Below are 144,179 nucleotides of genomic sequence, written 5' to 3'. Positions count from 1 at the left end.
TCTGCGCCAGCTGACAAAGAGCTATCCAGCCTAAACCCACTTTCTAGCTCTTGGTCCATAGCCCTGTAGGTTACGGCACTTCAAGTGCACATCCAATTACTTTTTGAATGTGGTGAGGGTTTCTGCCTCTACCACCCTTTCAGGCAGAGAGTTCCAGACTCCCACCACCCTCTGCGTGAAAACATTTCCCCTCAGATACCCTCCTAAACCTACCAATTACGGTAACTATGCCCCCTGGTTGTTGACCCCTCTATGGGAAATAGGTCCTTCCTATCCATTCTATCTAGGCCTCATAATTTTATACACCTCAATAAGGTCTTCCCTCAGCCTCCTCTGTTCCAAAGAAAACAATCCCAGCCTATCCAATCTTTCCTCATAGCTAAAGTTCTGCAGTCCAGACAATATCCTCCTAAATCTCTTTGTATCCTCAAGTGCAATCACATCTTTCCTGTAATATGGTGACCAGAACTACACGCAGTACTCTAGATGTTGTCTAACTAGTGTTTTATACATTTCAAGCATAACCTCCCCGCTCTTGTATTCTATGCCTCAGCTAATAAAGGCAAGTATTCCATATGTCGCCTTAACCACCTTATCTACTTGGTTTGCTACCTTCAGGGATTTGTGGATATGCACTCCAAGGTCCCTTTGTTCCTCTACACTTCAGTGTCCTACTATTTAACTAACTACTTAATTATAGCTAACCCCTAGAAAGGGAACCATTACCTGATGTACCAGATATCTCCATTGTTGGCTCTTCATTTCACCAGAAGGGTGCACCAGTCACAGGATTGGCGCAGTATCTCCACTCAAACCATGCAGCACTAGTACATGCCACATTCAGCCCCTATGCTGAAATCGCTGCACTTTTGACAGCTGTGCTGTGACTGAAATCTCTGACCAACCTGTTAATATTTGGTCCGACAGTGCCTATGCTATCAACACAATGTTGTTCCTCCCCTTGTATCAGAAGAATTACTATCAGATGACCGACGTTAACTTGTACGCTCAGTTGTTCAAATTGTTATGTCAGGCAATGAAAGATATGAAGCATGGTTGCTTCCTAGGTCAGGTTAACGCTCACACAAAGGAAACTGACCCACACTCGCTCGGTAATTCCAAGGCTGAAAAGGCAGTAATAAAAGCGGGTCCTACAGGGTCCCCTTGGCAAGCCTCTGCTGTGCCAGTCAATGTGATGACGAAGGGAACACAAGAGTGTGATTTACACGCTCTACAAATGTTTTGGGCACTGTATGAACAAATGTTTTGGGCACTGTATGAACAAATGTTAGCTTAGCATCAAGATAGCAAACCCCTGCCTCTACCCACACCCTGGGCACCTAAAGCAATGCCAAACAACCTTTACTGATGTTTCAACTTGAGCCAGGCTCATTCCGAATTGCTTGTGGACTCTCTAGTATGGTTGAGGAATTGCTCCATGTATTTCCCGACCATGCTGTTGGTGCTCGCTATTCCGCAGAAACCACAGTAGCTAGAATTCGAAGGTGGAATGGTGGCCCGACTGCAGAGATGAAACCATTTGGTGAGTCACGTATTGCTCAGTCCATTTACAGCACAAACCAGCCTTGGTTACTAACTGTGCGTTTTACACAATGCCACATTCCCAGAGGGACAATGGATCCACCTACAAATCGATTTTAATCGGACCTTTGCCCAAACACCATAATTAACAACCAAAATATCAAAACCTCTAATGCCTCTCGGGGAGTCATCTGTAGTTTGCAGACGTCCGAAGGGGAAGGAATGATTGATTGATGAAGGATTAATAGATATGTTTGAAGGGAATTTACCCAATTGTGTCTCTGATGGGCAATTACAAAGGTGGAGCCCAGAAGATGATAATAGGCTGGAATTTGCAGTAATAATGGTGAACTAACTAATGCCGTTATGACCTCTTAGAAACTGGCCACAACTTCAGGATTTAGTGCACGCACATCTAAACGCAGAAATCCTGAAGTTCCGGCCAGTCATTCACTGCTCTAATACTGGCTGTGTCGGCAGTCAGTGAAATTAGTGAAACTGATGAAAACTTGGGCTTTTCCGCAGTAATATCGCTGTTAAATAGCCCGTTAAAAGTTAGACCTTATACAAAAGCAAAATACTGCTGATGCTGGAATCTGGAATTAGGCAGCATCTGTGGAGAGAAAGCAGAGAGTTAACGTTTTGGGTCAGCAACCACTCGTCAGAACCTAAAAGTTAGACCTTGTTGGATTAGGTGTGACTGGGGTTTTAACAGCGTATTGACTGCCAATCATCATCATCATCATCGGCAGTCCCTCGAAATCGAGGAAGACTTGCTTCCACTCAAAGTGAGTTCTCAGGTGACTGTACAGTTCAATACGAGAATTACAGTCTGTCACAGGTGGGACAGACGGTTGAAGGAAAGGGTGGGTGGGGAGTCTGGTTTGCCGCACCCTCCTTCCGCTGCTCGTGCTTGTTTTCTGCATGCTCTCAGCGACAAGACTCGGTGTTCAGCACCCTCCCGAATGCTATTCCTCTACTTAGGGTGGTCTTGGGCCAGGGATTCCCAGGTGGCGGTGGGGATGTTGCACTTTATCAAAGAGGCTTTGAGGGTGTCCTTGAAATGTTTCCTCTGCCCACCTGGGGCTTGCTTGCCGTGTAGGAGTTCCGAATAGAGCGCTTGCTTTGGGAGTCTCATGTTGGGCATGCAGATGATGTGACCCGCCCAACGGAGCTGATCGAGTGTGGTCAGTGCTTCGATGCTGGGGATGTTGGACTAGTCGAGAACACTTTGCTAAACAAATGCTATGGCCCTGAAAAAATAATGTTAATTTTGTAGAATGTCAAATTTCTTCATGATAAAATTACAATTTTTAACAAACTTTAATTTTTTAAAAAGTATATATTTTTTTAAGTTTGTTCATATTTATTTCAGGTTTACCTTATCCCCAAACTTTGTTTTGCTGTCCGTAACTTTTTTTTAAGTCAGGCTAAAAACAGGTTCTCATTTCCTGCTTCCCCGTCTGAGAATTCTTCAACGTGATTGGCTGCTTAGACAGTTTGTTAATGTCACAGCAGATTGTGCTAGGGATTCACGATTGTATTGCACTGCAGGAGGGTAACGGCTGGGAAGTCAGGTCGCTGATTGCAGCAGAGGCAGGCATAACAGGAGGGCCGAAGGAGCGGCAAGAGTTTGTAGAGGGAAGTGGCTGGAAAATTTAATTGATTGGGCAGGTAGGAAATGGAAACCTAAAAGAACATATGACCCCCACAGTGACACCTAGCGCAGGGGGATAGCTGGAATGCAGTAGACTTAAGTTTGTGCAGATGCAGGGGAGACGGGCGGGCATGCGTGTATAATCTCACTCGAAACTAAGCTTGTGGTACACTTTAGAAGTTGAGTGGCTTGTCTGTGATATACGTGGATCATCATTATGGACGGGGACGAACATAGACTATAAGCAACTTTTATCATGAGGGAAAAGAGATGGCCATTGACACCAGCTGGTGGGTGTATCAAGCCAAGACATGAGTTACAATTAGGAGGGTAGTATGAGTTCCCAGTAAGAGGACATAACATTAAGACTATGCAACCAAATGGCAACTTGCAAAGGATGCAATTGTTGTGTTTGGGCACCCCGTACCACCATCTTCTTTTAGTTTGCGCTCTGTTCTCCAACGAGGGATCACTTCATAAAAACATCTGGTAAAGATGCAGTTGGACAATAAGGGTATCGAAGAAGGTATTAGAGTGTATTAGAAGTTATTAAACCATCAGCAGGTCAGGGCCATTAGAGGGAGCAGCGCATGCTGCTGTGGGAGGGCGACTGCTACAAAGCGAGTGACTGGATTTGACGTCACCCAAATCCAGGTCGCTGAGGTAATGCGGGCAGATACAGCAGAAGTGGAGAGGTTGAGCGAAGGAGCGGCAAGAGTTCATTGAGGGATGTGATCGGAACCCAGAAGAGGCGAGGGCCCAGGGACAGCACGGGCCAGGTCAGTGTGATATGTGCGGGCACTAGGTCCATGCAGCATAGCTGGTCTCCAGTTGTCTTGGTTAACCCTTGCCACTGGACCAAGACCAAGCTCTATCAAGCCCATGTGATGGCTGGAGTGCAACGGTCACCACATATTAAAAAAAAATCCACGCACAGGCGTCTTCTACCCCTCGAGATGTAGTTTTGGATGTGGAATATTAAGGTCCTTCATTAAAACACCTGTGAACTCATTCCTTTTTGGCGTGGAAGCAAGTCATCCTCGTTTCAAGGGGCTGCCGATGATGATGATGGAGAGTGTTGGGCCGATCACTCATGGTGGAGGACCACATACAATACTGGAGAATCGCTATGGTTGCGATTAATGTCATACGCTTGGTGATATTATCCAGATGATAATTGTTATATAAACTTGTATATACTCTGTACAGCCACCAGAGGGCTCACCCCCTGGAGTTCAAAGGGATCCCATAATCTCTTGGGAGCACAGGTATTTAAGGAGGTCTCACAGGTTAGAGAGGCACGCTGGAGACCTGCAATAAAAGACTAATGTCACACTTTACTTTGAGCTCTTTCTTCATACATAACAACTGGCGACGAATGAGATACAGAGAGCGAACCCAGAGAACAGTGGGTATCCTGGAGAACTTCTCAGAGGGAGATGATTGGGAAACATTTGTGGAGCAACTCGACCAATACTTCGTAGCCAATGACCTGGATGGAGAAGTGAACACTGCCAAACGAAGGGCAACCCTCCTCACCATCTGCAGGGCACCAACGTATGGCCTCATGAAAAATCTGCTTGCTCCAGTGAAACCCACGGAGAAATCGTACGATGATTTGTGCAGTGGTCCGGGAGCATTTGAACCTGAAGGAAAGCGTTCTGATGGCGAGGTACCGGTTCTACACCTACAAAAGGTCTGAAGGCCAGGAAGTGGCGAGTTATGTCGCCGAGCTAAGACATCTTGCAGGACATTGCAAATTTGAAGGACATCTGGAGCACATGTTCAGAGACTTTTTCATACTTGGCATTGGCCACGAAACAATACTTTGCAAACTTTTGACTGTAGGGACCCCAACCTTGAGTAAGGCCATAGTGATAGCCCAGGCATTCTTTGCCACCAGTGACAATATGAAGCAAATCTCTCAGCACACAAGTGTTGCTACAAGTACTGTGAACAAAGTGATGTTGTTTTCAAATCGCAACGTACAGGGCAGGTCACACATGCCTGCAGCTGCACGTCCGCAGATGTCTGAGTCCACCATTAAGGGTGATGAATGCAAGGCCATTAACACCTTGTTGGCGCTGCGGGGGTGATCATCGTTGCCATTCATGCTGATTCAAATGGTACGTTTGCAAGGGCTGTGAATAAATGGGACACCTCCAACGTATGTGCAGGCAAGCTGCAAATCCTGCAAACCACCATGTTGCAGAGGAGGACAGATCCACGGCAGATCATGACGAACCAGAGCCTCAAGCCGAGGAGGCAGAGATTCATGGGGTGCACACATTTACCACAAAGTGTCCCTTGATAATGCAGAATGTTGAACTAAATGGACTCCCGGTGTCAATGGAGTTGGACACGGGCGCAAGCCAGTCCATCATGGGCAAAAAGATTTTTGAAAGGTTGTGGTGCAGCAAGGCCTCAAGGCCAGTCTTAACTCTAATTCGCACAAAACTAAGAACTTGTACTAAAGGAACAGATTCCTGTAAATCGGCAGTGCTACCGTAAAGGTCTCCTACGATGGAGCGGTGCACAAACTACCACTCGAGTGGAACCGGGCGATGGTCCCACATTGCTCGGCAGGAGCTGGCTGGGGAAAAATACACTGGAACTGGGACGAGTGCTATCGCCCGCTGACGACACTTTGTGTGCCCAGGTCTTAAACAAGTTCCCTTCGCTGTTCGAACCAGGCATCGGGAAATTCCAAGGACCAAAAGTGCAGATCCACCTAATTCCGGGGGTGCGACCCATTCATCACAAGGCGAGAGCAGTAACGTACATGATGAGAGAAAGAGTAGAGATCAAGCTAGACCGGCAGCAAATAAAAAGAGGGCATCATTTCACCGATCGAGTTCAAAGAGTGGGCCAATCCTAACGTCCCAGTCCTCAAGGAAGACGGCACCTTCAGAATCTGTGGCGATTACAAAGTAACTAGCAATCGTTTCTCCCTGCTGGACCAATACCCACTACCAAAGGCCGACAACCTCTTTGCAATGCTGGCGGGAGGAAAGACGTTCACGAAGCTGGATTTGACTTCAGCCTACATGACGCAGGAGCTGGAGGAATCATCTAAGGGCCTCACCTGCATCAACACGCACAAGGTCGCTTCATTTATAACAGATGCCCATTTTGAAATTCGATGAGCGGCGGCGATATTCCAGAGAAACATGGAAAGCTGACTGAAGTCGGCCCCACGCACGGTGGTCTTCCAGGACGACATCTTGGTCACAGGTCGGAACACAGTCGAGCATCTGCAGAACCTGGAGGAGGTTCTTAGTCGACTCAACCGCATGGAGCTCAGGTTAAAATGCTCGAAGTGCATATTCCTGGCGCTTGAAATGGAGGTCCTGGGGAGGAGGATCGCGGCGGATGGAATCAGGCCCACCGATTCAAAGACTGAGACAATCGAGAACGCACCACGGCCACAGAACGTGATGGAGCTGCGGTCGTTTCTAGGACTCCTGAACTACTTTGGTAACTTCTTTGGTAACAGTCTCAGCACACTGTTAGAACCACTGCACGCCTTACTGCATAAAGGGGACGAATGGGTATGGGGCAAAAGCCAAGAAAATGCCTTTGTAAAAGCGAGAAAATGGTTATGCTCAAACAAATTGCATGATCCATGTAAGCATTTGGTACTAGCATGTGATGTGTTGTCATATGGCGCTGGGTGTGTATCTCAACAAGCTAATGATTTTGGGAAATTGCAACTGGTTGCTTATGCATCCAGGAGTCTGTCTAAGGCTGAGAGAGCCTACAGCATGATTGAAAAAGAAGCATTAGTGTGCGTCTATGGGGTAAAGAAAATGCATCGATATCTGTTTGGGCTAAAATTTGAATTGGAAACTGACCATAAGCCACTTATATCCCTGTTTTCCGAGAGTAAGGGGATAAATACGAATGCATCGGCCTGCATCCAGAGATAGGCGCTCAAGTTGTCTGCATACAACTACGCCATCCGCCACAGGCCAGGCACAGAAAACTGCGCCGATGCTCTCAGTCGGCTGCCACTGCCCACCATGGGAGTGGAAATGGCACAGCCCACAGATTTAGTTATGATTATGGAAGCATTTGAGAGTGAGCAATCACCTGTCACAGCCCAACAGATTAAAACCTGGACGAGCCAGGACCCATTATTGTTCCGAGTTAAAAACTGCGTGCTTCACAGGAGCTGGTCCAGTGTCCCAGTGGAAATACAGGAAGAGATAAAGCCATTCCAGCGGCACAAAGATGAAATGTCTATACAGGCAGACTGCCCTCTGGTGTAATCGGGTAGTGGTTCCCAAGAAGGGCAGAGACACCTTCATCAGTGAGCTCCACAGTACCCATCCAGGCATCGTAATGATGAAAACGATAGCCAGATCCCACGTGTGGTGGCCCAGTATCGATGGGGGCTTAGAGTCCTGCGTGCACAGATGTAATACATGCTCGCAGTTAAGCAATGCCCAAGGGAGGCGCCACTACGTTTATGGTCTTGGCCCTCCAAACCTTGGTCTAGGGTCCATGTCGACTATGCAGGCCTATTCTTGGGTAAAAAATGTTCCTTGTGGTTGTAGATGCGTTCTCCAAATGGATTGAATGGGAGATAATGTCGGCAAGCACGCCCGCTGCCACCACTGAAAGCCTGCGGGCTATGTTTGCCACGCACGGCCTGCCCGATCTCTTGGTGAGTGACAACGGGCCATGTTTTACCAGTGCTGAGTTCAAAGAATTCATGACCCGTAATGGGATCAAACATGTTACATTTGCCCCGTTTAAACCAGCATCCAATGGTCAGGCAGAGAGAGCAGTGCAAACCATCAAGCAGGGCTTGAAGAGGGTAACTGAAGGCTCACTACAGACTAGCCTATCCCAAGTCCTGCTTAGCTACTGCACAAGACCCCATTCGCTCACTGGGATCCTACCTGCTGAACGGCTCATGAAAAGAGCACTTAAGACAAGGCTCTTGTTAATTCACCCCGATCTACATAAACAGGTAGCGAGCAGACGACTTCAACAAAGTCAATATCATGATAGCGCAAATGTGTCACGGGAGATTGAAATCAAAGATCCTGTATTTGTATTGAATTATGGACAAGGTCCCAAGTGGCTTCCCAGCATTGTTGTAGCCAAAGAGGAGATCAGGGTGTTTCGGGTCAAACTTTCAAATGGACTCATTCACCAGAAACACTTGGACCAAATCAAACTCCGATTCACGGACTATCCTGAGCAACCCACCTTGGACCCTACCTTCTTTGACCCCCAACACACACACACCAATGGCAACCGACACCACGGTTGACCACGAAGCAGAATCCATCATCCACAGCAGCCCAGCAGGACTCACCACACCAGGCAGCCCAGCATGGCCAGCTGCACAGCAAGGGCCCAACAGACGATTCACCAATACCAGCATTTGTCCCGAGACGATCAACCAGGGCAAGGGCCCCAGATCGACTCACCTTGTAAATAGTTACACTGTTGACTTGGGGGGGGGGGGGGGGGTGGGGAGGAGGGGTGGGGAGGAAAAGAGGGGGAGTGTTATATATGTAAACTTGTATATACTCTGTACAGCCACCAGAGATCTCACCCCCTGGAATCCCAAGGGATCCCATAATCCCTTGGGAGCACAGGTATTTAAGGAGGCCGCACAGGTTGGAGAGGCACTCTGGAGACCTGCAATAAAAGACTAAGGTCGCACTTTACTTTGAGCTCAGTCTGACTCTTTCTTCATACATAATAATAATGATGTGTGCTCGGTTTGTGCTAATATGCATAACATGGAAGGTGATCAAGCGTACACAAAAGAAAGCAGATCATCTAGGGTTAGCTCAATCGCTAACAGAAAGAAAGTGATCGATTAGAAATTAGCCGCAAGAACAGAAACCCACTGGGGGGGAAACTTTTACCTAAAAAAAAAAAACACAGGTGGGTTGGGGGCATGGGGGTATTTCAATTGTTAAATGGGATTCCCGACCTGAATCTGCCTCCGACCCACCTATTTCCGATTTTAACGGAGGCGGGACAGGGTCGGGACGCAGGTGGGCAGCTAACCCGTTGCCAGGATGTGGGACGTCAATTTAAATGTTATGAGACTGGAAGCCTCTTTTTTAACCTCCATTTTGTTTCATATTGTATGTGGACAGGTTTTACACAATTTGTAAAACCCAGCAGTTACAGCAAGGAAGGGACTGCTGGATCCAGGTGGTAAGTGCATTTGTACCTAACCCATGGATCCAAGGTCCCTGCCTAACCCACACCCTGCGATTGGAGCCCCCTCACACCACCCCACCGATTATGCTGAGGCCGGCCACGATCTTCTCTTCCCCCCCACCCCCAATCTTTTTAATGGCAGGGCCAGAGCCCTCCCTCCGCCCCTCTGTGTGGCCTAGTGCAGCCGGACTATCTGCCCACAGCCAGCCAGCCTCTCAATCTGGCTGACTGCAGGCAGGAAAGCGAGGCCTCACAGGCATTAAAGTCCTGGGTTCCCCGCACCACCCCACCTGCCCTCCTCAAAATCCAACTCATTGTTTTGGGATTAAAATTAAAACAGAGTGTTAGAGTAAGGTCAAAAGGTGCTAACTGTATCTGGACAAGTACGTGTCCCCATGATGATTGGATAGACTAAGGGAGTTACTGGGGAAATACCTGATTGGATGTATTTTGCCACAGTTCCATTCCTTAAAAGGTAGACTATAGGGAATTTTATTAGGTAATCACCAGGCTAAGACGACAATCGTAGATTGGGTCAAGCAACAGATGTAAGTTACGGGTCCTACCCAAATAGGACCGGGTAATATAATTTCTTGCTCGGTTTTGTTAATTACGATGTAGATATTTACATGTATTGATCTTTGTTTTTACTTCTCAAAATAAATTACTGTAACCAATTGGTGTCCGCTCTAACCAAGTGAAAAAGTAAAAGTGGGCTCTCTTAAACCTTACTCCCTCCACGATGCACTGCAGCAATTGGCCAAGGCTTCTTGGGCAGCATCTCCCAAACCCACGACCTCGGCCACCTAGAAGGTGCATGGGAACACCACCACCACCACCATCTTCAAGTTTCCCTCCAAATCACACACCATTTTGACTTGGACTTCATTGTCGCTGTCAAAATCATGGAACTCCCTCCCTAACAGCACTGTGGGAGTTCCGTCACCACACGGGCTGCGGCAGTTCAAGGAGGCAGCTCACCACCACCTTCTCGAGGGTGTTAATTATGGAAGAACTCCACAAGACTGAGTACTGTGAGCTAAAGCTGATGTGACCTTAGTCTCTTTAATACAACTCCAGAGTGCCTAAGCAGCATGGCAGACAACTTTTTATACTCCCTTGCACGAGTGCAGGTGACCCTTGGGCCTCCAACAGTTGCACCCTCTGGTGGCAAGTCTTGCACAGCTACAATGTTTACATACGTAGTAAGAGGGCAATTAGGGATGGGCAATAAATGCTGGCCTTCCCAGCAACACCCACATCCTATGAATGAAAGTTAAAAAAATGAGGCGATAAGAGTGCCAGCAGTGAGTCAAGGCCTTTCATTATATAGACAGCACATTCCTCCCACATTAACTCAAGCTTTGCTGTTCATATAGATCAATTTATTGAATGGCATTTCTTTACTTTTGAAATGCAAATACTCATTGATTATACTTCAACAGTGTCAAGTGGGAAAAAAGATAAATGGACCTTGTATGAGAGCTACTGATCATGACTAAGTAAAAAAGGTATATTATTTTACGGAATGTCATTCCAAATCAGCAAGTAGCTTAAAAATCGACTTACATTCCAAAGTGTTTCTACTGGTGTAATGCAGAAATTGTAGTTTGGAAGCCAAAAATTCTTGAAGTTGGATGCTTAAATAAGTTCTGGTGTTTTGAAATGTAGATCGCCACCTAGTTCACTCCAACATATTTCAGCAAAATTGATTTATAATCCTTAAAAAAAAAAGGACGCGACTGCTGCCAACGACATTAAAAGCGTTGCACATGCGCAGTTCCAATGATCTCTTGGACGCTGTACAGACTGCGTAGTCAGCAGTCAGTTTCATAGACTGGAACGGGTTCGTTTTGCCGGTCACGAGAATAATTCACAACCCTGCTTCTCAAATGTGCACGCAGTCCCCAAAGGTTTAGGAAAGGATAGTAACTGTTCATAAATTCCTACCTAAAATGGAAGGCTACTGACCACGATTCGATGTTAATGTTTGGACGGGAGGACGTTGCAGGTTTAACGGCGAAGTTGAGCATGCACCCTGCTTAGCGGACATGAAAGATCTTTAAAAACAAAGAGAAACATATCAAACTGGATCTTCCGGCTGAGCAATCTTGGCTATTTTCAAACGTCTCGAATTCCAAAAGGCAGTGGGGCAGAAAAGACTGAACATTATCCTGCTAGTTGTGTTTATAAACCAAACTGCTAATGGGAAAATGGTGTGTGTTTTTAATTTTATTTGCATTCCTTTAAATAAAATTTTCAACAAGGGATAAAACCGCCATTTACGCAGACCTCCGTCTGTTGTGAACGTTATTTTTTAGTTTGAAGCCGATCAGTCAGCCCTGGGAACCTCAGCAGACTCCTTACTCTCTTGGCTGGCATTTTGGTCATGGTTTTCACATTGCTCCTCAGCTTCTGTTGAGGAAGGCTGCAGAAATAAAAATGTTTTAAAAAAATCAGAATTCCTAAAAGGTACCTGTAAATACGGGACAACAGACAAGCTTGTTGCAACGCAAGAGTTTCACTTATATTATTTGGGTTGGATTTACATAAGAAATAGGAACAGGAGTAGGCCATACGGCCCCTCAAGCCTGCTCCGCCATTTAATACGATAATGGCTGATCGGATCATGAACTCAGCTCCACTCCCCCACCCGCTCCCCATAACCCCTTATCGCTCTATTTCGTTCTTAAATTTATTCAATGTCCCAGCTCCACAGATTTGCAACCCCGAGAAGAAATTCCTCGTCATCTCCGTTTTAAATAGGCTGCCCCTTATTCTAAGATCATGCCCTCCAGTTCTAGTCTTCCCCATCAGTGGAAACATCCTTTCTACATCCACCCTGTCAAGCCCCCTCAATCTTATACGGTTCGATAAGATCACTCATTCTTCTGAACTCCAATGAGTAGATACCAACCTACTCAACCATTCCTCATAAGTCAACCCCCTCATCCCTGGAATCAACCTAGTGAACCTTCTCTGAACTGCCTCCAAAGCAAGTATATCCTTTCGTAAATATGGAAACCAAAACTGCACGCAGTACTCCAGGTATGGCCTCGCCAATACCTTATATAGCTGTAGCAAGACTTCCCTGCTTTTATACTCCATCCCCTTTGCAATAAAGGCCAAAATACCATAGGCCTTCCTGAACCTACATATTACCCTTTTGTGTTTCATGCACAAGTACCCCCAGGTCCCGCTGTACTGCAGCACTTTGCAATCTTCTCCATTTAAATAAATACTTGCTCTTTGATTCTTTTCTGTCAAAGTGCATGACCTCTCACTTTCTGACATTATACTCCATCTGCCAAATTTTTCCCCACTCACTTAGCCTGTCTATGTCCTTTTGCAGATTTTCTTATGTCCTCCTCACACATTGCTTTTCCTCCCATCTTTGTATAGTCAGCAAACTTGGCTACGTTACACTCGGTCCCTTCTTCCAAGTCGTTTATATAGATTGTAAATAGTTGGGGTCCCAGCACTGATCCCTGTGGCACCCTACTAGTTACTGGTTGCCAACCAGAGAATTAACCATTTATCCTGAATCTGCTTTCTGTTAGTTAGCCAATCCTCTTTAGTGTGCAAAGTGAAGGCACATGGTATAGGGGGTAATGTGTTGACGTGGATAGAGAACTGGTTGGCAGACAGGAAGCGAAGAGTGGGAATAAACAGGTCCTTTTCAGAATGGCAAGCAGTGCCACAGGGTTCAGTGCTGGGACCTCAGCTATTTACAATATACATTAATTGACGAAGGAATTGAGTGTAATATCTCCAAGTTTGCAGATGATACTAAGCTGGGTGGCAGTGAGAGCTGTGAGGAGGATGCTAGGAGGCTGCAGGGGGACTTAAACAGGTTAGGTGAATGGACAAATGCAGTATAATGTGGATACGTGTGAGGTTATCCACATTGCTGGCAAAAACAGGAAGACAGATTATTAAAAGGGGAGGTGCAACGAGACCTGGGTGTTATGGTACAACCATTGAAGGTAGGCATGCACATATATAGCAGGCAGTAAAGAAAGCTAATAGCATGCTGGCCTTCAATGATTTGGGATTTGAGTATAGGAGCAGGAAGATCTTATTGCAGTTGTACAGGGCCTTGGTGAGGCCACACCTTGAATATTGTGTGCAGTTTTGGTCTCCTAATCGGAGGAAGGATATTCTTCCTATTGAGGGAGTGCAGCGAAGGTTCACCAGACAGATTCCTGGGATGGCAGGACTGACAGAGACTGGATCGACTAGGCCTATATTCACGAATTTAGAAGAATGAGAGGGGATCTCATAGAAACATAAAATTCTGATGGGATTGAACAGGTTAGATTCAGGAAGAATGTTCCTGATGTTGGGGGAAGTTCAGAACCAGGGGTCACAGTCTAAGGATAAGGGGTAAGCCATTTAGGACCGAGATGAGGAGAAACTTCTTCACTCAGAATTGTGAACCTGTGGAATTCTCTACCACAGAAAGTGAGTGGCCAGTTCATTATATATATTCAAAAGGGAGTTAGATGTAGCCCTTATAGCTAAAGGGATCAAGGGGTATGGAGAGAAAGCAGGAATGGGGTACTGAAGTTGCATGATCAGCCATGATCATATTGAATGGTGGTGCAGGCTTGTAAGGCCGAATGGCCTACTCCTGCACCTATTTTCTATGTTTCTACCATGCTAATATATTACCCCCAACCCCGTGAACTTTTTATCTTGTGCAGTAACTTTTTATGTAACACCTTGTCAAATGCCTTCTGGAAGTCCAAATACACCACATCCACTGCTTCCCCTTTATACACCCTGTTCGTTACATCTTCAAAAGAACTCCAGAAAATGTCAAACATGAATTCCCCTTCATAAATCTATGCTGACTCTGCCTGACCGAATTTTGCTTTTCCAAATGTCCTGCTCCTGCTTCTTAATAATGGACTCCAACATTTTCCGAACCACAGATGTTAGGCTAACTGATCTATAGTTTCCTGCTTTTCATCTACCTCTTTTTAAAAAAAAATACGGGCATTACATTTGCAGTTTTCCCAATCTGCTGGGCCCTTCCCAGAATCCAGGGATTCATTTTTCACCCTGGGGCAGCAGTGAGGTGTTCTGGCTAGGCGGTCAGCCTCCAGCGCCCCGCGGCGATCCTCGGGTCCCATTTTGCGGCGGCGTGGAGCAGCACCGCCCGGAAGAGCTGCGCCGGTGTGTGACGCCCCTGGTTGCAATACCGGCATAGGTTTTGACCCTTGCCTGACCCCCCCCCCCGTGAACGCCTGGGAAATCAGTCGATCCAACGATACCGACAGCGGAGGGGTAAGTAATGGATTCCCAAGTCAAGTGTGATTTTTTAAATGTTTTTTTGCAATTTGTTTTGTGGTGACGTGGGCTATGTATTGGGAATGTTTTTGTGGCTTTTTATTTTAAACTTTTTTTTCCTCCCCAGGCATCTCACAGCATGCTCCTGGCCTTTTAGCTAACGCTCAAGGAGGTGTACAACGCCTCCCTTGGCGCTACGCTCTGACTTGGGACCCAGCTGCCCAATGTTACTTACTGAGGCGCAAATTTTACCACCCCGCCGCCATTACCGCCCCAAATCATCAAAGATGAAAATCCAGCCCATAGTTTCACACCTGAACCTAAAGATGTTGCAGTCCTCAAACTTAGCTCTTTTGTAAAACTGTATTCATACAGCCATCAGAAAACATAACAGAAGTTAACTGACCAAAGGGAGAAACGGAATTGAGATGGAGGTTAATGAGCGCAGAGCTAATTCATGATGCATATATATTATTTCAACAAAATGTCTATTGACACCAGTGTGTCAGCCAATGAGTTGCAAGCAGGGCAGGACTTACAAAAACAGAGTCTAGTTAAACAACAAACAGAGTCTGTACAAACCACAGCAAACAGAATTCATGACCAAAACTACAGCAATGCCTCCCGATAAAAGCAATGTGATTTCTGCAGCAAAATGCAGTGAGTGGAGGATAGTTAGAGGATACAAATGGTGTGTGTAAAATCAATCCCAGTCACTTACAGCAGTGTGGTCTCCAGGCATGATCGACAGGGGAATTACCCAATCATCTCCACTCTGGCCAGGAATATTGGTGTGTGTATGTATCCTTCTTTCAAATACTATGCCATAACAATGGAATTGACAGCCCCAAGTTAGACAGATGGAGGGTAATTATAGGACATTGTGGGTATGATGTAGCAACTCATACTTGTAGGGCCATTACACATGATATTTTAAAAGTGAAGTTCAGAGTTTATTATATACCGATACATAGCAATCTCTTGGTTGCAGTCAGACTGCAGCTCAAGTGGTCCTATTATTTGAAAGAAAAAGACTTGCATTTCATGACCTCAGTATGTCCCAAACATGTCACAGCCAATGAAATATGTTTGAAGTGTAATCACTGTTGTACACAGAAGCCAATTTGCACACAGCACAAGTCCCACAAACAGCAAGGTAATGAAAAAAAACAGACTATCTGGTCATTTAATGATGTTGGTTGAGGGATAAGTATTGGTCAGGACACCAGGGAGACACCCCTGCTGCTCTTCAAAATAATTCAGGACTACTTCATTGGCTGTAAAGTGCTTTGAGATGTCTTGAGGTCGTGAAAGGCACTATAGAAATACACGTTTTTCTTTCTATCTTTCATAGGATCTTTTACACTATCCGAGAGGGCAGACAGGGCCTCGTTTTAACACTCGACCGATAAAAGGAAGAAATCAGACTTTGAAAATATACCCGTGAATTTACTACGATCGTGGGGAAATGGTTAGAAAGCACTATATGGGATGCTGTACACAAGCACTTGGAGATTAGTTACACAACATGGCCATAGGAAATCTACATCCTTCCTCGTCAACTTGATTTCTCTAGAGGAAGGTGACCAGAATGGTGGATCAAGATAGTCTGACTTCCTGGACTTCCACAAAAGGGAATGGCAAATTTCTAAGAAGGAAGAGATATCTTCACATTTAGTTTAAGTGATCAAATATTTGAGAACCTTTGGCGAGAATGGTTTCACAAAAAGATCTATTTTTCTAGTGGTACGGTATATTGTGCACCAATTTTCTGGGAAATGGAGTGATGAGAAATGCAGATGTGATCCCTCTACTCGGAGATCCAAATCTCAATCACACTTTCCTATATTGCAACTTCAAAAACACTTAATTGGCTTTGGGACATCCTGAGGTCCTGAAAGGCCCTATGTCCTTTCCTTCACGTGGCCTCACCCCTCCCTATCTCTATAATCTCCTTCAGCCTCACAACCCCATGAGACGTCTGCGCTCCTCTAATTCTGCCCTCTTGAGCATTCTTGATTATAGCTGCAAAACCATTAGTGGCTGTGCCTTCAGCTGCTGGGGCCCCCAGCTCTGGAACTCCCTCCCTAAACCTCTCCGCCTCTCTATCCTCCTTCAACACTCCTTAAAATCTACCTCTTTAACCAAGCTTTTGGTCGTCTTGTGGCCATCATTTCTTGTGGCTCGGTGCCAAATGTATCTGTTCTGTCTTACATCACTGCTGTGAAGCGCCTTGGGACTTTTCACCAAGTTAAAGGCGCTATATAAATAAAATTTGTTGAAGGCAAGAGAAAAACAAGCAGAATGGCCCAGAAGACTACACCACAAACAACCAGATCAAGAGACAATGGGAATGATACACATGCAGATATGCAAGGCAGCACTTACCCAATTGGTCACTTACCCCATGGACACTCAGGAATTGTTCCAGTAACTCTAGCATACCATTGCAACAGCCAATGTTGCTCAACAAAACCTGCTGTCGACCTTCAATATATTCCAGGAGTGGTGGATATAGAGGATGATCAGGCCATTCCTACAACAGAAAATAGATTGACTATTTGAGAGCCACCATTGGCCAAGCCTAGCAGTAGGTTTAGCAATGCCTTTTCTATCAGCTAAGCTATTTAAAAAAAAATAATGAATTAGTTCTAACCAGAAGGATGTTTAACAATAGTGATGTCAGCAAGCAGTTCTTCACACAAAGGGTATGGAACTCTGGAACACTCTCCCCCAAAGAGCTATTGAGGCTGCGAGTAATTGAAAATGTCAAAACGGAGATCGATAGATATTTGTTAGGCAAGGGTATTAAGGGATATGCAAGGCAGGTAAATTGAGTCGAGATACACATCAGCCATGATCTAATTGAATGACAGAACAGGCTCGAGGGGCTGAATGGCCTACTCCTGTTCCTATGTTCCTTATGGACAGCAAAATGTCTGACAAACATAGGCATGTTTAAATATAACTAACCGATGAAAATACTTTGTATGAAAGTTTTTTTTGTGGAAAGATAATGAGAGGAGTGATAGTTGCAAAGATAGTGGCCGGGAAATTGTGTAGCGCCCCTTTTTGGGGGGCGGGGGGGCACCCCCAACATCCACGAGGCGGGAGTTTCAGCGCTAGGCGCAGAAGTCATGCCCCGCGTGCGAAATTGGGGATAACGCCCTCGAGAGGAAGTGGATGCAAAAAAAAAAAAACTTGTTGCACTTCCTCTCTGGGGCACTATGGGGGCGGAAGCAGAGGGAGCGGGACGCTGCACTATGCACTGGGCCGCGTACGAGGGGTCCTGCCCTTCATTAATGGGGAGGGCCAAATTGCAGACTCTGGGGCCCTACCTGGACCACCATCAACCCGGCACTCAAGCGACGTGCTGGACTGCCAGATCGCAGCACGCACACACCACCTCCCCTTTATTTCACGCCCGGCCGTCATGTACACTCCACCTGGTCACTGGCATTGCCCAGCACAGCTTCAGGGGGGTGATGCTGAATTTTTGCTCCAGGCTGAAAATGGGGTCACTGTGCACGATGACATCGTCATTGCTGGTGGTGTGGAGCGGGGTGCTACCGGTTACCACCGCCACTAATCCCCCGCGGAATATAACGGGAGTCGTTAGCGGTGCCACGCCCGGGCGAAAAGTCATTTGCAACCAGTTAGCGCCCCAGTAACAGGAGGCGCAAACATCCCCAATTTCTTCCAAGTTTTCTTGATATTATACATCCTGGGTTCAATGAGTACATGGAATGACATAGAATTTGCAGTGCAGAAACAGACCATTCGACCCATTGGGTCTACGCTCCACCGACCTTACTTCATCTCACCCCATCAACATATCCTATTCCTTTCTCCTTCATGCACCTATCTAGCTTTCCCTTAAATACATCTATGCTATCACCCTAAGTGGTAGCAAGTTCCACATCCTCACCATTCTGAGTAAAGAAGTTTCTCCTGAATTCCCTATTGGATTAGTAACTATCTTATGTTAATAGCACCTAGTTTTGCACTCCCCCACAAGTGGAAATGTCTTCTCTAATCTACCCTATAGAACCCCTTCATAATTTTAAAGACCTCCATTAGGTCACCTCTCAGTCTTCTGTTTTCTAGAGTAAAGAGCCCCAGCTTGTTCAGCCTTTCCTGATAGGTAGTTCTGGTGTCAATGTCCTATTCTAGTAAATCTTTCTTGCAGTCTCCGGTGCTTCTATATCCTTTTTGTAATATTAGATACTAGAACTGGGCACAGTACTCCTAGTGTGGTCTAACCAAGATTCTATACAAGTTTAAAATCTCTTCTCTTTTTTTAAATTCCATTCCTTTTTGAGATGAGTCCCTGGGGTTTGTTGTGCACTTTGTATAGCTTTATTAATATCTGCGTCACTTCTTTTAATGATTTGTGAATCTGTGAATGATATGGGTGTCAACATCCTCTTTCTCCACTTGACTAATTTGCTGTATATTATACATTTCAAGCAGCAGATACTGAACCCAGGACCAACTGCAGAGTGAAGGTGGTGACCTAATAAACTCTATCTGAGCCGAGAGAGAATATTATAGCTCTATAATCACAGCTCGGTATCCATTATTTTGTATAGTCTGACTAACACAGCTCCTGCCGTCTTCCTGTCCTCAGCACTGTATGGACAGGAACAAGGCAGCAACTCAAAACACCAAGGTGTTCCAGTTAGAAGATCCAATACATCACACACAAAGTGCTGCTCCAACCCACAGCTAGCCTCAGGAATATCAAAGAGGCTACAGCAAAGTAAAACCTCATGGTTTGTATTAGTCATTATTTCAGTTGTGTTACTGCAGCATTCAATAAACTACATCATCATCATAGGCAATCCCTCGAAATCAAGGAAGACTTGCTTCCACTCAAAGTGAGTTCTCGGGTGACTGTACAGTCCAATACGGGAATTACAGTCTCAGTCACAGGTGGGACAGACAGTGGTTGAGGGAAAGGGTGGGTGGGACTGGTTTGCTGCACGCTCTTTCCGCAGCCTGCGCTGGATTTCTACGCGCTCTCAGCGACGAGACTCGAGGTGCTCAATGCCCTCCCGGATGCTCTTCCTCCGCTTTGGGCGGTCTTTGGCCAGGGACTCTTAGGTGCTGGTAGGGATGTTGCACTTTATCAAGGCTTTGAGCAGGTCCTTGAAATGTTTCCTCTGCTCACCTAGGGCTCACTTGCCGTGTAGGAGTTCCGAGTAGAGCGTTTGCTTTGGGAGTCTCGTGTCGGGCACGCGGACGATGTGGCCCGCCCAACGGAGCAATCGTCCACATGCCCGACACGAGACTCCCAATAAACTACAAACCATCATTCACACACAATCGGCATGCCCGGCTTTGTTACTTGGTGAAGGAGTTAGGAGGTGTGATTCTGAGCTGTGCAGATCACAAGAGAATCCAATTCAGTCTGGGACGATTTCAGCTCAGAGAGTACAATCACCTCTTCCCCCTGGACCCACCCGATGCTATTGCATTGGGAGGCTCCATGCATTCTCACATGCCTCTGGGCTTTGAGGCAAAATTCAGTCAGGCAGAGTCAGCATGGATTTCTGAAAGGGGAAGTCATGTTTGACAAATTTGCTGGAGTTCTTCGAGGATGTAACAAACAGGGTGAATAAAGGGGAACCAGTGGATGTGGTGTATTTGGACTTCCAGAAGGCATTTGACAAGGTGCCACATAAAAAGGTTACTGCACAAGATAAAAGTTCACAGGATTGGGGATAATATATTAGCGTGGAGAGAAGATTGGCTAACTAATAGAAAACAGAGTCGGGATAAATAGTTCATTCTCTGGTTGGCAATCAGTAACTAGTGGGGTGCCACAGGGATCAGTGCTGGGACCCCAACTATTTACAATCTATATTAACAACTTGGAAGAAGGGACTGAGTGTAACATAGCCAAGTTTGCTGACGATACAAAGATGGGAGGAAATGCAAAAAAATCTGCAAAAGGACATCGACAGGCTAAGGTGAGTGGGCAAAAATTTGGCAGATGGAGTATAATGTTGGAAAGTGTGAGGCCATGCACTTTGGCAGAAAAAAAAAATCAAAGAGCAAGTTATTATTTAAATGGAGAAAGATTGCAAAGTGCCACAGTACAGCAGGACCTGGGGGTACTTGTGCATGAAACGCAAAAGGATAGTATGCAGGTACAGCAAGTGATCAGGAAGGTCAATGGAATCTTGGCCTTTATTGCAAAGGGGATGGAGTATAAAAGCAGGGAAGTCTTGCTACAGCTATCTAAAAAGGTATTGGTGAGGCCACATCTGGAATACTGCATGCAGTTTTGGTTTCCATATTTACAAAAGGATATACTTGCTTTGGAGGCAGTTCAGAAAAGGTTCACTAGGTTGATTCTGGGGATGAGGAGGTTGACTTATGAGGAAAGATGGAGTAGGTTGGGACTCTACTCATTGGAATTCAGATGAATGAGAGGTGATCTTATCGAAACATAAGATTTTGAGGGGGCTTGACAAGATGGACGCAGAGAGGATGTTTCCACTGATGGGGGAGATTAGAACTAGAGAGCATGATCTTTGAATAAGGGGGCACCCATTTAAAACCGAGTTGAGGAGAAATTTCTTCTGAGGGTTGTGAATCTGTGGAATTCGCTGCCTCAGAGAGCTGTGAAAGCTGGGACATTGAATAAATTTAAGACAGAAGTAGACAGTTTCTTAAACGATAAGGGGATAAGGGGTTATGGGGAGTGGGCAGGGAAGTGGAACTGAGTCCATGATTGGATCAGCCATGATCTTATTGAACGGTGGAGCAGGCTCGAGGGGCCGCATGGCCTTTTCCTGTTCCTATTCCTAATGTTCTTATGTTATGTTCTAATATTGGGATGCTATACTTGCCTCCCAAGTCTCCGAGTGATAGGGTTTCATCAGATCCAGATCACTTTCCATGACCTGTGTTAGAAAATACAGGTAAGGATGTTGGATTAGAACAGGATTCAGGCTCAGCTTTGATACACCCCTTGGTTGAAGTGCCTTCTGACACTCTGCACACAAATATGCAGCATATACTATCTAAAAATCCTCAAGCTGTCAGTTACCTTTTGGACCAGAATTAAATCATTAATAAAAACATTACCAATGCCTTCACTCTTAAAATAGTGACACTTTTTTTTTTGAGAGATGAAATGCGTTGATGAGATTACACCAGTTTTGACAGAAGGTAGTAATTGGATTGATTAACAGTAACACTCGATTTATTCCTCATCTCTCCAACTAAACTATACCAAAGACCTCCTGTAAGACTGTTCACAACACATACCTCTTGAGCAGCACCAATAGCTGGCTGTGGTATAGAATCAACACCCACTTTCTGAGTGATTGGTGTGGCCTGAGAACAAGGCTGATGGTCCATCGTTGCATCAGCCATGGTTAATGCTGAAACAGAATTCTCCAACTGCAAGACAGCCACCAAACAGACAGGTTAACTTTGAAGCATGGTGATGCACTACAGCATCTACAAACCTTGGAAGGACACACAGCTTCTAATTTTGGACCACAAGAGTGACATCTAACAATATGACCACCTTCGTACAGCTCCTAAGATAAACACAGTGCAGAGCAACAGAATTTAACTTTCCCCCCCCCTCCAAAATGAATATATTAACTGAAATAAAAAGTAATCAGCAACCTGCAGAATAAGGGGTCGGCCATTTAAAATGTAAAAGAAGAATAATATCTTCTGAGGGTCTTTGGAATTCTCTGCCCCCGAGAGCTGTAGAGGCTGGGTCATCGAGTATATTTAAGGTGGAGATAGATGGAATTTTGAACAATAAGGGATTCAAGGATTGTGGGGAGCGGCCAGGAAGTGGAGTTGAGGCCAAGATCAGATCAACCATGATCTTACTGAATAGCGGAGCAGGCTCGAGAGGCCAAATGGCCTACTCCTTATGTTCTGCGGTTATGTAACCTTCCTCACCATTGTCACTTTAGAACCGATTAACATTCAAGAGGCTAAATCTATCATCAAGCTCCATTTTAAAATGCAGCAAGGTTGTTAATTCACAAATAATTTCATTGAACAGTCAGCAGATGTGAGCAGCAGTTGGCCATATCCAGTTCCTAAATGTTTTGTACCAACCCTCTCTGGATACTCCCCATCCACACCTCTCAAGGCTGTGCACAGGTCAGTATGCTCAGAATCTCTGAAGCAGTCACCTGGTAAAAATGTTAAACCTGGTAGTTTTCTCATCAAACTATTGATGTGAGAATTTCCCCAAGAATGGACAAAAAGGGACCTTTCTCTTGGCATATTAGTGAAATCCTGCTTTTTTGGGGGTGGGGGTTTGCATTATGTACTTGAAATAATTTCACAGAACTGAACATTAGAAATTCAGGAATGCTTACCATTTGAAGTGTAAATGGATGACATAAAAAACCTTCCATTTTGTGGTGAGAGGCTGTGGTTGAGGTTGAGGTGTGACAAGAGACTCCTGTTGGAGTGCTGTGTGAATAGCCCCCTTTCTGTCTTGTCAATGATTATAGTCCCATTCACCTGTGTGATTCAGGTTGGGCTGAAATCTCAGCCCAGAAACACCAGGGAGACACTGTGCTTGGGAAGAGGTATCAGCAAACTTGTTCCACTTTCCACTGGCAAAAGCTCCCCTCAAAGAACCCACTTAAATGTACTTAATGTTAGTACTTGCAGCTGAAAGAATATTTTTTAAGTGAAGGAATTGAGCCTTTAAACAAATAGATTTGTGGGAAAGCAAAGCCTGGATGTCAATGTTATTCAAACAAAATGACAACTTCTAGATTAACAGCAGTGTTGCTATTCTTATTTATAAACTCCAATCCACATAAAATCTATCGAATACTACAAAAAAAAATACTTTAACCTCCATTTGATTGATTTAATTTTGTCCCAGATCAGTCAAAGTAAATTTCACCCATCACAGACTCATTGGATTTTAACCTACTTAAAAGTTATTACTTGCAAGCTCGAACTCATTGCCCTCAATAAGTATCCAATCAACAACTGGAGGCAGAGGTCACAGTCTGTTTGGTGAATCTAAATGTTCTAAACAGTACAAAAATGTATTGATCCAGTTTAATCTTCAGCCTAAAAGAAAATAAAAATTGATATAGAAGATTGAGGGGGTGATCTGATTATGGTAATGATAAATGCAGCGTTTCAAGAAGGCAACTCCCCACCAGCTTCTCAAGGGCAATTAGGGATGGGCAATAAATGCCAGCCTTGCCAGCAGCGGCCACATCCCAGGAACGAACAAAAAACCCAAAAAGATTTGATGGAGTAGATACGGAGAAACTATTTCCTTTGGTGGGGGAAATCAAGAACAAGGGGATATAATCTTAAAATTAGAGCTAGGCGTTTCAGGAGTGAAATCAGGAAGCACTTTTTCCCCACAAAGGGTAATGCAAATCTGGAACTCTCTCCTCCAAAACAATGCTAAGACAATTGGAGCATTCAACTATTTTGTTGTGCCTGTAAAACAATTAAATCATTAAATCAAATGCCCCCTGATTAAAGGGGGGCGGGCACTAAAACCAACAGGCTTAAACAAATTGAACTTTAGACAGTAAACTTAAATCAAATTAAAATTGGTTGCCGGGGGTGATGATGCACTCCAGTCCCTCCGGTACCCACTTCTCGTGGAAGGCAATTGGAGCACTCAAGACCGAGCTGGATAGATTTTTGGTAAGTAAGTGTATCAATGGATATGGAGCAAAGGCAGGTAAATGGAGCTGAGGTACAGATCAGCCATGATCTAATTGAATGGTGGAACACATTTGAGGGGCTGAATATACTCTCGTTCCTATGAGTACAAAAGTCTGTTTATGCTTTGGAGACCAAATATAGAATATAAAGCAGTAACGGATGATTACGAGGTTGATTTTGATTCTGGTGCCAGTATGACTGGAGATTTATTAACTGTTCCAACTCGTAAATCAGATAAAATTCCAGCAAAAGTTTTGGATTTATGTAATTTCATCACATTTATGATTTAACTTTTTTTGACCCATTATAAAATGAATTTAATCTTCCTTTTCCGATCTTCCCTGTATCACATACTTAATGCCACAACTGAGAAATTAGCTGGTTGATCTGCTATCTGACCTGTGCGGTTTTCGAGGTGGGTTGCTAGGGGATCAGGATTATTTTGAACTGACCATCGGAGTGGCACTGGGGTAACCCATTATCACCTGGACAAAGGAATCAGTACAGGTGCCACCCTCGAGGAGGGTACCACTAATACCCAGCTGGCACAGATGGTCTGTCTAAACTAAGATATGTACAACCTAAAAATGAAATTGCAAAATGCAACCTGTCTTTTTAATTCATTGATTGTACAATTACTGTAAGACCTCAATGTGCCAATGGACCCCAGGTGCTCCCTCTCCAGGGCTGCCCAGATGGCCACAAGTCCACGGGAGACAGGCAATTAGTTGTAGCGACCCTATCCGTGGATCCAACGTACCCTGGACCTGTGAATGGCAGTTTTGGCCCAAGTGGACTAGACTTACAATAATTGAATCCATTATTTTACACAGAATGGAAGTGAGACCAATTGGTCTTTGGTTGCTTCTGTTTGATTTATCACCCTTTTTGGAATATTCCAGTACCTCCAAAGCGTCCACGGACTCCCTCATTAATGATCATCAACGCTTCACAAATCTCCTCCCTTGTCTCCTTCAGTTGTCTGTTTCTGGGGAGAAACACCATTCACCTTTGGTGATTTATTTTTAGAAACATACATAGAAATCTACAGCGCGGAAGGAGGCCATTTCTGCCCATCGTGTCCCCACTGGCTGACAAAGCAGCCCTGAAGGTTACATATGTATGAACAATAAACTATAAACAATAAACAATGGTGGAAAGGTAAAGAGCATCCGGCCCAACCAGCCTGCCTCACACAACTGCGACACCCCTACACTAAAACATTCTACACTCCACCCCAACCAGAGCCATGTGATCTCCTGGAAGAGGCCAATTGGAGAAAAAAATCTGAGAAAATTCCTCTCTGACCCATCCAGGTGATCGAAACTAGTCCAGGAGATCACCCTGCCTGTATTCGATTCCCTGCAGTACTTACCATCATATCTGCGCCAGCCAACAAGAGGTTATCCAGTAATCCCACTTACCAGCTCTAGGTCTGTATCCCTGCAGGTTACGGCACTTTAAGTGCCCATCCAAGCACCTTTAAATGTGGTGAGGGTTTCTGCATCCATCACCCTTCCAGGCAGTAAGTTCTAGACCCCAACAACCCTCTGTATGAAGAAGCCTCCCCACAAATCCCCTCTGAACCTTCCACCAACTACCTTAAAACTATACCCCCTCGTAATTGACCCCTCCACCAAGGGAAATAGGCCCTTGCTATCCACTATATCCAGGCCCCTCAAAATTTTATACACCTTAATGAGGTCTCCTCTCAGCCTCCTCTGCTCCAATGAGAACAAACCCGACCTATCCAATCTGTCCTCTTAGCTAAGATTCTCCATTCCAGGCAGCATTCTAATAAATCACTTCTGCACCCTCGCTAGTGCAATCACGTCCTTCCTATAATACGGCGACCAGAACTGCACACAGTACTCCAGCTGTGGCCTAACCCGTGTATTATACAATTTAAGCATAACCTCCCTGCTCTTGTATTCTATGCCTCGGCCAATAAAGGCAAGCGTTCCGTATGTCTTCTTAACCACCTTATCCACCTGGCCTGCTACTTTCAGGGATCTGTGGACAAATACTCCAAGGTACATTTGTTCATCTATACTTCTAAGTGGCCTACCATTTAATGTGTGTACCCTTTCCTTATTAGCCCTTCCCAAGTGCATTACCTCATACTTCTCCGAATTAAATTCCATTTGCCACTGCTCTGCCCACCTGACCAGTAGATTGATATCCTCCTGCAGCCCATGACTTTCCTCTTCATTATCAACCACACAGCCAATTTTAGTATAATCTGCAAACTTCTTAATCATATCCCCTATATTCAAATCTAGATCATTGATGTATACCACAAAAAGCAAGGGACCCAGTACTGAGCCCTGCAGAACCCCACTGGAAACATCCTTCCAGTCACTAAAACATCCATCAACCATTACCCTTTGCTTGCTACCTCTAAGCCAATTTTGGATCCAACTTGCCACTTTGCCCTAGATGCCATGGGCTTTAATCTTCGTGACCAGTCTACCATGTGGGACCTTATCAAAAGTTTTGCTAAAGTCCATCTACACTACTTCGTATACACTACCCTCATTGATCCTCCTGGTTACCTCTTCGAAAAATGCAATCAGGTTAGTCAAACACGATCTTCCCTTAACAAATCTGTGCTGACTGCCCCTAATTAATCCTTGCCTTTCTAAATGTAGATTTATCTTGCCTTTCAGGATTTTTTCCAAGAATTTTCCCGCCACTGAGGTTAGACTGACAGGCCTGTAATTACTCGGCCTATCCCTTTCTCCCTTCCTAAACAAGTGTACCACATTAGCAGTCCTCCAGTCCTCCGGCACCATGCCCAAATCCAAAGAGGACTGGAAAATGATGGTCAAGGCCTCTGCTATTTCCTCTCTTACTTCGCTCCACAGCCTGGGATGCATTTCATCCGGGCCTGGGGACTTATCCACTTTCAAAGCTGCTAAACCCCTTAATACCCCCTCTCTCACTATATTTATTTCATCCAGAATTTCACACTCCTCCTCGAGATTTGCCTAGAAATTATTACTATTGGAACAACTTCAAGCACCACCAATAAAAAGATAGACTGTCTAAACTAAAAATCAAATAACAAACTTAAAATTTGGGTAGACTTCACATTCCAATTTTAGTCGTGTCTAACAGAGCGCTATGCTTTGTTGCACGCCAGTTGAAGGAAGTCACTCCTGATTTATTTTTTAAAAACTGATGGTCTGTTCAAATAAAAAATGGGTACCAGGGAATTTCTAAATTTTAACTCAATGAAACAAAAATACCTTGTGGCGCTCCAGGTCGCGGTAAGTGACATTCTCTGATCACCCAGGTGTGTTCCAGGGATTGAATCGGGGCACATTGTTACAGAGATGTCGGTAAATGTCAATGTTTCAGTTCACTGGTCCTAAACAGGTTAAAGGAATTTGTCTATTAATTGGAGGTTGTTCGGAGCGGCAGTGAGTTGCTTAATGTTGCCTGAATTTAAATGTATTTACAAGCATAATAAATCTGTTATTCATTTGTATTACAAATGATAAAAAACAATAGATGTTTCTGAAAGATGCAGAGTACTTTGTCAAAACTGCAAGGTAAACGGGATATGAAGAAATGGGCGAACAACCACAGATTGACCAGATCCCATTTTGCTCTCTGGCTGCTGACAGACGGTGCAAGATTGCACTCAAAATAACTCCCAAGGCTTCTGCCCCCTTCCATGCTACACCCAATGAGCTGGGTAAATTACTAACTGGAGCAAACTGTCACGTGTGGACATTAGGAATAGAGTCTCTCTTTTCTGGACTGTGGTGATACATTAGCAGTAGTCATGTTGCGGAGAGCACAGCACAACATTCCCCATCGCTGTACCTTTACGGCAACGGAATCAAATTAGATTAAACTGTTGCTAACGCCGAATCAGAATTTTGAAGGAAGTTTGTCTTATATAAACAAAAGTTGTTGTTGTTCTCCAAAGTTAACCAAGCTCACGCTCACTTTCAATTAGCGATGAACTTTTGCTTCTATTTTTCTGTCAATTGCTTTCAAAAATATTTTTATTCATTGCATTCTTAATGATATCAATTTGGAGGAGGCACTTAGCCCAGCAGGTGTAAGAACTGAATTATCAGGTGTGGCGCAGCGCTTGAGTCTCTGAGGATTGTAAGTAGAAGCCCAATCCATGTATTTGTGTGAAAAACAACTAAATTTAGCTTTTACTACCCGACGGTGGCCCCTTGTTCTCCTGTTGCAATTTCATTTAAAGTAATAGCTTTTCCATCAAGATGGCCATTAACTGGTCCAGGCAGCGGGCGGTCAAGGGAGTCGTTCAGCCCGACTGCCTGCCTCGCTTCCGCGGCTACGTTTGAACATAGAAAATAGGTGCAGGAGTCGGCCATTCGGCCCTTCGAGCCTGCACCACCATTCAATATGATCATGGCTGATCATGCAACTTCAGTACCCCATTCCTGCTTTCTTTCCATACTCCTTAATCCCTTCAGCCGCAAGGGCCATATCTAACTCCCTTTTGAATATATCTAATGAACTGGCCTCAACAACTTTCTGTGGTAGACAATTCCACAGGTTCACAATTCTCTGAGTGAAGAAGTTTCTCCTCATCTCGGTCCTAAATGGCTTACCCCTTGTCCTTAGACTGTGACCCCTGGTTCTGGACTTCCCCAGCATCGGGAACATTCTTCCTGCATCAAACCTGTCCAATCCCATCAGAATTTTAGATGTTTCTATGAGATCCCCTCTCATTCTCCAGTGAATATAAGCCTAGTCGATCAAGTCTTTCTTCATATGTCAGTCCTGCCAACCCGGGAATCAGTCTGGTGAACCTTCGCTGCACTCCCTCAATAGCAAGAATGTCCTTCCTCAGATTAGGAGACCAAAACTGCACACAATACTCAAGGTGTGGTTTCACCAAGGCCCCATACAACTGCAGTAAGACCTCCCTGCTCCTATACTCAAATCCCCTCACTATGAAATCCAGCATGTCATTTGCTTTCTTTACTGCCTGCTGTACCTGCATGCCTACCTTCAATGGCTGATGTACCATGACATCCAGGTCTCATTGCACCTTCACTTTTACTAATCTGTCACCATTCAGATAATAATCTGACTTCCTATTTTTGCCACCAAAGTGGATAACCTCACATTTATCCACATTATACTTCATCTGCCATTCGTTTGCCCATTCACCTAACCTGTCCAAGTCCCCCTGCAGCCTCCTAGCATCCTCATCACAGCTCGCACTGCCACTCAGCTTAGTGTCATCTGCAAACTTGGAGATATTACCTTCAATTCCTTTGTCTAAATCATTAATGTATATTGTAAATAGCTGGGGTCCCAGCTCTGAACCCTGCAGCACCCCACTAGTCACTGCCTGCCATTCTGAAAAAGACCCGTTTATTCCCACTCTTTGCTTCCTGTCTGCCAACCAGTTTTCTATCCACGTCAATACATTACCCTCAATACCATGTGCCTTAATTTTGCACACTAATCTCTTGTGTGGGACCTTGTCAAAAGCCTTTTGAAAGTCCAAATACACCACATCCACTATTTCTCCCTGATCCACTCTACTAGTTACATCTTCAAAAAACTGTAGAAGATTTGTCAAGCATGAAATCCCTTTCATAAATCGATACTGACTTGGACCGATCCTGTCACTACTTTCCAAATGCGCTGCTATTTCATCTTTAATAATTGATTCCAGCATTTTTCCCACCATCGATGTCAGGCTAACTGGTCTATAATTCCCAGTTTTCTCTCTCCCACCTTTTTTTAAAAGTGGGGTTACATTAGCTACCCTCCAATCCATAGGAACTGAAAAAGAGTCCATGGAATGTTGGAAAATGACCACCAAATGCATCTACTATTTCTAGGGGTACTTCCTTAAGTACTCTGGGCTGCAGACTATCAGTCCCTTCAATTTCCCTAACACCATTTCCTGACTAATAAGAATTTCCCTCAGTTCCCCTTCTCGCTAGACCCTCGGTCCCCTAGTATTTTCGAGAGGTTTTTCGTGTCTTCCTTAGTGAAGACAGAACTTTAATCTACATATTGATTAGGCTAACCAAACTGGTGGCAATGTGGCGGAGGAGGATTTCCTGGAGTGTATTAGGGATGGTTTTCTAGACCAATATGTTGAGGAGCCAACTAGAGGGCTGGCCATCCTAGACTGGGTGATGTGTAATGAGAAAGGACGAATTAGCAATCTTGTTGTGCGAGGCCGCTTGGGGAAGAGTGACCATAATATGATAGAATTCTTTATTAAGATGGAGAGTGACTCAGTTAATTCAGAGACTAGGGTCCTGAACTTAAGGAAAGGTAACTTCGATGGTATGAGACGTGAACTGGCTCGAATAGACTGACGAGTGATACTTAAAGGGTTGACGGTGGATAGGCAATGGCAAACATTTAAAGATCACATGGATTAACTTCAACAATTGTACATCCCTGTCTGGAGTAAAAATAAAACGGGGAAGGTGGCTCAACCGTGGCTAACAAGGGAAATTAACGAGAGTGTCAAATCCAAGGAAGAGGCATATAAATTGGCCAGAAAATGCAGCAAACCGGAGGACTGGAGAATTTTGTAATACAGCAGAGGAGGAAAAAAGGTTTAATTAGGAGGGGGAAAATAGAGTATGAGAGGAAGCTTGCTGGGAACATAAAAACTGACTGCAAAAGCTTCTATAGACACGTGAAGAGAAAAAGATTAGTGAAGACAAACATAGGACCCTTGCAGTCAGATTCAGGTGAATTTATAATGGGGAACAAAGAAATGGCAGGCAAGTTAAACAAATATTTTGGTTCTGTCTTCACGAAAGAAGACACATATAACCTGCTAGAAATACTAAGGGACCGAGGGTCTAGTGAGAAGGAGGAACTGAAGGAAATCCTTATTAGACAAGAAATTGTGTTAGGGAAATTGATGGGATTGAAGGCTGATAAATCCCCGGGGCCTGATAGGCTGCATCCCAGAGTACTTAAGGAAATAGCCCTAGAAATAGTGGATGCATTGGTGATCATTTTCCAACAGTCTATCGACTCTGAATCGGTTCTTATGGACTGGAGGGTAGCTAATGTAGCACCACTTTTAAAAAAGGGAGAGAGAGAGAAGGCGGGTAATTATAGACCGGTTAGCCTGATATCAGTAGTGGGGAAAATGTTGGAATCAATTATTAAAGATGAAATAGCAGCACATTTGGAAAGCAATGATGAGATCGGTCCAAGTCAGCATGGATTTATGAAAGGGAAATCCTGCTTGACAAATCTTCAAGAATTTTTTGAGGATGTAACTAGTAGAGTGGACAAGGGAGAACCAGTGGATGTGGTGTATTTGGATTTTCAAAAGGTTTTTGACAAGGTCGCACACAAGAGATTGGTGTGCAAAATTAAAGCACATGGTATTGGGGGTAATGTACTGACGTGGATAGAGAACTGGTTGGCAGACAGGAAGCAGAGAGTCGGGATAAACGGATCATTTTCAAAATGGCAGACAGTGACAAGTGACGTGCTGCAGGGCTCAGTGCTGGGACCCCAGCTATTTACAATATACATTAATGATTTGGATGAAGGAATTGAGTGTAATATCTCCAAGTTTGCAGATGACGCTAAGCTGGGTGGCGGTGTGAGCTGTGAGGGGGATGCTAAGAGGCTGCAGGGTGACTTGGACAGGTTAGGTGAGTGGGCAAATGAGTGGCAGATGCAGTATAATGTGGATAAACGTGAGGTTATCCACTTTGGTGGCAAAAACACGAAAGCAGAATATTATCTGAATGGCGGCATATTAGGAAAAGGGGAGGTGCAACGAGACCTGGGTGTCATGGTTCATCAGTCACTGAAAGTTGGCATGCATGTATGGTAGGCGGTGAAGAAGGCAAATGGTATGTTGGCCTTCATAGCTAGGGGATTTGAGTATAGAAGCAGGGAGGTCTTACTGCAGTTGCACAGGGCCTTAAGTGAGGCCTCACGTGGAATATTGTGTTCAGTTTTGGTACCCTAATCTGAGGAAGAATGTTCTTGTTATTGAGGGAGTGCAGCGAAGGTTCACCAGACTGATTCCTGGGATGGCAGGACTGACATATGAGGAGAGACTGGATCGACTGGGCCTGTATTCACTGGAGTTTAGAAGGATGAGAGGGGATCCCATAGAAACATATAAAATTCTGACGGGACTGGACAGGTTAGATGCAAGAAGAATGTTCCCGATGTTGGGGAAGTCCAGAACCAGGGGACATAGTCTAAGGATAAGGGGTAAGCCATTTAGGACTGAGATGAGAAGAAACATTTTCACTCAGAGAGTTGTTAACCTGTGGAATTCCCTACTGCAGGGAGTTGTTGATGCCAGTTCATTGGATATATTCAAGAGGGAATTAGATATGGCCCTTATGGCTAAAGGGATCCAGGGGTATGGAGAGAAAGCAGCAAAGGGGTACTGAGGTGAATGATCAGTCATGATCTTATTGAATGGTGGTACAGGCTCGAAGGGCCGAATGGTGTCGAAATCTCGACCTCCGAAAAGAATGACTCCGACACTTACAGCTCCGGCAGAAGTTTCTTTAATTTACTTGCTAGTAAGGGGCAGGTCACACTCAGTCAAGGGCTAAGTGAACACCTCCGCAATGGTACAGTTTCACAAGATATTTATACAGTAAAACCCAAGTTATGGCCTCTCCCTGTGTATTGGCTCTGTCTCGTAGTCAGTGAATACAGATAAAGAGTTAATTACTACATCCTTGTCCTGACATGGTTTCCAGATATTTCCTTTTGTCAGGGTTATTAGTTGGCCAGCCGGCCATTACTCCATGAGAGTGTGGTAATGAGCTATTACCTGTCTTGCATTGTGTCAAGATTGTTCAGTTTCCTAGTCAGTTATCTTTTTGCATCAAATGGATGAGGTCTCTACAAGAGATAATGGCTGGTGGTTTGAGTACTTCGAAAAGGTTGGGGTGGCATGGAACTTGTCGTATAGACAATAGGAGAGCACCATTGAGGGGGGGGGTACTTGTCTCAGCATGACTTGTCTCCTAGCTGTCTGATGGCCATCAGCCATCTCAAACCAGGTTTAGCTGTTTATGCAAGCTGACTGCTAAAATGCAGAAAGTTCTGGAAGGACCAGGACTCCATTTTGTTATATATATATTGCAAAGGGCACACAAATACCGTATGGTATCAGCTTAGATAAAAATACATTTCCACATTCCCCCATTTTGTCCTTCACAAGGACAACTCAATCCATTCTGATCTTGTACAGTCTCTCCATTTCCATTTCCACACAAGAGCCTTCAGCAGTTGTTGCTACCATAACTCTAGCCGTGGTCTCGGTAGGTAACATAGTTTTTCCCACCCTGGCACAGCAACACTTAACGACGACAAATAATAGATACAGGGCGAAGACTATCAGCAGGAATATGATCAAACCCTGTACCACAGATTTCCCCAGGGCTCCCAACCATCCTGATGCCAACCCCACAAGGTGATACCGTCCTGGCCAACTGTCTGTTTATACTCTATTACCTTTTTCCTGATGTATTCAGCTAGACTGCCGATTTCTTCTGATTTATCTGGGATATACATACAGCATTCTTCACCTATTAATGCGCATGTCCCTCCCTCCTTGGCTAGAAGATAATCTAAGGCCATACGATTTTGGAGAGCCACTGTTCGAATAGCTATCATTTCATCATTTACCCCTTCAAAGGCTTGGGAAGTTGCGTTGGCTACTGATTCTACTAAGTTAGCCAGTTCCCGTAACTGCCATTCGGTTGATGCTATTCCATAGGGTGGCACCATTACCTTGAATATTCCGTTTAGCCATTTCAAATCCCGTTTAAATCTATGGCTTCCATAGGCCTCCCTTAGAGTCTTTATTGATCTGATAAAGGGTACCACATATCCTAAGTAACAGGACTCTGTCCAGTTGGCTGGTAACCATGGGTAGGCTTTATGGCCACAAATAAAGTAGGTGCAATTATAGGACGTCAGCTCCTGGTCCTTTCGCGCCATCCCTAGTCGAGTGGTCTCACCTTCCCACCCTTCACCTGGGGCTTTGTTATGGACCATTGTCCAGCCAACGGTTGCTATCTTTTTCTCAGTGGGATTAGTTGTGGCTTGCCATTTAGTCATTTGGGAACACTTGCTGCGTCCCATTTCTGGTCCTTTAGTTTCATTACTCACTAGGCATATTATACCTTCGGGATTTTCTATTCTGGGAGTAATGCTTAGGAAGGGAGGCTGATAGTTATTATCATAATTGGGCTGGTACCATCCCTGGAAGGCTGTAAGTTTATACCCTGCCGACCTCCATTCTGTTTGCTCCTTCGTTTCTGGCCCCTTAGTTAGGTTTGTCCTATTTTGCACTGTCAACCATTCTACCATTTCTGATTTGTTAAAGGGGACAGATCTCAGGGGAATACCCCCTTCGGAGTGGACAGGTACATGGGAACATATCCAACAGCTCGACAAGTTTCTTTCTTGAGCATACTTATGACTCAGTGTCATAAGTAAGTTTACTTGCAGTTCCCTTCGGTGGCGGGTCTATACCCCTGGTGTAATCAATAATGCAAAGTAAAGCTCTGTCAAGCCCAGCACTATCAGTCCCCATAGTCCATACAGTTCCTTATTCAGTCTTCCTTTTTCTGTTCCTCTGGTTCCTTCTTCCCTTCCTCCTGGTCGGGTGCCCGTTTGCAATGGGATGCATGGATCCATGTTGGTCTTTCCTTTACCTTGATTGCAGTATTGGTCACCAGCAAGACCTGGTATGGTCCTTCGAATCTTGGCTGCAGACTGCTTTTTCTTTTAAAAATCTTGATGTAAACGAATTCCCCTGGCTCCAGGTTATGACACTTGCCTTCCGCTGGCTTGACTTGAGCTTCCTTTACCTGTGAATGAAAGCTGGAAATACATTTGGTTAGTGCAATACAATAATTCAACGTATTTTCCTCCATTTTGTGGATGTCCATTTGTTTTGCAGCAAATGGTGCTGTAAAAGGTAGTCGTTGGGGACGTCCCATAACTATCTCATGCGGTGACAGGCCTGTTGTTCTGTTGGTTGCAGATCGCATTACCATCAAAGCTAAGGGCAGCAGTTCTGTCCATTTCAGTCTAGTGTCATTGCATAGTTTTGCCAGCTTATTTTTAAGCATTCCATTATATCTTTCAACAAGTCCAGCTGATTGTGGATGATAACTGCAATGAAAATGTTGATTAATCTGCAAAGCTTTACACATTTCTCTTATAACAGTTCCCGTGAAATGTGACCCGTTATCATTAGAAAGCTTAGCAGGGATTCCGAAGCGCGGTACGATTTCCTTTAACAAACATTTAGCAACAGTAGTGGCATCGGCCTTTTTACATGGAAAGGCTTCAATCCATCTAGAGAACACATCTACAATAACTAATACATACTTGAATCCCATACACATAGGTAATTCAATAAAATCCATTTGTAAATGTACAAAAGGCCCGACTGGATTTGGGTGGGAGGCAGATTCTACTTTTTCCGTCTTACCCGGATTCATTGTCTGACAGGTAACACAATTTTCACAGATTTGTTTTGCAATTGCCGAAATACCTGGTGCATACCAAGTTGCCAAAATATAATCTGCCAATCCCCCTTTGCCTGCATGTGTGAGTGTATGAACACATCGGGCAATCCATGGGAGTAAGGATCTGGGCGCCACCACGCGGCCGTCGTGGTGAACCCATATTCCTTCTGGATTTTTATAACATTGATCCTTCGTCCAGGTCACCACCTCCTCCGTACTGGCCTGTGTCTGAAAAGTCAGCACGTCATTAATAGTAGGTGGCGGGTCTGAGCAATTATAAGGTTCGGATTTGATAACAGTTCAACTTCATATTTAGTGGTTCTTGCGGAGGTTAGGTGTTGGGTGGCACATTTAGTAAGTAAAATCTCGACAGAGTGTGGGATGTACAAAATGATCTGATGATTTAGAGTTATTGTCTGAGCCTGTTGCATAGCATAATAAGCTGCTGTTAGCGAAGGAAGACATCCTGGTAGTCCGCGTGCCACTGGGTCTAGTTGGGTACTGAAATACGCTATCAGTTGCTGCCTGTCCCCATGTAACTGAGTCAAAACAGATTGTGCAAAACCCGACTTGTGATGCACAAATAAGTTGAATAGCTTAGTGTAATCTGGTAATCCCAAGGCTGGTGCTGAAGTGAGGGGCTGCTTAAGACTCTGGAAAGCATTCCGGGATACTTCATTCCAAATCCTTCTTTAAGCATTGTGAGAATATAGTAGATTCATTCACAGCTCGAAGGTCTTGGACAAACCTCCATTTGTGTGGGCTTCTGAACTAGAAGAATCGGTGTGTTACACGGACTTCTCATTTATGCTTATAGTGATTCACAGATCACAGAATGTAAAGTACTTGTTTTCTAATCTTATTAAAAGGCTTCCAAACCCAAGATTTTTCCAATGCACCCAAAATGTTGATCAAGGAGATCACCTGAAATATCTCAAAATCCCAATTCAACTATTGTACTGCCATTCTATCAAAGAAACAAATCCTCTTACTGAGCTAGAAGCTTTCGCGTCAAGATTTTACACCAAGGACAATGAGAGTGTACTCCCCCAGCCTGCACGTCGAGAGACCCACAAAGGCTTTTTAAAAAAAAAGGCATTACAACTTTTAACCACCGGGACCATGTCTCAACAAACCTATCCTTTGTGCATTTCCTAGCTCCGTAACTTCTCATCCGAATAAATCCACACCTGCGCTTCTAACTTAAAATGTCTTAAACTTCCCACATACAGGACAACACTATGAAGGGTTAAAAAACTTCACTTTGTTTGAAAATGTGGGTGGAGCTAAAACAAACAGGCAGCTCCACAACCTTTCCAAACAGGTTTCCAGACACAAGAAAAACACAGAAGCACTCTCATTCAAAGACAAGACATTCACGCACTCTCATTCAAAGACAAGACATTCACAAAAGTCTCTCTCCATTCAATAAAGCTTTTTTTTTTGGCTAGCTTTATTTTTTTTTGAATCCATAAGTCACTATCAGGTTCTCTTTTTTTTTACATTTGATTTACTTCCTCTATTAATTTTACATGGGCTTGAAGAATCGGAACCCAGGCCTTTTCTATTACTTTCCTTTTTTTTCCCTCTTCTACCTGGATCTCTGTTTATAAGACACTCCTCTAGACATGTTGTTCTCTCTAAATTAAATGAACCATCGGGTGGAAATGGCCTGTTTTCACCCTTCGTCCATTTTACCCATTCTCTTAGGTGGTCAATTGAAGACTGACCACAATTCTGGAGCATATAATGGGCTGGGGTCCCTTTTGGTGGTGGTTTACTTGCTCCAGCCCCCATTCTGGATGATTAAGATTTTCCACAGTTTCTGATCTCACAATCCTTTCGGCCAACTGAGTTCTCTACGCCCACTTCTCCTGGCCATTACGTGGCCTGAAAAGGCTCTTAATTCGGGCTCAGTCTGGGTGTGTGAGATATGTTGGCACGAACCAACCGTAGTTGATCAATCAGTTACTGTTTCTTTTCTTAATCAATCCTTGTGTTTTTTTTCCGAAACACAATTTTCCCTAGTGACTCTTCCCGTTTCTCTAATGGCAATGTCGCACAAAGGTATTGCACACAACAGTATAACAAGGACAACAAACAATATTCACGCGAGTACACAAATCATAACCTTACACTCTATCATATCTAAACAAATAATCAATTCTCAGTCTGTGTTGTACGCCACTACAGACCGAGTCCTTAACTTATCCTAATAAAACTTATAAAACTGATACAACTTATGGTTCCATACCCTAACTCTTATCACATAAGAACCTTTGATCTATTGCGCTTTTCTTTTTTTTCCCTACTCTTATCACATAAGAACCGTTTCCTAATTAAAAACAATAAAACTCTTATCACATAAGAACCTTCGATCGATTAGAGCTTTTTTTCCCTAATCTTATCACATAAGAACGTTCAGGAACCTTTTTCGATCGACTAGCGCTCCCTTACCTACTGAAACCTTCCCCGGGCTGTTTCGAGATTTTTTTTCAGAACCCGTTCTCTTCTGCTTGCAAGCTGAGAAAGAAGTGGTTATAAAAAAATAACTTTAGCTTTTAACTGTCGAGTCTTGTAGATTGCAGTACCTCCCCTGTGGACAACAGATTACATATGCGATTCAACAGTGAAGAAACCTCTTGTGAGCAAAAGGCTCACCTTGTTTTGGCCACTGAAGCCTTTCACTGGAGAGGCACTATGCCTGTATCCGTTTTACTCACAGGACAGAGAGTATGCATCTCGGTGGAACCTCCAAGAAGTAACTGTCGAAATCTCGACCTCCGAAAAGAATGACTCCGACACTTACAGCTCCGGCAGAAGTTTCTTTAATTTACTTGCTAGCAAGGGGCAGGTCACACTCAGTCAATGGCTAAGTGAACACCTCTGAAATGGTACAGTTTCACAAGATATTTATGCAGTAAAACCCAAGTTATGGCCTCTCCCTGTGTATTGGCTCTGTCTCGTAGTCAGTGAATACAGATAAAGAGTTAATTACTACATCCTTGTCCTGACATGGTTTCCAGATATTTCCTTTTGTCAGGGTTATTAGTTGGCCAGCCAGCCATTACTCCATGAGAGTGTGGTAATGAGCTGTTACCTGTCTTGCATTGTGTCAGGATTGTTCAGTTTCCTAGTCAGTTATCTTTTTGCATCAAATGGATGAGGTCTCTACAAGAGATAATGGCTGGTGGTTTGAGTACTTCGAAAAGGGTGGGGTGGCATGGAACTTGTCATATAGACAATAGGAGAGCACCATGGGGGGGAGTACTTGTCTCAGCATGACTTGTCTCCTAGCTGTCTGATGGCCATCAGCCATCTCAAACCAGGTTTAGCTGTTTATGCAAGCTGACTGCTAAAATGCAGAAAGTTCTGGAAGGACCAGGACTCCATTTTGTTATATATATATTGCAAAGGGCACACAAATACCGTATGGTATCAGCTTAGATAAAAATAAATTTTCACAATGGCCTAATTCTACACCTATTTTCTATGTTTCTATGTTTCAAAGTATTTGTTCAATTGGTCTGCCATTTTCTTGTTTCCCATTATGAATTCCCCTGATTCTGACTGCAAGGGACCTACATTAGTCTTCACTAATCTTTTTCTCTTCACATATCTATAGAAGCTTTTGCAGTCAGTTTTTATGTTCCCTGCAAGCTTACTCTCATACTCTACTTGCCCTCTCCTAATTAAACCCTTAGTCCTCCTCTGCTGAATTCTAAATTTTTCTCAGTCCTCAGGTTTGCTGCTTTTTCTGGCCAATTTATATGCCTCTTCCTTAGATTTAACACTTTCCCTAATTTCCCTTGTTAGCCATGTTTGAGCCACCTTCCCTTTTTTTTTACGCCACACTGGGATGTACAATTGTTGTAATTCATCCATGTGATATTTAAATGTCTGCAATTGCCTATCCACCGTCAACTCTTTAAGTACCATTCGCCAGTTTATTCTAGCCAATTCACGTCTTATACCGTCGAAGTTTCCTTCCTTTAAGTTCAGGACCCTAGTCTCTGAATTAACTGTGTCACTCTCCACCTTAATGAAGAATTCTACCATATTATGGTCACTCTTTCCCAAGGGGCCCAGCACAACCAGATTGCTAATTAATCCTCTCTCGTTACACAAGACGCAGTCTAGGATGGCCTGCTCTCTAGTTGGTTCCTCGACAAAACCAACCTTATACACTCCAGGAAATCCTCCTCCACAGTATTGCTACCAGTTTGGTTAGCTCAATCAATATGCAGGTTAAAGTCACCCATGATAACTGCTGTACCCTTATTGCACACATCCCTAATTTCCTGTTTGATGCCATCCCCAACCTCACCACTACTGTTTGGTGGTCTGTACACAACTCCCACTAGCGTTTTCTGCCCTTTGGTATTCCGCAGCTCCACCCAGATAGATTCTACATCATCCAAGCTAATGTCCTTCCTTACTATTGCGTTAATCTCCTCTTTAACCAGCAACGCTACTCCACCTCTTTTTCCTTTCTGTGTGCCCTTCCTGAATGTTGAATACCGCTGGATGTTGAGATCCCAGCCTTGGTCACCCTGGAGCCATGTGTTCGTAATCCCAATTATATCATATCCGTTAACAGCTATCTGCGCAGTTAATTCATCCACCTTATTACAAATGTTCCTCGCATTGAGACTCAGAGCCTTTAGGCTTGTTTTTTTAACACTCTTTGTCCTGGATGTCCCTGGAGATGAAGCCCGCGGTGTCCACCGGTACGCTCGCGGCCTTCCGCAGGAGGTGGGCGCTGGAGGGACTGGAGTGCATCATCACCCCCGGCAACCAAATTTTAATTTAAGTTTCCTTTTAAAAGTTTTATTTTGAAATTTGTGGGCTCTAGTGCCCTTACCAAAAGGGGGCACTTGGTTTAAAAGTTAATGCACAAAATAGTTGCAGCTTTTTGCATTCCTTTTAACTCTGTTGCCTCTTGAGCCAGCAGGATGGGGCTGCAGAGTCCCACTGCGGCAACCAGTGCTGCTGATTGCGGCGCGCGCAGGCTGCGAGCTGTCAGTCAGCCGGCGGTTGCCAGGAGGAACGGGAGCCGGCGGGGGCGGGGTGTTGCCGTGGGTGCGTCGCGCGCAGGCTGCGTGCTGTCAGTCAGCCGGCGGTTGCCAGGGGGAACGGGGTGTTGCCATGGTGCGACGGGCTCCATGCTGCGCGCGGCAGCGGCTCGGGCGGCGTTGCTGATGAGGAGGAGCGGAGGCGACGAGACGGCAGCAGTGGCGGCAGGCGGCCTGTTACAGAAGGCCCGCCGGCTCTGGCTGCCGCCCGCCGGGCTCGTGCCGGAGACCCGGGCTGGGGTAGGAGGTAGGATTGTGGGGGGGGATGGGAGTACGAGGCCGCCGCCGCCGCCGCCCATTGTGTTCCGGGGTTCTCGGGCTCGGCTCTAACCGCGGGGCGAGGTTTGTGGGCCGGAGCCCGCTGGGGCCAGGCCGCACTGTGCTGGGCTGCTGCAGTTCCGCCCTGGGCCACTGCGGGAGTCGGGCCTGGGCTGAGGTGGGCAGGTTGCATCATCCAGGAAGGGACAGGATCCCAGGTGTGTGGAGGTAACCTGGGCTGCGACTGGAACCCTGCAACCTGCCACTAGATAGTCAGCTATAGGATAGTTAGTGTACATAGAGAGAACATTCGTATGGCCCAGTTAACCCATCGGGTAAACTGCAAATGCACGTTTCCCAGATGACAACAGCGTCTACACTTCAGAAGTACTTCATTTGGTTGTAAAGCGCTTTGGGATGCCCTCGGGTTGTGAACGGCGCTGTATAAATGCAAGTTTTTCTATCTGTCTATTGGCCCCCATTGTGATCCTTGCTTAATTACACAAGGAAGACTATTGGTCCCAAGACCATGCATTCTCCTATTGTAGCATCCAATTTCCAAAATAATTCCAAGCTTTTTAACCATCAACATCATCACAGGCAGTCCCTCGGAATCGAGGAAGACTTGCTTCCACTCTTGGCATGAGTCCTTAGGTGGCTGTACAGTCCAATACGAGAACCACAGTCCCTGTCACAGGTGGGAAAGGGAGGGTAGGACTGGTTTGCCGCACGCTCCTTCCGCTGCATGCTCTCGGCAACAAGACTCGAGGAGCTCAGCGCCCTCCCGGATGCACTTCCTCCACTTAGGACGGTCTTTGGCCAGGGACTCCCAGGTGTCGATGGGGATGTCGCACTTTATCAGAGAGGCGTTGAGGGTGTCCTTGTAATGTTTCCTCTGCCCGCCTTTGGCTCGTTTACCGTGAACGAGGTCCGAGTAGAGTGCTTGCTTTGGGAGTCTCGTGTCTGGCATGTGGACTGTGTGGCCTGCCCAGCGGAGCTGATCAAGTGTGATCAGTGCTTCAATGCTGGGGATGTTGGCCTGGTCGAGGACGCTAATGTTTGTGCGTCTGTCCTCCCAGGGGATTTGCAGGATCTTGCGGAGACATCGCTAGTGGTATTTCCCCAGCGACTTGAGGTGTCTACTGTACTTGGTCCATGTCTCTGAGCCATGCAGGAGGGTGGGTATTACTACAGCCCTGTAGATCATGAGCTTGGTGACAGTTTTGAGGGCCTGGCCTTCAAACACTCTTTTCCTTAGGCGTCCGAAGGGTGCACTGGAGGCGGTGTTGGATCTCGTCGTCAATGCCTGCTCTTGTTGACAGGATTGTACTAGAAGCTCAATTCATGTATTTGTGTGCAGAAGAACTTCCTGATATCAGTCCTAAATTTAGCTTTTACTACTGTGTCCCTTGTTCTGCTGTTGAAATTTAATTTAAAGTAATATTCTGGATTTAGCTTTTCCATTGTAGATGTAATTTATCTAGATTTTCAAAAGGCCTTTGATAAGGTACCAGATAATAGACTAATGAATAAGGTCAGGGAATGCAGAATCAGGGACAAGTAGTAGAATGGATTGCTAGCTGACTTCAAGGCAGAAATCAGAGAGTGGGGGTAAAGGGCAGCTATTCAGAGTGGCAGGTGGTGGGTAGTGGTGTTCCACAAGGATCAGTGCTGGGACCGCTGATGTTCACCATTTATATTATTATTTAGACTTTGGAATCAAAATCACAAGTTCTAAATTTGCAGACGACATCAAATTTGGGGGGGGGGCGCGACAGTCAATGGGGTAGAGGAGCAGAGGGATCTCGGAGTACAAATACACAAATCACTAAAAGTAAAAACACAGGTTAACAAAGCCATAAAAAAAGCAAACCAAGTACTCGGGTTTATTTCTAGAGAGATCGAATTGAAAAGCAGTGAAGTAATGCTAAACCTGTATCGAACCTTGGTTAGACCACACTTGGAATACTGCCTACGATCCTGGTCGCCATATTATAAAAAGGATATAGAGGCACTGGCGAGGATGCAGAGAAGATTTACAAGGATGATACCAGAAATGCAAGGGTATACCTAACACGAAAAGATGAACAGGCTGGGTCTCTTTTCTCTTGAAAAGAGAAGGCTGAGGGGTGACCAAATAGAGGTATTTTAAATCATGAAAGGTTTTGATAGTGGATACAGAGAGAATGTTTGCACTTGTGGGGAAAAGCAAAACCAGAGGCCATCAATATAAGATAATCAACAAGAATTCAAAAGAAACTTCTTTACCCAGAGAATGGTGAAAATGTGGAAATCGCTACCTCGGAGTGGTTGAGGGGAATAGCCTTTATGGGGAGGCTAGACAAGCGTATGAGGAAGAAGGGAATAGAGGGTTATGCTGATAGATTTAGATGAGGAAAGAGGGGAAGAGGCTCGACTGGAGCATAAACACAGGCATAGACTGGTTGAGCCAAATGACCTGTCTCTGTGCCGTATCTCGGGTGTAATTCCCTTAACTATGTTGAATACCTCTATAAGATCTTTTCTCGGATACATAGGAATCTGAAGAAAGACCAAGGTCCATTCAGATCACCGTCTACCATCCTAGTAGTTGCATGATACAACACTACCTCTTTTCCAGGCTGACTATCAGGTTTTGCTGTTGATGCATATTAACAGAGACCAGGATTGCTCATTTGGTAAATGCACCCGACGTGGTAGTGAGAAAGGGAAGGTCCCAATCCGTGTTGTTACCTGATCCCAGCCAGGGCAGCAGCTGGAGCATTATAGTTGCCCTCAGCTCCCCGTGACATTAGGTGGGGTGGGGGGGGGGATCTTCGGAGGTGATCCTGAGATTTGAAGAGGGGGACAAATCCCATGACACAAACAATGGGTGGGAGGAGAGGTGCATTTCCCCAGTTCCATCCTCTGGTTCCATCTATGGTGAAGGGTTGCCTTTCTGATCGGTACGAAACAAGCAACGATCGCCTTTGGAAAGTGTGATATGTTAATGGTTTAATTTCAGTGATACAACTCTGCTGAATGTATGCTATTGTGTAGATCTAGATTCAGAAATTGGTCACAGCCTGTGTGGAGAGTAATGGAGGGCAGATTTTGGGTTAAAGCTGACCACTTTTGCGCCGGTGAGCAGAGCTTTGACCTCTGGAATACTTGTGGTTTGATACTTCCTGTGCACAGTGGAACTGTTTTCCTTTAAATTGTTTCTCCGATCACTGTTCCCCAATTCCCCCTTTTCTGGTGGTCCTGCCCCAACCTACTTTCACCAGGGCTCCCTTACACCAGTTATGCTGCCTCACCATTCAGTTGTATTTAATCCTGAGGGACTCTGGTTGAGGGCCAATGTCCGTTTACAGGGCATCACCAGGCTTAGAGAGAATAAAATAAAACTGAAAAGGTGGTGGAAGCCGATTTCATGCATAATGTTAAGACCGAGTTGGACAGGTACTTGAGGGTGAGCAACTTGTAGGGTTACGGACAAAAAACCGGGATGTGGGACTAAGCACGTCTGTTCTTTCATAGAACCAGTGCAGGCACGACGGGCCGAATAGCCTTCTGTGCTGTAGGTTTCTCTGAAGGCAAGGTGAACCCAAGCACAAGTTTCATGTGATTACAGGAGGGCAAGGTATACGGTTCTGTTCTTGAGGCCCTCGGTTAAAGTAGCAGGTGGTGTGATTTCAATGCAGTATGGGCAAAGTGGGGTAGGTGGGCAGCGAGGGAACAGGTGATAGCCTGAGCTTTTGGAGTTCAGGAGGAGCAAGACAGGAAAATTCAGAGCAACAGCGACCATTGCAGTCTTCGCGTTTGTCCTGGAAAAGACTGCTGACTGGCAATGTTGCTGCACGAGCAAAACCTCACTCCAATCAAACCTTGTTTACACAGGTCATTAACTGCATGAATTGCTGTCGACAGACATTCCTGGGCACCTCCCCTCAGCCATCTCCAACTGGGAAGCTTTTGAAGAGGGCTGAGGGGACTTTTATAACCACACGCACACAATGAGGATATCGAGGGTGTCGGCTGTACAGACCAGGAAGGCCCTGGGTTCAGTCCCAGTTTCAGCACTGCTGGCTCAGGAAGAGGTTGGGCGGAGATGTCTGCTGGAAATGTATGTCTGTAGATATTGGGTTAGGACCGGCTTGGGCTTGACTGCAGCACCTCTTGTGATTGAAACACCCTTCGTCACAGTGGTACCTAGTGCCTGTGGGCTGATATCCTCGCAGGGGATCAAAGTCCTTGGGAGATGGGTAGGGGGGGAAACTTGGTAGGGAAAGGGTGAGGGAAAAGAAATACAAGAATTGATGAATGATCAACTTGTAAAGATTCTTCTGGAAATGGACGGCAGGATTTTCTGTAATTAATGAAACTTCTATTTGGCAGCTCGATGTTTGATTCTAAGCAAACTGTATGAAGAATCACTCATGAACAGCAAACGCTTTGCAAACTCAGCTGAAATGTTGTGGTCCGTGGGATTTGAGTGCGCTTGTGTTCGAGCAGAGCAGAGTGGAGTTGGTGACGAGGTGCACGAGATATCTGATCCATTCGATTAAAGATTTAGGTTGGGGGAGGGCTGTGATGATTTTTGAGCCACATATTTTGCAGCACTGTATACAGAATCCTAGAATAATATAGCACAGAAGGAGGCCATTCAGCCCATCGAGTCTGCGCCGGCTCTTTTGAAGACCAATCCAATTAATGCCACATATCATTGTGATGTTGCAAACGTTAGAGGATGGATTGTTCTGGCAGCACCAAATCTCTTGTTTTTCTGCCCCGTTTGAGCGGGAGAAAGACCTCAATTATCGTTATTTTTTGCATTGTGTAACATGCTGCTGTATCACCACGTTGAGAGATCCCGAACACTGCATAATGGCTAATATGGTATTCTGCAATTTTCTATTAAAATAACAAGTCAGAAAGAAACTGCCTATCTAACCGGTTAGGCCATTGTGCTTCTTACTGTAGATTGAAAAATTAAGGGGCGGGTGGGACATCGAAACATAAAATATTAATATTTTTAAAATAAAAAGGTGTAGATACAGTATATTATCAGGCTGGCCGCTAGGTCATCAGATGGTGATTTAGCAATGATAGTCCAGTGACTATTTCTCCTTGGTTTGAGTTGAGTGAGTTCTCGGGTAGACAGCTAGAATGCAGTGTGGAAAGGAGGAGTGCAAGACTGATGCGATGGCGTGTAGGAGTTCAGTGTTTGGCACAGGGTAAACGAGCAGAGCCCCAGATGTGCCATTAAAGTGTCTCAGCCCTGTGTTGGTCAGTCACTGCATGGAGTGGGTCGTTAGCAGGAGGATCTGGAGTTTGCATTATCCTCCCTTACAAGTTGTACTGTGTTGCGGAGACCAACGGTGTATTATATAAAGAAAGACTTCTGTAGCACCTTTCACGACCACTCGACATTTCAAAGTGCTTTACAGTCAATGGAGTACTTTTGGAGTGTAGTCACTGTTTAATGTGGGAAACACGGCAGCCAACTTGCGCACAGCAAGCTCTCACAAACAGCAATGTGATAATGACCAGATAATTTGTTTATTTTTGTTATGTTGATACAGTGCTTTTAACATAGACAAATGTCTCAAGGTGCTTCACAAGTGTAATCAGGCAATATGTTTGAGGATACAATCCTTTTCCAGATCTTCAGGCAGTATGTAAGAGAATTCAGAATGTTCTGTATTAAAATTTAGCCAAGTATTTATTATTAAAAAAACGTTCGACTTTATTTTTCATAACTCGGTTCATTAAGTGGTTTTGAATCTGGGCAACAATTTAAGCTGCAAACAGAAGTCATCTACAGCATTAGTTCATCTCGTGCCTTTGTTCTTCGACCTCGGTGTCCTCCAGCACTGGCCTTGAGCAAATACTGGCACTAACTGTCTGGAATAACTTGTTAGGTAGGGTGTAGAGATAATAACTAATAACTTATTTGTATACAGAAAAAATACTTGTGCTGTGTTACGGGAGTCCATGCAATTTTTATAACACGGGAGGGGGCCTTGGAAGCAAAAAGTTTGAGAGCCCCTGCTGTATATCATTGCAATGTTGCAAACTTTAGTGGATCATCATCGATTACTCGCAGCACTACATCTCGTTTTTCTTCCCTGTTTGAAAGGGAGATTGACTGAGAATCCAATTGGGTGCTAGTCTGAGAGCTGGAACACTGGGGAGACGAGCGTCAGTGGGCTGAACGGTTGTGGCCTTGACTTTTCTATATCCTTTGAGGGTATCAGGATGCCACTGTACAAGGATGTCGGCTCCAACATGCATCTGATTATTTGCTTGTTTTCATCAGTGAAATGTGTGGTGGGATCCACAGCTCAATATGCAGCTATTCTCTTTACCCCAGATTGGAAAGAAGTCTTAACCGAGACTGTAAAGGTTCTTCAGAGTGGTCGGGTGGTGGGAGTCCCGACAGACACGATCTACGGAATCACCTGCCTGGCGCAGAATTCTGGAGCCATCCGAAGGATTTATGAAATCAAAGGACGGAATGAGGACAAGCCTTTAGCTATTTGTGTTGGAAGTGTCGAAGATATTTATAAGTGAGTGCAAGTGCAGAACAGACCGAACCTAAAAATACTGTCTGATATTTCATTATATACGGGTATGTGACTGTGTGGTTGTAGACTGCTCTTTAATCCCTGCCCATAATTAATGTCACATTCTTAAAGGTTCCATTTAGTTTCCAAGGACAGGTTTAAGGAGGTCGGGCTCTCCTTTGGAAAAGAGAAGTCTTGGAGATGGCCTAGTTGGAAGTTTTCAAGACTAGGGCCTGAAATCGTGGCCTCTCCGGGCGTGTATAATTGGCGCACTCGCCCGAAGACACCCCCGCAAGTTCCGGGTTTAGGCGTGCACCGCGCATGTGCCTAAACCCAGAACTTGCGATCTGTCAGAATGTCTTTTGACAGATCGCACGCAGCCCCGGGTGAAGGGCCTTTGCAGGCGGAGATTTGGGCTATTTGCCCAACTCCTGCCCAGCGAATGCCTTCAAACTCTTGCACCTTGTAAAAGTAAGCGTAAGGCCTACTTTTACCAGCCTAAGAGTTTTAAAAGATAGAAAAATAAAATTTTATCAATAATTTTTATATTAAAAATCCTGTCCATTAAGGCAAGTTTATTTTTTACCCCTATTAAAACATATCAAAAAAAAATTTTTTTGGTCTAAAACATTTAATTACTTTCAATTTTAAATTTGTGAAGTGCTTTTTTAAAATTTATTTAAAATGTATGTGTTTTGGGCGGGGAGTGGGGGGGTGGGGGTTATCCCCATTCATCGAAATGATGCTCCCCCTACAAACAGAACTCACCATTACTGTGAATGGGCTACTCCATTTTAATTGGTTGGACCGGCCCACGTGATCCCAGGCTGCACACACGCTCCTGGAATACGTGGACCGCTGCACATCAAGACCTCGGGGCGCAGGTCTACGTTCCTCCGGGACCACCGCGTATATTTGAAAATATTTTTGGGGTCGGCGGCATCTGCCCGTGGGAAGCCTCAGGCCTTGAAATAGCGGTCGATCAAAGGAATAGACAGTTGATCCAAAGCAAATTGTTCAGTCCGATCGATGAAGGGTTCTACTAACCAAGGGACACAAGTTGATAGTTAGGAACCAGAATGGATATTGGGTAGAACTTCACAACCTAAAGGGTAATAGAATTGTGGAATAGGTTGCCGGGGAAGTGAACAGTATAAATGGGCTCGAGAGACTAATAGATGTGCCCTTGGAGAGAGAAGGGATTGGAAGAGATGGCGAAAGGGTGGGTGGGTGAGGTTGATCAATTTAAAAATGTGACTTGTTGGGTCTTTTGTTGTACCTAAAAATTATGTTCCTAATAGATTAACCACGCACTATTATTTGGTAATATTGATAATTCTAGTCTGCCGATATTTTGTGAATTGAGAACTTTCCTTGGTTTCACAGGTATTGCAAGGTCACTGTTTCTGACCAAGTATTAAGAGATCTCCTACCAGGACCTGTAACGTTGGTCTTCGAGCGAACAGATGAGCTGAATGAAGATTTGAATCCTTTCACTGAAGTAAGAATGAATGAACAATCTACTTTTTGCCTGATCAGGTGACTTTGTTTTATGTTGTGTAGGGTGTTCGTTTCCCACTCTACTTTGATTCATAGACCTCGGGAATTCAAGGAAGGACTCCACGTAATGCAAAGTTTAGGCTTAAAGCCAACTGTTAGTTTATTACACAAAAACCAACTAAAAATTACAGAACAAGACTTCTTGGAGAGATTGGTGGAAGACATACAATCCCCCATCCAGCCAGTTGCTGCTGTTGTCGATTGTAGGCTTGTGGAGCGAGGGAAGATGGAGGGTCCCGGCTGCTTGCTTCTCCGCTTGTCGTCTCCTGCTTGTGCTTCCTTCTCGTCGTTCCTTTTCGTGGTCGTTTGTTCCTTTGACCTGTTGTTCTGAGGTGTTCTACTTTTGTGAGCTCCTTCATATATATCCATTCGATTATACAAGTCTCCTGCTGGGCTGCTTCCAGTTAATGTGTCTGGATGAGTCTCGATGGCTGTAATGATGGATTTGGATCTGTTTGGATGACCACAATTCACACCTCGTTAACTGTTGCTTCCATCACTCGTCTGTTCAAGGAATCGGCAGGGCCAAAGATAACTCCTTTATCTTTTATGCCTCGCTATCCAGAAATGCACACCTTGTGGGATCCTTTGTGGTCTTGGGTTTTCGAAGACTTGTAGTCTTCATAGGGAACTGTGTTTCCCCCTCCGGCCAATTAATCCATGGGTTTCTCTGCTTGACTGTATTAAAACCCTTTGTCCCGATGTTAATCGGGTCTCGCTCCTGACCGCAGTAATTGCATTAATCAGTTATGAGTCACCACCTGCCCCAGGCTGGCGCATTTCTCCCGCCCAACAGTCCCACAGGTTTTTGTTTAAACCATTTCAGTCCGTGGTCTCTTGCTGTGCCCTGATCACGAAACCTTGATGGGAGAACCACTGAACTCAGACTGTGCCCAGAACACAGAGCCATTGTTTCAACCGCCTGTTACTTGACTTTATTTCACCACGATTGCTGCCAGTTCCTCAATTACTTTGCAATGTCGAATGATGTACTATTGTCCAACTTGTCCATTTTACTTCTTGCAGCTGGTGGGAGTACGTATTCCAAAGCATGCGTTTATTCAGAAGCTGGCCCAGCTGTGTGGTGAACCGCTGGCTTTGACGAGTGCCAACGTCAGCTCTCAGACCAGCACACTGACCACAGAGGTGGGTATTGCTCAGTATCCGCAACCACTGTTAAATGACCTGAGATTTGCTTTGGGTGCTCCCTCTAACCGTTCACTTGCCTTTCCATTAACTTTCTTCATTCCTGAAAGCAGTGTTGTTGTTTCAACACTGTTCCTCAGGTTCTGACTGCCTTCCAGTATTGCTCAAGTGACGATTTTCCGTTGAGAATGTGACGCGGGGCGGTGCTGTGGACTGATTCTGTCTTTAAATCTGCGCTTTCTAGCAGATGTCATTGGAAAGCTATCAGTAACCCTCCTTTCCATTTTGTCAGGCACAGAAATGAAACTGTAAGAGACATAATGAGAAATTAGACATTTACAAGACACCATTAATGAGTGAATAGCTGAGGCAGTGGGAGGGGAGGCAGGTAGAAATGGACACAGGAAAAACTGACCAAGTGGAGCAGGCTCCTGTGGCCAGGCAATATTCTGCACTCTGTTGTGATCATTGAGTGAACAGGCAGTATCTGAGCCCCGGATGTGTGTAGAGCAGGGCTGTTTGCCTGGTGTCAGAGGGCATTATGAGGAACGGTTAGAAAAAAAATTGGAATCCCCAGTCATGAAAGAAGGTAAATTAGAAGGAACATTAGGGAAGTATATAAGATACTTGGAGTTAATTCAGAGAACTATTTCAAATTAAACTATAGCTGCAGGATAAGGGGACATAGATATGAATTGGTAGTGGGCAAGTTGGCCTTGGAGGGGTTGCAGCACAAATTCACCAGTATAATACCAGAGTTAAAAGGGTTAACTTATGAGGACAGGTTGCATAAACTAGGCTTGTATTCCCGCGAGTATAGAAGATTAAGAGATGATCTAACTAGGGTGTTAAAGATGATTTAAATGATTTACAGGCTACTCTCGATTATCCGTACACGGATCTAACGGAGAACCCGCAGCAATGGCACTTTTTAAAAACTGTGATAGTGTCCTGTGTACAGCTGCACCGAGATGGACATTTCGCTGTTTTTCCAATCTCAGCACCGGAAAACAAGCTGATCCCAACTACAACAGAAAGCAATGCAAAGCTCCTGTCCAAACTACTCATTTTTGGTCTTTAACACGCTCTTACACATGACCATTAAACCCACCCCACACACACTCCTGCGCTGACCACTTTCTGCACCGTCCGCTGTTTGCACGAAAGCGCTGACATCAGTGAGTAATCAGTGAGACATCAGGGTGCAATGAATTAGTTATTGAATGTTCCCACTCCAGAGAGTTTAAAAAATCTGCTTCCAATACAATAGGGTTCACTGTGTCCTTGCCTGCGTTTTTACCTTTCTCTCCACATCAAATTTGGGATCCAAACATTCTCGGCCGGTACGTGCTCTTGCCCTAGCAGCACAATCGTTTACCTGGAATAGCCCGATCCCCGAGGGACCCGGATAATCGAGAATTGTTTGTACGAGGATAGTCAGAGAAACTATTTCCTCTGGTGGGGGAGTCCTGAACACTGGGACATAACCTTAAAATTAGAGCTAAGCCATTCAAGGGTGATATCAGGAAGCACTTCTTCACACAAAGGGTTGTGGAAATCTGGAACTCTCTTCCCCGAAAAAGCTATTGAGACTAGGTCAATTGAACATTTCAAAACTGAGATTGATAGGTTTTTGTTCGGCAAGTGTATTAAGGGTTATGGACCCAAGGCAGGTAGCTGGAGTTAAGGTACAGATCAGCCATGATGTAATTGAACAGTGGAATAGGCTCAAGGGGCTGAATGGCCTCCTCCTGTTCCTATATTCCTGTGTTCAGGGTTGATATCAGGAAGCACTTCACAGTGATTAATACCTGGAATAGTCTCGTGAGTAGTGTACTGGAGGCATCGACTCTGGAGTTATTCAAGAGGTTGTAGCAAGACACACTGTTTCCCTTATCTGTACTCATGTCACCAGTCATAGAATCCTAGAATAGTATCACATAGAAGGAGGCCAGTCAGCCCATCGAGTCCGCGCTGGCTCATTCGAAGAGCAATCCAGTTAGTTCCACTCCCCTTCTCTTTCCCCATATCCCTGCAATTCTTTCTCCCTCAAGTAGTTATCCCATTCCCTTTTGAAGGTTACTATTGAATCTGTATCCACCACCTTATCAGGCAGTGCATTCCAAACTCTTAACCAATTGTTGCGTAAAAAAAGTTTTTCCTCCATTCGCCTCTGGTACTTTTAAATCTGTGCCTTCTCGTTATCGACCCATAACTCACGTGCACGCTTACTGAATTTTTCACTCTGCTGACTCTGGATTGCTGTGGAAACAAACATGATCCACACTAACGCCTCAGTCTGCATCGACTACAGTTGCCCCAGTAAATTTAAAAACAAAAATCCAGCAAACCTAGTGAGTGACTTTCTTTTATCAGAGTTTCTTGTGGGATTCTTTGTTGAGTTTGAAGTCTTCAATGTATAATGCCTCTCTCACTGTGTGCGTGGACTACTCGTGATGTCTCATAGAAACATAGAAAATAGGTGCAGGAGTAGGCTATTTGGCCCTTCGAGCCTGCACCACCATTCAATATGATCATGACTGATCAGGCAACTTCAGTGCCCCACTCCTGCCTTCTCTCCATACCCCTTGATCCCTTTAGCTGTAAGGGCCACATCTAACTCCTTTTTGAATATATCCAACGAACTGGACTCAACAACTTTCTGTGGTAGAGAATTCCACAGGTTCACCACTCTGGGTGAAAAAGTTTCTCCTCATCTCAGTCTAAATGGCTTACCCCTTATCTTTCGACTGTGACCCCTGGTTCTGGACTTCCCCAACATCGGGAACATTCTTCCTGTATCTAACCTGCCCAATCCCGTCAGAATTTTATATGCTTCTATGAGATCCCCTCTCATTCTTCTAAATTCCAGTGAATATAGCCTAGTTGATCCAATCTTTCTTCATATGTCAGTCCTGCCATCCCGGGAATCAGTCTGGTGAACCATCGCTGCACTCCCTCAATAGCAAGAATGTCCTTCCTCAGATTAGGAGACCAAAACTACACACAATACTCAAGGTGTGGTCTCATCAAGGGCCTGTACAACTCCCTGCTCCTATACTCAAATCCTCTTGCTATGAAGGCCAACATGCCATTTGCTTTCTTTACTGCATGCCTACTTTCAATGACTGATGTACCATGACACCCAGGTCTCGTTGCACCTCCCCTTTTACTAATCTGTCACCATTCAGATAATCTGCTGTCCTGTTTTTGCCACCAAAGAGGATAACCTCACATTTATCCACATTATACTGCATCTGCCATGCATTTGCCCATTCACCTAACCTGTTTAAGTCACCCTGCAGCCTCTTGGCATCCTTCTCACAGCTCATACTGCCACCCAGCTTAGTGCCATCTGCAAACTTGGAGATATTACATTCAACGTACCTCCCACTACCTTCTCTTCCAGTAATTTTCCTGGGGAGATTTATGTGAGCTTTTAGTGAGTTTTGTCCTTATGAAGTTGTGGGATGTTTTGTACAGGGGGCTAAAACCAATTCTGGACATTCCATGCCAACATCTGTTCCCCGCGGTTGGGAAATTGTACGTTTTGCTATGGAGTAAACCTCCCACGAATGTCGCTCCCTTCCAAGAGAACTCCAAGATGTTGCCTTTTCTGAATGGGACGAGTCATTCAGTCACAAGGTTTGGGCAGTTTTGCAATTATTTTTGCCAGTAAGACTTGTGCCAGATTTTGCTTCCTTCAGACTTGCCAAACTTGAACCCAGGCCGCCGAAGTGAATTGGCATTGCAGCGACGCAGTCTCCAGATCCTGTTCATTACTGGTGCTAACAGTTCTGCAGTCTAACTGCTTTACATAGCTGAAACTTATGAGCAGAAAAGAAATCTGACCTTTGAAAAAAATTTCTCCCAAACGTCTGCAGGAATTTCGGAACCTTTGGCCTCTGTTGGGTCTTGTTGTCGATGGTGGGTCGATTGGTAACATGATGAGCCCAGAATGTCGGTTGGGATCAACGGTGGTTAACTTAGCCATACCTGGAAAATACAGCATCATCAGGCCTGGTTGGTAAGTATCCATTTTATGTTTGGATAATACCTCTCTCGTAGAATCATCATCATCATTATCATAGGCAGTCCCTCGAAACGAAGATGACTTGCTTCCATGTCAAAAAAAGGTTGAGTTCACAGGTGTTTCAATGAAGGACCTAATATTCTAGGTCCCAAACTACATCCTGAAAGGTGGAAGATGCCGGTACGTGGATTCTTTTAGCATGTGGTGGCCGTTGCACACCAGCCACCATACTGGCTTGACAGAGCTCGGTCTTGGTCCAGTGGCAAGGATTAACCAAGACGACTGGAGACCTGCTCTGCTGCACGGACCTAGTGTGCGCATATATCGCAGTGTGGGCTGGCCCGTGCTGCCCCTGGGCCCTTGCCTCTTCTGGCCCAGAACTCGCGCCTCTCCTGGGCCCCAATCCACGACCCTCTATAATCTCTCGCCGCTCCTTCGCCCCGACCTCGCCACTCCTGCTGTATCTGCCCAAGCTCCAATCACAGACCTGGACCTTGATGGTATCCCTCTTCGCTGCCGTCGCAAAGAAGGAGGCCTTTCGGCCCATCGTGCCTGTGCCAGCTGTACAAGTCCCAATCCCCTGCTCTTTCCCTATAGCCCAGCAAACTTTTCTCTTTCAATTATATATCCAAATTATTTTTGAAAGTTACTATTGAATCTGCTTCCGTCATGTACATGCTGTTTGTAGTCACCAGATGGTGTCATAGTTGGAGGCCACTGAGTAGCACGCACATGGTGCTGCTCTGGTATAAAAGCCAGCCATTTTGTGAGTCAAGCACTTTGGGCCTAAATAAAGCAGAAGCAAGGTTGTACCTTGATTAGTTAAACAGTACTCAGTTTGAACCTTTATTGCATACATAAAAGCTTCCACCGCCCTTTCAGGCAGTGCATTCCAGATCAGTATAACTCGCTGCATTTAAAAAAAAAAAAGGTCTCCCCATCTCCCCACTGGTTATTTTGCCAATTATCTTAAATCTCTGTTCTTTGGTTACTACCCTCTGCTTTTTTTTAACCCATTTGTTCCGCCTCTCTTGAATGAGTTGCCTGGTCACCAGCATCTCTCTGGTACCTTGCCCAGATGACCACACTTGCAGTGTGAGCCTACAGAATGTTGTTGGGACTGTTTTTCCGCGGGGAATATCACCAGCAAAACAATTCCAGTTCTGCTTGACTCTGTTGGCAGCACTCCTGCCTCTAAGCCAGAAAGTCATGGGTTCAAGTCCTACTCCAGACTTGAGTGTAAAATCTAGGCTGACTCCAATGAGGGAGTGCAGCACTACCTTCAGATGAGACTATATGGGTAGAGCTGCGGAATACCAAAAGACAGAAAATGCTAGTGGGAGTTGTGTACAGACCACCAAACAGTAGTAGTGAGGTTGGGGACAGCATCAAATAAGAAATTAGGGATGCGTGCAATAAAGGTACAGCAGTTATCATGGGCGACTTTAATCTACATATAGATTGGGCTAACCAAACTGGTAGCAATATGGTGGAGGAGGCTTTCCTGGAGTGTATTAGAGATGGTTTTCTAGACCAATATGTCGAGGATCCAACTAGAGGGCTGGCCATCTTAGACTGGATGATGTGTAATGAGAAAGGACTTATTAGCAATCTTGTTGTGCGAGGCACCTTGGGGAAGAGTGACCATAATATGGTGGAATTCTTTATTAGGATGGAGAGTGACACAGTTAATTCAGAGACTCGGCTCCTGAACATAAGGAAAGGTAACTTCGATGAGATGTGAATTGGCTAGAATAGACTGGTGAGTGATACTTAAAGGGTTGATGGTGGATAGGCAATGGCAAACATTTAAAGATCACATGGATGAACTTCAACAATTGTACATCCCTGTCTGGAGCAAAAATAAATCGAGGAAGGTGGCTCAACCGTGGCTAACAAGGGACATTAAGGATAGTGTTAAATCCAAGGAAGAGGCATATAAATTGGCCAGAAAAAGCAGCAAACCTGAGGACTGGGAGAAATTTAGAATTCAGCAGAGGAGGACAAAGGGTTTAATTAGGAGAGGAAAAATAGAGTATGAGAGGAAGCTTGTTGGGAACATAAAAACTGACTGCAAAAGCTTCTATAGATATGTGAAGAGAAAAAGATTAGTGAAGACAAACGTAGGACCCTTGCTGTCAGATTCAGGTGAACTTATAATGGGGAACAAAGAAATGGCAGACCAATTGAACAAATACTTTGGTTTTGCCTTCACAAAGGAAGACACAAATAACCTTCCGGAAATACTAGGGGACCAAGGGTCTAGCGAGAAGGAGGAACTGAAGGAAATCCTTATTAGTCAAGAAATTGTGTTAGGGAAATTGATGGGATTGAAGGCCGATAAATCCCCAGGGCCTGATGATCTGTATCCCAGAGTACTTAAGGAAGTGGCCCTAGAAAAAGTGAATGCATTGGTGATCATTTTCCAACAGTCTCTATCGACTCTGGAACAGTTCCTATGGACTGTAGGGTAGCTAATGTAACACCACTGTTTAAAAAAGGAGGGAGAGAGAAAAGGGGGAATTATAGACAGGTTAGCCTGACATCAGTAGTGGGGAAAATGTTAGAATGAATTATTAAAGATGAAATAGCAGCGCATTTGGAAAGCAGTGACAGGATAGGTCCAAGTCAGCATGGATTTATGAAGGGAAATCATGCTTGACAAATCTTTTAGCATTTTTTTGAGGATGTAACTAGTAAAGTGGACAAGTGGATGTGGTGTATTTGGACTTTCAAAAAGCTTTTGACAAGGTCCCACACAAGAAATTGGTGTGCAAAATTAAAGCACATAGTATTGGGGGTAATGTATTGACGTGGATAGAGAACTGGTTGGCAGACAGGAAGCAGAGAGTCGGGATAAACGGATCCTTTTCAGAATGGCAGGTAGTGACTAGTGGAGTGCCGCAGGATTCAGTGCTGGGACCTCAGCTATTTACAATATACATTAATGATTTAGATGAAGGAATTGAGTTTAATATCTCCAAGTTTACAGATGACACTAAGCTGGGTGGCGGTGTGAGCTGTGAGAAGGATGCAGGGTGACTTGGACAGGTTAGGTGAGTGGGCAAATGCATGGCAGATGCATTATAATGTGGATAAATGTGAGGTTATCCAGTTTTGTGGCAAAAACATGAAGGCAGAATATTATCTGAATGGCGGCAGATTAGGAAAAGGGGAAGTGCAACGAGACCTGGATGTCATGGTACATCAGTCATTGAAAGTTGGCATGCAGGTACAGCAGGCGGTGAAGGAGGCAAATGGTATGTTGGCCTTCATAGCAAGGGGATTTGAGTAGAGGAGCAGGGAAGTCTTACTACAGTTGTACAGGATCTTGGTGAGGCCTCACCTGGAATATTGTGTTCAGTTTTGGTCTCAATCTGAGGAAGGACGTTCTTGCTATTGAGGAAGTGCAGCGAAGGTTCACCAGACTGATTCCCGGGATAGCAGGACTGACATATGAGGAGAGACTGGATCGACTGGGCCTGTATTCACTGGAGTTTAGAAGAATGAGAGGGTATCTCCTAGAAACATATAAAATTCTCATGGGACTGGACAGGTTAGATGCAGGAAGAATGTTCCCGATTTTGGTGAAGTCCAGAACCAGGGGTCACAGTCTAAGGATAAGGGGTCGGCCATTTTAGGACCAAGATGAGGAGAAACTTCTTTACTCCGAGTTGGTAATTTGTGGAATTCTCTACCACAGAGAGTTGTTGATGCCAGTTGGTTAGATATATTCAAGAGGGAGTTAGATATGGCCCTTACGGCTAAAGGGATCAAGGGGTATGGAGAGAAAGCGGAAAAGGGGTACTGATGTGAATGATCAACCATGATCTTATTGAATGGTGGTGCAGGCTCGAAGGGCTGAATGGCCTACTCCTGCATCTATTTTCTATGTTTCTAAACCAACGTCCTGTCTGCCTGTACAGATGGATGATGCAGATCCCATTACACTGTCCAAAAAGTAGGCGTGTTCTCCTGGGATGTTAGCCAACATCTTTTCCTCAACTAACGACACCAAAAAGATTAAGTGATCTATAATTGATATATTGTTTGTGGGATCTCGCTGTGGGCAAATCGGATGCCTCATTTACCTGCAGAACAACAGTTTCTGTGCTTCAAAAGTAACGCACTGGATGTGAAAGGCACTGTGTAAATACAAGTCCATTCTTCCTCATCCGATGTCCACATGCCCTCACTTTTCAGCAGCGATTACTTTGAATAGTAATCAGAGCAGGAACCCTATTGGGCCGGTGCCGGAGCCAGACTGAGGTTGTGAAACTTGGGAGATTTTGGAGATCCCATACTTTTGGAAAAGTTGATGCTGCCACTTAATAGCAGGCGGGGCTCCTGTGGGGAGGTGGCGCACATTCAAATTTATCTGCCTAACTTTTTATTTATGACTCGGGAAAAGTAGGTATTTTCTTTTTTTGATGGAATTTTGTTGTTTGCAAAGGTCTTGCCTCATATAGGTGTTTGCTGAACAAGTATCTAATTGATTTTTTTCTTCCTCTTTCCCCCCCCTCCCCCCTGCCCAACAGTGCATTTGCTGCAACGGTGGAAATTCTCCAGAATGAACATGGCTTGTCCTTGCAATGCTAGAACTGGCAGAAACTTTATCGGAAGTGATTTCTTTGCTGCGCAGGAAACAAAACGCACAATACATCGGACTCGCTCTTGCATCCGTCTACATTTGTTCTCCTGGAAGAGTTTGAGTCCCAAAGAAAACTCGGCTGGCATTGGCGGTGCTGTGCACACGCTACCTAACCCTCGTACCCACTGACTGACTTCCCGTTGCACGTTTACCCCGCTGTCATTCTTCCGCGGCACAGTGTCGGGAAGCGAAGGCCTGTTCCATGAACAATGCCAGTGCGAACTGAGGATGTGGGCGTCCTGTTGCCACGTTCCCTTCATGCGTCCGTCCTGGTACAGCGTGAAATCTTTTGCCAAATGAAGTTGGTCAAGAGCGAGCTATGTTTTGGAATTTGAACTTTTGTTCTGTCACTTCCTCCAGCTAACTTCCTGGGACCCACACCTGCCTTTCGGGTGATACGACTGTCCTTGTCTGCGTTGAGTTATATGACTGCTGGTGTGGAGTCCTGTGCTGGAGAGATCCTAACACACACTCTCCTTTCATACTGTATTGTTCCAATATTAGTTGTAAATCGAGGGAATATTAAACATGACTTCAGTTTGATTATTACTATTCACAAAGAATTCGTAAAAAAGAACTACAAATGCAGTCTGGTGCCTCAGGTACAATTATTCATGGACTTTAATTAAACGTAATAAAAACATAAGAAATAGGAGTAGAAATAGGCCATTTGGCCCCTCGAGCCTGCGCTGCCATTTAATATCATGGCGGATCTGATCATGGACACACTTCCCTGCCCGCACCCCATAATCCTTTATTCCCCTATCGCTCAAAAATCTGTCTATCTCTGCCTTAAATATATTCAATGACCCAGCCTCTACAGCTCTCAGGCAGAGAATTCCACAGATTTACAACCCTCCGAGAAGAAAATGCTCCTCATCTCAGTTTTAAATGGCCGGCCCCTTATTCTGAGACTATGCCTAGTTTTAGTCTCCCCTATGAGTGGAAATATCCTCTCTGCATCTACCTTGTCGAACGCTCTCATTATCTTGTATGTTTCGATAAGATCGCCTCTCATTCTTCTGAACAATGAGTATAGGCCCAACCTACTCAACCTATCTTCATAAGTCAACCCCCGGAATCAACCTAGTGAACCTTCTCTGAACATTCTCCAATGCAAGTAAATCCTTTCTTAAATACGGAGACCAAAACTTACACAGTACTCCAGGTGTGGCCTCACCAATACCCTGTACAGTTGTAGCAGGACTTACCTGCTTTTATACTCTATCTCCCTTGCAATAAAGGCCAACATTCCATTTGCCTTCCTGATTACTTGCTGTACCTGCATACCAACCTTTTGTGTTTCATGCACAAGGACCCCCAGATCCCTCTGTACTGAAGCACTTTGCAATTTTTCTCCATTTAAATTATAATTTGCTTTTCTATTTTTTTCTGCCAAAGTGGATGACCTCACACTTTCCCACATTATACTCCATCTGCCAAATTTTTGCCCACTCACTTAGCCTGTCTATATCCCTTTGCTGAATGTTTGTGTCCTCCTCACAATTTGCTTTCCCACCCATCTTTGTATCATCAGCAAACGTGGCTACATTACACTCGGTTCCTTCATCCAAGTCATTAATATAGATCCTTCTGTATGCGTTCCTTCAAGTGTACTGTGCTAGGGTGCACCTTTTCTGAATGAACTAAATGCATAAAGTCCAGAGTATATTGATCTGGAGTAAGTACAAGCAAACAAAATGAAAAGATTTTGGGGCTGAATTCGCGGGTGGGGGTACGAGCTGCACGCATGCCTGTCGGGGCCCCGCAAGTTCCGGGTTTAGGCATTCACTGTGCATGCGCCTAAACCCGGAACATGCAATCGGTCAAGAATCTAACCGAAAAGGACATTTGCTGTCGGAGGGTTGGGCTGTTTGCCCTGCAAACACCCGTGAAATTCTTATGTCTGATAGAAGCATGCCTACGTGAGCTTTTTATCAGTGCAAGAGGGTAGAAAAATAAATTTTTTCAATAATTTAAACATTTAAAAACCTGTGAAATAAGGTGTTTTTTTTAAGACTCGTTAAATATGTAAATTTATTTTTCAAAAAATTAAATTTGTTAAATTTATTAATTTAATTGCATTTTGATTAACTTTAAATGTGTTTAAAAACATTTTTATTTTAAGTGTTTGTGTATTTTTTGGGGATATTCCCATCCCATTCTGGAATACCCCTAATTTGATTGGTTGGGCCGGCCCATGTGATCCCAGGGACGCCTGCGCTCCTGAGATATGTGGCCTCTCCGCAGGCCTACGCCGAGAGGCCCAGGATCGCAGGTCTCCGAACCTCCCGGACCACCAGGTATGTTTGTAGATATTTTTCAGGTCAGAGGACTCCGACCGCGATTTCTGCACCGTTGTGCTCTAGTGTCGCGTAATTGGGAGTCGATGGGGGACGGAATTTGGGGCGGGGGGCAGGAGCAAGAGCAGGAGACCCTTCTCTTGTTTGCTGCCAGTATAGATCATGCTAATCCATTCCCCTCTTGAACCTGGACACTCAGAATGCTGCACAGGAAGTTAAAATATAATTATGTTAAATTATGAATTTCAGGGAACTACAACTACCAACTGTTTTAATCCTGACTGATGATTCATGGGGTATCAAAATACTGCAGGTATGAGAAATCCAAATATATATCCTAAATTCAGGCTTGTATCATTGATTTATGATGTAGTAACCATGGAAACACTGCAGAGACTGTAGGGTAAAGAGGGTACTCCCCCCCCCCCCCCCCTCCCCCAGAGAGTGTAGGGTAAAGAGGATACTCTTTTCCCCCCCACCCCCTTGCAAATCTCCATCCAATGAGAGCAGACACTTGTTGGTCTGTGATTCTTGCCTCTTTTCAGCTAAACTTATTTTTTGTTGAATATTGTCGTAATGTGTGCCTCGTAAACCACTGGTGCCTTGGTTAACATCTATTTAAAAATTGAACATTTGATTTGGGTGAATTGCAGGAAAATACATTGTGGGAAATCTCTGAGAGCAGGTCTGGCTGTTGGGACAGTGCCTTTGGTTGGCACTCTTTATAGTTGAACTCGTGGCTCAGTTCTTTGTGATTGAACTTCTGGGTTTTGTTTTTCCCTCCCTGAATTCAGGCCCAGTTAATTATGTGCTTTTATTTTTGAAAGTTTAAAAAATAAAACCGCATTTATATTCAGAAAATATTGGGTTTAATCAGGAAAAGAATTGCGAAGGAATTATTTTTGGAGTGCGGAGGCTATTGCGTAGGTGGGTGGTTTTCAAACGTTTCTATGTGGGAGATCTGACACTCTGAAGCGGCCCTTCATGTTCTTAGTTCCCCAAAGGAATCATTGCAGAAAATGTGTTGGTATAGAACACACACACTGCATTAATAAGGCAACAAGTACAGAAATTTCAGGATTCACAGTCTGAAAACCTAACATGGAGGCAAGTAGATGCCGTTCTGCAACAGCAGCATCCCATAGTTTGTGGAATTTTTTAGTTATAGAATCATAGAAATTTACAGCACGGAAGGAGGCCCATCGTGTCCGCTATCCAGCCTAATCCAACCTTCTAGCTCTTGTCCGTAGCCCTGTAGGTTACGGCACTTTTAAGTGCGCAAGCAAATATTTTTTAAATGTGAGGGTTTCTGCCTCTACTACCCTTTCAGGCAGTGAGTTCCAGACCCCCACCACCCTTTGGGTGAAGAAATTTCCTCTCCTATCTCCTCTAAACCTCCCCCCAATTAATTTAAATCTATGTTCCCTGGTTGTTGACACCTCTGCTAAAGGAAACCGGTCCTTTCTATCCAGGCCTCATAATTGCATACACCTCAATCAGGTCTCCTCTCAGCCTCCTTTGTTCCAAAGAAAACAGACTCAGCATCTTCAATCTTTCCTCATAGTCAAAATTATCCAGTCCAGGTAGCATTCTTGTAAATCTCCTCTGCACCCTTTCCACTGCAATCACATCTTTCCTGTAATTTGGTGACCAGAACTACACACAGTACTCCAGCGGCGGCCTAACCAGTATTTTATATAGTTTAAGCATAACTTCCTTGCTCTTGTATTTTATGTCTCGACTAATAAAGGCAAGTATTTCATATGCCTTCTTAACCACCTCATGTATCTGGCCTGCTATCTTTAGGGATCTGTAGACATGCACTCCAAAGTCCCTATGTTCCTCTACACTTTTCAGTGTCATACCATTTAATGTGTATTCCCTTGCATTGTTCGACCTCCCCATTACCTCACACTTATCTGGATTTAATTCCATTTGCCACTGTTCCGTCCACCTGACTAGTACATTGATATCTTCCTGAAATCTGCAGCTTTCTTCTTAATTATCAACCACACAACCTATTTTAGTGGCATCCGCAAACTTCTTAATCATACCCCCAACATTCAAATCCAAGTCATTGATATATACCACAAAAAGCAAAGGACCCAGCGCTGAGCCCTGCAGAACCCCTTCCAGTCACAAAAACGGCCATCAACCGTTACCCTTTGCTTGGGCGAGGGGTGGGCGAGTGATGGGGGGGGGGGTAACACATGAGTGATGGGAGAGGGGTGGGTGAGAGAGGCAGAGAAGTTGTTTCCACTGGTTGGGGAGACTAGAACTAAGGGGCACAGCCTCAAAATACGGGGGAGCCAATTTAAAACCGAGTTGAGAAGGAATTTCTTCTCCCAGAGGGTTGTGAATTTGTGGAATTCTCTGCCCAAGGAAGCAGTTGAGGCTAGCTCATTGAATGTATTCAAATCACAGGTAGATAGATTTTTAACCAATAAGGGAATTAAGGGTTACGGGGAGCGGGCGGGTAAGTGGAGCTGAGTCCATTGCCAGATCAGCCATGATCTCGTTGAATGGCGGAGCAGGCTCGAGGGGCTAGATGGCCTACTCCTGTTCCTAATTCTTATGTTCTTATGTACCTGCCTCTGAGCCAATTTTGGATCCAACTTGCCACTTTGCCGTGAATCCCATGGGTTTTTACTTTCGTGACCAGTCTGCTATGTGGGACCTTATCAAAAGCTTTGCTAAAATCCATATACACTACATCATACACACTGCCCTCATCGACCCTCCTTGTTACCACCTCAAAATTCAATCAAGTTGGTCAGACACGATCATCCCTTAACAAATCCATGCTGACTGTCCTTGATTAATCCATATCATTCCAAATGAAGGTTTATCATCTCACTCAGGATTTTTTCCAACAATTTTCCCACCACTGAGGTTAAGCTGACTGGCCTGTAATTACTTGGTCTATTCCTTTCTCCCTTTTTAAACAAAGGTACAACATTAGCAGTTCTCCAGTCCTCTGGCACCACCTGTAGCCAGAGAGGACTGGAAAATGATGATCAGAGCCTTTGCTATTTCCTCTTTTGCTTCTCTTAACAGCCTGGGATACATTTCATCCGGGCCTGGGGATTTATCCACTTTCAAAGCTGCTAAGCACCTTAATACTTCCTCTCTCACTATGTTTATCTTGTCTAATATTTCACATGCCTCCTCCCTCATTACAAAGTCTGCATCACCCCTCTCTTTTGTGAAAACAGATGCAAGTATTTGTTAAGAATCATACCCACATCTTGTGCCTCCACTTCTTTTGTGGTCTCTTCTAGGCCCCACTCTTTTGTTATCCTCTTGTTCATAATTTATTTATAAAACATCTTTTGGGTTTTCCCTGATTTTACTTGCCAACATTCTTTCAAGCGCTCTTTGCTTTCCTGCTATCTTTTTTTAAATTGCACTTCTTTTACTCCTCTAGAGTCTCTACAGTATTGAGATCTCAGAATCTGTCATAAGCTTCCCTTTTTTTCTTTATCCTACCCTGTATGTCCCTTTTATATCCAGGGGGGCTCTAGATTTGTTAGCCCCACCCTTTTTTTTTAAGGGATCTCCTCCTTGAATGCCTCCCACTGCTCTGACACTGATTTACCATCAAGTAGCCATTTCCAGTCCACCTTGACCAAATTCCATCTCAGCTCAGCAAAATTGGCTTTATCCCAATTGAGAACTTTTATTCCTGGTCCATCTTTGTCCTTTTCTGTAACTACCCTATATCTTACTGAATTATGATCATTAGCACCAAAATCATCATCATCATCATCATCATCATAGGCAGTCACTCAGAGTTGAGGATGACTTGCTTCCACTCTAAAAGTCAGTTCTCGGGTGACTGAGGAGTCCATTGCGGGACCTACAGTCTTTGTCACAGGTGGGGCAGACAGTGATTGAAGGGAAAGGAAGGGTGGGTGGGGTTCCTGGGTTGACGCACACGCCTTCTGATATCTACTCTTGGTTTCTGCTTGTTCTCGGCGATGGGACTCGAGGTGCTCAGCGCCTGGATGCTCTTTCTCCACTTTGGGCGGTCGTGGGCTGGGGATTCCCAGGTGGAGATGTTGCACTTTATCAAGGTTACCAAAATGCGCTCTCACTGATGCCCCTTCCACCTGCCCCTCTTCATTCCCCAAAACCTAGTCCCCTCCCTTGTTGGGTTTTTACATACTGGCTAAAGATGTTCTCCTGAATGCATTTTAGGAATTTCACACCCTCTGTACCATTCACACTGCTTTTTTTCCCAGTTAATATTAGGGTAGTTGAAATCCCCTACTATTACAGTTCTTATAGTTTTTGCACTTGGCAGCAATTTACCCACATATTTGTTCTTCTATCTCCCTCTGACTGGGGGTCTATAGAACATTCCCAGTAGTGTGATCGCCCCTTTTTTGTTCTTCAATTCAATCCATATGGCCTTGTTTGATGGCCCAACATATCATCCCTTCTCAGAGCTGTAATTGTTTCTTTAATTAATACTGCTACCCTGTCCTTTTTTACTCCCCTCTCTAGCCCGTCTGAAAACCCTGTAACCAGAAATGTTGAGCAGCTTTTAGCTATGTCTCAGTAATGACGAAGACAACAGAAGCATAAGTGTTCCTTCTAATAATGCGATAAGATCTGATAAACAGGAACTCAGTTTAATATCCCAGTCACAGGACGGTACCTAATAGGTTGCAGTATATCTAGATTACACACCCCGCCTTCAACCCCCACAGTGGGAGCACTATTCAACTGAGCCAGTTCCTGAATATGTGCTGTGTAAATCAAACCTGATTAAAAAAATTCTTCTGGAACAGCCAAATTGAGGGGCGAATGAGGCTGTGAGCCTCGTGGCGCTGTGTTGAGAACCACTCACTCACATAATACCCACTGCACTCCAGAAGTAATTAAGCAAAGCACTTTGAATATGTTTTGATGATATAAGATGCTATGGTAAGTATTTTGGAAATCTTAAATATAATAATTTTTTGTTGAGCTCAGATAAGGATAAATAAAATTTGAGGTTCAGGAGCTCAAACCTTGACCCAATGGATTTGTACAAAACGTTAAAGGTGAGTTGCTGCAAATGAGAAATAGATGGTACACCTTAATAGACCCACTTAGCCAAATAATACACAAGCTGTGAGGTACATTATTATGCAGGCTCCTTCAGGGGGGCAGCCAATAACATTGCAGTATGATGCCTTTCTGGCACGGGATTCAAAATGGGTGATCTGAGGGATGTTAGTGTAAACTGTGGGTTAATGAGCGATTTCTGTTATAAACTTAGATGAATATTGAGAGAGTTGGGGTAGTGCAAATGCAGCATAGGAACAGGAGTAAGCCATTCAACCTTTGAGCCTGTTCTGCCATTCAGTGAGATCATGGCTGATCTGTGGCCTAACTCCATATATTTGCTTTTGCCCCATATCTCTTGATACCTTTGGTCAACAAAAACCAAGCAATCTCAGATTTAAAATTAACAATTGATCTAGCAACAATTGCCGTTTGTGGAAGAGAGTTCCAAACTTCTGCCATCCTTTGCATGTAGAGGTGTTTCCTAACTTCTTAGCTGGGTTTAGCATTTGACTGAAAAGTCTGGGGCAGCTCTTCAAGCTGAGTGCCCCTGTCACTTGACTTTTGTATCAATTCTTTGGTCAGTGTTACTGGGATTTGCAGTTAGTTTTGCTCTTAATATATCTCACTCCTTGTTCACCAGATTGTCACTGATATCAGTTATGGGGAATTCTGGGCATCTGAATTTATTTGTACAATAGCCAATTCAACTGTGAAAGACTCTCTCTCCAGAGTACAATGATGGATTGTTTTCACTTTCAGTATGGGTTGTGTCTGGAGGGAGTATTGCGAACAGCATAATACAGGGAGTCAAGTAATTGCAGTGCTATAAGCAACTTATGGAGTCTCAAAGCTTTATATTAACCTGTATTGGTCAAGATCTGTGGGGTAGGGTTGAATATCCTCAGAGCTTCTTCCAGTCCCTCACTACAGAAACCCCTTTTATGCAGATAAAAGGGATTTCTGCCATTACATCAGTCGGGAGGGGGAGAGACACAAAGGACATTAACCTCTGTCACCTTATTCACTGCTTGAAATGTGTGCCTGATCTCTGTGCCAGGAATTTCCTCGGTTGGGTGTGTTCCCAATCGGCCACCGTAACTTTGGAAACCCTGTTAACATGGTTTATTCGAGGTTGCTGATCCTCAGTTACAGTGGCCGATCGGGACAGCCAATGAAGCAATTCCTGGCGTTGGAGCTTAAAGCAAGATGATTGAGTCTTGTTTGTGTGCCCAAACCAGTGCAATGACATGAATACTGAGTGCACACGCATCACCGGATTATAGGAATTGCTAGAAAAAAAAGACCAAGGTCCATCTAGTTTGCCTTCCACCATCCTGGTAGTCGCATGATATGACAATGGAGTTGATAACTTATCGATGTGTACAGAACTCCGTTACATCAGTCGGGCGGGAATTCTATACACATTGTAGGAACTCCATTCCCTTATCCCCTTTACCTACCTCTTCTGTCCAGTTAATATCGGGGTAGTTGAAATTCCAGGGGCAGCACGGGCCAGCCCACACTGCGATATGTGCACGCACAAGATCCATGCAAAAGAGCTGGTCTCCAGTTCTCTTGGTTAACCCTTGCCACTGGACCAAGACCTAGCTCTGTCAAGCCCATGTGGTGGCTGATGTGTAATGGCCGCCATATGTTTAAAAAAAATCCACGCTCGGGCATCTTCCACCCTTGAGGATGTAGTTCGGGTCCTTCATTAAAACACCTGTGAACTCATCCTTTTTTTGGCGTGGAAGCAAGTCATCCTCATTTCAAGGGACTGCCTATGAGGATGAGGTGTTGAATTATCATAGCATTCAAACTCTATCCATTATTCTACAACAGACCCAGACATGAGGCGAGGATAAGCCCAGTGGTGGAGAGCTTTAGGAACCACAGGTCCAAAGTCATCTGTCCCTCCCAAGCACACTGCACTCACCATATTTCATGTCTCCAGTTACTCGTACTGTATCGAAAAATGTTATTTTTGAAAGAAATCTAGCTAATTTGCATTTAAATGAATCGATACTAACTGCTTCCATTATCTCCCGAGGGAGCCTGTTCCATAGACTGACCACTGGCTCACTGAAATATTGTTGCCGCCACAAGTCCAAGATCACCTATGTGGGGAACAACAACTTGACTGGGACTTGACTCTTGAGCCCTTTGCCTCTAGGTATGTGGGCACTGCTGCTTTTTGCTGGATGGCAAGAGGACTCTGTCCCTTAGACTGGGGAGACCTTGCCCCACCTCCCCTCACCTCAGACCACAGTTGACTCAGCAGTTTCTTCTTTCTTCCCCCTCCTCCCAATGTGAACCCCACTCACAATGCTTCTCCTTAGATTTTAAAGATGACATTTCCCAATTTCCAGTTTGGTTAAGTGAACACACAGAGCAGTGTTGTCCAATAGAAATTGCTGACTATCCACAGGTGGGACTACAGAGACACATGCACCAATTGTAGTTGAATACTTGTGTGAAGCGCCTTGAGACGTTTCACTACGTTAAAGGCGCTATATAAATACAAGTTGAAAATGCCTCACGTACACTCACAATACGGGTATATTTACTTAACAAACATCTACCACCATTCAGTAACCAATAATCAAAAAACATACGCAATGCTTTTTCTCTTACTATTTCACCAACAAACGCCCAGTAAGATTAAATTTCTCACACATATGCCATGTGAATGAGTATTGAGATCACATGCCCAACAATGGTATCCATTACTTTTATTCACTAATCAGATATGCACTTGTCCACATCTGGATTCCCAATTAGCCACATGTGTCTAGTGGTTAATAAACGGGGCAACAGTGACATAGACTAAAGTTGCATACAGTGAAATTGTGTGTTTTGTTTCTTTACTGTTTAATTTTTGCTGTAGCTAAACATGTACATGTGTAAATATTGTACTCCCACAGTTGTCTCCAGTAATAAGCAAGTGTTGGTCTCCTCTAGTCCCTTTTCTCCCGCTGGCTAAGTTTCAGGGTGCTATCGTGATCATGGCCTTCCATACACTGAGCACCCTAACTTAGTTCAAGCACAGCGGCACGACCCCAAGTTTGGTCTATGGCACCCAGCATTGAAGGGGCTGGCTGCTTCAGGGTGCTTTTAAGTTTAAAAAGTCGGGAATAGCTAGGGTAAGTTGCTGCCTGTTTAGTTTTTCTCTCCACTACCCTCCCTCTCCCTACCATACCCATGGTTCGGGTATGCGATGAACCAGGGGTATATATCTGCATCTTATAACTTCTGCTAGGATATCTAAACTAGGGTGACCATATTTTCTAAACTGAATCTGGGGGGCACACAGGGTGGGAGTGCAACCAAGTCGCAGATGGACAATGTAGGTCGCACAGCGCAGCAAAAAAATGTTTTCGCAGCCTATATTTTAACAGTTGCACATATACAGGACAAATGCAAAACAAATGTGCATATAATTACTGCGGATGTGATGTCACATCCTTGAATCGCTGTAAGATACCTGCCCGACCTGTTCTTTCTCCCCCCCCCCCCCCCCCAACCCAGTGACTGGGGTCACACCTGACCCCCCCACCCTGTATTTAGGATTAGTCCGCCCACCCCCCTTCCCCTGGTGACTAACCGGGCCCTGTCCTCACGCTCTGATTCTCATGCTCCCAGGCACTTGCAGCACCCACAATCCAGCAGCACGAGCCTGGCTAGAAAATCAGAAACAACAGCTGGCACATGCGCAGAAAGACCGCCCAGTCGCACGTGCACACCGAGTCACTCTGGCCATCGTACAAGTTGTTTAACTTAGCCTTAGAGCCGCAAACTGACAGCTCGAGGGGGTACGCTCACGGCCCTGGGGTACACTTCAAGGACAAGTTGTGTGAACTAGGGGCTCTTCGGGGACATTGTTTGCCTGGGGACACAGCACATCATCCAGGAACTGTCCCCGGAAAACGGCGATGAATGGTCACACTAATGTGCTGCCTGGAACCTCAAAATTGCCCTTATGAATTGGTGAAAAAGAAATGAGTTGAGTTGTGTGTCGAATATGGTTTTTGTTTCGTTGTACGTCAGCAGGGCATGAAGGATAGGCCTGAGGACTGAAGGATCTCTCTCAACTATCTCACCCTTCAATCCAACCACTGAATTATTTCTTCAGCATTATTGCCTAAACATCAAGTAAATAACACCCTATAACATATTTGTGCCCTTGGCTGGAGCCTTGGGCTTTTTACCCCGATAATGTACTTTCAACAGTGAGTACCATTGCTTGACACTGAATTGCAACACAGCAGTCACTGGGGATGCCTGATGGGACTTGCGCTACCTCAGCTTCTACTTGGCACAAAGGGACAAGCTTGTGGACCACAACCTTGAACATTATCATTAATTGGATGGTGCACCTTCCTTGAAAACTTACCTACCATCCCCCAAACCAGAAGTGTCTTAATTGCGTTTGAAGTCCATTCACTACAGAAAATATTTGTAACAATTAGTGGGCAGCTTCTGGGAAAAGTAAACGTTGTGATTTTTGGGGGGGGGGGAGCGGGGGTTGGATGTGGGCAAGGAGAATGACGAGCACACTATCACTATTAATCAGCAGCTGAACATTGATATGAGCAGACTCCAAGCTAACCCAACTATTGCATTATCTCAATCCAAAAACCTATCCCTAACCTGAACACTACCAGTCGAATGGACTCATGGGATGTGCACATAGCTAAGATGCCACTGAGAGGTCGATATAAGCTTCTCAACTCCAGCACCAGAAACATGATCAAGCACACAGCAACAAACGGTGCAGGGGGGCTGCTAAAGGCATATTCTGTAAACATCATGGATCAGAAAAGGCTTGTGGTAAATTTTATTTAAAAAAACAAAACAAAAGTCGAGTTCAGTTGCGGCTATTTTAGGAGGAGCTTTCGGTCTACATGGTCTTTTACATCAGCCATTGTTCTTTCTCTTTATAAAAGTGTTTGGCCCATTTGTGGGTCAGCTCCAAATACAGGTTGGGCTCGTGTGGCAGATAGTTCAGGTAGGTGTACTGTGCGATCTTCTTTGGTGCCGCCTTCTCTATCTGCGTGCCCTCATGCCACTCATTAAAAGATGTGATGGAGATAATCTCTGGCCTCACCGTGAGCGCAGCATGCAGGGCGGTTTCATAGTACTTTCCGCTGACCCGGTTTCTTGTGTTATGATTGTTCCACGGGCGAATCCTGGTGTCTATGTATCCAGGCCCCACGCTCGGAATGAACATCAGGTTGTTGCTGTCGCAGAAAGTCTTAATGGTCTTCCAGTTTTGATGGGACGATCCAAATGAGAACCCATTGGATGCAAAGTAGGTGTATAATCCATCAAAGCCTGACTCCAGGATGTCCTGCTTATGTTTCTCTTCCACTATCAGCCCAATAAACATGCCATCGTACGCCGTATTGCGGATACTGCGAGATCCTGAGGGTGTGAGGAGGCTGGCCCAGGAAGCTGGGAGTGTCAGGTAGGAGTCATAGATGTAAAACATAGGCAGTAATCTGCCAGTGCTGGTCCTGTACCTGTAAAAGGCAGAATGGGACCCATAGCTACAAAAAGAAAATAATTAGTTATGTGTGAAGTACAGAAATCTTGGACAACAAGCCATTACAGTGTTTAAACGAGTTGAGGAAGGATCGGGCCCACGACAAGGCCTTTGAGAGCCCTGCTAGTCTTGGTCATAGCATGGCCTGTGTGGGTCACCGCTTGTCCTCGCCATCCAAGAGCCAGCATTAGAAACTGCCGGGATAGGGGTTCGGAGCAGATACCGGGGCTGACTTTGGCTTGGTGGTGGTAAGCAGTGTTAAAAGGTAAAGATATCCCACTAAATTGCCCATCATTTCTAAATATCGTTCAGGAAGGTATCTGTTCATTTATCTCTGTTTTTTCATAGTCGCTGAATGGAGGCAGTCTGTGGGCATCCATGTGACCTGTGACATTCCACCCAGGACCTACTCTTATCTTTCATGGTGTCTTTAAAGTTCAATAATATGTTGTTTTATTGGGGCAGTTCTACACTAGGTCTGCCCCTAACTAGCAGTCTTAAAGCATAAAAAGGTAGTAATTATGGGTGATTGGCACCAAGTGTGCAGATACCTCCCTTTAGAAGATTGAATGATTATGGAATAATTTAGCACCTGAACCTCCCTTTTTAGCTTCTACCCACAACTATTAGTTCTCTAGTTTAGTTCCCCCTCCCCTTCCTTCAGCTCTGTTTTACCCAACTCCTGACTCTTCCAATCCAAGGTTACCAACACTCAATAATGTTTGAAGTGGGGTTATCTTTGGTACATGTAATCATGCAGAAAGTTTCCTATGGAAGCATATAATCAGTTCTCAACTTTTTCCATTTTTTTCCCCTCTACCTCCATTTTTAGAAAACCGGTCATGCATTTTGCTTTCCCTCCTTACAATCTTTGTCTCTGGGAACCCATCCTAGTGTCCAGCCTGTGCTTATTGTGCCTGTAGCCCAGGGAGTCGCAGAGGTTTGTTCGCTGCAAGCACTCACTTGTCCACAATGTACTTGATGTTCTCGTGGACCGTGTGGTCGTTGCGTCCTATGTACGGTAAGATGTGAAATGCCACCTAGAAAAAGAAATGGGGCACATAATTAAAGAGGTGAAAGGGCACAGAGTTATTTTACATTAATCCCAAAATGATCCATAGGACAATAGAGGAAGGTTTGCGGGAATAATATCAGTGATATAACAGGACAGTAACCAGTTTTGTTTCATATTAGACAGCAGACTGTTACAGAACAGTAATTTCTGAGGAGTTTGGATAAGAATGTAAGAAATAGGAGCAGGAGTCGGCCATTTGGCCCCTTGAGCCTACTCCGCCATTCAATATCATGGCTGATCTTCTACCTCAACTCCACTTTCCTGCACTCCCCATATCCCTTGATTCCCTTAATAACCAAAAATCTACTGATCTCTGTCTTGAATATACTCAACGACTGAGCCTCCACAACCTTCTGGGGTAGAGAATTCCAAAGATTCACCACCCTCTGAGTGAAGACATTTCTCCTCATCTCAGTCCGAAATGGCCTATTCTGAGACAGTGACCCCCTGGTTCTAGACTCCCCAGCCAGGGGAAACATCCTCCCTGTCAAGCCCTGTAAGAATTTTGTATGTTCCAATGAGATCACCTCTCATTCTTCTAAACCCTAGAGAACATAGGCCTAGTCTACTCAATTTTTCCTCATTGGACAATCCCCCCCCCATTGCAGGAATCAATCTGGTGAACTTTCATTGCACTCCCTCTATGGCAAGTATAATCCTTCCTTGGGTAAGGAGACCAAAACTGTACACACTACTCCAGGTGAGGTCTCACCAGGTCCCTATATAATAGCAATAAGACATCTTTACTCTTATGGTTAAATCATTTTGTAATAAATGCCAACATACCATTTTCTTTCTTAATTGCTTGCTGTACATGCATGTTAACTTTTAGCAATTCATGTACAAGGACACCCAGGTCCCTCTGAACACCAACATTTTCCAATCTCTCATCATTTAAAAAATGCTCTGCTTTTCTATTTTTCCTACTAAAGTAGATAAGTTCACATTTCTCCACATTACATTACATTTGCCATGTTCTTGCCCATTCACTTAGCCTGTCTCTATCCCCTTCAAGCCTCTTTGCATCCTCCTCACAACTTACATTCCCATCTAGCTTTTGTATCATCAACAAACTTGGATATATTACATTTTGTCCCTTCATCCAAATCATTGATTTAGATTGTGAATAGCTGAGGCCCAAGCACTAATCGTTGCAGCACCCCACTAGTTGCAGTCTGCCAACCCAAAAATGACTCCTTTGTTCTTGCTCTCTGTTTTCAATCCGTTAATCAATCCTCAATCCATGTTGCTCTATTACCCCAAACCCATGAGCTATAATTTTGTTTAATAACCTCTTGTGTGGCACCTTATCGAATGCCTTCTGAAAATCCAAATGCACCACATCTACTGCTTCCCCCTTATCCTGCTAGTTACAACCTCAAAAAACTCTTAACAGATTCATCAAATATGATCTCTCTTTCATAAATCTGTGTTGACTCTGCCCAATCCTATTAATATTTTCTATGTGCCCTGTTACCACGTCCTTAATAATAGAATGTAGCAAGCCAAAGCTGCAGTGAACTCAAACAATCTTCATTTTCTACAGCGTCTGTGCATGTTCATCTGTCATCTGTGTTGCAAGTAACTGAACAAATTAGATTTGGTTTTGCTCCTGGAGTGGTTTAGCAAGCAGACACAGAATGTGGGATAGTACTGACCTGTATACAGCAGCAAGATTCCATCCTTCTGTGCTGAGTGAACTGATTTTAGCTGGGCTGCAGTCGTGGTCCCTGCAATTGACCTTAGTACCCCTCTAGAGAGGGGTCCCCTCTCCTGATTGCTGTCCAGTGACCCATCCTAGAATGGATGGTGTCAGCCTTGGTTCACTGGTAGTACTCTCGTCTTGAGTCAGAAGGTCATGGGTTCAAGCTCCCACACCAAAAGCTTGAATACCAAATCTACAGAATACTACCAGTGAGCCAAGGCTGGCACCATCCATTCTAGCATGGGTCACTGGACAGCAATCAGGAGCAGGGACTCCTCTCTAGAGGGGTGCTAAGGTCAATTGCCATACTGAGGGAGTGCTGCACTGGTGGGGGTGCTGTCTTTCAGATGAGACATTAAACTCAGGCCCCATCTGCCCTCTCAGGTGCATATAAAAGACCCTTAAATGGAACTGAGCAAGCTCCAGAAGATGGCAGTAATGGGTAGCAGTAATTAAACCCTCCACTTACCTCCGAGAACTTGAGATGCCCTTGAATCTCGGGAACTTGTCCAGCTTTCATCTGACTGCGGCGAATCAATATTTACTGCAAACTTTGGTAATCTATTCGACGTTAACAGCACTGTGAAAGGGAATATTTCCTGGCATCTAACCTTTGGTTTCACATTTATAGTAATGATCTATAGTTCTCCCTTCCTGATCCAGCTCAGATAACCAATCTGTCCAAACACAATCTATTTCTATTAATTTAAAATGTTGAATCATATCAGCTTGAAGTTTAAGCTTCTCAGATTGAAAAAAGGCCCAGTTTAATTCTTTTTAAATTTATTCATTCATGGGATGTGGGAATCGCTGGCAAGGTCAGCATTGCCCATCCAGAAATGTCCTTTAGAAGGTGGTGATGAGCCGCCGCCTTGAATCGCTGCGGTCCGTGAGGTGAAGGTACTCACAAAGTGCTGTTAGGGAAGGAGTTCCAGGATTTTAACCCAGCGACGATGAAGGAACAATGATATATTTCCAAGTCAGAATCATGCGTGACTTGGAAGGGAACTTGGAGGTAGTGGTATTCCTATGCACCCACTGCACTTGTCTTTCTAGGTAGTAGAGGCCGTGGGTTTGGGAGGTGCTGTCGAAGAAGCACTGCTACAGTGCATCTTGTAGATGGTACACACTGCAGCCACAGTGTGCCAGTGGTGGAGGGAGTGAATGTTTAAGGTGGTAGATAGGGTGCCAATCAGACGGGTTACTTTGTCCTGATGGTGCTGAGCTTCTGGAGCTGCACTCATATCTAGCAGCACTGTGTTATAAGGGGTCTGTGTAAACATTGAATTTGGTGTTTTGTGATTGATTCATGGATTTGGGGCTGGATTTTGCAGTAGAAATAACGGTGAGGCTGAAGCGCCCACCATTATTTACGTGACAATCAAAAGCAACTGCAGACGACCGCACATGCGCTGTTAGATGCGTAAATCAGGAAGTTGCTGTCAGAGATGCAAAGTTGCTCCAAAAGCTTCCCGAAAACAGCCAAGAACAAAATCCGGCCCAATATGGTGTAATGTAACTGCAAGTCTTTTCATTCTTTCATTCTCTTCCTTCCTGCAGGCTTTTAAAACTGTGGGTAATTTTGACTTTGGGTGATAGTGTAAAACGGGTGCTATCGATTCAGCCGCCCATAAGATTCTGAGGGGGGTGACAGGGTAGGTGCTGAGGGGTTGTTTCCCCTGGCTGGAGAGTCTCAAACTAGAGGGCACAGATTCAGGATAAAGGGTCGGCCATTTAAGATTGAAATGAGCAGGAATTTCTTCACTCAGAGGATTGTGAGTCTTTGAGCATCCACAGCCCTTTTGGGATAGAGAACTCCAATCATTCACTGTATTCAAGATTTTTTGACTCTAGGGGAATAAAGGGATATGGGGATAGTGCAGGAAAGTGGAGTTGAGGTCGATGATCAGCCATGATCTTATTGAATGGCGGAGCAGGCTCGAAGGGCCATCTGGCCTACTCCTCCTAATTCTCTCCCAATTTTCATTTCCATTGAAGACAGACGAATATCTGAAAATGATGGCCAGGAAAAGACCAACTGGTCCATCAAGCCTGCCCCACACTCGTGATGCTTGGAGCATCCTGACTAGACACATTCTACCTCTTCCCCCCAACCAGGAAGTCTCCTGGGAGATGCAAAAGAACAGACCCCCCCCCCCCCAAATCAGGGCCAATAAGGGGAAAAGAATATGGAAAATTCCTTTCCGACCCCCTCAGACGATTGAGACCAGATGGAGATCACGCGGACCAAGTGTAGTATACCGGGGGGAAAGACGATATTGCCCATTTTACACCCAGATCATTACCTCCAATCACTGCTCCTTGATACTCTGTTGGCACCCCTATTCTTTTCAGCTTTAATGGTATCTAACACTACACAATGGCCCTCTAGCATACCTAGGTATGAAAGTAGTTCAAAGCACTGACATCCCTCACCTTGTGTGCAAAACTTTCTAAATCACGAGGCAAGTCGATCATGTATCCACACAAACAGGGTGGTGATAACCTGACGCACCCATTGTGAAGATTTGACAGCCAGAGACAGTAATTGTGAGACTGTTTCTGTGTTCTGTTTTGAGACCCCTGTATGTGCCCTGTTATTTCAGTACCTCATGAGCCCAATGTTTCACCCTATAAATGTAATTTACAAAATCTCAAAACTAAAATAACTTATTTATAATATGGGAATAACTCATAATGCACAATAATGAATCTAAATACCCAATTACTTGCTTTCCTTCTGTCCTTGACGTGCTTATTTTTCATCTTTTTTAATTGTTGTCGGGAGATATTGATTAGAATGAGAGCACGTCAGCAGTTAAGTACACTTTAGTTTATGTATATTGATCGGTTTGTCCTTGTAATCCTCTAAGTGTGCAGGAAGTCCAGATTTAAAGACTGAAGGAAGATTGGCAACTCAGTGGTGTGGTGAACTGGAACATTATCCTTTCATTTCTGAGAGCAGGGTTCAAATGCAGGGCGGATCAATGGGATAATGACTGCCCTCTCTGCTCCTGTGAAGATCGTGCAGTAAATAAATCTACAGAGTGACTATTTGCACTAGTATTTTGTGTGTCCTTCTGTGCATGCACACATTGTCTGGTGTCTGAAGTCAGAATGGCTCAAATTACACTTTGCAAAGTCACTCAGAACTTGGGCTGGGCAGTTCCAATTACATATTCCAGAGAAGCTTCTGGGTGTGGCTGGTCCCCTTTGAGGATAAATCAGTAATCAGGTCATGTGAGCCCATCAGAGATAATCAGAGCTTTGTGCTAGTGCAAATAGCTGCGTCCATAAATCTGCAGTGATCTGAACCTTTGTTTCTTTCAGGTCAGAGTTTGTTGTGCAAAACTGTCTGTAGATTGGCATTAAGTTAGTCTCACTCAGAGAATATAAGGATAGCTGGTGGAGAAAACAGAATTGGCACATGGGTACAATGGGGGTTGCTCTCCTGATGTGGAGGAGGTTAAGGAAGTTGGGGTATATTTGGCATGGTGCTTGTAACTTTTCTGCTCAGATAAAACAACACAGTTTAATCAAAATAGTGAGCTCCTTAAATTAGCATGGTTTACCTGAATCCCTGGCAAGAGGAGAATAAGCCTTACTTCTGAACCTTGACATGAGATTCCGAAATACACTTGTCACCAATTTTTTGTGTCAGTAATTAGCAAAATTGCGTACAAAACTTTCTAAATCATGAGGCAAACCGATCAGATTTCCACAAAAACAAGGTGATGATAACCTGATGCACCCAGTGTGAAGATTTGACAGCGTCAGTCAGAGACAGTTATTGTGAGGCTGTCTCCATGTTCTCTTTTGGGACCCCCTGTTATTTCATTATCTCAAGCCCAATGTTGTCACCCTCTAAATGTAATTTACAGAACCTCAAAACTAAAATAACCCTCTATTTACAATTAAATATGGGAATAACTCAATGCACAACAATGAAATTAAACACACAATTACTTGCTTTCCTTCTGCCCTTGTTAACAATGATTATCTATGCTGCAGTTCGGTATATGTTCTTAATGACATTTCTATTTCGATTGAGCCTAAATTGGACTCTGGATTTATTCAATCAATCTGATTTGGTCTCCATTTAGGTAAGTTCAGATGTATCTTCCAATCTTCTGCAACATCATGACCAGATCAGCACAGCTTCAATTTGCTACTAACCTGACTTACAAGTGCTTTACATTGACACGAGATGCGAAAGAAGGGGATATTGCAGGCAGGTGAGGTGGACAAGCATTTTCACATGAGGTTGAGTTTTGTTACTTGTAAGTTACAGTCAGTGCCTCTTTTTTAAAAAAAAATTGGAGATAAAGAACCAAGGCCCACATTATAGGGCTGAAAGGACTAAAAGAGATGAAGTCATAGTGATTGAGTGATCAGAGAGGAGAACATTCGGCAAAGACCCAAGGAAGCATGGAGAGGGACCAAAAGAAAGGTCAAATCAGTGAGATAGAGGGGGAACGTTGACTGACCAGTGGGTCGCACTCTCGCCTCGGAGGCAGAAGGTTGTGGGTTCAAGTCCCAATCCAGGGACTTGAGCACAAAACAAATCTAGGCTGACACTCCAGTGGAGTGTTGAGGGAGCGCTGCTCTGTTGGAGGTGCCGTCTTCCGGATGAGATGTTAAACTGAGGCCCTGTCTGCTCTCTCAAGTGGACGTAAAAGATCCCATGGCATTATTCCAAAGAAGAGCAGTGGTGTTATCCCTGGTGTCCTGGCCGATATTTATCCCTCAATCAACATAACAAAAAAAGATTATCTGGTCATTATCCCATCGCTGTTTGTGGGAGCTTGCTGTGTGCAAATTGGCTGCCGCATTTCCCACATTACAACAGTGACTACACTCCAAAAGTACTTCATTTGCTGTAAAGCGCTTTGAGACGTCTGGTGGTCGTGAAAGGTGCTATATAAATTCAAGTCTGTCTTTGTCTTTTTAAGTAAGGACATTGGAACATCCTTGTGGGTCTTAATGTCTGAGAGGTGGAAGTAGTCCAGACCCAATTAGGTCTGCTGCCTATTAATATTAACTTGGAAAGATATATAACACATCGATTCTGCTGGTTTCCTTTTAGTTCCCTTCTGAAGATGCCGTGTTGGTTGTGTGGTGTATGACATTCTCTGTGTCTCACTCCGAGTGCTGTTCAACAGATTTCTGAAGGCTTGGCATCCTAATTTTTACAATTTCTATACTCTGAGGTGCCGACACTGTCCCCCCTCTCCACAACGGATGGAGGTGGAACCTTGTCACGGGTCCAATCCAACATTTATTTATGATGTCTCATTAATTACTGCCTCAATGACTCATTACATTCTACAATCTTATTAATGGCACAGTAAAAACCAATTCAAACAACGAACTGCTTATTCCTCTCAAACCAGAGGCAGCTTTCAAAATCATTTTCCTTAACAGACGTGTTATATATCTGTGAATTTGCTTCAGTTTTTAAATTGCAAACAATTCTAGGAATGAGACACGATGTGTACAGGGAGGTGAGAGGAGTGCTTTATTTTTAGTAGATGATGCAGTCAGTGTATTTTTTAAATAATAATTGATTTTCCCTTTCTTGGGTTTCTCTGCACTGTTGTTGGCTAAGACTAGGTGTGGCAGACTGCTCTGAGGCCCTCAACTAATGCTGCTCCAAAACGTAGTGCTGGCAGAATGCAAGAACAGATTAATGTATTTGGTTCTCCATTCCCACCAGGAAAGAGAGGGCGTGGCAGGGAGTGCATCTGTCAGCCTCCGAGTCAAAAGGTTGTGGGTTGAAGTCCCACCGCGGAGACTTGAGCACAAAAACCTAGTGCAGTACTGACTGGGTGCTGCACTGTCGGAGGTGCCGTCTTTCAGATGAGACAACAAACAGAGGCCCTGTCCGCCCTCAGGTGGAGGTAAAAGATCCCATGGCACTATTTCAAAGAAAAGCAGGGGAATTCTATCTGGTGTCCTGGTCAATAGTTATCCCTCAACCAACATCACTTTAAAAAAAAAACAGATTATCTGGTCATTATCACGTCAGTTTGTGGGATCTTGCTGTGCGTACATTGGCTGCCGCATTTCCTACATTCCATTTCAAAAGCACTTTATTGGCTGCAAAGTGCTTTGGGACGGCCCGAGGCAGTGTATAAATGCAAGTCTCTTTATTTAAAAAAGATAGATTCAGTACATGCTTTAAAGGATGCAGATGCAGCCACACCACACCCCACCCCAACCCATCCCGGGAATGCTGCACGCTTCAGCTCGTTAACTGTTGTGCAGTAATGAGCGCTTGTACTAGTTCTGAGGAACCGGTAAATCGAGGCAGTGAGCCGAGTGTGTCCAGCAGCAACGCATTCACTGCGGCAATGGAGAATGGGCCGCGGCACATTTTACGGGCATGTCCCAGTGACTTAAAAACTGCGCTCCAACAGACTGACTACAGCGACTCCATATCAGAGTTGTGTGGAGGAGCAATGAAGGGGAACACGAATATTAATAAATCAGAGATGCCCATTGAATTATGCGTGTGTTGGAAAGAAAATACTCCCCCCACAAATTGTTTTAAACAAAGGAATTCTTATTTATTGAGTGTGAGAGGCTCTCTATGTGCCCTACATTTGGATGGGAGGTGTTCCCAGTTATAGGGTACAGCAACTACGTTACATTAGCTAATTAAAATGGAGGTTGCTGGGAGCTTGTTTTAAGTGTAATGCAGGCTAAGTTCAGGGGAGAACGCCTCATTAAGTAGGAACACTTATCCATCAGCCGCATCTTCGTGGAACTCATTCCCGGGCTGTCAGAATAATAAATATGAACGCAGGATAGGCCCAGCGGGAGCAATAGAGTTTCGCGTCTAATTACAGCCTGGAAAATTAATTAAAAGCTTTAATCAGCCACAGCGCATTGCCCTTACCTTAGTGAAAAAAAGAACATTTCAGAGCTTCATCTAGCATACATTACCTTTTAAAAATAAAAGGGAATACTAATGACTACAGTGTAGTTAGTGATATTTAACATCCATGAGGCTATGGAAGTTCTTACACTGCATAGATAGATTGTGTGCTCTCCATGTGCACTGAAATCTCGATTCTTTTAGACCTCCTGGCGTCGCTGACTCTTGCTGGGGTACATTCCTTTCAGAAATGGTTTCCCACTGGTACCTTGTGCAAAACTGACACTTTTCATGTGTGGCCCTTGACCGTGAAGCACCAGCGAGCTATTCAGCCATAGGAGGAACCACAGCTGAACCCAGTCGTACTCTCGCCCTAACTCACCTGCACTTTCCAGCAGCAGTCACTGGATACCCATCGACAGTGGGAGACCTACTTGTCCTTGTGGGACTTCTACTCTATATGGTCACAAAGATGCAGTCGAGCCTCTACAGCAACAGCAACTTGCATTTATATAGCGCCTTTAACATAGTAAAACAAAACAGTGCTTCACAGGAATTGCACAAAAATTGACACAGCCATACAAGGAGATATTAGGACAGGTGACCAAAAGCTTGGTCAAAGAGTTAGGTTTTAAGGAGCGTCTTAATGGAGAAGAGGGAGGCAGAGGGTTTTAGGGAGGGAATTCCAGAGCTTCGGGTCCAGGCAGCTAAAGGCAGGGCTGCCATTGGTGGGACGATTAAAATCAGGGATGCACAAGAGGGCAGAATTGGAGGAACGCAGAGTTCTTGGAGGGTTGCAGGGCTGGAGGAGATTGCAGAGATACGGAGGGGGATGGTGAGGCCATGGAGGGATTTGAAAACAAAGATGAGAATTAAACTTCAAATGCTTGGGTGTAGTAATGAAATTAAACACTGCAGGAGGAAACCAGAGCAGCAGGCCTGGAGTGCATTGTAATAAAAGCTTCCCATGACATCCAAATGACCTGTTTATGAACCTACAGATGCATTATTGTTTAATTACAAGTTGATATGTTGCAACAGGGCAGATCTCCAGTGACTGCAGACATCTGCAGACCGATTGATGATTTTGAAGCTATTGGTTGGGTTGTACATTAAGCCACAGTGTGACTAATGCACGATTCATCACTATTGAGTTAGAGCACAGTAAACGATAACGAGATGTCGCTTGGCGGTCTTCTCGTCAGTGGAATTATTGCAATCACAATTCAACTTGCATTAAAATCAAAATGAGCTTAACCAAAACCGCACCCTGTTACCATCGTTTTATCTCCTTATATAATTAGATCGCCTGGTGAAATCAATACACTTTATTTCAGGAAGTAGTTACGTGTGCAAACTGAAGAAAACTTATTTTTGTTACATTGATTCAGATCCCCAGGAACCAGGCACCAGTTCGGACAGGTTCTTTTTGACCTTTGCTGCATGACGCCTTTTAGCTATGGGTATCTGGTGAGGGTCAGGGTCGGGCTCAGCTGTGATCCCTGCTCCCCAGGGTCAGGTAACCCGCCGACACTCTGTGTCTCGGCTTGCGGGAGGTATGGCCACTTACGCAGCTTAACTGATGATCCTGGGACCAAACAGGAGCACTAAAAAGGAGAACTTACATTTATGTAGAGCCTTGTCACATTTCTGGGACACCTCAAAGTGCTTCACAGCCAATGAATCTCTCCTAAAAAGTGCAGTCACTATTGTTATGTAGGCAATTAAGACCATACCAAGATCCCTCAAACTGCAAATGAGATGAATGACTCATTAATCTGATTACTTTTTGGATGGTGTTGTTTGAGGGAATACCAGGTCACTGGGATAGCTCTCTGCTCTTCTTTAAATAAAGCCTCAGGAGCTTTTACATCTACCTGGTCAGGCAGACCCAATTGAACATCTCATGATGAAAGTTAGCACCTCCGACACTGCAGCACTCAAGAACATAAGAAATAGGAGCAGGAGTAGGCCAGAAATTCCTCCGCAGCTCAGTTTTAAATGGGCGGCCCCTTATTCTAAGATTATGCCCCTTAGTTCTAGTCTCCCCCATCAGTGGAAACATCCTCTCTGCATCCACCTTGTCGAGCCCCCTCATAATCTTATATGTTTCGATAAGATCACCTCTCATTCTTCTGAATTCTAATGAGTAGAGACAGTATCAGTCTAGATTATGATGCCAAGTTCTATGGTTGGGGCCTGAATCCACAGTTTTCTGACTCAGAGGTAAGATGTCTGCAGTATTCGATCACTGAATCTGTTGACTGCGACAGATAGTTCCAAGTCTTTTTGAGCATTCCCATTCATCTAAAAACTGCTTGTGCTGGCTTTGACATCAATTTGATCCAACATAGCCAAGGAGCTGGGCGTAACTAGAGTCAGCTTGGATGTCAGCTACCCCTTACTCTTTGGTCATTCCTGGGTTACCTTTACTTTTCTCTTTCTGAGAGGAGAGATTACTAGCTTCCAGGCTTTCTGCAACCAAGAGGTGTGAGGTATCAGTTATGGGTAAGTTCTCTCCCTGTGAAGAAGCAGTTGCCAGTTCCACTCAGCAATGGTATGGCCAATGTATGCAAGTCCATGTAGAGGATTCTGGGTGCATCCAGGCCATATTGCTTTCATATAATTTCTGTCCCCACCCGACCATATATTTCCCCTAATGCAGGACCATGTCACTCAGGATTTAGATCCATTTTTGAGTACATGTGCATTGGACACTGGAGTTTTATTCATGCTGTTTCATTGCCCCCAACACTATTACAAAACACCATCCCAAACTCAGTATTAGAAGCCTTTTGCACCGCTTACTAAGTGAAGGATCAAATGAATACAGCAACAACGTGCATTTATGTCGTACCTTTATATGTAGAAAAATGTTCCAAAATGTTTCACAGGTGTGAAGAAAGATGCGAGTCATTGGCAGGGAAGGGATGGGGTCGAAATTGGGGAGGGGATGGGGTTGGTGGCGTGTGAGGGGGTGAAGCCACTGGTGGGGTCAGGGGGCGGGGTCGGTGTTGGGAAGGGGGTGAAGCCAGTCGTAGGGTCAGGGGCAGGGTCAGTGGAGGGGAGGGGGTGCGGTCGGTGCTGGGGAGGGGTGAAGTCAGTGGCGGGGGTGGTGGGGTCGGTGGTGAGGAGGGGTGGGGGTCATTGGAGGGGAGGGGGTGGAGTCGGTGTTGGGGAGGAGGTGAAGCAATTGGTGGGGTGGTAGGGTCAGTGGAGGGGAGGGGGTGGGGTCAGTGTTGGGGAGGGGGTGGTCAGTGGTGGGGGTGGTGGGGTTGGTGGTGAGGAGGGGTAGGGGTCAGTGGTGGGGTTAGGGGCGGGGAGTGAAATTGGTGGCTTTGGTCTTCCCAATGTTTAACTGGAGGAAATTACAACTCATTCAAAACCAGATGTTGGATAAACAGTCAGACCAAACAGAGGCAGTGGAAGTGCTTTTGGAAGCTAACTCCCATGTCTGTGGATGATGCCACCAAGGGGTAACATGTAGATGAGGAAGGGAAGGAGGCCAAGACTGAATCCTTAAGGGACTCTCGAATTGACAGTATTGGGTGGGGAAAAGCCTGTGTTGGAGATGCTGTGGCTATGATTAGTTAGCTGAGACCAGAACCTAGGGCAGCCCCATTGAGCTGGACAAGTGGAGAGTGTTGGCAGATGGAGCGATTGGCCATGTTGAAGGCTGCAGAGAAGTCAAGGAGGATGAAGTAGGATAGTTATATAGAATGTCATTTGTGACTTTAGTGCTCCTCTGACCCCTCAAAAATCTTCCCACCTGATACCCCTCTCTCCATGACCCCTCCCACAGAATTGCCTCCCTCTTTAAAGACATAGTTGATCTGTAAATTGGCTCCACGGAGCAGTCGCTGGATTTCCTGCGCCTTCCATTGGGCAGCGCCTGTCGGTGCACATTCAGCATTGGCAGCTTGCTGTGCATATTAAAATGAGGCTCAACCACGACATCATTGGGCGGACTGAACGCTCTGCCCAATGCCCGCTTGATGAATGCTGGATACCAAAACAGATCACTTTGGTATCTAATAGCCCCCTCCCCCCAATGCAATTCCTTGAATAAAGAGGGCAGTTCAGAGCCCATAATTCCCATTCATAGTATCACTGCCGCTGAACTTCATTCAGCCTTCAAAAGGAAATGTAATTGTCCCATTGCTCTGGCTTCAGAGGAGCACACCCTACGATAACAGTATAAGATTTCCACTTTCTACAGCAGCTGTCCTTATCACCACTCTGAGCCCAACGATATAGCACTATATGATCGGCAATCTGGCCCTTATGGAAAGGCAAAAAATTGGATTGGGGCTTCCCAAAGTCATTCATTTATCCTCTTACGGAGGCTGGTGGAGAGCAATGACTTTCATCTCATCAGGCCGTAAGGGATTCAACTTCCTGAGGTGAAAGGGCAGTGCTTTAGCCCACTGTACAATGAAATAGGGCTTTTCATTCCACAGTGGAAAGTCATTCATTCAGATTACAAATCTGAACAGGTTTAGCCTCTTATTGGAAACATATTTTATGTGTCAGGAGAAACAATGAGATGATGCAGCATATGCACAATGGATCAAACAGTTATATTGTTTTAGTTACTCTGCTTCATTCAGCCAATTACTCAAGTACAAATCATTATTATATCAGGAGGCAGAGAACCCACTAATTCCTCTCACGAGCTGGTGAGGAGGAGAACGACATTGAATTACAAAAGGAATATGTAATTATAATTATGTAATACAAAAATGTCCAATTCTGGGTAACACGCTTTAGGAAGGATGTCAAGGCCTTGGAAAGGATTTACTAGAATGGTACCAGGGATGAGGGACCCAAGTCATTTGTAGAGACTAGAATAGTTGGAATTGTTCTCCTTAGAACAGAGAAGGTTAAGGGGAGGATTAACAGAGGTGCTCAAACTGATGAGAGGTTTTATAGAGTATCTCGAGAGAAACTGTTCCCATTGTCAGGAGGGTCGGTAACCAGAGGACATAGATTTAAGATAATTGGAAAAAGATCCAGAGGGAAGAGGAGGAGAATGTTTTTATGCAGCAAGTTTTTATGATCTGGAATAGATTGCCTGAAAGGGTGGTGGAAGCAGATACAATAGCAACTATCAAAAGGGAATTGGATAATATTTGAAGGGGGAAAATTGGCAGGGTTATGGGGAAAGGGCCAGGGGAGTGGGACTAATTGGATAATTCTTTCAAAAAGCTGGGACAGGCACAATGGGCCGAGTGGCCTCCTTCTGTGCTGCAAGAATCTATTATTCTATGAATAAGAAACGCCAGCACAACCCTATGTTGATGTTTGATATCCATCAATATTACCACAGGCCACAAATTGCGCAGTCTCTAAAGATTAAATGAAGCAAAAACATCATTCTGTAATCCAGCAACACCTGGGAAACTTAGCAACTTGTGTCTTGCATGCCCAAGATTTTCGCAGATTCCCATTCCTGTGAGCACCGCTCCCCACTGGGAACGTTTGACCACGCAATCATCCCTGACATGGTTACCCGATATCCATATGCAGATAATGTTTCTGTTTTGGGTGCAATCAGGAAATTGCGTACAAAGTTGCGCTGGTTACGTTACTGTTCATGTTTCCGACAAAATTAATTTGCATAATCACGAATGTAAAATCTTCAATTAACCAGCGCAAATCGGGCAGTGTAATAAATCGTAATCATTCCTTTTCTTTCCATGAAAATGAATTCCATGATGTATCAGCGAGTGGTAACATGTTATTAGTACAGCTGAAAATGGATTTTTAGTAAGGGAGGCCAGTCCCCTGCCTGTGAGTAACCCAAATTAAAATCACTGAAAATGACTTAAAAATACTATACTGAACCATTTACTCATTTCAGTGGTGTACACTAGTCAGGTTCTTAGTAAATTATGGGCCTGAAATCCCGGCTGATCTGATCATGGACTCAGCTCCACTTCCACGCCGACTCCCCATAAACCCCTTATTCCCTTATCGGTTAAGAAACTGTCTATCTCGGTCTTAAATTTATTCAAATGTCCCAGCTTCCACAGCTCTGAGGCAGCAAATTCCACAGATTTACAACCCTCAGAAGAAATTCCTCCTCATCTCAGTTTTAAATGGGCAGCCCCTTATTCTAAGATTATGCCCCCTAGTTCTAGTCTCCTCCATCAGTGGAAACATCCTCTCTGTCTCCATCTTGTCAAGCCCCCTCATAATCTTATACGTTCCGATAAGATCACCTCTCAATCTTCTGAATTCCAATGAGTAGAGGCCCAACCTACTCAACCTTTCCTCATAAGTCAACCCCCTCATTTCCGGAATCAACCGAGTGAACCTTCTCTGAACTGCCTCCAAAGTATATCCTTTCGTAAATATGGAAACCAAAACTGCAAATTTGTTTAAAATTTATTTTTCATTAGATTTCATCTTCCTCATAGCTCATACCTTTCACGCTTGGGAAACTTTCTAATCGCTCCCCTCCACACCCTCTCCAATCCATGAATCTTTTACTATAGGAGTATAACCAAGGTGTATTTGCATAATATGGTAACCATGGATACTGTCCATACTAGAGCAAAATATCAGTGATTCAATTCGATCAAGCTGAAGGAAAGCACCTTGAATTATTGACTGAAATGGTGTGTGCGCGAGAGACGGAGAGAGAAGGAGAGACGAGAATGGACACGGAGCAATGCAATCACACTGAGTGTAGGTTATGAAGAGCAAATGAGAGTGCAAGCTCCCAAGTGAGAACAAGCGACTCAACAGATACAAAATAAAACAGAAAGGAGAGAGGAAGTGCTCATGGAAGAAAGGGAGAAGGGGCAGGAAGTATAGAACCAGACAGTTACAGAAGGAGGCTGTGCCGGCATTTTGCTGGAGCAATCGAAAGCTAACCCTACTGTCCTGCTCTTTCTCCATTGTCCTGTATAGAAACATAGAAAATAGGTGCAGGAATAGGCCATTCGGCCCTTCGGCCCTTCTAGCCTGCACCACCATTCAATGAGTTCATGGCTGAACATGCAACTTCAGTACCCCATTCCTGCTTTCTCACCATACCCCTTGATCCCCCTTGTAGAAAGGACTTCATCTAACTCCTTTTTGAATATATTTAGTGAATTGGCCTCAACAACTTTCTGTGGTAGAGAATTCCACAGGTTCAACACTCTCTGGGTGAAGAAGTTTCTCCTCATCTCGGTCCTAAATGGCTTACCCCTTATCCTTAGACTGTGACCCCTGGTTCTGGACTTCCCCAACATTGGGAACATTCTTCCTGCATCTAACCTGTCTGAACCCATCAGAATTTTAAACGTTTCTATGAGGTCCCCTCTCATTCTTCTGAACTCCAGTGAATACAAGCCCAGTTGATCCAGTCTTTCTTGATAGGTCAGTCCCGCCATCCCGGGAATCAGTCTGGTGAACCTTTGCTGCACTCTCTCAATAGCAAGAATGTCCTTCCTCAGGTTAGGAGACCAAAACTGTACACAATACTCCAGGTGTGGCCTCACCAAGGCCCTATACAACTGTAGCAACACTTCCCTGCCCCTGTATTCAAATCCCCTCGCTATGAAGGCCAACATGCCATTTGCTTTCTTAACCGCCTGCTGTACCTGCATGCCAACCTTCAATGACTGATGTACCATGACACCCAGGTCTTGTTGCACCTTCCCTTTTCCTAATCTGTCACCATTCAGATAATAGTCTGTCTCTGTTTTTAACCACCAAAGTGGATAACCTTACATTTATCCACATTATACTTCATCTGCCATGCATTTGCCCACTCACCTAACCTATCCAAGTCACTCTGCAGCCTCATAGCATCATCCTCGCAGCTCACACTGCCACCCAACTTAGTGACATCCGCAAATTTAGAGATACTACATTTAATCCCCTCGTCTAAATCATTAATGTACAGTGTAAACAGTTGGGGCCCCAGCACAGAACCTTGCGGTACCCCACTAGTCACTGCCTGCCATTCTGAAAAGTACCCATTTACTCCTACTCTTTGCTTCCTGTCTGACAACCAGTTCTCAATCCATGTCAGCACACTACCCCCAATCCCATTTGCTTTAACTTTGCACATTAATCTCTTGTGTGGGACCTTGTCAAAAGCCTTCTGAAAGTCCAAATATACCACATCAACTGGTTCTCCCTTGTCCACTCTACTGGAAACATCCTCAAAAAATTCCAGAAGATTTGTCAAACCCATGCTGACTTGGACCCATCATGTCACCTCTTTCCAAATGCGCTGCTATGACATCCTTAATAATTGATTCCATCATTTTACCCACTACTGAGGTCAGGCTGACCGGTCTATAATTCCCTGTTTTCTCCCTCCCTCCTTTTTTAAAAAGTGGGGTTACATTGGCTACCCTCCACTCGATAGGAACTGATCCAGAGTCAATGGAATGTTGGAAAATGACTGTCAATGCATCCGCTATTTCCAAGGCCACCTCCTTAAATACCCTGGGATACAGTCCATCAGGCCCTGGGGATTTATCGGCCTTCAATCCCATCAATTTCCCCAACACAATTTCCCTACTAATAAGGATTTCCCTCAGTTCCTCCTCCTTACTAGACCCTCTGCTCTGCTTCCTCTGCTTCAAATATTATCCATTTTACCCTTAAAAAATGCAGTGATTCCTGATGGAGCTTCCACTGTGATTCCTGACGGAGCTCCTGCTGTGATTCCTGACGGAGCTCCCGCTGTGATCCCTGACTGACTCCCCGCTGTGATTCCTGACTGACTCCCCGCTGTGATTCCTGATGAAGTTCCCGCTGTGATGAAACATGTCTTACTGCTACAGCTCTGTGTACAGAAATGACTCCTTATCTTCTGTCTCGGTGTATTTATGACAATTTTAAATTGCTAACTCTTCATCACTGACTCTCCAACCAGAGCAAACAATCTTTCCCTATTCATCCAACCAAAACCCCTCATAATTAAATTTTAAAACTCAATTAATTCCCCTCTGAGCCTACTCTGCTCCAGGGAAAACAGTCCCATTATCTCAAGTCTCTCTTCATGACTATCGTTCCCCATTCCTGGCATCATTCTGGTGAATCTACGCTGTATGTTCTCTGTGGCTTTATAATGGGACACCCAAAACTGCACACAGTAATCTAACTGTACCGTTATCAAATTTTCATTACTTTGCTCTCGTACCCTATGCTCCAATTTATAAAATCCAAAATGCAATTGTGCCTTTTATAGCTTTAATTACTCATACTTTCAGGAAATTAGGTATTTTCAACCCTTGGGTGCCTCACACACTTTGCAGTCTTTCCGTTGACTGTATTCGCCTATTCCTTGTTTTTCCTCCCAAAATATATTAACTTCCATTTCTCCACAATAATTACAGCTGCGACCTGCCTGCTCATTTAAACCTGCCACCAAACTCATGGTCTACAGGGCTGTAGTGATACCCACCCACCTGTAAGGCTCAGAGACATGGACCATGTACAGCAGACACCTCAAGTCGCTGGAGAAATACCACCAATGATGTCTCTGCAAGATCCTACAAATCCCCTGGGAGGACAGACACACAAACGTTAGCGTCCTCAACCAGGCCAACATCCCCAGCATTGAAGCACTGACCACACTTGATCAGCTCCACTGGGCGGGCCACATTGTTCGCATGCCAGACACAAGACTCCCAAAGCAAGCGCTCTACTCGGAACTCCTTCACGGTAAACGAGCCAAAGGTGGGTAGAGGAAACATTACAAGTACACCCTCAAAGCTTCCCTGATAAAGTGCAGCACCCCACTGACACCTGGGAGTCCCTGGCCAAAGACCTCGCTAAGTGGAGGAAGTGGATCCGGGAGGGCGCTGAGCACCTCGAGTCTCATCGCCGATAGCATGCAGAAATTAAACGCAGGCAGCAGAAAGAGCATGTGGAAAACCAGTCGTACCCAGCCTTACCCTCAAAGACTATCTGTCCCACTGTGACAGGGACTGTGGTTCTCGTATTGGACTGTTCAGCCACCTAAGGACTCATTTTTAGAGTGGAAGCAAGTCTTCCTTGATTACCAAGGGACTGCCTATGATGATGACATTCTTCGAATCTGTCTTATATAATCTGCCTGGCTTTTGTCAAACCTTTTAATTTTGTGTCATCAACACATTTTGATACCATGCTCCCTGTGCCCGTCCAAATCATCTCTATATACTGAGAATCAAAATGGACCCAACATTGACCCCTGGGGTACCCCCCTCCAAACCTTTCTCTGATCCAATCGAACCCGAACCTTTGGTTTCCTATTCATCATCTAGCTTGTGAGTCACGCTGCTACATTTCCACTTACGGAGTGACTATTTGTACTGTGCGATTGTTGTGGAGTCCCCACCCTGATCCTCCTGCCCGAACTGGAAGTTGGACCCTGCTCTGCATGGGGAGAGCGCGACCGGGGGAGGGAGAGAGAGAGAGAGAGAGAGAGAGAGAGAGAGAGAGAGAGAGAGAGAGCCTGGGAGGGGAGAAAGAGAGAGTGAGCTTGGGGGGTGGGGGGGTGGGGGGGGGGGGAAGAGAGAGAGAGAGAGAGAGAGAGAGAGACTGAGCCTGGGGAGAAAGAGAGAGTGAGCTTGGCGGCTTGGGTGGGTAGAGAGTGAGCTTGGTGGGGGAGAGAAACAGAGCCTGGGAGGGGAGAGAGCGTGAGCTTGGGGTAAGGGTGGCAGAGGGAGACGGGGTGCGGGATCGTAGGGGAGAGAGATTCTTCCAATCCAGAAGTCACGACACGGTCACTATTCACTTCATATCGAATAAACCTGCTAACAATCTGCACACAGTGCCTCATCTATGACAGGCGGTGGGGGGGGGGCGGAAGGTCATGCACTTGCACTGGGGCAAAGGACTTCAGCTGGGGGAAGACAGCACTTGCGTTGTGGGGGGGCAAGGGACTTTGGCTGGCACTTGGTAGCTTCTGGGGAGATCTATCCTCTATGGCTTCTGGAAGTCAAAGTGGATCGAGTTACAATTTGTGAAGTCAGTGAGAACTTGGGATGGGCGGTTCCAGTTACACATTCCAGAGAAACTTCAGGGTGTCGCTTATCCTGCAAGGGGACCAATCAGAGACAAGGGGAGGCCATTTTTACAGTACAAATAAAGGCATCCAGTGCAATACTGAGTGACCGTCCCCTCCCACTGTGATACAATATTCAGTGACCCCCCTCACACTGTGATACAATACTCAGTGACCCCCCCCCACTGTAATACAATACTCAGTTATCCACCCCCCACACACCCCCCACACTGTGATACAATACTATGTGCCTGGAGTTTTGAGAGACACGATATCGAATGCCTTCTGAAAACCCAGAAAGACCATATCTGAAGCAATTGCCTTCATCTATCCAATTGGTCACTTTTTCAAAAAAACCTCGATTATATTTGTCAAACACAACTTGCCTTTAAACAAATCCAGGCAGGCAGTCTTTAATTAACCCATGGGTTTATAATGTTCACTCCTTTGACCTCAAATTATGGATTCTAAGAGTTTTCCAGCCACTGATGTTAGATTAATGGGCGAAAGTTAGCTGGCTTATCTTTTTCTCCCATCTTGAACAGAGGTGTTGCACTAACTATCATCCCTGCATAATTTGCTATCTAAGGGTATATTGTGGCTAGAGCCTCTGCTGTCTCCTCACTGACATTCCTTCACCAACCTGTGGTCCATGGCATCAGAGCCTGGAGATTGATCCACCTTGAGTTCTGCTAATCTGCCCCACACCAATTCCTTTTCTACAGGTATCCCTTCCAATTCTTCCACACCCTCCTCCACTACATCTACATTCTCAGTTCTACCATCATTTGTAAAACTGATGCAAACTATTTAATGTGTCGGTCATACCACCTTCCTCATACTTGATTTCCCCCTTCATCCTGAGCAGTCCTGCCCTCTCTTAATGATCTTTTAATTATATATGTAAGAGATGTACTATTTCCTATTATATTACCTGCTAGCCTCTTTTCATATGAGAACATAAACATAAGAATTAGGAGCAGGAGTAGGCCAATTGGCCCCTCAAGCCTGCTCCGCCATTCAATGAGATCATGGCTGATCTTCTACCTCAACTCCACTTTCCTGCACTGTTTCCATATCCCTTGATTCCCTTAACATCCAAAAATTTAGCAATCCCTGACTTGAATATACTCAATGACTGAGCCTCCACAACCCTCTGGGGTAGAGAATTCCAAAGAGTCACCACCCTCTGAGTGAAGAAGTTTCTCCTCACCTCAGTCCTAAATGGCCAACCCCTTATTTGGAGACTGTGACCCCTGGTTCTAGACTTTCCAGCCAGGGGAAACATCCTCCCTGCATCTACCCTGTAAGAATTTTGTGTGTTTCAATTAGATCACTTCTCATTCTGCTAACCTCTGGAGAATATCAGCCTAGTCTATTCAATCTCTCCTCATAGGAGAATCCCCTCCATCCCAGGAATCAGTCTGGTGAACCTTTGTTGTACTCCCTCTCTGGCAAGTATATCCTTCCTTAAGTAAAGAGACTAAAACTGTACACAATACTCTAGGTGTGGCCTCACCAGGGCCCTATATAATTGCAGCAAGACACCTTTACTCTTATACTCAAATCCATTTGCTTTCTTAATTACTTGCTGTACCTGCATGTTAACTTTCAGTGATTCGTGTACAAGGACACCCAGGTTCCTCTGAACACCAACATTTCCCAATCTCTCAGCATTTAAAAAATACTCTGCTTTTCTATTTTTCCTACCAAAGTGGATAACTTCACATTTCTCCACATTATATTCCATTTTCTTGCCTAGTCACTTAACTTGTCTATATCCCATTGAAGCCTCTTTGCATCCTCCTCACAACATACATTCCCACCCTCTAATCTGCTTATCCCTATGCCAATTGGCATGTGGCTCAGATAACAATCCAGAGATTATTATTTGAGGTTCTGCTTTTTAATTTGGACCCTAACTCCTCAAACTGTCTCAGCAGAACCTCATTCCTAATTCTACCTATGTCATTGGTTCCTACGTGGACCACGACAACTGGATCCTCCTATTCCCACTCCAAGTCCATTTCCGGTCTTTTCCCAGGCAACAAACCATTGGAACTCCCGGTCGCAGTTGCAGAGAATAGTATCTATCCCTTTGTCTATACTGTCCACTACCACAACTACATTCCCTCTCAGTCCCCACACTTGAATGGCCTCCTGCAACATGGTGCCATGGTTAGCTTGCCCATCCATCCTGCAGGCTTTCCCCTCATACCTGTTGGATAAGGACAAATGCCGAGGCTCCTCCAGCACTGCACTCGAGGTCCCCTTACCTGCCTGAGTTCCAGACCTGTACCACTATCTAACCTAAGGGGTGTGACTGCCTCCTGGATGAAAGTGTCCAGGTAACTCTCACCCTCCCTGATGCCCCACAATGTCTGCACCGCCATCTCCAGCTCAACAACTCTGAGCTGAGGTTCCTCAAGATGCAGGCACTTACTGCAGACGTGGTTGTCCAGGATCACAATGCTTTCCACAAACTCCCATGAGTTACAGTTGCAGCACACCGCCTGCACTGCCATCCCTCTATGACCTTGTTCTATTTAATTAAATGTGATTAAATTTGTATTTAAGTAATGTAGTTTACAATTTAGTTTTTTGACTACTTACTTGATCTAGATTAAGTTATGGGTAATGAAATTAAATATCTTCCTGTAACACAAAGCACTACAAGTAATGTAGGCAAAAAAACTCCTTCCCTCTCTTCTCCAAATTCCCACTCTTCTGTTAACTACAGTTTTTAAAGTTCTAGGTTTAAATCAAATTGTTAAACTAAATTTCACAATTTACAGCTTCTACTTACCACTCTTTCCAAATTCCCAAATAAAACACTCTGTGCACTCCATTTAATCCCACTCTGTGCTCTGCAGACCTGTTTACTTTTATACTATAGCAGCCTCACCCAAGTTACAAGTGATGACTCAGCTCCGCTAATCCCGGTGATTTGCACCTATTCAAGACAAACACTTACAGCTCACTGGCAGGAAGCTTCTGTTAACTACAGTTTTTAAAGTTCTTGGTTTAAATCAAAATGTTAAAGTAAATTTCACTATTTACAGCCTCTATTTATTAATGCTTACCATAAATTCCCACTCTTTCCAAATTTCCAAATAAAACGCTCTGTTTAAGTGCACTCATTTAATCTCGCTCTGTACAGACTGCCTCTAACCCATTTAATTTCCCTTTTTACTACCCCACTACACTTCCTATATTCCTCAGGATTTTCTGAGAGAAAGAAAGAGAGAGAAAGATAGAGGAAATTATGCTAGAATACAATCACCATAAATTGAATACGTGCTGCTGAATAGTGGGTATGTGTTTAATACATTGCCAGCAGCCCATAATACTACCTTTAAACTGTATCTGTCTGCAGCATCCAGTATGGCAGGTACCAGGTCATCCACTGGCTCGTTGTTCTCATCTTCTAGTCCAGAAGGATACCAGGACAACACCAGCACACCTGGAATTGGTGAGAGGAAATACAGTAATGGTCGCACAGAAATAAAGTTGAAACCTTATTAGAATGTACCTAGTAACCATATTGTTTAGATAAACCATTGATTGAAACTTGATAAAGTTGCTATGATTACATCGTAGCCACTCAATGTGCCCCATTGCTAATGGAAGAAGGAGGGGGCACTCACAGTTGCCCAGGGTACTCGAGCCATTGCCTGACATCATGGCTGATCTGTTGGGAAACCTTTTCTTTGGGCTAGCTGGGTGTTTAACATGTGGAAAATCATCACCATATTGAAGAGTCTCCAAATCAAGCTAATGTAGAGTTTCTGTTTGACCGATATGCAGTTCACACTTACTCCTAATAGGGACAGGTCCCCAATGAGCCAAATTCAAAATGATTAATCATGGGCTGGCAAAGGCAGATTTTAGGGACCCCCTTACCCCTCCAAGTGTGCGCAGAGGTACTATAATCAGCTAAATCTGCGCAGCTTATTTAATGCCAACATCTGAACCATCCTGCCATCAAGGAGAGAAAGAACTTGCATTTATATAGTGTCTTTCACATCCTAGGGATATCCCAAAGCACTTTACAGCCAATTAAATGGTTTTGAAGTGTAGTTAGTCACCGTTGTAATGTAGGAATTGCAGCAGCTAATTTTGTACACAGCAAGCTCTCACATACCGCTATGTGATAACGACCAGGTAATCTATTTTTTTTAATGATGGTGGATGAGAGGTATATGTTGGCCAGGACACTGGAGAGAACTCCCCTGCTCTTCGATCTTTTACACCAACTCAAGAGGTTTGATGCCTCTTCCGAAAGATGGCAACTCTGACAGTGCACCAGTGCTGCACTGGGAGTGTCAGCCTGAATTTTGTGCTCAATCTCTGGAGTGGGACTTGAACTCACAACCTTCCGACTCAGAGTCGAGAGTGCTACTTACTCACTGACACAAGGTTACAAAGCTGTCTGAAGCTTTTGCGGAATGTGTGTCAGTGAAATACTGTAGAAAAAACAATTCGTTTTCACTAATGCAACATTATTGGGCTTTGTTTTCACAGTGCTGATTTTATGGTGGTGTCGGTAAATGCAGATGTGCGATTATAGTAGTGTTCAGCTCCTGCATTAGCATTGTCAGCACGGTCCTCAAATTATAATCTTAATGCAGCTGGGAGCCTCACCGCAGTTTATGGGCCGAAATAAGTTAATCATTGACATGAATTATGGGCTTCACCTCCAATTAGTTCCCATTCAGATCTCCTCAGCAAGGCCTGCGAGGACCTACTTCAGTGTAAAACTGATTTTCTGCAGATTTGATACGCCTATCTGGGATACACAGCAACACAGCAGAGTGGGCTGCGTGAGGTAAAAATCCATTTACTTTGTAAAGTATTACCTTCGATATTAGGACAGATTAAGAACATTTGAAAGACTTTTTCAACAGTCTATTTGAACAGTTAAAGAATAATGAGGCATTTAAACTGATTAGTTCACATGAACAATTAACATATTCATTTACATAACTGCAAATGAGCCAATTATCACATTGCAGATTTGTCGCTGGTTGATTAGCAAAGATTGAAGTGGGGGAAATGCGTCACACCCCTTCCAATTGACCACCATTGCACGGAATTTCAGCGGTGCCAAATCTGTCCTATTTGTTTGTATCGTAGAGAATTCCAATGGCCCGGCTTGGAATTAAATCTTATCCACAACGAGCACACACCCTTGATTTCACTCCCAAGTTATGGAATTCCAGATCTAAACAAAGGGGGAGGAAGGGCTGACTGAACTATATCTCTCCCTCAGCAATCTACACTTCCAGAAGAAAGACTTGCATTTATATAGCGCCTTTCATCACCACTGGACGTCTCAAAGCGCTTTACAGCCAATGAAGTACTTTTTTGAAGTGTAGTCACTGTTGTAATGTAGGAAACAATGGGAACAATAAGGACATAAGAAATAGGAGCAGGAGTGGGCCATATGGCCCTGCGACCCTGCTCCGCCATTCAATAAAATCATGGCTGATAATTGACCTCAATTCCACTTTCATGCCTGATCTCCATATCCCTTGATTCCCCTAGACCCCAAAAATCTATCGATCTCAGCCCTGAATATATTCACAGTATCCACAGCCCTCTTGGGCAGAGAATTCCAAGAAATTCCTCCCCATCTCTGTCTTAAATGGCCTACCCCTTATCCTGAGACCATGCTCCCTAGTTCGAGACACTCCAACCTGGGGAAAACAACCTCAGCATCTACCCTGACAATCCTCTTCAGAATCTTGTGTGTTTCAATGAGATCACCTCTTATTCTTCTAAACTCCAGAGACTATAGGCCCATTCTACACAATCTCTCATCATAAGACAGTCCTCTCATCCCAGGAATCAATCTAGTGAACCTTCGTTGCACCGCCTCCAATGCAAGTATATCCTTCCTTAGATAAAGAGACTAAAACTGTGCACAGTACTCCGAGGGGGGTCTCACCAAGGCCCTGTACAATTGTAGCAATTCTTATACTCCAGGAATTAAGAATATGATTTGTGACATCATCATCATCATAGGATGATTTGCTTCCACACCAAAAATGGATGAGTTCATGGGTGTTTCAATGAAGGACCTAATATTCCAGATACCGAACTATGTCTTTAAGGGTGGAAGACGTTTGTGTGTGGATTTTTTTAACGTGTGGTGGCCGTTGCACATCAGCCACTATATGGGCTTGACAGAGCCAGGTCTTGGTCCAGTGGCAAGGATTAACCAAGACGACTGGAGACCAGCTCTGCTGCACGGACCTAGTGCACACGCATATCGCAGTGTGGGCTGGCCCGCGCTGCCCCTGGACCCTCGCCTCTTCTGAGCCCCAAACTCACGCCTCTCCTGGGCCCCGGTTACTTCCATCTACAAGCTCTTGCTGTTCCTTCGCTCCTCCTGCTATACCTGCCCGCATTGCAGGCAGCCGTCGTCCTCCTGCAGCAGCATGGGCTGCTCCCTGCAGTGATATGTCGCGACACGCTGCTCCCTCCAATGGTCCCGGCCTGCTGATGGTTTGCAGGCCGGGACCGCGTCAATTTCCGAGGACAACAGCATTGGTAATAGCGGTTTCCAACCTTGACCCTAATCACTAACCTTAACTACTAACTCCTAACGATAACCATGAACCCGAATCACTGATCCTAACACCCTGACCTTAATCCCTAACCCAAACCACGAATTTTAATTTTTAGCGGTGAACAGCACAGTGTCAATAACACAACATAGGGCCGGCAGCATTGTCAATAGTCGCTGTGTTATTTAAAAGGTGGCTGAATGGACATCTCACAAAAATCCTTTCTAGTGCCCAATTTTGGAGAAACACAGACAAGTTATCGTAGACACTGGTAATTTGATGACCTCTGGTATTAATGACCTGACTCAGCTCCGGAAATACAGGAAGAACATCACATACAGTATGCAATCAATAATGGAGCGCACGTCAATCCTTAAAATAGCAAGGATTTACACAATGCTGCTAGTGTTCTGGTAAAGTCTGCCCTCTTAGTAACTGATTAAATGTATCTTTACAAAACCCATAGCAGTATTTACAACATGAGCGATTATCAGACAAAATTTAACATTGAGCCAAAGGAGGAAACATTAGTGCAGGTGACCAAAGGTTTGGTCAAAGAGGTAGGTTTTAAGGAGCGTCTTAAAGGAGGAGAGATGGAGAGGTGGAGAAGTTTAGGAAGGGAATTCCACAGTTTAGGGGCCAGACAACTGAAGTCAAGGCTGCCAATGGTGGGGGGACGGAATTCAGGGATGCTCAAGAGGTCAGAATTGGAGGAATTCAGAGTTCTTGGAGGGTCATAGGGCTGGAGGAAGTTTCAGAGATAGGGAGGGGCAAGGCCATGGAGGGATCTGAACACAAGGATGAGAATTTTAACCTCGAATCAATGAAAGTTGAGATGTGGCCTTTTCGGTCACTTATCTCATAGCAGTTCATAAGTTCAAGAGTTTGGACGGCATAATTCAGTCTGCCAAATATGTCTATTCTTTTCACGTTAGGAACAGCTGAGCTGGAGTTAGTGTCATATTATCACAGTTATGATTGAAATGACAACTACGAGTACAGGCTGGCCAATCACAACTACACATCTGTAACTAGCTTCTTGCGTACGTTCTGATTCCAGCCACAAATTGCCCTGTATAGCCATGGAAGATCCACCATCCTTAATATCTCACCATGAGCGAGGCATTTGCTGGGCACTGCCAAATTGGAGCATTCAGACAGCATATGAGAGGTCACAGAATATGGTACACGAAAGACAAATACTGAATGGTGAAGATGGCAGCACAGCCTGTGAATGTGACCATTGGGTTTATGGGAAGGGAAGGAGAGTCATCCTGGACAACTCTAGTAGTTTCTGAGCCATATTATGGAACCCCTGTGGATTGCCTCTCAATGCTGTTGCTCAAGGGTGTTGGATAGTGCAGGGAAACCCAAGAAAGGAGGGTGGGATATCTTAAAAAGAGGTAGCTTGTCTCTGGGAAACAAAATGAGTGTTACACAGAGGGCTAGGACCTGGGTGTAGCCCATACAGTGACTCTCAGGATTGCAGTGACAGGGAGAGTCAGAGAACAAGTGCTTCCCAGAAAAAGCCCCCAAGTCATCCCCAGGTGCCTCTTTGACCGTCCTCACAGTTGGCCATAAAGTGGCAATGGCAGAGGGCTTGGAACAGGTTGCTTGCTGTCTTTAAGGCCAGGGCTGGTGTATGGGAAATGACAATGAGGGAAAGGGAGGTAAAGATAAATAATATTGAAGGGTATTAACATCAGGATATTATAGCTACCTCTACATCTCCTTCAGAGGTGGACACACAGAAAAAGGCAAAAATGGTACTGAATTATTTTAGCAGAGGATAAAAGAAGTTATATTGCTTCTGTAATTAAAGTGTTGGTGGAACTCCATTTGGTGAACGGTGCGGAATTCTGATCACCTATAGGACGAATGTTAGTGCCCTTGAGAGGAGATTGTAAGAGGAAAAGTCAAAGATTCGGAGCTTGTCATTTCTAAAGAGGAGATTGCGAGCAGATCTAATTGTGAGCAGATTTAATTGTGAGGTGATCTAATTGTGAGCAGATCTAATTGTGAGCAGATTTAAATGCAAGCAGATTTAATTGTGAGCAGATTTAATTGTGAGATGATTTAATTGTGAGGTGATCTAATTGTGAGGTGATCTAATTGTGAGGTGATCTAATTGTGAGCAGATTTAATTGCGAACAGATCTAACTGTGAGCAGATTTAATTGTGAGCAGATTTAATTGTGAGGTGATCGAATTGTGAACAGATCTAATTGTGAGCAGATCTAATTGTGAGCCGATCTAATTGTGAGCAGATTTAATTGCGAGGTGATCTAATTGTGGGAAGTTTTAATTGTGAGGTGATCTAAATCCGAGATTTAGATCGATTGAGGGTGAGGAAGTAGTGTCTCAAACGAGCGTACTATGCTTAAACAAAGGGGACTACAGTGGGATGAGGGCAGAGTTGGCTAAAGTAGACTGGAAACACAGACTAAACGGTGGCACAATTGAGGAACAGTGGAGGACTTTTAAGGAGCTCTTTCATAGTGCTCAACAAAAATATATTCCAGTGAAAAAGAAGAGCGGTAAGAGAAGGGATAACCAGCCGTGGATAACCAAGGAAATAAAGGAGAGTATCAAATTAAAAACCAATGCGTATAAGGTGGCCAAGGTTAATGGGAAACTAGAAGATTGGGAAAATTTTAAACAACAGCAAAGAATGACGAAGAAAGCAATAAAGAAAGGAAAGATAGATTACGAGGGTAAACTTGCGCAAAACATAAAAACAGATAGTAAAAGCTTTTACAGATATATAAAATGGAAAAGAGTGACTAAAGTAAATGTTGGTCCCTTAGAAGATGAGAAGAGGGATTTAATAATGGGAAATGTGGAAATGGCTGAGACCTTAAATAATTATTTTGCTTCGATCTTCACAGTGGAAGACAGAAAAACCATGTCAAAAATTGCTGGTCATGGGAATGTGGGAAGGGAGCACCTTGAGACAATCACTATCACTAGGGGGGTAGTGCTGGACAGGCTAATGGGACTTAAGGTAGACAAGACCCTGGTCCTGATGAAATGCATCCCAAGGTATTAAAAGAGATGGCGGAAGTTATAGCAGATGCATTCGTTATAATCTAACAAAATTCTCTGGACTCTGGGGAGGTACCATCGGATTGGAAAGCAGCTAATGTAATGCCTCTGTTTAAAAAAGGGGGCAGACAAAAGGCAGGTAACTATAGGCCAGTTAGTTTAACATCTGTAGTGGGGAAAATGCTTGAAACTATCATTAAGGAAGAAATAGCGGGACATCTAGATAGGAATAGTGCAATCAAGCAGACGCAACATGGATTCATGAAGGGAAAATCATGTTTAACTAATTTACTGGAATTCTTTGAGGATATAATGAGCATAGTGGATAGAGGTGTACCGATGGATGTAGTGTATTTAGATTTCCAAAAGGCATTCGATAAGGTGCCACACAAAAGGTTACTGCAGAAGATAAATGTTCGCGGAGTCAGAGGAAATGTATTAGCATGGATAGAGAATTGGCTGGCTAACAGAAAGCAGAGAGTCGGGATAAATGGGTCCTTTTCCGGTTGGAAATCGGTGGTTAGTGGTGTGCCACAGGGATCGGTGCTGGGACCACAACTGTTTACAATATACATAGATGACCTGGAAGAGGGGACAGAGTGTAGTATAACAAAATTTGCAGATGACACAAAGATTAGTGGGAAAGCGGGTTGTGTAGAGGACACAGAGAGGCTGCAAAGAGATTTAGATAGGTTAAGCGAATGGGCTAAGGTTTGGCAGATGGAATACAATGTCGGAAAGTGTGAGGTCATCCACCTTGGAAAAAAAAACAGTAAAAGGGAATATTATTTGAATGGGGAGAAATTACAACATGCTGCGGTGCAGAGGGACCTGGGGGTCCTTGTGCATGAATCCCAAAAAGTTAGTTTGCAGGTGCAGCAGGTAATCAGGAAGGCGAATGGAATGTTGGCCTTCATTGTGAGAGGGATGGAGTAGAAAAACAGGGAGGTCCTGCTGCAAGTGTATAGGGTATTGGTGAGGCCGCACCTGGAGTACTGCATACAGTTTTGGTCACCTTACTAGCTTTGGAGGGGGTACAGAGACGATTCACTAGGCTGATTCCGGAGATGAGAGAGTTACCTTATGATGATAGATTGAGTAGACTGGGTCTTTACTCGATGGAGTTCAGAAGGATGAGGGGTGATCTTATAGAAACATTTAAAATAATGAAAGGGATAGACAAGATAGAGGCAGAGAGGTTGTTTCCACTGGTCGGGGAGACTAGAACTATGGAGCACATCCTCAAAATACGGGGGAGCCAATTTAAAACCGAGTTGAGAAGGAATTTCTTCTCCCAGAGGGTTGTGAATCTGTGGAATTATCTGCCCAAGGAAGCAGTTGAGGCTAGCTCATTGAATGTATTCAAGTCACGGATAGATAGATTTTTAACCAATAAGGGAATTAAGGGTTATGGGGAGCGGGCAGCTAAGTGGAGCTGAGTCCACGGCCAGATCAGCCATGATCTTGTTGAATGGCGGAGCAGGCTCGAGGGGCTAGATGGCCTACTCCTGTTCCTAATTCTTATGTTCTTATGTTCTTTTGTTCTTATGAGCCGTTTTAATTGCGAGGAAATGTCAATGCAAGGTGATCTAAATGCAACGAGATTTAAATGCAAGGTGATCCATTTCTCAGGGATGCTTCAGAAAAGAAAAATGCATTGTGGGATCGTGTGAAAAGGCAGGAGAGGTTGTGATCTATCGAACAAATGATGGGCTTTAGGTCTCTACCTTTCCACGCTCTCTATTTACCAATACTGTATTCAATATCTTTCTCTTGCTGACATGTTTGACAAAATTGCAACAGTGACAACGCTTCAAAGGTACTGTGGTGTCTGTGGGGTGCTTTGGGACATTCTGAGGTTGTGAATGGCACTATGCAAAATGCAAGCTGTTGTTGTTGCAAAGGATTGTGACTGGAAACTTATAGAAAATGTCTATTGCAAATGGACTTCCATTAAAGCGTGCGTATTATGGAAGTCTGACAAGATTGCCATGGTGAACAGATCGCGAGGGTCAGAGAGTTGCTCTCAAATTAAAAAGGAAATCAGATTTTAGGATTTCAGTCATGCCTGTACTTGTAGAAAACACTGGTTCTAGCTGGGCCGGTCAATAATTTTTGATAGTTTACTGTTGAATTGTTCTTCACAATGAATCAAGGAGTCAGTTACATTAAACTGCATGAATACTGAACAGTGCCTTAGGGAACCTTGCTGGTAGCAGTTGCATTTCTCTCGCCTTGCCCACTAAATAGGGAATACATTGAGATGTGAGGCTGTGTTTGAGGCCTGGAGTCACACAATCAATTTCAACCAAAGTGTGAGAGTCCTCCCAAGTGGAGGGGGAAGGGGGAGGGGGAGAGGGGAGTGAGAGAGGGGGAGTGAGAGGCGGGAGGGGGAAGTGAGAGAGGGGGAAGTGAGAGAGGGGGAGTGAGAGAGGGGGAGTGAGAGAGGGGGAGTGAGAGGGGGGGGAGGGGGAAGTGAAGTGGGAGGGGGGAATGGGGGAAGTGGGGAGGAAGAGTGGGAGGGGGGAGTGGGGAGGAGGAGTGGGAGGAGGGAGTGAGAGAGGAGGTGGGAAATGAGAGTGGGGAGGGAGAGGGAGAGAGGAGGGAGTGAGAGGGGGAGGGAGGAGTGAGAGGGGGAGGGAGGAGTGGGGAGGGGAGTGAGAAAGGGGAGGGGAGTGAGAAGGAGGAGGGATGTGAGAGGGGAAAGGGGAGTGAGAGGAGGGAGACAGAGTGAGAGGGGGGAGGGGTAGGGGAGGGAGAGTGAGGGGGGAGGGGTAATGAGAGGGGGAGTGAGAGGGGGGAGGGGGAATGAGAGGGGGAGTAAGAGGGGGGAGGGGGAGGAAGAGGTGGTCACATGGCTATGTTCCAGTCAGACCAGGATCCGACTTTAGAGTTGTTTGTGTCACAGACGTGGCAGCATCACCAAATCCGAAAATACATGTCTGTACTTGTTTCATCAATGTGAAATCAGTGATGCTGTGAAGAACAATATCGGACTGTGTGTCGGGAGCGTGAGGACGGGACAGTTGGAGGCTGGTGGGTGGTCATGTGATGAAACCCCTCCAGGAATACATTCAACCAGAGTTGGCAACGCGCGTGTGTGTGTGTCTGTGTTTGTATCTGTGTGTGTGTGTGTGTGAGAGAGTGTGTCTGTGTGTGTGAGTCTGTATCTGTATCTGTGTGTGTGTGTGTGAGTGTGTGTCTGTGTGAGTGTGTGTATCTGTGTATGTGTGTGTGAGTGTCTGTGTTTGTATCTGTGTGTGTGTGGTGTGAGAGTGTGTTTGTGTGTTTAAGTCTGTGTCTGTATCTGTGTGAGAGTGTGTCTGTGTGTGTGAGTCTGTGTCTGTATCTATGTGTGTATGTGTGAGAGTGTGTGTTTATGTCTGTGTGTGTGTGTGTGTATCTGTGTATGTGTGTGTGAGTGTCTGTGTGTGTGTGTGTGCTTCTATGTCTGTTTGTGTGTGCGTCTGTCTGTTTGTGTGTGTGTTTATGTCTGTGTGTGTGTGTGTATCTGTGTATGTGTGTGTGAGTGTCTGTGTGTGTGTGTGCTTCTATGTCTGTTTGTGCGTGCGTCTGTCTGTTTGTGTGTGTGTCTATGTCTGAGTGTGTGTGTGCATCTGTGTATGTGTGTGTGTGGAATTTTGCCAGTGTTTAGCAGACGGGATGGGTGGCAGATCGACAGTGAAATGATTTGCTGGACAGTGGGTCAGGAACCCGTTGTCACATCGCACACTTGCCTTTCCTAATGCCAGGTCTGCCAACACTGTAGACCCATCCAGCATTGGACTTAATTTAAACAATTGTTAGCTTGTTCACAAGCACTTAAGAGTGAATTTAACCTTACCGTTTGACTTTAACAGCTTGCCCATGCCTTCCACGCTGCACCTGGACCAACTGAGGCGGAAGTTGAGTGGCCATTGAATCAGCTGATGAATGACAGCTTGAAATCTAGTGTAAAAGCTCCCACTTCACACCTGGTCACTTTCCAAGTGCAGAGCCTGTTGCTTTCTCCCTTTGGAACACAGATTGAGCTTTATGGCGGCTGCAAGTGTTTGTGACAAACTCTTCAGCCAATGTCACCTCATTGCAGCAACCTCTCTCATCTTTGCAGATTGCTTCTGTCATCTCAACTTCAACCGGTATCTACTCCATCAGGATGGGAACCATTTACACTCTGTCACCTTGGCCCTCAGAATCTGACCACGATCAGCCCCAAACACCAGCAGCACCAGTCAGACCAGCAGCACCAACAAACTACACCGACCTTCTCCGCAATCACCTGCTGCTGCACAGGACACAGGGCATCAGCACCTGACCACATTGCTGCCCGGGAGGCCAGAGATGGCCTCATCATGGCCACATTTACCTCACTTGATGCTGTACACCCTGGCTGCCACGTGATGTGCCAGGTCGGCACCACCCCACACCAACACCATAAAGCATCTCTACAATGACCAAGCCATTCCTTTCACACTCATCACCATTGCGGTGGATACCGTTATGTCTCACCATTCACTGCAACTCACTGAGCCACTTCCAAAGGTGCACACAAATCTGTCCAAGAATGCAAAGTGTTGAAAATAAAGGGTTCAATGTTTAATACCACATTAATGGAAACTTTACATGAACATTGCATAAAACACCCAAGTTTCTATCCTTGTGCGTTGTTAGTTGGTATGGCCGCACTAGGATGAGGGCTGGCTCGTGAGATGGGGATGTGATAATATAGATGGAGAGAGAGGGATGGGTGGAGGTGCAAGATAAGTTGGTGTGAGTAAGGATGTGCAGGCGTAGGGAAGGCAGAGTGATGGGGATGTGATGAGAGGCAAAGCAGGATGAGGTTGAGTGTGGCTTTATACTAACGTTTCGTGATCTACTGAGATCATTGAAAGGTTGCGCCACTGCAGCCAGGTCCTCCTGACCATATCCCTGCTTGTGCCCTCCTATGCAATGTACAACCAGGCTGCGTTGGTCTCCAGGGGAGGTTCCTTCTGCCCATTGGAAAGAAAGAGAACCTCCCTATGTGCTGTGACTTCCTCCATAAGTATATGGAGGGAGTCATGGGAGTGCCTGGATGCAGCCGTACACCTCTGTGCCGTGATTGTCAGTGTTTGCACCTCAATGCTGTATAACACTGACAGCACAACTGTCAAAATAAAGCAGATCATAGTCCCTTTAAGGAAACCGGCTAATGCGTCATCAAATGATGTCACCAGACCCGCTTCCTCTAATTGGTTGGGAAACATGCTGGGCAGGCTTAACAAGCCCAATCAGGGCAAATTGATTTCACAGAGCGGGGCTTGGGACCTGCCACCGATGTCGACCGCCATGGACCTGCCGAAGTCAGTTAAATTGTGGCCTGTGTGTCTGTGTCTGTGCCCCTATCTCAACAGATTACTGTTAGCACACCAGCTTGTTCCATTTCTCTTTATGTAAATGTGATTCTTTTTAAATTTGAGAACAACTCTCCAATCACTAATGATCTTTTGACTGTGGCAATCCCGTCAGACTTTCAAAAGACACAGTGATGGGAGCAGGAGCGAGCTGACCGTGTCCCTGCGGTGTAATAGACGGACCCAAAGTGATATGTTACATGAGTCACACCACAGTACTCTCTGTAATTTCTCAGTTCTAGTATCATCCTAGTAAATCCTTTCTGTGCTTTTTCCAGTGTATTGATATTCTTTACAGAATCTGGAGACCCAGGGGCTGAAATTACCCCTTCCCTTAAGCTCTGTTACCGCCGGAAATCATCGGCCACGCTGCAGAGTGCAATGGCCGCCGATTTTCCGTGTAATGGCCGCCATTTTGAAAATTCTGCTCCTGTGGTATTTCGGCGGTGACCCGCTCCCCCCCTCACTGCTCCATTGCTGCCGATCCGTCCTAAGTGCGTCATCAGAGCGCGCACCGCCGATGTTCGCCTCCGATGGCGGAATTCCGCCGAAAAAATCTTGCTCCCGCCGCGCGGTGCCAAAAGCAGTTTTTTTTCTGCTGGTGCAGTGAGGCTATTGTCCTTGTAAAATGGCGGCACGGCTCGCATTGAAGGGGAGGACACACAGCCGCTGCCGTCATGTTTTTTTTGTCGGGCCGACAATTATGCCCCCGGGTTCGGCCGGGCCGCCAACAGGCAGCCTGGCTCCCCCCCTTGAGTGCCAGGCCGTTGGTCCGGCCCAAACCCTCCCTGGTGGCCCAGTGGGCTGAATTTAAACAATTGCACAGGCTCTCCCATTTAAGCGAAGGGGAGAACCATGGTGACGCAGCACCGTGATGACTTCACCAGCGCTATGCTGATGACTGACAGAGGCAGACACTCCGCCCGCCCCCAACGTTCGCCACCCGAGTGTGTGAACTTCCGCTCACCGCCGCACAGCCGCCCCCAGTATAACCGACTCCCGGTCCGCCGTCAAAAAAACCAAAGAGCGGAATCTTGCTCAAGAGGCCACCGCATCCACCACGCCGGTAAAATCTACCGAAACACGGTAGGTGCGCCCCTCTTCCAGCGGTGGGCAATTTCAGCCCTCAGAACTGCTCACAGTACTCCAAGTCTCGTCTGACCAAGGTTCTATACAAGTTTAACATAAACTTAGCTTCTTTTCAATTCTCTCTCTCTAGAAATGAACCCGAGTACTTTTTTTTATGACCTTATTAACTGTGTCATTACTTTTAGTGATTTGTGTGTCTGTACTTCCCCCCCCCCCGATCCCTCTGCTTCTCTACCCCATTTAGACATTTAGGGCTAGAAATTGCCCCTTTGGGGCAGTAACCTTCCAGGGGCGGGACTTTCTGCTCTTGGCCCGGAGGTCCTGCCCCCGACGCAGAATTGGGCTGTAAGCCCCTTAAAGGAAGGGTTGCTTCGAGTCCAGCACCGTGCCAAGCAGGCCAGCACTACGCTACAGCGTCCCTCCCCTTCCATTGAAGGGGAGGGCTGCTGCGCACTCTGAAGGCCCTTTGATGGCCACCACTGGGTCACCAGCACCAGGGATGCGATCAACCGCGCCCGCAGCCCGGCACCCAAACCGGAGTGCCGGGCTGCACCATGGCGGCCTGGTCGACGCAAGGGCTGTCATTGCCGGGCCGACCCAAGAGTCAGCTGACAAATAACAATGGTGGCCTGGGGCACTTTAAGGGGTGCCCCGGTGGCAGATGTCTGGGCAATTTCCCCAGCGGGGTGCAAAGGGGTCGGCACGCACACCAATGATGTCATCACTGGTCAGGCACTGGCCCGGAGAGCTACTCGCAGGGCATGGCGCTGCTGGGACAGCGCCTCCCAAACCTCCGGAGCAATTTCCCAGGAGGCAGTAGTGCCCCCCTCCCCCCAGGCGGAAACGCCATTGCACCCCATTAGCACCCCCCGGGGACACTATAAAAAGGGGCAATTTTGTCCCATTATTTTCCAAGGAGTATGTAGCCTCCTTATTCTTGTTACCAAAATGGACCACCTCACATTTATCTGTACTGAAGTTCATTTACATGCCCATTCTGCAAGTTTATTAATTTCTTCCTGTATTTTGTCGCAATCTTCCTCTCTATTAACTACACCCCGCAATTTGGTGTTGTCCGCAAATCTTGAAATTGTATTTCTAATTCCCGAGTCCAAATCGCTTATGAAAATGAACAAAAGTGGTTCCAGCACTGATCCATGTGGAACACCACTTCACTCTTTTTGCCAGTCTGAGTAACTACCTTTAGCCCCATCTCCCTTGTTTCCTGTTTTGCAGCCAACTTACTGTCCATTCTGCTTCCTGTCCCCTGACTCCACATCTTCCGATGTTAATCATGAGTCTTCTATGCGCTACCTTATCAAAGGCTTTTTGAAAATTCAAATGTACTACTTCTACTGTATCACCTGCTTGCCTACCCTTTCTGTTACTTCTTCAAAGTATTCAGTAAGGTTGGTCAAGCAAGATCTTCACTTTTGAAATCCGTGCCTAATATGTCTCTACTTATCTGTAGAATAACTCCACGAGGCCTAGTGCTGTGCTTGAACTGCTGTGACCTTGGTCTCTTTCTTTATATTTTCAGTTTCTAGATGTTTTTCAATGACATCATTGAGTAAGGAATCCATTATCTTTCCCTCCACTGACATTAAGCTAATTAGTCTGATTTGCAATTAGGGACTGGAGTGCACAACATGTTGCGTATATTAACAACCTGTTAAAACCTTTGGTAAATAGATTACCTCACTGCTATCATAGCCACAAGTGCTTTGGAAAGTTTTGATATAATAATCTACAATTTTTTATGTATTTATTTTAGCAAAGTACAAAACACAGTTTTGGGGTTCAGCTAGTGCAGCTCCCGTAGTTTGTGCCTTCATCTGTTACACCCCAGTAACTTCTTCCTATATTTATTTTATTCTGACTATGATGTACACAGTGCATTAGTCTCCAATAACTCTAGATTAAACTTTCCTGAAACTCTTCTGTCTCCCATTTTCCACTATCTGTATACCTCAAGTCATCCAAACTCTGATGCCCGTATCCTATGCTGCACCAAGTCCCGCTCACCCATTGCCCCCATCCCTGCTGACCTACATTGGTTCATGGTCCCTCAATGTGTCAAATTTACAATTATCATCTCTTCATGGCCTTGCTCCTCCCTATCTCTGAATCCAAACTCCCTGGGGGAGAAATTCGGTTGTGCCTCTGTTGTGGCGGTAACCCAGGCGGTGCGGTAATTTTAGCGCCATGAAAAAGTTTGCGCCTCTCGCCCAGAAATTCGTCAGAATTGTCAAAGAACTGACAGGGGCGCTAAATCAACCGTTGCACACCAGAGCTGGGGGGACGCTAACGAAAATGCCGGCGCTAAATTTAACCGAGTCATTGCGCATGCGCTGAACTCCGATTCAGATCCCTGGAAGAGCCGAGTCTTAAAGGCACGGCATTGTAATGCATCCATTAAAGTTTTCAACATCATTTTTTCTCAAGCTGAACTTTTATTTGTCTGCCGTTGCAAACTCGGAGGCTCACGCACCGTGCTGTGTGTAAACGTTGCACTGACTGTGACCTCCGAGGGAAGCGCTTTCTCATTCATTACCGTTCCCTCCATTGACGTTAAGCTAATTAGTCTGATTTGCAATTAGGAACGGGAGTGAACAACATGTTGCGTACTGACTATTTTTCTAGACTTTATTGGTGGGCGCACAATGAGGTACATGCACCGAATTTAGTGACTGGGGTGCAAGCGTGGGCATTGCTCCATGATGACATCATGATCGAAGTGATCGTTAGCAGGCGCTAATGGTTTGTGTCCCCGGTGAACCTCTAATGCAGCACACCCGGTCACTAAGCTCTAACACTCGCATTCATGCCCCCTCTGCCCGCTATCTGAGGCTATAGAAAACCGAAAATCCAGCCCTCTGTTCCTATCACTCAAGACTCTTATATATCCTTTCCTCCCTTTGCCGCCCTCATTGGCAACTGGGTCTTCAGCCATCTAGGCGCTAAGCTCCTAAACCCCTCCACTTCTACACCTCCTTTAAGATGCTCCTTCGAACTCACGTCTTCACCCTGCTTTTTTTGGCTCAGTGGCCATTTTTTTTGATCACCCCTCTGTGACGTGCTTTGGGACGTTCCTCAATGTTAAGACCACTACACAAATGCAAGTTGTTGTTGTACAATATTAGCGATAACTATATTAACATGGAGCATCCTCCTCCGTTTCGGATGCCCCCAAAAGTACATCACCTTCCTCCGCCTGCTCCACGACGACATGCAAGCCGTGATCCTTACGAACAGATCCATCACAGACCCAATTCATGTCCAGACCAAGGTCAAGCAGGACTGCGTCATCGCCCCAACCCTCTTCTCAATCTTCCTCGCTGCCATGCTCCACCTCACAGTTGATATGCTCCCCGCTGGAATGGAACTAAACTACAGAACCAGTGGGAAGCTGTTCAACCTTCGCTGTCTCCAGACCAAGTCCAAGACCACTCGAACCTTTGTCGGTGAGCTACAGTACGTGGACGACGCCTGCGTCTGTGCACACACAGAGGCTGAACTCCAGGACATAGTCGACGTATTTACCAAGGTGTATGAAAGCATGGGCCTTATGCTAAACATTAGTAAGACAAAGGTCCTACACCAGCCTGTCCTCGCCACACAGCACTGCCCCCCAAACATCAAGATCTATGGCATGGCCCTGGACAATGTGGACAACTTCCCCTATCTCGGGAGCCTCCTATCAACAAGAGCAGGATTGATGATGAGATCCAACACTGCCTCCAGTGCGCCAGTGCAGCCTTCGGCCGCCTGAGGAAAAGAGTGCTTGAAGATCAGTCCCTCAAAACTGTCACCAAGCTCATGGTCTACAGGGCCATAGTAATACCCACCCTCCTGTATGGCTCAGAGACGTGGACCATGTAGCAGACACCTCAAGTCGCTGGAGAAATACCACCAGCGATGTCTCTGCAAGATCCTGCATATCCCCTGGCAGGACAGACGCACAAACATTAGCGTCCTCGTCCAGGCCAACATCCCCAGCATTGAAGCACTGAACACACTTGATCAGCTCTGCTGGGCAGGCCACATAGTTCGCATGCCAGACACGAGACTCCCATAGCAAGTGCTCTACTTGGAACTCGTCCACGGCAAACGAGCCAAAGGTGGTCAGAGGAAACGTTACAAGGACATCCTCAAAGCTTCCCTGATAAAGTGCGACATCCCCACCGACACCTGGGAGTCCTTGGCCAAAGACCGCCCTAAGTGGAGGAATTGCATCCGGGAGGGCGCTGAGCTCCTCGAGTATCGTCGTCGAGAGCAGGAAAAATCATGCGCAGGCAGCGGAAGGAGCGTTCGGCAATCCAGTCCCACCCACCCTTTCCCTCAACGACTATCTGTCCCACCTGTGACAGAAACTGTGGTTCTCGTATTGGACTGTACCGCCACCTAAGAACTCATGGTAAGAGTGGAAGCAAGTCTTCCTCGATCCCAAGGGACTGCCTATGATGATTTACACCTTCATATGAAAATTATTTCTGCTAATTATTTGATCGGAAATGTCAACCCATTTACTTTAGATTTCAATTCCCATGTAATGTATAAAAAGAAAACAATGCATTTCTATCGCACCTTCCACAACCCTAGGATGTCACAAAAGCACTTTACAGCCATATAAGTACTTTTTTGAAGTGTCGTCACTATTGTAATGTAGGAAATGTAGCAGCCAAATTACACACAGCAAGCTCCCAAAAAAAGAAAGGTGATAATGACTAGATAATCTGTTTTAGTGACATTGTTTGAGAGATAAATATTGGCCGGGACACCGGGCAGAATTCCTCTGCTCTTAGAAACATAGAAACATAGAAATTTACAGCGCAGAAGGAGGCATTTCGGCCCATCGTGTCCGCACCCGCTGACAAAAAGCCGCACGGCCCTTGGTCAGCAGCCCTAAAGACTACATATAAACCTATGAACAATGACGGAAAGGTAAAGAGCACCCAACCCAACCAGTCCGCCTCACACAACTGTGACACCCCTTACACTGAAACATCTACACTCCTCCCCAACCGGAGCCATGTGATCTCCTGGGAGAGGCAAAAACCAGATAAAAACCCAGGCCAATTTAGGGAGAAAAAAATCTGGGAAAATTCCTCTCCGACTCATCCAGGCGATCAAAATTAGTCCAGGAGATCACCCTGGCCATATTCTATTCTCTGCAGTACTTACCATTATATCTGCGCTGTCCAACAAAAGGTCATCCAGTCTAATCCCAATTACCAGCTCCAGGTCCATAACCCTACAGGTTACTGCACTTTAAGTGCCCATCCAACCATCTCTTAAAAGTGGTGAGGGTTTCTGCATCCACCACTCTTCCAGGCAGCGAGTTCCAGATCCCCACAACCCTCCTTGTAAAGAAGCCGCCCCCTCAAATCCCCTCTAAACCTTCCACCAACCACCTTAAAACTATGCCCCCTCGTAATAGACCGCTCCACCAATGGAAATAGACCCTTACTATCCATTATGTCCAGGCCCCTCAATATTTTGTATACCTCAATGAGGTCTCCTCTCAACCTCCTCTGTTCTAATGAGAACAAACCCAACCTATCCAATCTGTCCTCATAACTAAGATTCTCCATTCTAGGCAGCATCCTAGTAAATCTCCTCTGCACCCTCTCTAGTGCAATCAGGTACTTTCTATAATATGGCCACTAGAACTGCACACAGTACTCCAGCTGTGGCCTAACCAAAGTATTATACAATTTAAGCATAACCTCCCTGCTCATATTCTATGCCTTGGCCAATAAAGGCAATCATTCTGTATGCCTTCTTAACCACCTTATCCACCTGGCCTGCTATTTTCAGGGGTCTGTGGACAAACACTCCAAGGTCCCTTTGTTCATCTACACTATTAAGTGGCCTACCGCTTAATGTGTATACCCTTCTTTGAAATAGTGCCGTGGGATCTTTTACATCCACCTGAGAGAGCAGATAGGGCCTTGGTTTAATGTCTCATCGGAAAAATGGCACCTCCGGCAGTGCAGCACTCCCTCCGCACTGCACTGGAGTGTCAGCCTAGGTTTTTGTGCTCAGGTCTCTAGTGGGGTTTGAATCCACAAACTTCTACCCCAGAGGCGAGAGTGCTACCCGGTGAGCCAGAGCTGACACATTTCCACAATGAACAGAAACCAATGAACGCTGTAAGGTTTTTGGGTTATAAGGATATTTTCCCCTTTGAATTTGAAGCAGTTTTCTCAAAGAGGTCTGGCAAACAGAATATTAATGTTCCCCACATCTTAGTAAACAACGGGATGGTGACTTGGCTTTGGCCTGACTGGATAACGGCCTGTTTAGTTTAACTGCTGATGATCAGGAATTACTAATCCATCCGTCCCACCGAGCCAGGGGAGATGCAAGCAACAAATCACATCCGTCATAGAGAGACATGTACTTTTAAATCAAAAGCGTCTGGGGAATTTCCTCGGAGCTGCTCCCATAATAAACAGCTCCAGAAGTGTGGACAAAATGGGGCTTCCGGTGAAACTATGGCGGCGGAATAGGAGAAGCTCTGAGGAACTTTAGTGTCTCTAAGCAGCCATTTTAGTTTTTAACTGGAATCCAGTTTAGAATTGGGTCACCACCACATTTAAAATACATTTATTCATCCATTATACATAAAAATAAATGCATCCACAAGAAATGCATCTCCAATGGCACGAAAATTCTATGCCTTAGGGAGGGTTAAGGCTAGATTTGATAGAAGTGTTCAAAATGATGAGGGGTTTTTATAGAGTAAAAAGGAGAAAATGTTTCCACTGTGGGAGGGTTGGTGACCAGAGGGTACAGATTGAATATAATTGCCAATAAAATCTGGGGCGGGGAAATGAGAAGAATTTTTTTATGCAACGAGTTGTTGTGATCTGGAATGCACGGCCTGAAAGGGTGGTGGAAGCAGATTTAATGGTGATTTTCAGAATGGAATTGGATATAAACTTGAAAATGGAACATTTGCAGGGCTACAGGGAAAGAGCAAGAGAGTGAAACTAATTGGAGCCAACATAGGCACGACGGGCCGAATGGCTTCCTTCGGTGCTGTATGATTCTATGATCATACCAAGTTTCACTGTGCATACACTTGCTTCTTGCTTGTATATTTTTGTATCCATGTATTTGTGATGCTGTTTTCACGTCACCAGATTTCTGGGCTGGAAGATTACTTTAGCTTAAACATTGTTCTTTCCCATCTTTGAATTAGTGTTCTTCAGTAGTTCTTCCTGCAGGTAGATTTGCTCCCATTGGTCTTCCCGTGAGTACTTAAAAAAAACATTTGTTCTGCAATGTGGGCATCGCTGGCTAAGCCAGCATTTATTGCCCATCCCTAACTGTCCTTGGGCAGGTGGTGGTGAGCCACCTTCTTGAACCACTGCAGTCCATGTGGTGAAGGTACTCCCACAGTGCTGTTAGGGAGGGAGTTCCAGGATTTTGCCCCAGCGACGATAAAGGAATGGCGATATATTTCCAAAGCAGAATGGTCTGTAACTTGGATGGTGTTCCCGTGCGCCTGCTGCCCTTGTCCTTCTAGGTGGTAGAGGTTGCGGGTTTGGAAGGTGTTTCCGAAGAAGCCTTGGCGAGTTGCTGCAGTGCATCTTATAGATGGTACACACTGTAGCCACGGTATGCCTGTGATGGAGGGAATGAATTTTTAAAGTATTGGAAGGGTGCCAATCAAGCGGGCTGCTATGTCCTGGATAGTGTCGAGCTTCTTGAGTGTTGTTGGAGCTGCACTCATCCAGGCAAGTGGAGAGTATTCCATTGCACTCCTGACTTGTGCCTTGTAGATGGTGGAAAGGCTTTGGGGAGTCAAGAGTTGAGACACTCACCGCAGAATACCCAGCCTCTGACCTGGTCTTGTTGCCACAGTATTTATGTGGCTGGTCCAGTTAAGTTTCTGGTCAATGGTGACACCCAGGATATTGAAGATGGGGATTCGGTGATGGTAATGCCGTTGAATATCAAGGGGAGCCGGTTGGACTCTCGCTTCTTGGAGATGGTCATTGCCTGGCACTTGTGTGGCGCGAATGTTACTTGCCACTTATCAGCCCAAGCCTGAATGTCGTCCAGGTCTTTCTGCATGTGGGCATGGACTGCTCCATTATCTGAGGAATTGCGAATGGAACTGAACACAGTGCAATCATCAATGAACATCCCCACTTCTTACCGTTTGATGGAGGGAAGGTCATTGATGAAGCAGCTGAAAATAGTTGGGCCGAGGATACTGCCCGGAGGAACACCTGCAGCAATGTCCTGGAGCTGAGATAATTGACCTACAACAACCACAACAATCTTCCTTGGTATGACTCTAGTCAGTGGAGAGTTTTCTCCTTGATTCCCATTGACTTCAATTTTACTGGGGCTCCTTGATGTCACATTTGCGCAAATGCTGCCTTGATGTCAAGGGCAGTCACTCTCACCTTACCTCTGGAATTCAGTTCTTTTGTCCATATTTGGACCAAGGCTGCAATGAGATCTAGAGCCGAGTGGTCCTGGCGGAACCCAAATTGAGCATCGGTGAGCAGGTTATTGGTGATTAAGTGCTGCTTGATAGCACTGTTGACGACACCTTCCATCACTTTGCTGATTGAGAGTAGACTGATGGGGTGGCAATTGGTCGGATTGTATTTGTCTTGCTTTTTGTGGACAGGACATTGCTGGGCAGTTTTCCACATTGTTGGGTAGATGCCAGTGTTGTAGCTGTACTGGAACAGTTTGGCGAGAGGCGAGGCAAGATCTGGAGCACAGGACAGCCGGGATTTTGTCGGGCCCATAGCCTTTGCCGTATCCAGTGCGCTCAGTCGTTTCTTATTATCATGTGGAGTGAATCGAATTGGCTGAAGACTGGCTTCTGTGATGGTGGGGACCTCAGGAGGAGGCCGATATGGATCATCCACTCGGCTCTTCTGGCTGAAGATAGTTGCAAACCCTTCAACCTTTTCTTGTACTAATGATAATCCACTCTCTACTAGGATACAACATTAAACTATGGAACTCCCATACCCATCACTCTCACTGTCCCATTATTTCTTTGTTGCAGTGTGTACTAACTTCTCCAGGAGTCCATCTGACTGTGGAAAATTTGGACTTGAAGATGTGTGAAATGAGATCCCATTCTTTGGCATACTGCCTGCAGTAATCTTTTACACACTGTCGTCCATTAGGTATTACATGTCTGAAGAAAATTGGTTTAATGCAATTTATCACCATTTTGCAAGTGGCATTGTGCAGTTTGCTCACCTCTGGGTAAATGAAATAGTAATTAGTCACAAGCAAGCAGTCTTTCCACTGCCAAGGGAACAAAATGGTACCAAGACTCTTGTACAGTTGATGTGAGCTTTAATGGTTTAGTCTTCATTTTAAGCACAATGACCAATTTCCTGAGTTTGTGATGAAAACGGGCAATTTCTACTTTTCTCTTTGCCTGTATGTCCTCATGAATCTTTTGCAGCATTTCTTTGGATGATTTTTTTTGCCGTTGCAATCTCACTTCTGTTGTATATTATTCCATCTATTACTGTTAATTCCTCTTTTCATTTCTAATATTTTTTCATGTCTTGTTTTACTTGTATTCATCTTCCACCATTGGCCTGAAAATTGCGGCCTGTCCGGGTGTGTACGATGTGCGCACGCACCCGAAGAGGCCTCGCAAATACCGATTCTCGGCGCGCAATGCGCACGTGGCGATAACCAGCTTTTGCGATCCTTTGATAAAGCGCGCGCATCCCCGGGCGAAGGACATTCGTGGGCGGACATTTGGGCTATTTGCCCAACTCTTGCCCAGCGAATGTCCTTCAAACTCTTACACCAGGTAAAAGAAGGTGTATAACTTACTTTTATCAGCGTAAGAGATTTAAAACATACAAAAAATAAATTTTACTACTAATTTTATATTAAAAACCTTGTCTATGAGGTAAGTTTATTTTGAACACTATTAAAACAATTTTTAAAAAATTCACAAAAATACATTTTTCTCTAAAACATTTAATTTAATGCAATTTCTATTAATTTAAAAAAGTGAAGTTTAAAAAAAATTTATGTTGTGTTTTATTTGATTTTAGGGGGATTCTCATGGACAGTAATGGAGCTCGGAGCTCAGAGCTCCCGACACTATCAATGAGAATACTACATTGTGATTGGTGGTCCAGGCCCATGTGATCCCAGGATGCGCACATGCTACTGGAAGACATAGGCACAACTAGACCTCGGAGCACAAGCCTACGTTCCTCTGGCACTACCAGGCATTTTCGTTAAAAACATTTCGGTTGGAGCGTTCGCCCATGAGAAACCGTCAACCAAAATATTTAGGCCAATTCACTATCCCAAAGCTCTCGTTTCTTTCAGTCTGAGTTCTGATTAGCTTCATATTTTAGACCGTAACATACAGATAATAGTCATATGAAAGTAAGCATGAATACCCTTGACTGTTTTGATTGGCTTTTGCATTCTGGTCTACTGCTCTTCGTGCTGGATCAATGCTGCACATAAAATTTGTCCTGTGTATTTGATACCCTCAGGTTAGACTTTTGTAGCCTAATAATCGTTGAAATGTCTATTTCAAGATTAATGGTGGAGCCACTACAGATTGAATGAACTTTCACAAGCTGATGTAAAACTTAACCACTCTTTCTCGATTCCTGGATATCTTAACTGTGTATTGGTGAATGAATGCCATATATCGCACTTTTGCAGTGATTTATTCCATTGGTGATGCACCAGTGGGAATTTTTATTATCCTTTCAGGATCGTCGAACTTTGGAACCAGCTCTTGCCTGAGCAGTCCCTTTATGGTTGTCATGTCTCATCTTGTTCACCCAAAACACTGCTTGCTATATCCTAATCCTTCGCCCCAGTGCTCGCTGACCTACATTGGCTCCCGGTCCCCGATTTCAAAATTCTCATGCCCTCCATGGCCTTGCCCCCAGCCTATCTCTGTAACTTTCTCTAGCCCTACAACCCTCCGAGATATCTGTGCTCCTTCAATTCTGGCCTCTTGTGCATCCCCCCACTTCCTTCACGCCATTGGCGGCCGTTCCTTCAGCCACCTAGGGCCTAAGCTCTGGAATTCCTTCCCTAAACCCCTCCACTTCTCCACCTCCCTCTCCTTCTTTAAAACTCTCCTTAAAACCTACCTGTCCTAATGTCCCCTTTGGCTCGGTAGAATTTAAAAAAACCTGATTACGCTCCTGCGAAGCACCTTGGGATGTTTTACTAAGTTAAAGGCGCTATATAAATGCAAGATGTTGTTGTTCCTGATTCTGGTTCCATTCAGTAGTATTTACTAACAGATTTACAAGACCTGCTATTTTTTTTCTCCAAAAGATTTGGCATGAATTTACCCAGGTAATTGGCAATGTCTAGAAGCTTCCTCCACATCTTTCTTGCTTTAGATGTAGTGCGCGGTCAATTATGAGACTTCCATTTTGTCAGGTTTAACGCCTTCACCTGTAATGATGTCACCAACAATCTCAGCTCAGCAACTCCAAACAGACATTTTTCGCTACTAAATTTGAGGTTGACTCTTCTAGTAACTAAGTACCTTCTGGACTTTGTGTTCCTCTTTGGATGAGCACGGCACCATTTTGCCATCCATCGATTTTTTGATATCATCAATCCGCTCGTATATGTTAAGAGTGGTTTAGTTACAAACTCCCAGAGGCAATGTCAAAGGGAAGCCATAAGAATCTGTACCTTTCACAAGATGTATTGCAAATGCCTAACCGTGGAAATTGCTTCATTCAGTTTCGGTTGCCAAAAAGTGGAGGATGCATCTGTCTTGCTGTGATATTTTGCAACAGCAAACTGGGCTACAGTTTCATTCCCAAATTGGAAGCTTGCAATTTCCCCTCTTATTAACCTTGGTCTGTGAGATTGTGCCAAATTCAAAATGTACGAATTCTTTTGCCAACAATTAATAATGAACTCAGCCATTCCAGTGGTTCGTCTATTTTATTTACGACCTTCACGTCCTCCATTCAATCAATCTCCACTTTTAGTTTTTTTCCAGCTGTAGTGCAAATGGTTGTTATCGACACGGGTAAGTTGTTTATCTATCCTTATTCAGTGCTCCTATGATAATCGGTCCTGACCTGGAAATTGATCCTGGTATTCCTGTACAAGTGTTCAGTATTTCATGTCACATTGGGCCTTTATTGTGATCACTCTAATGGATCAAGCTATCACAAGCACTCAGACCTAAAATTGCCTCCACTACCAACATCACATTCCATTTAGCATTGTCAAATGCAATGCTAGCAACTCATCTTCCTTTTACTCGTACATCTGTTCCCAAGTGTTGCACTGCTGTGTCAGGCTGAATAGGCAGCAGTCCTTACCTCTGTCAGAAGGTTGTGAGTTCAAGACCCAGGTTGGATATTAAGGGAATCAAGGGATATGGGAATCGGGCGGGAAAGTGGAGTTGAGGTAGAAGATCAGTCATGATCTCATTGAATGGTGGAGTAGACGCGAGGGTCCGAATGGCCTACTCTTGTTTCTTATGTCCTTATGTCTCCAGAGACCTGAGTCCAATTAAAAATGGCACTCCAGTGCAGTACTGAGGGAGTACTGCACTCTCGGAGATGCTGTCTTTCAGATGAGATGTTAAACAAGGCCCGTCTACCCTCTCAGGTGGATGTAAAAGATTCCATGGCGCTATTTTGAAAAAGAGCTGGAGGGGTTCTCCCTGGTGTCCAAAATTTTTCCCTCAATCAACATCACTAAAACAGATTATCTGATCATTGTCACATGGTTGTTTGTGGGACCTTGCTGCATGCAAATTGGCTGTCATCTTTCCTACAACAGTGACTACACTTCAAAAAGTACTTAATTGGCTGTAAAGTGCTTTGGCATCTCCCAAGGTCAAGAAAGGCACTACATAATGAAAGTCTTTCTTTTTTTATATATGTAATGCGAGCAACTCACTTGCCTTTCAGGAATCTATCTGTTCTCGAGTATTGTTGGTGTACTCTGTGATCTGCTGTAATCCCGCTCAGGAAATGCTTTCACCTGTGCTCCTATATTTAACTTGAATGATATAACTCTTTTAGTTATTGCTGATGGCACCATCCAATCTCTCGTGTGCTTTCCTTGCAACTGCTACATTTCAGTAACATTTCTCCAATAACCTTTTTCCCTCACAGATTGCATCTGATTTTTCTTGCTCTGCGATTGGCAGTGAATCTTAGAACATAGCAGCAGAGAAACAATGCAGCCCCCTTAACTATTGTTCTCCATGCGTCACCTAGTCCTTCTCCATGAGTCGCCTACTTACTTTCTGTTCCCTTTCATATTCCTCTTTCTCTTGCCTTTTAACAGAATCTGTGTTATGGTTCTTGCTTCAGCAATAATTTGTGGCAGGGAATTCCAAATTCTAACCGTGCTCTGTGTATAGGGTGTTGGGGAAGTCCAGAACCAGGGGTCACAGTCGAAGGATAAGGGGTAAGCCATTTTGGACCGAGATGAGGAGAAACTTCTTCACTCAGAGAATTGTGAACCTGTGGAATTCTCTACCACAGAAAGTTGTTGAGGCCAGTTTTTTAGATATATTCAAAAGGGAGTTAGATCCCTTACAGCTAAAGGGATCAAGGGGTATGGAGAGAAAGCAGGAATGGGGTACTGAAGTTGTATGATCAGCCATGATCATTTTGAATGGTGATGCAAGCTCGAAGGGCCGCATGTCCTACTCCTGCACCTATTTTCTATGTTTCTATGTTAAAGATTTTTTTTCTCATCTCCCCATTAAATTTTTTTTGTGATTATTTTTAACTTATGCGTTGCTCGTGGATTCAATCTCAAGTCGTCATGTTGCAAGAGGCAATCAGAGTGAGAAGGCAACTAAGTAAGTATTGGGAATTTGGCCTGAATTGGAATTCAGCGTGCTTGAAACTACTTTGAGTCCATTTTATTATGGCAGGATAGTGGAAACCAATGGTGTACGGAATATACTCCTCTGCATCATAGGTACACAATGCTGTATACCTAGCAACAACTTCAGATTCCAGGGGTTTCCCGAACTACCTCCACCCACGCCCTCCTTCTTCCCTGGGGGATGACCACCCACTTCTCTTTCTCACGATTCCTCCCAAGCTGCAGGAGGACTACCTCCTGTAATGTCTGCTGGAGGAATCCATCCTCCTACAATATAGTCCAAAATGACTCCAATTGTTTCTTGAGCTCAGTAACTTTGAGCTCGAGTGAGTACACCTGGAAACACCTCTTACATCTGTGACTGCCCTGGACCCTCAAAGTTTCTAGAAACTCCCACGTCATGCAAGCTCCATACACCATTGGATTCCACTATCCTGCCGTAATAAAATGGACTCCAAAGTAGTTTCAAGCACGCTGATTTCCAATTCAGGCCAAACTCCCAATACTTACTCAGTTGTCTTCTCACTCTGATTGCCTCTTGCAACATGATCACCTCTTCCTTTTATAATGTACTTCAACTGAATTTTCAATAAAGAATTGGATATATACTTGAAAATGTTTAGGGCTGTGGGGAAAGAGCAGGGGGATGAGGCTAATTCAATAGCTCTTTCAAAGAGCTAGCACAGGCATGGTAGGCTGAATGGCCCCCTTCCGTGCTGTATGGTCCTATGATTTAATCTTCTTAAAACACCATGTTCAGCACAGACACACAACCAAACACAGGTATTACTTCCATGACAGGCAATTAATGAAAAATCACACCCAGCCACTCGTACTTTCACACCTTATTAATGGCTAGCTTGGCAATCGAACTCGTCCACTCGGTTGCTAACTGCAGTTGTTGTTTTGCAACTAACTAGTGAAAATATAGGCTTTAGTAGTTAGCCGCTCACTTGTTCCAACCGTTGAATCTATACTGCATTCCATACCATCTACACAATTTTCTCTTATCTCACTCTCCTTTTGATTCCGTGGGTAGCATTTATGATTTCCCATTTTACTGTTTATTGATCATTTTCCAAATGATAGCCCATTGGGTTTATTTTTTTTCTCAGTTCACAACTCCTGGGCCACTTTGTTTTTATTGCTCAGCTAAGAGTCTGTTTCGTCGGCAGCTTTTCTCTCAAACAATGATCTGCAAATCCACAAATTGTGATTCTGTCAGCTTGACTGCGAGACTGTCATCCAGGCACTCACTGATCAAGGAATTGTCCCATTTTCTGTTCACATGAAAACTGAAGTGTCTCTTTATACGTCACACCCAGTACCAGATTCTCTCTTTCCTCAAAGTTGAAATTATATTCTGTGCCATAAATTTCTATAATTATAAATATTTAGCAGTTTTCTAATCAGTAGGGAAATAGATGCTTTCATCTCACTTTTATCGTGCCCTTCATTGGCTGTGAGATACACTTCCAAATGTTGTTCAATCACTGTTCTGCAAGATTTACAGTCACCTCAAGATTTGATAGAGATTGCAAGCTATCCATTTAATAGCGCTTGTATGTCATTGTACCAGGCTCCTCATTTCAGTTACTATTCTTCATTTCACGTTCCCCTTCATTCTGACACTCTGCTACCTGTTTTTTTTATGGTTCTCAGGAACCCAGCATTGTTTGAAGCAATCTCACATTCAGCAGCACAGCTTCTGTATACAACTTTCATCTTGCAGACTGACTGACTGCTCCAGTCTGGCTCCAATCATTTGCAGAGTTGCAATCTTGATGCCACATTTGTTCTTATTGAGGCAACATCTAGAAATTCTCATTCAAACTGAATTTCCAAAATGAATATTGGATTGTTTACACTTTTCACCCCTTGCACTACTGAAAAACATGCTGTTGGACTTTCAACCTTCCCCATAAGTAGCAACGCTGATCTCTTTGTTGAGAGATCTTAATCGCCTTAATAAAATTCTTGATTGAACACTACAATTAAATTCTTGATAAGGCATCTTCAAGGTACAACAGGGAATAAACCTGTGCAAAATATGGTGACAGAGGGTTAAACCTGAGTGATGTCTATCTGCGCCCATGACCATGTGTTATTATATCCACTCAATGTATATGTCCCACATACCTGTACATTGATATCATACATATTATATGTGTCTATATTATACACACCAGAAATGTATATCATTATACATCTTTAACATTACACGGATATCTTAGTACTTTAGTCTTTAAGAATTCAGTCTTTCGCTCCAGTGTGCATGGTGAAAAATACTGGCTATGTTTTTAATAAATGCTCACTTTAGACTCCTTACCTACGGCTGCGGTTCGAAGTTGCCGCATGTGCTCCTCCACGACCTGGGGGTCCCGGGAGCTGTAGGGTCCCAGCTCAGGGTAGAAGCTGGCGCCGATGTCCTCGGGTGGGTTGTGCCTGCCCTTGGGGTAGCTGGCGGCCACTTTGGGGTCCCAGTGGGGCACCAGCAGGTGGTCCCAGCGCACGAAGCGGCCGTCGAAGCGGGGGCTGCCGTACCAGCCGTAGTAGAAGATGTGCAGGTCGGGGTTGGCGGCGGGGTAAGCTCCCAGCTGGGCGGCGTGGGCTCGGCTGACGGTGGGAGGCGGCGCCAGGATGGCTTTGACCGAGGTGGGCCGCCGGTGGTCCACTCGCTGGGCAAAGGGCATCCGCTGGTATCCTGGGCCAAGCTCCCCGAAGCCCTCGGCCGGCTTCAGAGTCCTCAGCCCCATCATCGTGCCGAAAATGAAGAGTGTGAAGAGCGATAAGGCGAGGCAGGTTTTCCTGCGGAACCTGGCCATGATTCCTCAAGTCCCCTTCTCTCTTGTGATATTTGTCTTTTAATGCATGGAGAACATACACAGAAAGCAAGTCCCGCTTTTATGCACTCTCACATCGTTCTGGTGATTCATAACATCCAGTCAAATATCTCTCAACAAAACCAGGTCAATATCCCGGGGTCAGTTACAGTCTCTCTGCTCCCCCCCCCCCCAATATCTTCCACCTCTTTAATTCCTTCCCCCTCTCCTGTTCTCTCTCTCCCCCCCCCAATCCAATATTTCACCTCTTTAATTCCTTCCCCCTCTCCTGTTCTCTACCCCACCCCCAATCCAATCTTTCACCTCTTTAATTCCTTCCCCTTCTCCTGTTCTCTCTCTCTCTCTCTCTCTCTCTCCCCACCCTCCCCTAGTTCAATCTGTGGATGGAGATAAGTGATTATCAAGGATCGCCTGAATGCTGACTCTACCTTGCCATGGAGGCTGGCGGTCAGATGTAATCTGCACAGGGACCGTCAATCATACATACATACACACACAAAGCATCTCCCCAACCCCGAGACTCCTCACACAGGCTATCCAGCTTCCGTCCTTGCTTCCATTTGTAGATCGTTCTCCCCCCACCCCCCAGCCGCCCCCGCATCCCCCGGTAGGGGTTCAAACAGAACTGCTCTCCTGTGAAGTCAATGCAGCTTTTTTTCCTCCCGAACTGTAGCAGAAACCGATTGCCTTTTGTCAGCTTCCCTGGGAGGAGCGTGTGGCTGTCACAAGCCCTTGCAGCAGCGATGTTGAGTCTGGGTGACTGACTGTCTTGTCTGATGATTCGACATGAGGCTCCTCTCCTCCTAAAAAAAAGCAAACAACACTCGGGACTGAGAGGCTCCATGGGGAGTAGGTTGCAGTCCCCCCTGAAATCACATCGACATCAACCCTTGACATAGCCTGAAAGGGAATTAAATTAAATCACTTGCTTTATAAGTGGATTAAAAAAAATCCCCGCAGCAATCAAACAAGGATGTAGAATTCTTTTTCTTAATTTTTAATGCCAGGATGGATATATATTTAACAGGTGATTAAAAAAAAGGAAGTATTTGGGCTCTTCTTTGAAGCAGTAAAGCAGGAACGTTCCCCATTCAGAATCTTAAAAGGGTTATTGAGACTGTTCACAGTTTGATTGCTTTCATTTCCTGCTCTCACAACCTTTGCCCCACCCACCACTGGTTGGCCGTCTAGGCCCCAAGCTCTGGATTTCCCCTCCTGAGCCTCTTCGCCTCTCCACCACACTATCTCCTCCTTAAAACCTCATCATCATCATCATAGGTAGTCCCTCGGAATCGAGGAAAACTTGCTTCCACTCCTGAAGTGAGTTCTTTGATGACTGAACAGTCCAATACGAGAACCACAGACTCTGTCACAGGTGGGACAGATAGTTGTTGAGGGAAGGGGTGGGTGGGACTGGTTTGCCGCGCGCTCTTTCCACTGCCTGCGCTTGATTTCTGCATGCTCTCACCGTTGAGACTCGAGGTGCTCAGTGCCCTCCCAGATGCACTTCCTCCATTTAGGGCGGTCTTGGGCCAGGGACTCCCAGGTGTCGGTGGGGATGTCGCACTTTATCAGGGTGTCCTTGCAGCGTTTCCGCTGTCCACCTTTGGCTCGTTTGCCGTGAAGGAGCTCCGAGTAGAGCGCTTGGTTTGGGAGTCTCGTGTCTGGCATGCGGACTATGTGGCTTGCCCAGCGGAGCTGATCGAGTGTGGTCAGTGCTTCAATGCTAGGGATGTTGGTCTGAATGAGGACGCTGATGTTGGTGTGCCTGTCCTCCCAGGGGATTTGTAGGATCTTGTGGAGACATCGTTGGTGATATTTCTCCAGCAACTTGAGGTGTCTACTGTACATGGTCCATGTCTCTTTGACCAAGACCTGTCCCAATGGTCCCTTCCTCGCTCGGTGTCTGATGAACCGCCTGTGAATTGCCTTGGGGTGATTTACTGCATAAAAGCACTATATCAACGCAAATTGTTGTTGGTGATGATTCCTTTGGAATGTTAAGTGTTGGGGGAGGATTGGCTGTCGGCGGGATTGGGAGCGTTCCCGAGTGTACATCTGAACTGTTCTGTAGCACTGTACTATATTGCTCTATGCGGAGCTCCTTCACGGCAAATGAGCCAAAAGTGGGCAGCGGAAATGTTACAAGGACACACTCAAAGCCTCCCTGGTAAAGTGCGACATCACCACCGACACATGGGAGACCCTGGCCGAAGACCGCCCTAGGTGGAGAAAGTGCATCCGGGAGGGCGTTGAGCTCTTCGAATCTCAATGCTGTGAGCGTGAAGAGGTCAGGCGCAGGCAGCGGAAGGAGTCCCATCCACCCCCACCTTCCCGCCACAAATGTCTGTCCCACCTGTGACAGAGTCTGTGGCTCTCGTATTGGACTGTTCAGTCACCAAAGGACTCCCTTTTGGAGTGGAAGCATGTCTTTCTCGATTTCGAGGGACTTCCTATGATGATGATGATAAAAGCTCCCATAGGTGTTCACTTTGCAAGAAGGTGTTCTGAAATGTGCCTTTCACCAATACTAGCGACATTAGCTTGATGTATTTTGAAGTATTATCCTGGGTTTACCCTATCTAAAACATTTAATATTTGATATCCTGCAGTGAGGTTCCCCCTTAATCTTCTCGCCAGTTTGTATAGATTGAGTGTCTTTAATCTTGTCTTGCAACTCATCCCTTTTACATTTATAATTTCACTAATATTTCAGTGATAATGCTGCTTAAAGGCCAAGGGTAGCGGTTACAGTAATAGTTATCCTACACTAAGAAAGAAAGACCTCTCCAAACACTTCACAGAGGCATCATAATAAAAAATTTAATATTGAGCCAAAGAAGGATATACCAGGTACAATGTCTGAAATCCAGCAACCTCGGGACTAAGACCGTGCCCGTTTTTGGATTTTGCCAGATTTCGGACCTCACTGTTGGCGCTCCTCACCGCCCGCTGATCCTCCGATCTTTGCCGTCCGCCGATTCCCGCCGCTCCTCGCCCCTACTCCCCCACCGCTCCTCCATTTCTCGTCACCCGCTGATCCTCTGCTCCTCGCCGATTCCTGCCGATTCCTGCCGATTCTTGCCGCCCGCTGATTCTCGCGGCCCCCCGAAACTGCATTTTTTACTAGTTTTGACCAGTTTCCTCATCCCTCGCGGCCCGGTGTCGCCATCTTGGCTGCCTCAAAAATGTCCAGTTTTCGGACAGCCGCATTCGAGATGTTGTACCTGTGTTAGGAGAGGCGACCAAAAGCTAGATCAAAGAGGTGGGTTTTCAGGAGAGAGGTGGAGAAGTTTAGTGAGAGAATTCCAGAGCATGAGGCTAAATGTGCAGGGCATGGGGGGTGGGAGGGGATGTGCAAGAGGCAAGAAGAGCAGCAAGTTTGGGAAAGGGGGTTGCTGGTTGTAGGACAGGAGGAGGTTACAGTGATAGGGAGGGGCAAGGATTTGCACACACGCATGAGAATTTGAGGCATTGAGGGACATGGAGCCAATGCAGGTCAGCAAGGACAGAGATGATGGGCGGCTATTCAACCATGGGGCCATCACAGCTGTGCCAAATCTGACTCAAAGTCCAGACATGTGTGGTTTCCAATGGGGATACATGATCAGGAGTGGGAACCTCAGCTGATTTTGTTATTTTGCTCAGGCCAGGAGAAAACAAGCCAATTGCACACAGATTAGCCAACTCAGCGCAGACCAAAGATTCAACTAAATGTCATTCCAGGCCTGCAGCACATTAAATAGGAAACATGTGATTGGAGCACGGCCACCTGTCTCCCTATGAGGTGGCCCAGAGAGCAACAAAGACACTGCGAATAGAAACTTTGAGAGCATCCTTCTGTTGTCACAGCTAGAATCCACAAGGAACCCTCAGCAGGAAACATTCAAAGTAATCAATTCTAATTGTGTAATCTTTTGAAAGACCCAAATGAGATTCAGTGATCGGCCTGAAACATATTTTGGATATTAATGCAGCTCAGTATAATTTATGGTTTTCATTAAATTGACTTTAAAACCATTTTGTTGTTCTCAGGAGGCAGGGCTTCGTGAAAGAGAAGACTTTAGTACTTAATTCTTTTTATGTTTTTACTGTAATAATTTTAAGTTTTCAATTATGAGAGTTTACATTATTATATTTTATAATGGGAAGTTGAACAGTATTATTCCCTGCACATACAATTCAGCCTATTCATTGCTAGGGATGTTGGTGATATATTTTTCAATTTCCATCTGTATAATTGTCACAAAAATGGAGCATCTTACTCACGGTGTACTCTTCGGCTTTTTTCTTCATGGTATTTTTTCTCAGAGTTAAAGCCAGGTTCCTTGAAGGAATAATCTAGTTTAAGAGCTGCACTTTTTTATTAGGCCAGTGTATCCACTCTGAGCTGAGGCAAATTGGCTTTGATGTATTCTTAGTTATTAATGGCAGTCTTGCGGCATTTTGGTTGATCTCACCAGTAGCTTTTCCTTTTAATTGCTTGCTTTGTTTGGCAAGTGGTCAATCGAGGCACGTGAGGTTTGCTTCAAGGTGACGAATGGATGTTTCTAACAGCTGTTGGGTAGGATTTGCAGACAGTCCCCAGGCCCTATGACTGCAGAAATTCTCAGTGTCTTTAATTCTACACACGATAACAGTTTTATTTGATTTGGAAAGGTACAAATTTAATGGATTTCGGGCGGTATGGCAGCGGGGTGGTAAAGTTTGGCCCCGGGAACAGTTTGTGCCTCAGTCAGTAACATTGGGCAGCTGGGCCCTGAGTCTGGGGCGCAGCGCTAAGGGAGGACTTGTCCACCTCTCTTGGGCGTTAGCATGGGAAACTCCCGAGCTAAAGAGCCGGGCCAGGATCGCTCCGAGAGACGTCTGGGGAGAAAAAAACTTGAAAAAACTCCCCCACAAAAACATCCCCAATACATAGCCCATGCCACCACAACATAAATCACAAAAAATTAAAAGAATAAACAATTGCACTTACCTTAGGAGTCCATTACTTACTTCTCTGCAGTCGGTATAGTCGGACTGCCTGATATCCCAGGTGGTCACTGCGGGGCGTGCTGTGGGGCGTACGGGTCAGGAGGGAATCCAAAAGCACGCCGGGGTTGCAACCAGGGGCGTTGCACACCGGCGCAGCTCTTCCGTACGGTGCTGCTCTGCGCCGCCACAAAACTGGCCCCGAAAATATCCGCTGGAGGCTGGCCGCCTGCTCAGAAAACCTCACCGCCGTCATTGCCGCCGCTCCGGGACAAAAAACGGAGCGCAAAAGACTGGAAAATCCGCCCCATTGCCTCTGTTCGAACTTCAAAAGTATGGGAAGCATATCTCGGCCCGCCTTGTGGCAATTCCTTCAGTTCCTTTGAGGTCATGAGCTGGAGGCCCGAGGTGGCTTGGTGTTCAAACAAAACCTCACGTCTTAATTTTTAAAAGGTCTTTAAAATTTTCAATGGGTTGGACAGGATATATGTGGAGAGAATCCAAAACAAGGGTCCATAACTACAAGATAGTTACTAATAAATCCAATTGGGCAATAATAAGAAACTTCTTTTCTCAGAGAGTGGTGAGAATGCGGAACTCGCTATCACAGGAAGTGATTGAGGCAAATAGCTTAAATGCTTTCAAAAGGAAACTAGATAAGCACAAGAGAGGAAAGTAAAATGTATGCACTTGTGAGTATGTTCACAGATTTGTAGAGCTGTTGTTATATATGAACCAGGGTGTCCCTGGAGATGGAGCACGCAGTGTCCTCAGGTACGCTCGCAGCCTTCTGCGAGAGGTGGGCGCCGGAGGGACTGGAGTGCATCATTTCAACAGGGAACAGAATTTTAATTTGATTTGATTTGAAAAAGGTTCCCTTTTAATTTTCAATTGTTAATTTGTGGTTTTTGGTGCCCTCAAAAAAAAAAGGGGGCACTTGATTGAAAGTTACTTTAAAAATAGTTGGACAGCTGTTGTGTCATTTAATGTTTACTTAAAGATTTATTGTTAATTTGTGTGTTCTAGTGTCCCTTTAATAAGGGGGCACTCGGCTTTATCTGTTAACCAAAATAGTTGTAGAGCTGTTGCATCGTGAGTGGCTTAACCAATCACGTGATGTCCACAAGGCTCAGTAAAACCCCAGCCAGTTGGGTCTAGGTCATCCACGATGAGGTGAGCCCAGCGGATGAACTGGTAATGTGCAGTGCGATTGTTAAACCTTTGTTAATAATCCAACTAGTTCTTCATAGCAATGTGTTGCTATGAATTCTTAAGCAACGGACCTATGAAGCAAATACATTACAGAAAAGGAATAGAAAGATATGCTGGAAGGCTGAGATGAGGGAGATAAAATGGGAGGAGACTCCTGTGGCGTATAAACACCAGCACAGACTAGATGAGCCGACTGGCCCGTTTGCTGTATATTATGTGTAATTCTCTGTAAGTTATGTTAAGGAGGCTGTTTCATTACGACTGAGAGAATTAGTTAAGGATTGCGCCTTTGTTATTTTTTTATCGAGTTATGTATAAAATTCTGTGTGCTGCTGTAATCCGCTGTATTGTTTTTTCTACCACTCATATGCTACTAATGTAGGTTATACACTAAGCCACCATCGCATGGAGTATTCATGATATTGTCCTTTCAGGTCGAGGAGATCATGAGCTGTCTTGTGACTTATCCAGTAAGTTAAATAGAATCACAGCCTTCCAGATATTATGTACATAATCCCTGGAAAGGGGTGTGATTGGGGCCCAGGGGAGGCATGAGTTCTGGGCCAGGGCCCCAGGGGCAGCAAGGGCCAGCCCACACTGCGATATGTGTGCGCACTAGGCCCGAGCAGCAGAGCAGGTCTCCAGTCGTCTTGGGTAACCCTTGCCACTGGATCAAGACCTAGCTCTGTCAAGCCCGTGAGGTGGCTGGTGTGCAACGGTCACCCCACGTTAAAAAAATCCACGCACAGGCATCTTCCACCCTTCAGGATGTAGTTCAGGACCTGGAACTTTAGGTCCTTCATTGGAACACCTGTGAACTTATTCTTTTTTGGCATGGAAGCAAATCATCCTCGTTTTGATGATGACATAAGGTAGAATGACATAAGGTAGACACTCTGATTGCAGGAATGGTGTTTGATGCTGAGCATGAGAGAGATACCTGAGTAAAACCCACAAAGATAACAGCCAGTTTCTGTTTATGCAGCTAATATGTAAATATCATGCTAATTTATGTAAAGTTTATGTAGCAGAACTAATTTTCAGTGTGTGTTTGTTCTTCATTATTTCTCTTAATGGGTTTTCAGTAGAATCCCGAGCAAGACCGACACAGAGCTTTAAGGTCAACTTAAAAATCCCAGGTTAATTCATGAATACTTGGATGTCGACCAACTTTTTAATATATTAGCATTGAAAGGAGGCTCCCTGCATTTTCAATTTACTTTTGTTTGTTTTGCATATTTCATCCATAGATCATATGTTCCCTTTAAGGATTTCTCCGGGGCCAGTTGTACTGCAGGGTTTGTATCTGTATAACATAAGAACATAAGAACATAAGAATTAGAAGCAGGAGTAGGCCTTTGGGCCCTTGAGCCTGCTCCGCCATTCAATAAGATCAGTTTATGTCTGTATGCTTGTAATGTTTGTAGCTCCACACTGTGGATGTGGATGTATTATGTACTGCATGTGCAGGGTTAATAATAAACAGAAGAAGACAGATTTCCGGAGGCTTCCGAGAGAGCTGCCTGCCATGTTAGGAGCTGTGGGTGCTGTGTTCTGTGAATATATCATATTTGGCGACGAGGATGGGATTTTTCGGATGATTTAAAGCTTAAATTTTGTTGGTGAAGGATTCAGCCAGCCGACAGAGAGACTTTGGAAGTTTCTGTCTTTGGAAAAAAGCTACAAAATCCGAGGCAAAATACAGCACACGGTGTGAACAGCTAGAGATTAAAATGGCAGCACCCGCGGGTGTATTGGGACATTTGGGGGAATATAGACACGACCGGGAACGTTTTAAAGCGTACGTGGATCGGCTAGAAATGTATTTCATTGTAAATAACATAATCGAACTTCCAGACAATGCAGTCCAGAACCGGGCTGTGTTGGAACGTAAGAAAGAGATCTTCTTATCGGAGGCAGGTCCAACATTATACGAAATCTGTGTAAATCTGCTTGTGCCTGACGAGCCAAAGGACACAACGCTTAAAGAGATTTTAACGAAGCTGGAGCAGCACTATAACTGTTAGAAATTGCTGAAAGCTATCGTTTCGGGATTCGGAATCAAAAGGCTGATGAAAGTATCAGTGATTACATCATAGCATTAAAAAAGCTATCGATGCACTGTAATTTTGGAAACTTTCAAAACCGAGCATTACAGGATCGTTTTGTTTGTGGGGTGAAAAATGATGCGATCAGAAGGAAGTTATTGATGACGGATGACTTGACTTTTGAGATTGCTTGTCAGACAGCGAGGTCGATGGGCATGGCCGAACAATATTCCCGACAATTAAATAATAATTATGGTTGTCAGTCAATCGGGGTAAATCACCTGCAGGTTCAAAGTAAAAGATGGTGGGGGCCCAAAGTCTCAGAAACTGGAAATTCTAACAGATCGTCGAAGTCGTGCTATAGGTGCCTGGGACAACACATTGCTCAAAGTTGTCCATACGTGAAGGCAGAGTGTTTCTTCTGCAGAAAGACTGGGCATCTTGCGAAGAAGACATGCCGACTGAAGGGTAAACCAGTTTTTAAAGCTATGAGTCCAGCGTTCAAAGCTATGAGTAGATATTCCAAGAGACTACATAGCATGGAAGAACAACAACAGGACGAGGAGATGTTAGAGTTACACGTCATCAGGAGCACGAGGTTAACGGACAGCGATTCGGAAAGCATCAAAATCCACATAGATGTTGCGGAATTCAAGATACCAATGGAAATTGACACGGGTGCATCCGTGAGTGTAGTACTGGAGTTGCTGTACCTCAACAAATTGTGTGATTTCTAATTGGAGAAATCCAAGATAGAGTTGCGAGGCAACTTGGGAGAGAAAATTCCTGTGGTAGGTTGTATCACCATACTGGTGAAATATAAAGATCAATTTCAGAACTTGCCTCTAATAGTAGTGAAAGGAGACAAGTCTGCCTTACTAGGAAGAAATTGGTTGAGCTCACTGAAGCTGGATTGGAGTAAGATTTTCTGTGTGAAAGCGAGATTTTCATCAACGGATGAGGTTATCAAGAAGTATCCGAAGGTGTTCTGTGAAACGTGCAGTCCGATCCAAGGCTTCAAGGTGAGTGTCAGGGTACAGAAGGACACTAGATCGGTTTACTACAAGCCACGTTCCGTACCATATGCACTCAAGGAGAAATTTGAGCAAGAACTCAAAAGACTAGAGACTGAGAACATTATTTGTAAGATAGATCTATGTAATTGGGCTACACCCATTGTTGTTGTACCTAAGTCCAATGGTAAGGTAAGATTGTGTGGTGATTATAAGGTAACCGTAAACCAGGTTCGAGAGGGTAATGTCCCCAATACATTGACGAATATAGAAGATTTGTTCACAACACTGACAGATGGTCAGATCTTCTCAAAACTGGATCTTTGAATGCCTACTTACAGCTTGAACTAGATGAGGAGTCCAAGTCATGCTTGACTATAAATACTCATCTAGGCCTATATCAATTTAATAGGCTACCATTTGGAGTATCTTCCGCCCTCGCCATATTCCAAGGGGTGATGAACCAGATTTTGCAAGGTATTGAAGGGGTAGTAAGTTATTTGGATGACATATTAATTTCTGCACCAAATAGGCAAATTCATAATAACATATTGAATGAAGTCCCCAAATGGCTAGAGAAGCACAGAGTACGAGTGTCTGCTCTTAAGTGTGAGTTATTTAAAAACTCAGTGGAGTACTTAGGGTACAGAGTAGACAAAGATGGTTTACATCCGACCAAGGAAAAACTGGATGCAATCAGAAATGCACCCACTCCCAGGAATGTCATTGAACTTCATTCATCCTTGGGTCTTTTGAACTATTATGGGTAGTTCCTGCCAAATATGGCTACAGTATTACATGCACTGAATGAACTTTTGAAAAAACAGGTCCATTGGAAGTGGTTAAAAGAATGCGATACAGCATTCAAGGAGTGTAAAAGCAAATTGGTAGAGAGCACCATGTTAGTTCACTATGACATATCTAAGGAGATTAAGCTAGCATGTGATGCCTCTCCGTATGGAGTTGGGGCAGTAATCTCTCATGTATTAAGTAGTGGGGAGGAGAGACCAATTGCTTTTGCTTCACGCACTCTCAGTGCCAGTGAGAGTAATTATGTACAAATTGAAAGGGAAGTTTTGGCATTAATTTTTGAGGTCAAGAAGTTTCACAAATACTTGTATGGTCATCGTTACGGACTATAAGCCCCTAACAGCAATCCTCCATCCAAAGTCCCCAGTTCCAACATTAGCTGCAGCCCGAATGCAGAGGTGAGCTTTGATTTTGTCAGCATATACATATGATATTGAATACAGATGATCAACTGATCACAGTAATGCTGATGCAATGTCTAGATTGCCTTCCCATCACAAGTTACACCCGATAGGGAAGAAATGTTTTATTTTTCATACATTGATGAACTGCCAGTCACAGCTGAAGAGATTGGTAGAGCAACCAAACGTGACCCAGTGATGTCAAAGGTGTATGAGTATATTGCAAATGGATGGCCAAGCCAGGTAACAGACAAAGATACACATCCATTCTTCAATCGTAGGAATGAATTATCAGTAGATAAAAATTGTATCATGTGGGGTGCAAGAGTGGTTATACCAAATAAATTCAGGTCCAAATTATTAGGAGACCTCCATGACTAGCACCTGGGAATATGCTTGACCAAGAGCTTTGTACACAGTTATTTATGGTGGCCAGGTTGTGATAAAGATATAGAGTACATCGTCAGTCAGTGTACGACATGTCAATCAGTAAGCAAGCAACCACCATCAGTACCATTACAGCCATGGAAATGGCCTCCCAGGCTGTGGCAAAGGCTACATATTGATTTTGCTGAGTTAGAAGGACAACAATTGTTCATTGTGATTGATAGCCATTCGAAGTGGGTTGAAGTGTTTCCAATGTGGAAAATAACAACAAGTAAAACATTGGACATTTTATGAAAATTACTTTCTTCATTTGGCCTCCCTGAAGAGATTATTTTGGATAATGGACCACAATTTCATTCAGAAGAATTTGCACAATTCACGAGCAAAAATGGTGTGAAATATACCAAGGTTCCACCATACCATCCTGCTTCGAATGGTGCAGCAGAGCGCACTGTACAAATTGTAAAACGTGCCCTCAGAAAACAAATGTTAGATCCAAATCCAAGGAAATGACAGTTGTCATTGGATCACAAATTGGCAAATTTTTTGATTACATATTGAAATACCCCTCATACAACTACTGGTAGAACACCAGCAGAGTTGTTTCTCAAACGACAGCCACGAACCAGATTCTCATTGTTAAAACCAAATTTGGCACAGTCTGTAGAAGAGACACAATTATGACAGAAAGAGAATCATGATAGAAGTAGAGTAAAAGAGAGAAGTGTGAAATTAAACCAAAAGGTGAGAGTGAAGAACCATCACCATAAATTGTTAAAGTGGTTAGCAGGAATAGTGGTGAAGATATGTGGTCCTCGTACATATTTGGTAAAGATGTTTGATAATGGACAGGTTAGGTTTGTTCATATTGATCATATTTTACCTTTTGACATGGAAGAAGTTGAAGGTGGGAATGATTCAATTATTTCAGATAGTTTTGATACACCAGTAGCAAATCCTAAATCCAATGTACTGGAAACAAATCCAGGAGAGAATCAGAATGAAAGTCTGAGTCCGAGTCAGGAAAACAAAGAGCCTGAAATTAGAGTGAGTTCAAATGAAAATCAAGGAAATTCCGTGAAGGAAAATGTTCCTCAGGATGAGCTTCGAATGAGTTTAGTTTCGACACCATGTTTGGAAGGTTCTGTTCGAGAGCGAAGGTATCCTCTTCGAAACAGAAAATAAGTGGTCAAGTTAAATTTGTAAATATGGAAAAAAAAAGTTTAGATCCTGTGTTATGTATAAACATGAAAGTTATGTATGATGTTTGTTATAATAACTTCTTCATTAAGAAGGGCGAAGTGTAATGCCTGTAAGCTTGTAATGTTTGTAGCTCCACACTGTAGATGTGGACTATTGTGTACTGCAAGTGCAGGGTTAATAATAAACAGAAACAGACAGATTTCCGGAGGCTCCCGAGAGAGCTGCCTGCCATGTTAGGAGCTGTGTGTGCTGTGCTATGTGAATATATCACAATCATGACTGATCTTCGACCTCAACTCCAATTTCCTGCACTATCCTCATATCCCTTGATTCCCTTAATATTCAAAAATCTATCGATCTCCGTCTTGAATATACTCAAAGACTAAGCCTCCACAGCCCTCTTAGGTAGAGAATTCCAAACATTCACCACCCTCTGAGTGAAGAGGTTTCTCCTCATTTCAGTCCTAAATGACCGAGTCCTTATTCTGAGACTGTGACCCCTGGTTCCAGACTCCCCAGCCAGAGGAAACATCCTCCCTGCACCTACCCTGTAAGAATTTTGTATGTTTCAATGAGCTCACCTCTCATTCTTCTAAACTCTAGAGAATATCGGCCTAGTCTGCTCAATCTTTCCTCATAGGACAATCCTCCCATTCCAGGAATCAGTCTGGTGAACCTTTGTTGCACTCCCTCCATGGCAAGTATATCCTTCCTTAGGTAAAGAGACCAAAACTGTACACAATACTCCAGGTGTGGTCTCACCAGGGCCTTATATGATTGCAATAAGATGTATTTACTGTTATATTCAAATCCTCTTGTAATAAAGGCCAACATACCATTTGCTTTCTTAAATGCTTGCTGTACCTGCATATGAACTTTCAGTGATTCGTGTACGACACACAGGTCCCTCTGAACACCAACATTTCCCAATCTCTCACCATTTTAAAAATACTCTGCATTTTTATTTTTCTTACCGAAGTGGATAACTTCACATTTCTCCACATTATAATCCATTTGTCATGTTCTTGCCCATTCACTTAGCCTGTCTATATCCCCTTGAAGCTTCTTTGCGTCCTCCTCACAACTTACATTCCCACCTAGCTTTGTATCATCAGCAAACTTGGATATATTACATTTGGTCCCCTCATCCAAATCATTGATATAGATTGTGAATAGCTGGGGCCCAAGCACCGATCCTTGTGGCACCCCACTAGTTACAGCCTGCCAACCTGAAAATGACCCGTTTATTCCTACTTTGTTTTCTGTCCATTAACCAATCCTCAATCCATGCTAGTATAGTACCCCCAATCCCATGAGCCCTAACCTTGTTTAATAATCTCTTGTGTGGCAGCTTTTCGAATGCCTTCTGAAAATCCAAATATATCACTTCCACTGGTTCCCCCTTATCTATTCCACTAGTTACAACTATTTTAAGTTGCACCTGTAAATCAAGTGCTCCCTGATTAAAGGGGGCACTAAAACCAACAAACTTAAACAAATTAGACTTTAGACATTAGTGGATCAAATTAAAATTTGGTTGCCGGGGGTGATGATGCACTCCAATCCCTCCAGTCCACTAGTTACAACCTTTATGTGTTGAGTTAATGGGGAATCTGCAGTATGACTGGTTGTGCAAGTGGCGTGAGACCTCAGGATGATTGATATCACCTTGGCTGTGCACGATCTGCTGTGTATCTGACGATTAGCAGTTTAACTGAAGTTGGCGGGAAGTGAAATTTTAAAACGTTTGACCAACTGGGGACCTTATAGACTTGTGTTTTCAAACCCTTTTGTGTCAGTGAAGATCAGACTGGTGCACTGGTTTGGCACTAATATTAACTGGGGATGTATTGACCTCTGTCTGTGGTTGTGTAACATGCACAGAGATCCTCATTTTCTGATCAGCGAGTGAGGCGGAGCCAGCAGTATAACTCAGTATTGCATGCCGCAGGCTGCATAAAAGGCTTTTAAAAAATATATTTGTTCACGGGATGTGGGCGTCGGTGGCAAGGCCGGTATTTATTGCCCATCACTAGTTGCCCCGAGAAGGTGGCGGTGGGTCTTCTTCTTGAACCATGGCAGTAGCAGTTTGATAAAACTGAGGGCAGTTAAGAGTCATTCACATTTGTATGGGACTGGAGTCACATATAGGCCAGATCGCGTAAGGGCGACAGGTCTCCTTCCCTAAAGGACATCAGTGAACCAATTGGCTTTTTCGGACAATTCGACAGCTTCATGGTCACATTTACTGAACCCACTTAACGATAGCAGGGCTATTAATCCTAACTATGCAAGCCAAGTAATTTTGACTTATTTTATTTATTTTTTGGTAATTTTATACTACGAACCATCATTATTGTTGCAAAAAGCAATTACTAGAATATTATGACCCCTGTAACTTGATCTGCCACATGTTGTTGACCAAGTCAAATTCCAGCAAACTTCCTTTCAAAAAGAAAAGAAAAAAAACTTGCATTTATATAGTGCCTTTCACGACCTCAGGATGTCCTAATGTGCTTCACAACCAATTAAGTACTTTTGAAGTGTAGTCACTGTTGCAATGTAGCAAACAATTTGCGCACAGCAAGCTCCCACAAACAGCCATGAGATAATGAACAGATCATCTGTTTTAGCGATGTTGGTTGAGTGATAAGTATTAGCCAGGACACTGGGGAAAATTTCCCTGCTCTTGTTCAACTGGTGCCATGGGATCTTTTGTGTCCACTTGAACAGTCGGGATTTGGTTTAATGTCTCATCCGAAGGACAGCTCCACTGACAGTGCAGCATTCCCTCAGTACTGCACTGAAGTATCAGCCTAGATTTTGTGCCCTAATTTCTCAAGTGGGACTCGAACCCACAACCTTCTGAGGCGAGAGTGCTACGCACTGAGCCACGGCTGACATTGGCAGAAATGGTGAGAGTCACCTAATGTACTGGAACATAGTTGCTTTTGGGCCGTTGTATGCTAGTTTGATGTTATCAAATAGTGATAAAAATGTACATGACTTCAGATCAAATTGTGCGACATATCACACATCATATTGTGTAGGCGAGTTTAAAAACAAACTGTTCTCGGGGTGGGGAGGTGGCAGACAATGCCGTCTTTGGTTGGCCTTGAGAAGTTGATGGTGGGCCTTCTACTTGAACTGCTGCAGTCTTTGTAGTGGTTTTAAAATGATGGCAGACCAGTGCCCTTGTGGGTGGGTAGGTGGGGGCCTGGGTAACCCACCAATGGGTGAGCGAGCCCCAGAGTTTTTGGCAGACATGAGGAAGCCGGGTAGCGGAGATGTGTCTGAGATGGTGCTTGCGCCCGCCTGACCCATGCGAATGAGGTGCCCTCCCACTGACCCTTCCAATCTCAATGGGTTCAGTGCTGGAGGGAGGTCACTGTGGGTCACTGAAATCAATAGATCTGAATATCAAGTCGGGGTGGGAATGGGAGTGGGGGGAGGGGGTACAGGAGCACCCATTTTGTACTACCACACAAAACAACTATCACGTCCAACGTCGGAGGAGGAGCGACAGTTCGAGCAGCGCGAGTCCGGGGTGCGTGGAGAAGCCTATAAAGGCCCAGCTTGTACAGCTCCAGCCGGGAGAAAAAGCAAAAAAGAAGTAGAAAGGAATCAAAAGGTGACGTCACAGCCAAAGGGGTAAGTGATTGGCTGGTGATTGGTGAGTAGCTTTTCTTTTTCTTTTTTATATCAGTAAGTAACCCGTTAACATTGTTGTCTTTTTCTTTTTTATATCAGTAAGTAACCTATTAACATTGTTGTCACCAAATTAAGTGTATCTAAGGGTTAAGTCATGGCAGGAGAGCTCGGTCACGTGATATGCTCCTCCTGTACCATGTGGGAACTCACGGACACTTCTGGTGTCCCTGACGACTACGTGTGCTGGAAGTGTATCCGCCTCCAGCTCCTGACGGAGCGCGTTGCGGATTTGGAGCTGAGGGTGGATTCACTCTGGAGCATCCATGATGCTGAGAATGACGTGAGTAGCACGTGTAGTGAGTTGATCTTACCGCAGGTGAAGGGTCCACAGCCAGCTAGGGAATGGAAGACCAGCAGGAAGAGCAGTGCAAAGAAGGTAGTGCAGGGGTCCCCTGCGGTCATCCCCCTGCAAAACAGATACACTGCTTTGAGTACTGTTGAGGGGGATGACTCATCAGGGGAGGGCAGCAGCAGCCAAGTTCATGGCACCGTGGCTGGCTCTGTTGCACAGGAGGGCAAGAAAAAGAGTGGGAGAGCGATAGTGATAGGGGATTCAATTGTAAGGGGAATAGATAGGCGTTACTGCGGCTGCAACCGAGACTCCAGGATGGTATGTTGCCTCCCTGGTGCAAGGGTCAAAGACGTCTCGGAGCGGGTGCAGGACATTCTGAAAAGGGAGGGAGAACAGCCAGTTGTCGTGGTGCACATTGGTACCAACGACATAGGTAAAAAAAGGGATGCGGTCCTACGAGACGAATTTAAGGAGCAAGGAGCTAAATTAAAAAGTAGGAGCTCAAAAGTAGTAATCTCGGGATTGCTACCAGTGCCACGTGCTAGTCAGAGTAGGGATCGCAGGATAGCGCAGATGAATACGTGGCTTGAGCAGTGGTGCAGCAGGGAGGGATTCAAATTCCTGGGGCATTGGAACCGGTTCTGGGAGAGGTGGGACCAGTACAAACTGGACGGTCTGCACCTGGGCAGGACCGGAACCAATGTCCTAGGGGGAGTGTTTGCTAGTGCTGTTGGGGAGGAGTTAAACTAATATGGCAGGGTGATGGGAACCAATGCAGGGAGACAGAGGGAAACAAAATAGAGACAGAAGCAAAAGATAGAAAGGAGATGAGTAAAAGTGGAGGGCAGAGAAACCCAAGGCAAAAAACAAAAAGGGCCAAGGTACAGCAAAATTCTAAAGGGTCAAAGTGTAATAAAAAGGCAAGCCTGAAAGCTCGGTGCCTCAATGCGAGGAGTATTCGGAACCCAGGAGAGGGCTCTGAGCTAGTTAGAGTGGGTGAGAGCGCAGATGAACAGGACCCCAAGAAAGAATGCAAAAGGCAGGAGGCAACAGAGCAGAGTAGTACTGGGATAAGTGTAAACCACAAGGTGATTGGAAGGGACAATATGTATGAATATAAAGGGGCTGCAGGAGGGGTCAAAACTATAAATCATGGTTTAAAAACTAGTATTAAAACACTCTACCTAAACGCACGCAGCATTCGAAATAAAGTAAATGAGTTGACGGCACAAATCGTTACAAATGAGTATGATTTGGTGGCCATTACAGAAACGTGGCTGCAGGGTGGCCAAGACTGGGAATTAAACATACAGGGGTATCTGACAATTCGGAAGGATAGACAAGAAGGGAAAGGAGGTGGGGTAGCTCTGTTAATAAAGGATGATATCAGGGCAGTTGTGAGAGATGATATTGGGTCTAATGAACAAAATATTGAATCATTGTGGGTGGAGATTAGAGACAGTAAGGGGAAAAAGTCACTGGTGGGCGTAGTTTATAGGCCCCCAAATAATAAATTAACGGTGGGGCGGACAATAATCAAGGGAATAATAGAGGCATGTGAAAAAGGAACGGCAGCAATCATGGGGGATTTTAACCTACATAACGATTGGTCAAATCAAATCGCACGGGGTAGTCTTGAGGAGGAATTCATAGAATGCATACGGGATTGTTTCTGAGAACAGTATCTTACAGAACCTACAAGGGAGCAAGCTATCTTAGATCTGGTCCTGTGTAATGAGACAGGAATAATAAACGATCTCCAAGTAAAAGATCCTCTCGGAATGAGTGATCACAGTATGGTTGAATTTGTAATACAGATTGAGAGTGAGGAAGCAGTGTCTCAAACGAGCATACTATGCTTAAACAAAGGGGACTACAGTGGGTTGAGGGCAGAGTTAGCTAAAGTAGACTGGAAATACAGACTAAACGGTGGCACAATTGAGGAACAGTGGAGGACTTTTAAGTAGCTCTTTCATAGTGCTCAACAAAAATATATTCCAGTGAAAAAGAAGATCAGTAAGAGAAGGGATAACCAGCCGTGGATAACCAAGGAAATAAAGGAGAGTATCAAATTAAAAACCAATGTGTATAAGGTGGCCAAGGTTAGTGGGAAACTAGAAGATTGGGAAAATTTTAAACGACAGCAAAGAATGACTAAGAAAGCTATAAAGAAAGGAAAGATAGATTACGAAAGTAAACTTGCACAAAACATAAAAACAGATAGTAAAAGCTTTTACCGATATATAAAATGGAAGAGAGTGACTAAAGTAAATGTTGGTCCCTTAGAAGATGAGAAGGGGAATTTAATAATGGGAAATGTGGAAATGGCTGAGATCTTAAACAATTATTTAGCTTCGGTCTTCACAGTGGAAGACACAAAAACCATGCCAAAAATTGCTGGTCACGGGAATGTGGGAAGGGAGGACCTTGAGACAATCACTATCACTAGGGAGATAGTGCTGGACAGGCTAATGGGACTCAAGGTAGACAAGTCCCCTGGTCCTGATGAAATGCATTCCAGGGTGTTAAAAGAGATGGCGGAAGTTATAGCAGATGCATTCGTTATAATCTA

General features: G+C 44.8%; 2 protein-coding genes across 2 annotated transcripts; one reads left to right on the top strand and one right to left on the bottom strand.

Annotated features, from left to right (window-relative positions):
• Positions 1-41,040: 41,040 nt before the first annotated feature.
• yrdc (yrdC N(6)-threonylcarbamoyltransferase domain containing) lies at positions 41,041-59,718 on the top strand. Its single transcript, XM_070899221.1, has 6 exons — positions 41,041-41,226; positions 47,593-47,788; positions 49,172-49,286; positions 50,372-50,491; positions 54,376-54,518; positions 59,063-59,718. The coding sequence occupies exons 1-6, from the start codon at positions 41,070-41,072 to the stop codon at positions 59,121-59,123; spliced, it is 792 nt and encodes a 263-aa protein (XP_070755322.1). The 5' UTR covers positions 41,041-41,069; the 3' UTR covers positions 59,124-59,718.
• Positions 59,719-71,357: 11,639 nt separating this feature from the next.
• Positions 71,358-125,696, bottom strand: maneal (mannosidase endo-alpha like). Its single transcript, XM_070898512.1, has 4 exons — positions 125,043-125,696; positions 96,097-96,206; positions 73,045-73,121; positions 71,358-72,085 (listed from the first exon to the last, which is right to left on the bottom strand). Exons 1-4 carry the CDS (start codon positions 125,536-125,538, stop codon positions 71,449-71,451), a joined length of 1,320 nt encoding a protein of 439 aa, XP_070754613.1. The 5' UTR covers positions 125,539-125,696; the 3' UTR covers positions 71,358-71,448.
• Between the last annotated feature and the right edge of the window lie 18,483 nt (positions 125,697-144,179).

Source organism: Pristiophorus japonicus, chromosome 14 (genome assembly GCF_044704955.1).
Source record: "Pristiophorus japonicus isolate sPriJap1 chromosome 14, sPriJap1.hap1, whole genome shotgun sequence".
Classification (NCBI taxonomy): Eukaryota; Metazoa; Chordata; class Chondrichthyes; family Pristiophoridae; genus Pristiophorus; species Pristiophorus japonicus.
This window is presented reverse-complemented; position numbering and strand designations above follow the sequence as displayed.

Excerpts from the sequence above, each read along its gene's own strand:
- yrdc (XM_070899221.1), top strand. The coding sequence starts at position 41,070 with ATGCTGCGCGCGGCAGCGGCTCGGGCGGCGTTGCTGATGAGGAGGAGC. Across the intron at positions 41,227-47,592 it reads GACCCGGGCTGGGGTAGGAG|ATTGGAAAGAAGTCTTAACC; the intron begins GTAGGATTGTGG and ends TCTTTACCCCAG. Across the intron at positions 54,519-59,062 it reads AGCATCATCAGGCCTGGTTG|TGCATTTGCTGCAACGGTGG; the intron begins GTAAGTATCCAT and ends CCTGCCCAACAG.
- maneal (XM_070898512.1), bottom strand. The coding sequence starts at position 125,538 with ATGGCCAGGTTCCGCAGGAAAACCTGCCTCGCCTTATCGCTCTTCACA. Across the intron at positions 73,122-96,096 it reads CAGACAGATACAGTTTAAAG|GTGGCATTTCACATCTTACC; the intron begins GTAGTATTATGG and ends TTCTTTTTCTAG. Across the intron at positions 72,086-73,044 it reads ATCAAGTACATTGTGGACAA|CTATGGGTCCCATTCTGCCT; the intron begins GTGAGTGCTTGC and ends TTCTTTTTGTAG.